Source organism: Scomber scombrus, chromosome 18 (genome assembly GCF_963691925.1).
Source record: "Scomber scombrus chromosome 18, fScoSco1.1, whole genome shotgun sequence".
NCBI lineage: Eukaryota > Metazoa > Chordata > Actinopteri > Scombriformes > Scombridae > Scomber > Scomber scombrus.
In genome coordinates, this window is record NC_084987.1 from 24,974,090 (window position 1) to 25,118,268 (window position 144,179).

Below are 144,179 nucleotides of genomic sequence, written 5' to 3' on the forward strand. Positions count from 1 at the left end.
TTAATTGTTTGTAGTTTTTTGTGAAAGAAAAAAAACAAAATAAAGACAAATAAAAGGTTAATCCTACAAAGACATTTTTATCGCAGCTCTCTTAAAACTTGCTAACCCATAAATTCCAAATGAACCAAGTCCAATAATTGTGACACTGGAAGCAATGCATACATGTGTCAGTCTTTCTCTCCTTGACTGATAAAGAGGGATGAGGGTGTCAGGTGTGTTGGGAGGGGGCATGATATGTTGGAGGTCATACATAGTGAACGGCGAGGAGGGATGGACTGGCCCTCTGTCCCACGCCTCGACCTTTACAAGTCTTTTGTTTTTTTTGTGTGACAGTCTCATAGTCTCAAAAAGGAGGTTGGGAGGAGAAGCAAGGGAGGAAAGCGAGGATGTAAACTAGGACGCTGCCAATCCAGCACAGCTTTCCTCTTGCCGCCTGGGTTATTGGTCCTTACTGGTTCGTTCTCCGAAAAATCTTCCTCCTCTTGACTGTGCTGGAGCAGTCTGGCTTCACGAATGACTGGCTGACCAGCTGCTGCAGTGTCCTCTCAGATAAAAAAAAAAGGTGGGTAATGGGTGAAGAGACCAGGCAGCAGCAGGTTTACATGCATGAAAGAACTAAAATATTCTAACTAGAAAAAGAAAACTTTTTGGCAGACAGTCCTAATGGTCACCTTCCATGTTGGGTAACAAACACACCAAAATCATCCAAAAATCCCATAATAATCAGGTGTCTCTTGGATTTCCCTAAAGGCCTCACTATGCTCCAAACAAAGCGCTTGTTAGAATATCAAACAGCAGCTACATCAAACAATTTTTTTTAAACTTCCAGACATAAAATCTAACAAGCACTTTGCAGCTCGTGCCGAGGCTTTAAATTTCTCTTTCGAGCGACAGACATTTAAAAAAAAAAAGTTCTTGGAAACCAGAAGAGGCTACGATGATGGCAGGCTTTATGCTCAGGTGTGGCCATTCAGAACAGGTTTATATACATTTCCCTTTAGATGTGATCAGACGACACGTTGTACAAACAAGTTGCAGTTGAGGCCTGCCTCAAAAAATAAGAATGACAACCTGCAGCAGCTATAAACTCACTAGCTAACCTAGCTACGTCAAAAAACAGACAAAATACACCTTCCAGCAGCTCCTTTTATTCAATTTTTGTTTAACTCGTGCAAATATCAAGTGTCACCCGGCTTTTTGTTCACTTTGGACGGTGCTCAAACCTGGCAACCCCACTATGAGGACAGGATTTTTTTGAGATGCTGCATGCAGACACTGCACCCAGCTATAGATGAGTCAAGGAAATTGTCTTGACTTAAAACTGCTCTAAAACTGCTTATTTCTAAATATTAACATGATGTAAACTTCACCCAAAACCGGAGCTTAGGAGCATTTCGGAGGTGTTCACTTTTTTTAATAGAGAAAGTGGAGCAGTACTTCCCTGCTTCCAGAGTTTGAACTAAGCTAACGTTGCAATAAGCTGTATTTTTATATTGACAATGGCTCAAATGACTGTGTGTAAAGTGAAAAGGGTCATTCATAGCGACAAACGCACAGAAGAGAGATAACTATTTCCTGACTGCAGTTACACGCAGCTTTACGTAGCTTCGTAGCATCTTTCAGCTAATCGTTTTCGTTTCTAGCCGACAAATTCACTGTTATGGTTCAGACAACTTTATTTCCAACAGCAGCTGTTTTAGACACAGCTCTGATAAGAGTGAATATCAGACAAACATTTGTCTTTTAAGAAAAAGTAGAGCAGTTTTTCCCTGCTTCCAGACGTTGTGCTAAGCTAACGTTAGCCACATCACAGAACTGGGTGCAAGCATATTTAAAGCTGCAATAAGATGTATTTTTTTACATTGAGAATGACTCAAACGACTGTGTGTAAAGTGAAAAGGGTCATTCATAGCAACAAACGCACAGAAGAGAAGATAGCTATTTCCTGACTACAGTTCCACTCAGCTTTACATAGCTTCATAGCATCTTTCGGCTAATTGGTTTGTTTCCGGCCAACAAATTCACTGTTTTAGTTCAGTCAACTTTATTTCCAGCAGCAACTGTTTCAGAAACAGCTCTGATAAGACTGAATGTTGCCTAATATTTGTCTGGTAGTTAGAAATATGAAGTCAAATAAATGCTTATTTTACACTGTGTGTGCTAACATGTAAATAGTTGTTTGCTAACGTGTTCACCACAACAACTTGGGTGATAATATGCCTATGTTGCATTTACAGCTTGAAAAATCAATTCATGCAGCAGATACAGAATATCACAGCTGTTATTTAATATTACAGGTTAGCGCTAACTAGCAATTAATCTACCGTATGCCAACATGCTAGCTTGGAGTCGGATTCCAGTCAATGTAGTGTTTACAGAGGTATAAGCAAAGAGGATCGAAACCCGCCGCCAACAGCAAACAGGAAGATTAATGGTACTGCTTTATCTCATCACTCAGCATGGAAGGTAACCAACGTGCCATTCTCCCAAAACTTGATGTTTAAGTGAAAACATTGCTGGAATGCATCAAGACTACTGCTGTTAAGTAGGTATAGAGAATAGAAACACAACACGGATAACCACACGCTGCGTCATAAGCAGAACTTAGAAGGGGCAATTTATCCAAATCACAAAAAAAAATTATATGGTTTGCTCTTAAAGGAAACCTAGCTATGAAGATGGTTTCAGTTGACTGATATATCTGCCTTTGCATAAAAACTGAAACTAACTCCATGAGAACACTGACTTAGAGGTTAAGAAGGAAATAGTGTGTGTGGGTTTTTTTTTTTTTTTTCAAAGGAACTTTTGTCTGGCATGAGTCAGTCTCTTTAAGGTTGAATCCGATATGAAAAGCCAAGATGGCAGCCCAGAGATGAATGTTGATGATAATGATAATAGTGTCCTGCTGCACAATGAGAAGCTTCAGTGAAGGTCTGGTAGGAGAACTGCGGGAACAGATTGATGCTGGTATCTGGCAACAAGTTCTCAAGGTAGGAAGGAAAGAAATGCGGTTCATGACACATTGGAGAAAAAAAAAATAAAAAAAATTGAATAACGGAGAAAGAAAGGGGCAAGTGAGGGAAGAGGACAGGAACCCAGAAAGGGGGACGAACGACTGCTGTGCATCTCAGCTGTGAACGTGTTAACAGTCCAGATGAATCCAAGAAGGGAGGTGGGTACAGGACGAGGAGGTGGTGGATTCTGCTGTTAGCAAGACAAGAGTCTGGACGGATACGAGAGCGTTCAACCGTTCATATAGTGATGGACTGAACACAGTAAATTGAGGGTGACGAACGAGGGGAGGAAGAGGAAGTGCCGGGACAGCACTGGTTTTGGTATACTGGTTTTGGCTGCGGTTGGTGGGTCGAGTCAGGGTTGAGGGGGCGGGGGACTCCACTGGGAGGGCTTGGGGGAGGATGTCTTGTCATGCAGGGGTGGGGAGAATCAAAGAGGTCTTTGCGAGGTCTTCATCTTAACTGCCGTAATGCATGGTGTTGCTGGGGATGACCATAGGTGAGGCCATGGAGATGGCCGCACCCCCCATGGTGAACTGGTTGGTGACGGGATAGTAAGTACCGCTGCTGCTGGGGCCTGATTGGCCCGTAGTGGCTCCTGGAAGAAAGAACAGAGCGATGTTCAACATCCCTGAAGATTCTTACATGCTGAATTTCTGTTAATGTGTGTATATTTCTGTACTGTGGTGCTTTTAGAAAGTGACATACCCTGGACAATTCCTGTGCTCATAATGGAGCCCATCCTGGAGTGGGTGTGGTTCACAATCCCTGTGTTCACTGTGACCAATCAGAGAGGAGAGCACAGTCAAGCACATGTGTATCACTACAATAGATAATTGTTTAGGCTCATATCTCTGTTCAGAATCATGTAGCTACAAAACACAAATGCCATGTAATTAGGAACCATGTGGACCTGTGAAGACCTGTAGAATGAAGGGTTCTCATTCTAGAGGTCTTCACAGGTCCACATGGTTCCGAATTACATTGCCAAATTGTATTATGGGAAATGAAGACTCATACTGGGGACTAAAAATGTGTGTGGCTTCTCAACTGCTGTGCCTTTCACTGTAATTTGTACAGCACTTTGGTGTTGTTGTTTTTAAATGAACTTGACTTAAAATAAACTAGCTCTGGAAGAGGCACAAACTGAGGCTACAGACATCAGAGGACTCATTTCTTTTCTATGAAACTAATGTACAATTAATAAACACATTTTTGTCTTTTTTAGTTACAGGTTACAGTTATCTCATTTGTTTGCGATATATCATGTGTACCAGTTAGATATATTGTGATATATTGTAGATTATTTGTTATATATTGTGTGAATCAGTTAGATATTGTGATACATTGTGTATCGCAGAATTGTCTTGTTGTGATATAGTTATCATGTGAAGAATATCGTCCTAGTATCATATGAGTTCATCTGTGATTCACACCCTATCATGCAGTGCTGTAGTGCTCATTAGAAACAATAGAAATCAATTGTTCTCATGCATGCCTGGTACTTCATGCTGCACTGCAGATTTCCTCTGTTGTTCTCCTATTTGTTCCCCACTAGACCAAGTTCCACAAGTTGTTGAAGAGCCAGGTGGAGTGTGATTCGTACCCAGGGGGATGAGGTTGTTGTGAGAGACTGACGTGCCGCTGCCGATGACTGTGCTGAGGTCATAAGCTGCAGGCATCCCTGGAGGAGAGAGACAAGAAACAAAGAAAAAGACATCATGAATCTGCTCATATTCGGCTCTTCTTGGCGTGGGGCCTGGTGACACCACAAGCAAATAAGGTAGCAACATGCTGGTCTGCAGCTGTCCCCCAATCAGCAGCAGTGTTAATGACAAGGAGGGAGTAGGGTGGGAAATGGGTGGGCAAGAAAAATAAAGGCTGTTGTAACTGTGATGGCAGGTGAACAGTACATGGATTCAAAATCTAGAGCTGTCACCTTTTATTCAAATCCGTCGTTCAACCATGTAATGATCTGTCCATTTGTAAGAGGTTCAACTGTATGAGGATATCTTATGCTGTTTTGATTTTTACAACAAGCACTTAATAATGTGGCTGATAAGAAAGTGAACGAGGATATTCAGGGTGATTATCTGGAAATGGTAAGACAGTCCCTCTTTGAAGTCTGTTGCATCCTGGCTTCATTATTGGGATTTCAGCAGTGCTGTGGTGAGCTAAGCTGACATCGCCAGAGTGTGGGCATCATACAACACCTCTCCTCTGGAGTTGGGATTGTGTTGATGCCAGAGGCTGACAAAGTGGATACATAAAAATAGTTTGATATGAAGTAAATTGAAAGGTCTGGCATGTCCATGAGAGCTCGAGCATCTTTTAAACCCTGTTTGGTGTGTATGTAATGGTTATAAGTGAGGTCCTAGGTGTGTATCATACATATACATATAAACATGTATATTCTACACCAGCACCTCTCTTTCTTTGATCCAGCAGAATATGGAGCAGCGGCATGATTTGACAGTAAGGAGCAGAGAGAAAGTGGGACCAGCAGCTGCTATGCAGTCCTATGGTCCAACACAACTGTTTGAATGGACTCTATGGAGAGTTGGTAAGTGGGGTAGCAGCTAGTCGGGGGCCCTTCTCCTGTAATCATTTTTACTTATACTTTTAAATCCTACTGAAACATCTGGAAACTGGAAAATCTTAGACTTACGAAATCAGAAATGTATATTAAGTCGCCCTTGAATACTCACTTTCATTGTACGACTTTCTTACAATTATTTTATGTTATGAATGTGGGATATATAAGTGTTATATAACTATATAACTTTATTAGTATAATTACTATTTATTGATACTGGGTTTAATTAGTTACTCCCCACAATTAGTTACTTCTGGACAATAGCTCTATATTTATGTGATTTCTTCCCTACAGTCTGTGTCATAACCTTTTTCACACTAGTGTTTTTAGACTGAATAACTTCCACATTCACACAGGTTAATCTTAAACATCTGCTTTCACTGTCTCTGTACGTGTGTTCGGATCAACTCTTGCTGCCGGATTCATCTACAGCCCTTTTCCACAGCTCCACACATCTGGCCTGGCTCACCACCCATCTTCAGTTAAGGTTATACTATGTGTATCTTTAACTCTCCAGCAGTGGACTAAATTTGGTTAAAAAAAACCATGTTGAACCAAATGTTCTTACATTTCGGTGACACTACAGATAATCCCTAACAGAAGGAAACTGTATTTAGAGTAGCACTCATCTGGAAAAAAAAAAACTGCTTTAGAGATGTTTCATCTACCGGTGTTATGTGTGTGTTCACCTGATACACCCATCCCCTGACTCATGCTGTAGGCTCCCGTGTTCCACATGTTCTCCGATGGGGAGGTGTAGTGTGAGCCAGGAGGAGGGTTGGGGGTGGTGCCTGTGTACCTGCAAATGCATACATGCATGTTTGACATTAGAGAGACAGACAGCGCTCTCCACCTCTTTATCTTTAATGGTACGTTCCAGACGCAGCTCTGCGGGGAAGAGACCAACTCACCTGAAAAAGGGGTTCTTCAAGTCCAGGAGATTGCTGGACTTTGATCCTGTCTGGTCCACCTGGGCAACAATACTGATGTCGTAGCTCTGTCTGTTGGCAAGGAGATCATATTCTCATTATCTGACATATTGATAGAATGATTAGCATTATCACTATTTGTTTTACTTTTGTATTATTGTTATTATTAGAGGTCCAAGCATTGAAGCAGAGTTTTTCTTCTCATTCGTCTTCTGTATTTTTCTCTGTTAAAAGTGTTCATGCAGCAAAACCATAAGACCAAAAGTCACAAAAATTGGCAGGCGGGTTGCAAATTCCACCCACTGCTCAGGCACAAATAACGACACTCATTGACCTCAAGATGATGCTGTAATAATCAAGTGTATGTTTTTGCAATTATCTCCAAAACGGTTTGGACTAGTCAAAATTCTTTCATTATTCTAATCTATCGGGTCTTTCAAGTCTTTCTTCTGCTCTAATAATGTCAAATTTTGCAATTCTTCATGTCTGCACTCTAAATACGAATCGACAGCCAACAGCCAGTTAGCTTAGCATAAAGACTAGAAACAAGAGGAAACAACTAGCCAGCACCTGTAAAACTAACACATTATATCTAGTTTCTTTAATAGTGTAAAGTGTAAAAATAACATTATGGTTTTTACAGGGCGTTAAGTGCCCGACTTTTTCCTGTGAATTCCTGCAGTCTTATCATCATTGTGAGGTTGCCAGGCAACGAGCAAAAACTCAGGGAAAGTTAATGCACCCATCCAAGAAACAGCTCCACAGAATGAAGCGATAATGGAAGTGTCTACATCCAATTACAAATGAGAAAATAACACTGCAAACATTTGGATTGTTGGAATGAAACCAAAATAGAATGACGAGGAGCCTCCAATTTAAAACACTGGGTTTTATTTATATCTTGGTTAAGCTGGGTGGTGGCGTAACTGATTTTCAAGTCTTGTGTAAATAACACTTTTTCATGACTTTCTCCAGTTTGGTTATTTTTCTTATTGTACAGATAATTCTCTTTACCCTTTCACTTCAGGGCCAATTTTTTTTACTTAGCGAGGACCTTTAATGTGAAATAAGTACAAAGTGGATCACCTTACACAGAACTACACTCAGCAACATACCTCTTGTTGGCTATCAGCACTGCAGTGCCGGACAGTGTATCCCCAGCCTTGGTGAAGAGGGGAGACTGCAGCAGACAGCGCACCTGGTACCAGTGGGTGAGGGGCTCTGTGGGTGCTGTGGACAGCCATACTGTTATCCTGTAGGGAGGGATCACAAGAGGCACTCGTTAAAAAAAGGCACAAGTATCTGGCATGCATGTTTGTATCCTACATGTCAGTCAGTGGGCGTGTGACTTACATTGATCCCATAAACGCCACATCAAACCAGAAAGCCAGGCCGTGCACCAGGCCTGAGTGCATCATGTGGAACTTAAAGGGAATCTCTATCCTGGAAGCCAAAAGAAAAAGGCAGCAAAAGAACGTTATTAATGAATATAAATTCAATATACTCACTCCGACAAACGCAAGCAACTGTATACACATACCTGTAGAGATCATCTTCTTTGGCCTCCAGGAAGTTGACTGTGTACTTGACCGACTTGGCCATCAGGATACGGATATCAAATGTGTCCTGTGGAGGGAGATCTGAGCTCATCATACAAGACTAAAGAAGAAAACCTGTCTCACATGTCTCAAATCCAACATGTGCATCAACCAGAGATGTCACAGTGTCCCAATCTAGACCACTGTTCTGAAGTAAAACTCAAGACATTTAATTAACACAGGAGTTAAATAGGAGTCTGTATGTTAGGTACGTACCACGATTGGCTGGCGGAAATACTCGTCCACTGCTGCCCCCCGCAGGGCAGAGAGGTCTACACCGTGGAAGGAGGGCTGGTACCTGAGGGACCAAAAAATAAGAAAGTCAGATTCAACATCCTCCTCCATCAGGAAAATCCTCCCATGACTTAGAACTCTACAACTTATTAATGAAAAAGTTCCTCTTGAATCCCCCGTACTTCTAAAAACGATAAACATGTTAATTATTGTTGTACTCTAACTACTACTGAGCCATCCTGTGTATTACAACATTGTTAAATTGCAAAAGGATAAATATAAAAAACACTGGACACCAGGTCAGTTGTTAAAAGCTTAGGACAGTTGACTGGTAATGATTTTAACTGCAGTGTCGGTGTCTTCTGTTAGATTTGACACACCTATTCATGTTTTTAATACATGTTCAGACTTCTTTTGGGGACTAATTTTACACATTGATTTGACACACCTCTTCATGTTTTATATACATGTTCAGACTTCTTTTGGGCACTAATTGTTAAAAGAGGCAGAACTGAAATGTAACAGTGTGCTGTGGCAGTTGCTAATGAAAATGACTGTAGTGATATTTATAATTGATTCAAACCAGCTCTAACTGACTTCTCTTCTGTTTGTCACGTCAACTAAAGACTGCTATACGAACTAAACCAGTATAACAGAAGAACTTATTTGCTGTGTCAACATGAGGTGACGCATTCAGAACTCTGTATGTTTGAGTTCTTCAGTGCCACTAATGTGTAAATACAGCAGTTGATGCCTCTGAATTAGGAACTCTCCACGAGGCTGAATAAACACCTCCTGACAGTTCCATCAAACAAGGAGCACTGGGAGCTCTACTCAGCAGGATATAAAGAAAGGGCTATTCTAAGTGCTTCTGTTAATACATCCACCTTCTGTACATGTACTTTACTAGATTCTCTATGTAAAACTGTTTGGGCAAGATTTGCTTCGATTCATCAGCTGGAACTACCTCCTGCTTTTCTAACTTTAATAAAAAAACTCATGGCACATGTGGTATCACCAGTGGTTTCATAATCAGAGTGTGTCCCTGCTCAGTAAGCTCAGTGTCGCCTCAGATTAGCTTCAAGTGTGTGAGGATGGTGTTAAGAAGAAGTGCAGCAGTAGACTTTAAATACTGACTAATAAAACTCTCTGCATTACAATGACAGTTGATCTATGGGCCCGTTTTCTTGTGTTTCATCTCCTATTCACTCTGTAACTGAGGCTCAGCTCAGGAAGTGATACTAAGTACACCTAACATTGGTCTACTGCAGAGGTTGATGCTGTGCTGTCAATTGTGATTGATCAAGTGAATGCATCGTCACATCTCAAGTAAGCACTGTGTTACTGCTGCACCCGTATCCACCAACACTACCACTCATTTAAAAAGAGAGGAGCTGACAGTGTTTAGAGAAGAGAGGAGCAGAATAAAGAAGAGAGGAACAGAATAAAGTAGAGAAGAAAAGAGAGGAGCAGAATAAAGTAGAGAAGAGAGGAGCAGAATAATGTAAAGAAGAGAAGAGAGGAGCAGAATAAAGAAGAGAAGAGAGGAGCAGAATAAAGTAGAGAAGAGAGGAGCAGAATAAAGTAGAGAAGAGAAGAGAGGAGCAGAATAAAGTAGAGAAGAGAGGAGAGGAGCAGAATAAAGTAGAGAAGAGAGGAGAGGAGCAGAATAAAGTAGAGAAGAGAGGAGCAGAATAAAGTAGAGAAGAGAGGAGAGGAGCAGAATAAAGTAGAGAAGAGAAGAGAAGAGAGGAGCAGAATAAAGTAGAGAAGAGAAGAGAAGAGAGGAGCAGAATAAAGTAGAGAAGAGAAGAGAGGAGCAGAATAAAGTAGAGAAGAGAGGAGAGGAGCAGAATAAAGTAGAGAGGACACTACAATGTAATGAAGAAAAATCCAAACATGAAACAAGATTATAGAAAAATAAAGGACCATAATTTGTGTGGTGGAGCAAATTGAAAAAAAAAAAATCAATAGAAATATCAGCAGCATGTCTTCCACTGTGTCCCACAACTGCTCTTAATATGACTTAGTTACAGCTATGAAACAGTATAGTGATCAGGCTGTATCAGGTTCACTTCCTGCAGTGCAGAGGTGTCACATATAATGATGCTACTGTTGGAAACTATGTGACATATTTCATAGTTTCATAGTCCCATCCCCAACGTTCATCTCCTCCCCCCCTCATCCTCCTCACCAGAAGTTGGCCTTGGTGAACTGCTCCATGTAGAGCTGCTCGTCTGTGAAGGGAGCCAGGTGGACGTCACCGATGGTAGGGAACATTTTACCTGTAACACACACACACACATAGATTAGACCACTCAGCAACAGTAACACACTGCCAGCAATAACAAAGAATGACATTTGACAGGTGGCAGGCGTTCCTGCTGCTTTCTCTAGGCCCTAAAACCTTCTCACCGTTGGGTTTGAGGAACTTCTTGGCGTGCAGGTAGCTCTCCAGCATGCGCTCGTTGAACAGCATGTAGCCCATGGGCTCTGAGATGATGATGTCGACCTGCTCGGGCAGCGTCACCTCCTCCACCTTCCCCGGGATGACCACCACGCGCTCCCCTAAACGGTTACTGTTCACCAGCACCTGCAAGGCGGAGAAAGGTATTAATCGAAGGCAAGTTGCTGATATTAGCAGTAAGCGTGTGTGTGTGTGTGTGTGTGTGTGTGTGTGTGTGTGTGTGTGTGTGTGTGTGTGTGTGTGTGTGTGTGTGTGTGTGTGTGTGTGTGTGTGTGCGGACCTCGGCGTGCTGTGCCATGGTGCTGGCCTCCACTGCATAGACCTTCCTGGCTCCAGCTTGGGCTGCGAAGAAAGAGAGGATCCCCGAGCCGCAACCGACATCCAGCACCACCTGCAGAGAACGGGAAGCACGCCGTCACCGTCGGCAACTGTTACACCTACAGTTTCCATCCGAACGCTGAGAAAACCTTCCATAAACTTTGGATAAGAAATGTCAAAGCATTTCCATCTGCTGACATTGAAACTCTTTCAATCAATCAATAGCAAAAATACACCAGAAAATAAATCTTTTGATAATTAGTAACCAATTTTAGCTGCTTCTCATCACATTTTGTTCTGTCTGAAAGATAAAATAGTAAATAAAAAGGCTTTTATCTTTTCATATATCTCATATCATGATTGGAGTTTCACAGTTCACAGTATAGGCCTAGAAACTCAAACATTAAAGAGGTTCTTAAATGTGCTTTTGTATCATTGTACATTAAATATCTGAGTTTTATACTGAAAAACATATTATCTTTGGTTTCTGCTAAATTACACAAGGATTTTTTAACCATTATCTGATGTTTTACAGACTCAATTTTTCATTAAATAAATAACTAAAACATTCATTGAAAAATAAAAGCTCTAGCTTTGGATTCTTTGTCTTGTGGTCTTTAGCAACATTTCACTGTTTTTGTCACTTCTAAGCTGTGAGCCTCTTTCTCAACACGTTTTCTTCCTGAGGAGGGCTGAAGGTGAAACTCCACTGATCACATCACAGTAACACATCAGACATTAAAGAACAGAGGCAGCAGTGAGGGGCAGAGAGGAGCCCACATGTCGCTCTTGAGTAGAAAATGTGATAAAATTTGATCGAACGTGCGTCAAGATGTCATGGTGTTGTTTTGATGCGCTGTCGGCTACGCCTTCATAAATGAAACCTGTTTGTACCACTAACGTGAGGTCAGACAGAGTGCAGCATGGAGTGCAGATGCCACATACCTTGTCCTTGAAGTCGGTGTGGTTCTGGAGGATCGCCCGTTGGTAGGTTCCTGTCCTAACGTAGTCCTGCATCATGTTCTGTTGCTGGGAGAGGTAGCCATAAAACTGCACACACACACAAGGAAAACCAGGGTAGTTTTTTATATTTTTGCGTGTTTTACCATCACACAGCAGGCAAAGTCAAATAAGTCATGTCTAACTGATCCGCTGAACTAAGAGCACCAAATATCTCCATGTCTTGTAGTCTAAGCCTTAAAGAATAGTAGGGTTTCATATTTCATTTCCTGTAAATTCTTCACAATAAACATCTCCAGTTATTTAGTAATGAAGAGGGAAATGTTGGGTTTGCATTAGCGGTAACAGAGTGGGCTCATTGAGAGAGTCAGGAGCTTAAACTGCCAGTATAAGATAAGTAAGGAGTTTTTTTAAACTGTGAATCGTGTAAAGCTACTCTAATGGAGTCCAAGAATAAAAATATAGAGCTAAAAATTAGCATAATACGTCCCTTTTAAGTTCATATTCTACAAGCATTATAATTTTCAGTAATTAGTAAAGACGTTGTAAAGTGATTTCCAGATTTACAATAAATAATATGTATCAATAAGAAATTAAAAATCAAATCAGGGTCCATGGGAATCGCACGTCTTTGAGCTTATCAATTATTTTCATCCACAATGTTGTAAAAACGATGTTGTTGCAGGATGACGGCTAAATAATCAGCTGAATATCAAGCAATGACTATTATTAAATCTTTTATTTTCTGATCTCCAACACAATAAACTCTCTACAACCCTCACTCATGTCTCAACTGTTGTCTTCCTGCAACAAGTCGCTCACTTCAGAACGAGACTTCTCCTTAAACCAGACTTGGATAAACACTGGATCAAGTGAAAGGTAAAGAAAAAACCCTTTATCCTTCTATATGATTTTTTCCATACTGTGTCAGACACTTATAATAATAGTCTGAGTCTGTAGGATTACATTACAGCCTAAATGGTTGCCCCCCTTCAGTCACTTGGACACAAAAAACTGAACACATGTGGTTCAGATTAAAATATACTGAAGTTTCCCGCTTTAAAAAAAAAATCACTACAGAGCTCCTAAAGCTGATCCAGCTGTGTCCTCATCATCAGAGACTGAGGTCCCTTTCCTCCCAAGAAAAAAACCCTGTTTCCTCATTTCCTGTCTCCTCATGTCTTTAGCTGGAAGATGAAGGAAAATACACAGGAGAAGGAAACGCGTCCGGACTTCACCACACAGCTCTGTCCACACGCACAACTCATCAAATCCACCAGGGGGACAGACTACCTGAGAGTCCGTCTGGGGTGCAGACTTCAGACTTTGATCAGAAAATTACCCACAATCCCGCAGCAATAGGCTATTACATAACAATTTAAAAATAACATACTACTTTAATATTACTTTTAATATCTGGTTTTACTTCATCACATCTACTCTTATCATTTTATTTTCTTATCATTTTTATTTTCCTTTTAACACGCTACCTTACACTCCTGCTTTTACTCACGTTATCTTATAGTGACTTTGTTATTTATTATATATGATTATTCTTTTATCTTTTATCTTATTTCCTCATTTTCCTCACTTCCTGTTTTTATTGAGTCATTATCTATAACCGTCATTTACCGTTTGTGTGTGGGTCAGGCAGGATGTGTGTGTGGGGTTTTTGTGCTACATCACAATGTATGAAAAGTCAACACAAAAAGTATGAATCAATAATTGAATTAATAATAGGCTTTGTAAAATGTTTACTTTTAAAAAGCATTTAATTTGTTCACATTTGTTAGATAAATGAAGTGATGTAGTGAGTGTGGTGAATGTACACACACAGTGATTGGTCTATAGACTTAATAACGAGGATTTGTTAGTTATAATCTGTTAAACTAGATGGTTAAAGTCAGTTTTGTGTGTCCCCAGTTGAGGATTTAATATGAACATTAGCAGAAAAAAGGGAGAATCTCACTGTGCATTCTGACCACATGTGTTGATAGTGAATTAGCTCATATGTAAACTGTTAGAAACCATTCACGAAAACACCTTGAAATGAGTTGCAGGGTCAGGAATTTCTATTTATCTCCATGGAAACACTGAGGTCCTCAGTCCCGTCTCAAGGCCCTTATATTTTTTGTTGTAATCCCCATGCAGCCCAGCATCCTCACACACTTTGTATGATGACAGTGAACGCATCACAAGCATGTTTGTTTCACCCCTGGATGCAATCAAGTAAAGTGGGATGTGCCCCCTGCTGTTTGTGTTAACAAAAAAAAGGGGAGGCACTGGCTTAAAAGCTTAGTGTGATGCTGTCTGACACCAATATGACCGACAACTAATGACAGCGCAGTGATGTTTCTGCTTTATGCAAATGTGGATTCAAAATGTAATTATCTGATTGGCTATATGCAAATAATTGTGTCTATGTAGACAGAGGGTCACCACATGTACACTGATATGCAAAAACTAAAAGAGAAACCAGGACAGAGCCAATGAGAATCATAATATTTACTCTTAAATGAACATTTTTGAAGCTCCAAAGAAGTGGATCATAAAAATAACTCAAACAACAGAGTTACAGGCTTTTTCTGACTGAATATTCCTAATAAATGAAAGTTGTGGAACTATCAATAATCAGATGGTCGGTATGGTGGTAAGTATTAAGGAATAAATAAAACATTCTGATGTTTGTGAGAATCTGAACTCTACTGTGTTTACTCTCAGACCCAGGGAAGTAGGCGTGTGCGTGTGTGCTTTTGCGTGTGTATATATTTCTCTCACCTGGAAGTACTGTACAGCAGAGGACTCCTCTGTTCTGTCACTAAAGACTGACCGCTCGCCAAGATGCCCACGGCAGTTCTTCAGGAGGTTATAAAAGGACTGAAAGTCTGAATGTAAACACACAAACAACAACAACCACAGGTCATACTTTGTAGTGGATCCACTACACCAGAGATAGAATAATGTACACACAGTGCTGTCCTGAAGCTTTAGAGTACACAGATGTTTTTCACTGGTTTGGTTCTAAATCAATGACGGAAGTTAAAATGCTGACTTTTGAACAGTGTGTTGTTTTTCACATGTAGTCCTCCAATGGACTATGATTGTATCAGATGTGGCAACCAAACAGTTTTCCTTTCAAGCTTACATTAGCATAATTAAGTAGCTAGCTTTAGGGGAAATATCAGAAATCCTTTTTGCTGTAGCCAATGGAGTGTGTCAGTGCATGTTAGATTGACAGGAACTAAACAATGGATGCATTATAAGAGCTGGATACAGGACATTCTATACTATACTATATACTATTCTAAACTGTTCAACTATAAGAATTGCTCAGCTGGCGCATAAGCCAAAAAAGTTTCTAACTTCCAGTTTACGTCAATGTTGTGCAGCCCACTGAATATGTGCAGTAGTGTTTCCCCTCACTCGGCCCACAAACTTTACATTGTAAAAATCACCTTTCTCGGCTTGAGGAAAGTTTTACAAATATAAAACCTCCATGGATAAACAATTCATAATAGAAAGAGCCATAATTGGCCGCGTTTGCTATTCGAGGTGTCCTGTAAACAGTTTTATAGACGCTTCTTTAATAATGGTGGTCTATGGGGCAAATGCTGACATATCGTGAGTGACCAGTGGGGGGGGGGGGAATCGGTGCCCTATCAGCTCTAATAATACATCCATGAACTAGACACAAAGCAAACAAACTTGTGCTGTAGCTGCTTGTCATAGACAGTGTGTTGTTAGCAGTGATAATGAAGAGAAGGAACCACAGCAGGTATGTTTACAGGCTGTTTAAAGTGCTGCGGATGAGCAGATAATTAACTATCTAGCCTGCTAATTGACAGTGGCAGTGCTGCGACAAGCTCACTTTGGCAAACTGTCTGTCTGTCACTTTAGAATAGGTTTTTGCACTTTGCTGTTTTATTTATTTCATGGATTTATTTATTCTTTGGGTGTATGGTACTGACCTGAGCAAAATGAATTTCCCTTTGCAAATTTATAATAAAGAATATCTATCTTTTATTTTTCCAGTGCACGTTAGGTTACTCCGAAAATGACATAAAGCAGCGTCCTTACATTGAGGTGTGTGAGCTCGGTCCTACAAAGTGTACTTGGGTGTGTTTTAGTGTGTACCTGCAGGTGAGGAGAACTGCAGCAGGACGCTGTTACAGCCCAGTGTGATGATGAATGACTGCTTCCCCACGCGGCTGCACTCCGTCTCCCTGGAAACCGAACACTTGAATACACTCGCCTCCTCTCCTCGAAAGAAAGGGAAGGGATGCATGTTAGGGTGGCATGAGACGTCATTTTCCAAAATAAAAAAACAACCAAAAAAAACAACAGTGTGTGCTAGTTTGCATGATGCTCAAACTATCGCTTTGGTGGATAAATTCAATGATGATCCTCTGGATCTGGTGACATTTGACCACATCGGTATTACAGAGCACTGAAAAGTTTGAAGGAAACGGCAGTTTTAAAAGACTGTCTTGATGTTTTTTCAGTTGCCAGCATTTTTTTCTTGGCAGCAGAACACTTCTCTTCCTGCTATTCACGCGTTTATCCTGACATTTCAGTTTGAGATTCGACACAACCTGCTCCTGTGTGGGAGAGCTGAATACAATGCAGCCTCAGCCTCTTTATCATCTCCTACAGCTACACACACACACACACACACACACTGAAATGTGGGTTTTTTTAAAGAGCTTTGAAAATTGAGCATTAACAGGAATGTAAATGTCCAGTAAAAGTCTAGGTGAGATTATTCCACACCTGCTGATGCTATCAGTCTCTTTCTGTTTCAGTTCCCATTTGCATAGGTTTCTATGTCTGTGCATGATGCCAAAATGTCCTGTTACAAGCCTGAATGAACCTCAGGGTTAAAAAAAAATACAGGAAACATTTTTCTTTAATTGTTAACAAATCCCATAAGATGCCCCAAAACCAACAATGTGTTAGACTGACTCAATACTTTTGGACTTCACTACACTTAACCTCAAACCCGTTGGTTCGTAATGACGAATTAAGTCATACAGCTGTTCACTGTAGTTTTTAGCAAATGTTACTCAAACAGGAGGGAATGGAGCATTTACTGGGGACTACTGCCAGTGGCGTATAAATGTATCTTTGGTGGGTGTTTCCTGCAGCAGAATGGTGTAGGTGTACATCAAGTCTAAATAAACTACAGTGGAAGCATTATGGAGGCTGGTTTTCACATGGTGCAGTAATGAATGATGAATCTGTGCTGACAGCAGCAGCAGGAAGGCAAACGGCACAAACGTGTTACTGTAGTGATCTTCTTTTTAGATTCTAAGCTTTACATTTGAACAAAGTAATATGTTCATTATGCTTGAGTGGCAGCTTGGAAAATTCATATGTAACACACCTCACAGAATAACTGTAATAGGCTCTATGCAAATACTCCTCTAGGTAGGAAAAACATTGTGGTCGTGCAGCAGGCCCGCTGTGGACTCACAAAGCAGCCTGAGTTAATCCAGCATCTACTAAAGGATTAAGGGGAGCGGTTCAGATTTAGCGAGATGCATCTTCTGGGAAGAACGCCAACCGTGCTCCTCGGTTCTCTTCTCAACCGCTTAAGACACTTGGCAACAATGTGAGAAAACAGATCCACTGAATGATGGCACTGGTGAGTTACAGCTCCCGTCAATGACCTCGACAACCATGATCCACCAACACAGGCAGGTGATTTCTATTGTGATGTTTCCAATGGACATATTTGTCCTCATCAAATATGCAGTAGCAATTTGATTGTGTCCATAAAGCAAGATAATCAAATATAATGTATTAACAAAGCAGTTCTTTTAAGAAATTAGAGGTGGTAGAGGTGTTGTAAAAGTGTTTAAATTAAGATAATTCAGTGTATACCTCAGTAAGTCCCACACGATACAATGAAGTGATACACCAACAATTTATCATTGCATTCCCATAAAGTTAGGGAACTCACAAAAGGTAGATTTTAAAAAGAATGGACTAAATAAAAGCAACCGAGGCTGGGTGATATACTGATATTTAGTCCTTATGTCTGTCAACTAAGTATGGGTTTCCATTTTGGATCTAGTTCCCGGGTCAATAATACCTGGGTCATTAAACCCTGACGCTAACATTTTATCTCTCCTCACTTTTAAAAAAATGTATTAGCAAGACCAAATTGAAAACATATAGGTTGCAGGGTGTGTTTGTTTTTTCAGCTATTTTTATCCGACTGTCAGATTAGATCAGTAGTCAATTACTGTTAAGCTAAGGGAAAAGTGAGTCTATTCTGTGGTTAATGTGCTCTGCAGCTGGTGTCTCTATTCAGACCAAAATTGTGCGTGAAAAGACAGATCACTCTGTAGCACCACTGTATGACACCAATGGACTGTTTTTGTAATTCAACAGGGATCAGGGCTTATTCCAGTCTAGAGACATGATCTAAGTTAACTAACGTCAATTTAAGCATCCAATTTTCAGGTTGTGAACATTAAAAACTGCTGTGTTTCTGCCTATTCAGCCAACAAAGGCACAGTGATTTTAGCCTTCTGTTACTTGCAAACGTTGAAAGGTAAACCTAATGACATTCAATAAGAAATCTGATCAGAGGGTTCGATACTGGGTTTGAATTTGACACAATATCAAACCCCATCCCTTGTGCCAATCTGCAAAAATGTTGGATACTACATTTCCCATAATGCAACCATCAATATGTATTTGTTAATGGCTCCCTGCCTGGAAATGCCCACATTTTAAAAACTCTACCCCTCCAGTTTGTAACACAGACTTTCAGTTAGAACTGTGCATTCTAATAACGTCCTAATAAAATAATCTTACGGTGGCTTCAAACTAAGTAAGGATCCTTCACCCTGGCACCACCATCCAGTTACTCCTGGAGGATCCTGAGGTGTTCCTAGACCAGAACAGCTATATAGTCCCTCTAGCATGTTTTGGGTCTGCCCCAGGGTCTCCCATCAGTTGGACATGCCTGGAACATGTCCAGAAGGAGGCATGCTAAACAGGTGCCCAAACCACCTCAACTCTTTCCTCATCACAACAGGTCGGTACAACGCTGGCAGTGCTGCTCATGCTGCACTGATCCACCGGTCAATGTCACGATCCATCTTACCCTCACTTGCGAACAACCCTAACAATACAACAAATCACTGCCAACTCATAGTGAGAATTTCACCTTTTTCTAGCAGAGCGCTCAGATTTGGAGATGAAGACTCATCCTGGCGCTTCACATTCCAATGAAAGCCACCCTGGTCCCTGCTGGAGGTCATGGTGTGTTGAAGCCAACAGAACCACATCTTCTGCGAAAAGCAGAGGAGGTCCCCAAACCGGACACCCTCTTTCTGGCTGCTCCTTGAACTCGATGAAAATCACAAACTGAATTAGTATAATATAATAAGGGACAACCCTGGCACAGGTCAGCACCCACTGAGGACAAGTCTGACTTTCTGCCGAGAAAGCAAACAGGGCTCTCACTGAGGTTATGTAAGGACCAAATGACACGCAACCAACAAACCCGATAGCACCGTTCACAAAGTGCCCCAAGGGACACATTCGTAAGCCTTCTCCAAGTCCACAAGGCACATGCCGACTGGATGTGCTAACTCCAATGACCTTTCAAGTATCCTTGCAAGGGTGAAGAGCTGGTCCACTGCTCCACACACAGGACGAAATCTGTATTGTTCCTCTTGAATCCGAGGTTCGACAATTGGCCGGAGCTTCCTCTCCAGCACCTTGGCATAAGCTCTCCCCAGGAGGCTGAGTGTTGTAGTGCACACCCTCCGGTCTCCTTTTTTGGGAAATAGGAACCACCACCGAGGTCTACCAGTCCACATGCACAGTCCCTGATCGCCACGTGACATGTGCCACCCATGACAGCCCAACGATGTCCGGACTCTTTAGCATCTCAGGGTGAATCTCATCAACACCTCGAGTCTTGCCAGTGAAGAGCTTTTTGGGTACCTCAGAGACCTCTGCCAGGGATATGAGTGAGGCTTTCCCCAAGTCGCCCAACTCCCACTGCTCCACAGAGGGCCTGTCTATCAGGTTTAGGAGATCCTCAAAGTGTTACATCCACCCTTTCACTGCCCGGCAATGTCCCCTGTCAAACTAAATAAAGCTTCTCTAGAGCCACAGAAGACATTATACAACTATCTTTGCAGGCTGAGTGGTAATAAGTATGACAATTAATCTGACTATGTGGAAAATGCTGACATCTCTCTTCCTCCCTTTTACTTCTGCAATTCAACGAGAAATGAGCCTTCTGGACCGATGATATGTTGAACCTTTAGTAAATGTGTCAGTGAAGCTGTCTTCTTTGAACTGGATCCACTTTTCTTATTTCCCACTGCTTTCATTTTCCTGCTGTCTCAACCACACTGCCACAGTCACAGCTCAGCTCAGCCGTCAAAGGGAGAGACAGATGTGATGATTGGTTTTTGTGCTCTACATCATGGATACACATGTACATGACAAGACAAGACGGGACACAGCAACATGACTACATGGCAGCATGCTGCTGACAGCTTAACTTCAGTCCAAATAAATGGCTTTAGACTGGTTATTTAATGAGAGAAACGCAGATCTCAACATGAAAATGTGTGAAATGGAGAAGGGGCATGAGTGAGTCTTTGAGTCTCAGCACACGCATGGAAGCCCTTGGTAGGATCGGTCAGAACACAAAATGACAGAAACACACTAAATAATTAAGTCTTATGAAGAGATTTCATGTTGTAGAAATATCATATTGTTAACTTTCACAGTGCAGAGGAAAGCCTTAACAGAGCATATAACCAACCAGGTTGCTTAAACTAAACAAAATTACCTGAACTGATTAACATAATGTTCAGTCAAAATTTAGACTCTCTTCCTCCCCCTTGAAAATCTGACTTGATTCATTATCTGTTTTAAATCAGCCAGCCAGACATGAGTGAGCTACAGCTTGAGCTTGAGAAACCCTCTGCCTGACAAAAATGGTCAATGGTGGTCAGATTTTTGCCCCTTTTGCAACATATGAACGATAGAGCAGAGCACAGAAGTTCAGGACACTGCATGAACACAAGTGACCTCTACTCTCAATGCAAATAATAAGCTGATACACCAGATGGCTTCTGAGTAAAGACCGTTACAGCTGAGGTTGAAAAAACACCAACCTGAATAACTGCAGATTTAAATACTGTTCATTTCCACAAGTTAACAATCCACATGCTCTCTAACTCTAACAAGACGGAAAAAATCAGTCCTAAAAGCCTGATCATTTTCATGAATATATATTTTTAGTGGCATACTAGGCAACACTTTTTACACCAAATTCCTAAACATACACACTTGGATGGTTTCAAGTCTTTCAATTTGTTGCTGAGAAATTACATTATAGTACAAATATGGAACTTTTAGTAGATATTAACACTTTATTTGTATACTCGTCTTCAGTATTGAGACTTTCACTTTTCAATGGACCTACTTTTCCACGGGGATAAATCCAATTTGATCTTTTTGTGTACCCCTATAGAGACATGTGTGACGATTCTCTCAGTGCCATGCTTTTCTCTTAACTTGTGCATCACAGTAGAGGTGGCCCGCAGAGCAGCTGTTTCTTTTCAGCGGGACATCCCATTGAATAAGAAAAGCTGGTGCACGCAAGAGAAAAAAGGAGGCGGCGGTGCACCCGGGTATTGTCCCAATGAGAACAAAGATGAATGCATAAGTAATGAGGGCCCGGTTCTCGCTACACCACCCAAAGCGCCAAAACAGATATCCCCCCCAAAAAAAGTAAAAGCATCAAAAGTTGAAATGTTTACCGCTCTTATAAAGGAAAGGTGTACTGGTGAAATATAGTGCTGCAGCAGCCTGCTGGACCGCAGCGCAGAGTGGCGGGTCGGGGAGTGATGCCCTCTGCTGCTGCTCCAAAACAACCCGGAGGGGCTAATTCTCCCGCTACACAATCAAATAACATTACTCTTGGGGATAAAATGGGGTATGTTAGTTTACTAAGTCACCGGACATGCTCAGGAGCCTAAATAAATGTAACTGGAAGAGCAAAAAATAGGTGCAATGTGACCAGGTGGGCAGCTGCTGCTGCTGAAGCAGGCTAGTTGCATTGTTTAACTAGCATTAAACTACACGTTACTTAGCTCCCCTGCTTATTGGACTCACTAACTAACAGACGTTGTTTGTGTGGTGAAACATTTTCAGACAAGTGAACTTATGTGGAAGCTAAAACGAGAAAGTTAACCAGCCTCAAGCATCGTCCGACGGTCATTTTTTGACTTTTAAGGTCTCCCTCGTGATGAACAGGGGGATGCGACGTGGTCTCAAGACGGGCTAGCTTCTTGGTAGCTAACGTTCCGTACTGTCGGATTAGCTGCATTAGCATTAGCATTGGCAGTTAAGGCAGGCCGAACATCCGAAGATCCCGCTGCGGGGAAAAGGTCAACTCACCATTGGAGAGATTGATAAGGGCAGCATCTTGTGAGGTTTTTACTTCTAACCGCAGCGGCTGCTGTTCTGAGTGTCGCTGTATGTCTCCGTTCGCGTCTCCGATGGACAGGAGCCGCACGCCGGGGAACACCGAGACCGCCATCTTCGATCTGGAAGTAGAGACAGGTCGGTCGGTGGCGCTCACATCCAACCGACCGCGCACTGCTCTCTGCTGGAGGCGAAGCTGGGCACCAACACGAGGAGCCGCTCCAACAGCGCCACCTACGCGGCACACAGCGGGCAGTGGATAAACAAAAGAGCTGGGACAGAGAATTATCTAAGTTTTACGAATGGGGAACCTTACTACTTTAAAGGGAAATGACACTTATTTCTTCACATCTGGGACCAGTTTCAGTTAATTTACCATAAGACTTATTATAGAGAGGTTGATTAACTTTCAGAGTGAACCCCATCTCACACAACTGTATTCAATCTCATTCAAATTCCTCTGTTTTTCTCTTTTTATGAATCTATCTTCTTTCCTGTCCTCTATCTACGAACTAATAGCCATTGTTGATGAAGCAATGTCACAGTCAATCAAAAATGAAACAAAACAGCTTAGGGCAACACAATACAGCAGAAGTGTTAAACACCCCCTCCAGTCATGTTTTAAGATCACAAATCAAATACATCAAATACTTCTTTCCCCCTTAAGAAAAAAAAATCCAAAATCCATTATCAAGTTTTCCTGCTGGACACAAGACAGTTCTTACTTCACTGTAAAGTCCATTCTGAGTGTTTGTGCACTGGAGGCTTCAACTTTCCACATCACATTTGTGTAAGTTGAATATCGGTGCAGGATTGTCTCCAAACTACTTGTGATATCAAAAATCATGCTTGTAGTTCCACCCATTTAAGTTAGATTTTCACTGAGTACAAAGAAACTTTCCTCTTCCAGCAGATTAATGTGAAAACAACCTCTGCACATATATCATGCTGCACAGTGAAACTCAGACATGCAACTGAAAGAAAAACGTGTTTTTGAGTAAAGGGGAACTTTAAGTGACATGCCATAAAACATGGTAAAAATCCATTAGAGTATAACATATTCACCATAGATACATATAAACTGTACAACAGTGAAAAACATGATAATGTAACCAAGACAGGAAGAAATTATTTTGGTAATAATTTAATGTGTTAAAACAATATACATACAGTAGCATCAATTTGCAAGAATTTGCCACAAATGCAAGCAAAAATATGTGTAAGCATGATATATAACAGTCAACAGCTGGCAGGATGATGAATTGTTTTTGTAAAACACTTTCTGGATTTTTTTTTTTTAAATAATGGCATTAAATACATGCAAATGTAGGCTAACAATAATTTTGGTTTTCCAGTCCTTTCTGCACATCACGGTCAGTTTGTGATGTAAGCACATGCATGTTTATTTATGCCACGTTCCACCCTGGAGATTTCCTTAGTGGTACATGGAAATGTCAGCTTGCTAGTTAGCAGTAGTTAAGTGAAGATTTATGTGTTACGATCGATTTCAGGTCAAGTAATGTTAAGTGTATATGAGATTATGACAGCTTGAAAAAACAGAGCACTACACAATTCCTCAGCTGTTTGTATCAAGTGGAATCATGTTTACAGCAGTGAACTTTGGTGTAAACATTTTTTAAAAATCCATATTATAGACCTCTCCACCTTAAACCGAGCATAACATGAAACCAGTGGTTGCAATATAAACAAACAGGAAACAGCTTTTAAACTGCAAACACACACTTTATCAAAATAAGTGCAATACATTTAGCACATTTTTTCAACTGAAAGTGTCGGTGTCATTCTTAGCTGCTCCAGTGTGTGTGTGTGTGTGTGTGTGTGTGTGTGTGTGTGTGTGTGTGTGTGTGTGTGTGTGTGTGTGTGTGTGTGTGTGTGTGTGTGTGTGTGTGTGTAGGATCGGGTGTTCTTTATCTTCAGTGGCAGTAGGACACAGGAACAGAAGTGGGAATGAACAGGATTCTATTGATGAGTGTTTTGCACTCCTTCACAGCCCTTAAAAAGAAAAGAGACAACACTTTTTAGCTTGAAGGCACGCGTCTTGTGCTCTACCAGACAGAAAGTTCATTGTTTATCCAGAGGTACCAATGAAAATGAATTAAAAAAGTATTAATAAAATGATAAATCTGAGCAAAACAGAAGAGAGCTCACGTCACACACCTCAGAGGAGGACACATGACTTGGGAGGCCTGAACGGGTTATCGCTGGAGGGCACTCCGGTGAGGAGAGGGTCTTTGTGAGCATTTTGCAAACAGAAGGTCTTCAGTTCTGCAGCAGCCTGAGAAACCTGTGTAAATGACAACTTTTGATTAAAAGTGGGTTTGTGATTAGGTATGCACTTGCACCATGATACACACACCTTCAAAAATGTCTAACACAGATTTCACAGGGAAAAAATGTAACTCTTCAAAACATATTTTTTTCCACCTCATCAACCCTTATTAAACAAGTAGAAGAAGAATATTTTATTATTTCATATTTTACATTATGAGCCCAGTATGCATTATGAATACAATGATAGAAGTAAGGTAATATATTTTTAAAGGTATACTTCCTGATTTTATAATAATAAAAACACCAAAATTGGACACTTTCCTATCTGTGAACCTCTGTGAGAAAATAATGCATGTTCTGACACCTCTAGTTCAAAGCACTCATGCAATCTATCAAACAATATGAGCAGATAGTACAATGAAAGTGTTATCTTTCTCATTTTCAGGGGTTTCAGTTTCAACAGCTACCACTTAACTATGTTTTTTTTATAGTTTTTATTTTTAATTATACAATTTCAGCAAACTGGAAAAATCTAAATTGATCATTTCCCGTGTGCCAGAGTAGGGTTTTTTGTGAGACTAAGCTACCAAACAATGTGGTGTTGTAACAGCAAATGTAGAAACCTAAAATTATTATAATTTTAAATAAATAAAAGGTGACAATGCATGTTTATTACTGAAGTCATAGTGGGCGGTGGTGTAGTGAACTGCATCATATTGAAAGGTGTTCCTGATATTTTGTCCACCACCATTATGATAGACAAAATAAAGTCGAGTTTTTGTATCGGATTGTATTTATATTTAAAATACAACTTATTTTCTTTTGTTTCTATAAAATTCAGCTTACACTTTCTAGCATCATACCCTAGTATTGAACCTTCATCATGTCTTACTTTACCATCTCAATGAACAATATCACAGATTATTCTTACATTTCTGTTTTGGACTGTAACTAACTGCATGAATTTGCGAACGAATGAAATCCTGTGATTTATTTTATTCATTCAGAAAAAAACCCCTGCTTTTCTACTTGGGCAGTTAACACAGACACACACTTGAAACTAGTCCGACTTCTGTTCTAAAATAAGAAGCTGCCCGACAATCACACCAGTCACACAGCAGCACAATCAACAAAGCGATCACTGTGCTGCACTAGCAGAGAAGAGTCTGTCTGCTACCATTTCACTGCACTACACCGCACACCAGGAAGTTACACGACTTATATGAACTGACTTACATGTCATGTTATATAGTGACTTTTAACATGAACTGATTTATATTTCATGTTATAAAGTGACTTGTAACATGAAAATAAATGTAAATATGGAGTTTAAGAGTCATTGTCAGGGGTTGGAGCTCTTCTAGATGTGAGAGCTTAAATAGATTACATTTTAAACTAGTTTACAGTCACATTAGCCCCAAACTGCTGGCTTAGTTTTAACCCGCAATGACTTATAGGCTATTCCATGTTATATAGTGACTTACAATACGAAAATAAAAATAAAAATAGAGTTTAAGACTAATTGTCAGTGGTTGGAGCTCTTCTAGATGCTAGTTTAATCACATTAAACCCCATACTCTTGGCCTAGTTTCAACATGAATTGAAGAGTAAACTGTCCTTAACTTTAAACTGGTTTCAGCTGTACAATAATAGTTAGTACATTATAACCCCTGCTCATATATAGGGCAGATTAGGGTAATGTGGGACACTTTGCAATTCTGACTTTTTTTAACTTATTTACATCTGAATCCAATCCAATATTTTATTTTATTTTATATATTATGTCATCACTTAATATCATTATGAATTGTACTCAAAAGGAAAATGGCACATATATATATTGATGTTCCTCGTGCCAAATCTTTTCAGAAATTGTAGATTTTGTAATGTTGGACACAAATTTTGAGGCCTATAAAATACTTTGATTTACACAAAGCAGCTTTATCTGACAACACTTTCTGAAATGTGCGCACCCATATTTGGTCATTTCATTTCAATTTATTTCGAAGGCATACAGTTTTTAGCTTAAAAAACTAGTAGTATGTATGTACACATGTCATTTTAAACAATATAACTTACACAGTAGGCATAGTTACCTTTAAAAAATAATTAAATAGGAAAAAGAGATAAATGCACTGGAGCTTAGCTGTCCCACATTAGTCAATGTCCCACATTACCCTTATCCACCTTAGCTTAATATTTCTTTATTATGTCATTAAAAACATTGTTATTGTCGAGTGTAGTCGCTTTAAGTAAGTAGGAATATGTAAAGATACATTTAAATGTGTTGCTACAAAACATTTAAGGCTTTATAGAGGAAAACAAAACATTATGTATGGCGTTTGTTGTTACTTTGTTATAAAATGTCAAATGTGTAAAATGCTAACGGTGACGGTAGTTGACAGCTGAAGGGTTGACAGTCATTAGTTGCCGCGCCTCATTAAAAGCTCGTGTCGCGCCTGAGAGCGGGAGTCACGCGCAGAGGAGAGGTTTGATATACACTAGGGTCGTAGTGTTCGCTGTTGATGGACATACCTTTATCCGACGGACGCTGGCCTCAAGACGGAGCTGCTTCACTGCCTTCTGGGCGATAACTAAACTGCTGTTCGGGGCGGTGTTGTTCGACATGACTTGAGTCCAGAAAACAGAGAAAGTGAGTGAAGAAGTCGAGCACACAGTTACACTTAATGTTTCAGTTGTAGGCTGTAATAAAACACATCTTCCGGTCAAAGCCTTCCAAATAAAAAGCCTATTCACTCACTTTGCCTTCACTACTCCCCCCACCCAAACACACGCACACACACACACACACACACACACACACACACACACACACACACACACACACACACACACACACACACACACACACACACACACACACACATTCATTACTGTGCAGTGCTTGTTAATTCTATTAAGTTGTGGTAGCCTGTATTGTCAATAGTGGAGGAAATAGTACAGTATAGAAATAGACTACTCCATTATAGTAATGAATCTGTCTTGAAAATGTTTAGCTAACTATTCTTAGTTACTTAAACTAGCAAGTTAAAATACTTATAATGCATAAACATGTTTCACATATCAATAACATTGCATTATATTATATGAATTCATGATACATTTTGTAGCTTATGTATGTTCCTTACTCTCTAAAGGAACAAGTACAATAATGGAGTAGAAGTCTAAAGTAGCTTGAAAGGGAAATACTCAAGTAAAGTACAAATAACTCAAATGTGTACTTGAATACATGTGCTTAGTTACATTGCTATGGAAGATTTTAAGGGTTGAAACTAAACTCATAAACACATTATATAATCGAATGCTTAATTGTCATCATAAAATCATTAATTAAATGAGACATTAAATGTATTAATACAAAATGTATTTATTTATGTATTTATATTTATATATTTATGAATTAAAAAATAGAAAACATGCAAGTGTACAGTGTCATACATTTATTAAAAGATTCAAAATATAGTTTCTACATTAAATAGTTATTTTTTCTTTCTTTCTTTCTTTCTTTCTTTCTTTCTTTCTTTCTTTCTTTCTTTCTTTCTTTCTGTCTTTCTTATTCTTATTCCTTTTAAATTTCATCCAATGTTGCTGCAAAAGGTTAGGGGATTTTATAAAGTTCTCATTCAATTGTGCCTTAATACATTTTGCAAGCCTGTTTAAATTTTGCTTCTTTTTTTCCACTTGAAGATCTCATTGATTTCTTCTGCAAGGAGATTTTAAAGTACCACACCATATATATCATAGCCTTACCGAAATAGTAGATCAAGTAAAACATGCTTAACTTATGGAGCCCTGAAACTAACAATACGTAGTAAAATATTATGGGTCAGAATATATCAATATATCATATGGTTAAACACTTAAAATAGATATAGAATATTATGTATTTACCATCAATAATTGTATACATGAAATTAAAACTTAATACTTAATGGTTATCATAAATCTATATTTCCTTCATATGATGTTGCTGATATACAGTAGGCTATGTACACATGTACAACTTTATATTTCTTTTTACATTCTATTATTTAACAGTATTATTTATTGCTCTAATGAGTGATATTAGGTTTTAGGGAAGGTCATTTGAGGTATTATTTAGATACAATTCTGGAAAAGATGAAAACTTAAGGGTTCTCTACCACTGTGTTTTACAATTATACAATATTTGAAGGACACTAGTCAAATTGTTCATTTAGTTTATAGTAGACTATTATATACTATTTTATCATTGTATATCATTTAGGGGGGGTGAAATGAATTTAAACACATGGTGGGGGAGCGCTGATGAAATGAACATTGAACCCAGCGTGTATTAATCCTACAAAGAAGAGAGGCGGTTCAAAGGTTACACTAGAATTGATTCCGGTTCGCAAAATGATTGCCCTAGGATGGCGACGGAACAATACGCACTACTTTTCCTCTGATTGGCTATAACTCTCCACCTTCGTCGCTGGGCATTAGTACAGTCAGCCAATCAGATGAAGAGTAGGGGCGGGTCTTCGCAGTAAATTCCCCTCTTCATCCTAGGAATCTTAAACTCACTTCCGGTGCAGCTGCGGGTCACACAGAGGGGGAGTGAAACCTACAAGACTTCAAAATGCTTTTACGAGTGAGTATTATCAGCCGTTTTTAATGAACCCTTCTATCAGTGTGACCCAGACAGCCGTTAACTGGTGTAATACAGATATATGTACATATAGTTACTCTTACCACTGCAGCTTATTGTGTGTGTGGAGCTTGTTAGCTGGTAGCTCGTGTAAGTTTAATGTTACGTCAAGGCATCAAACCAGTATCATCACCTCTAAACCAGTCAGAGCTGCACTGGGCTGATGGAAAGACTCAGGAGGACTCAGTGCTTCCACCAACACACATTTAACATTTAACCAGCTACAAGTTCTGACTTCCTTTACTCGTGGTGGCAAACATGACAGCAGCAGTGCTCCGTGCTGTGTGTTGTGTAAGTGATGGTCACAGCCTCAAGTGTAGTTACATGACCACTTTTCATACACTATCTGAAACCACGGTGATTGAGTTTAAGGTGGACTGAGAGTGGTCTGACATGGACTGTAATTAGTTAAAACACAACGCTCGTTGGTTTAAATCCTGGATTAACCCACGTGTAACAACCAGTATTAATCAATGAATCAAACTTATATTACAGGGCACCTTTCGTAAAGGTTGGTGGAATTCAAAAACTAAATCAAATAGATTAAAAAGACAAAACAAGACAAATAAATAATAGATGATAGCAATACATCCTTGTATAATGCACACTTGGTGGAAACCTGTAACAGATGTTAGTAGTTATGTAATTAGTACAAGTTTTATAATGATGTTATAGTTATGTAGTTAGTGTAAAAGTTATAAACAGTTTTGCATCACACAGTTTTAGCCCAGATGTAACCAAATGTTCCCCTCACATACACATGCACACACTTGGACACTCGCACACAAGCACATGTGCACACACACTTACTCTCATTTTTCTGTTTTTATTGTTATTTTATGTGTGTGTGTGTATATATATATATATATAGTAATTATGTGTTTTGTTTTATGTATTTTTTTCTGTAATATTGTGTAATTTTAAAACATTTTAGGTGCAGGTTTTAAATAAGCCCATTTGGGGTTTTTGCTTCTCCCTGCACTCTGTATCATCTGTCATTATCTGTCTTATTTTGTGTGTACATTTAATTTTTTAAAGTGCAAAATAAACTTAACTAAACCAATGTGCTCAATAACACAAAGATTTTTTTTATTCCTTATCAAAAAATAACATAAACTACCAACCTGTACATTCACAACTTTGTACCACTTTCAATTCAAGGTGTCCTGTTTTTAGAAAACAATTATTATAATGATGTTAACAGGTTATGTCTAAAAGAATGTCTACATCCAGATAGACAAAACAATGACATCATCTCCCCCTCATTTATTAAATTAAGAACAGTCCATTCATTTTCACCTATATAAAAAAGAGACATATATCTCTCTACAGATTTATAGAGAACGTTTCGACCGAGATGACTGCACTTTTTTCTGGAATAATGATATTGAAACCATAGACGTCCTATTTCTAGAGAAAGCATCACATTTGGTTGTTATTCCTCAGAAAGAATAAAACTTTAAACATACCTACCTATGGACACAGTTTCTTAAGCTGCACATACGATTTAACTGCAAAAAATTTGTGTCATTTTCCAATTTTCTTGTACTTTTAATTTTAGGCACTTGAACTAGAATAAAGTTTTTTTCCCCCTTCATGTGTCTTTCAGAGGGCGTTGCACATCGGAGGGTTGACACTGAGACACAGCAGATCTATCCACCACAGTCCTGCATGGAAGAGTCCTCTAATACCCATAGTTGTGGAGCAGACGGTGAGTGACAAGACTCAAACTGCTTTTTACTTCAGCCTGTGCTGCTCTGATGTGGATCTTTATTGGGAAACAGCTCTGGTGCACAGGAAGGAAGGGATGACTTTTCAAATGTATCTGTTTGTTTGGAACAAACAAAAGAGGGATGGTGTACATAGCGTGGGTATGGATAGCCACCTTACCAAAAAAAGAGAAGAAAGAAAGAACAAACCATGAAAAAAAACACCGCTCAGAGAAACTTGCAGTTAAGCAGGTTTTGAGTATTGTGTGTGTTGTTATGTACTCAAACAGCCGGTTTGTAGACTAACAATCACTTCATTATTGAGAGTGTACACAGGAAATGGAGGGAACACTCACAGCTTCGAAAAATGAGAATTGTGAATGATTTTAGGAGCAAAAGCGATTGACTTCTAACAGCAGACCTATTGTATCATTTCCTCTTAGACTGAAGCTGTAGCATACAGGCAGTATGTAGTATACAGGCTGTAGGTAGTATACAGGCAGTATGTAGTATACAGGCTGTAGGTGGTATACAGGCAGTATGTAGTATACAGGCAGTAGGTGGTATACAGGCTGTAGGTAGTATACAGGCAGTATGTAGCATACAGGCAGTAGGTAGTATACAGGCAGTATGTAGTATACAGGCAGTATGTAACATACAGGCAGTATGTAGCATACAGGCAGTATGTAGTATACAGGCTGTAGGTAGTATACAGGCAGTATGTAACATACAGGCAGTATGTAGCATACAGGCAGTATGTAGCATACAGGCAGTATGTAGCATACAGGCAGTATGTAGCATACAGGCAGTATGTAACATACAAGCAGTATGTAGCATACAGGCAGTATGTAGCATACAGGCAGTATGTAGCATACAGGCAGTATGTAACATACAAGCAGTATGTAGCATACAGGCAGTATGTAGCATACATGCAGTATGTAGTATACAGGCTGTATGTAGTATACAGGCAGTATGTAGCATACATGCAGTATGTAGTATACAGGCTGTATGTAGCATACATGCAGTATGTAGTATACAGGCTGTATGTAGTATACAGGTAGTATGTAGCATACATGCAGTAGGTAGTATACAGGCAGTATGTAGCATACATGCAGTAGGTAGTATACAGGCAGTATGTAGCATACATGCAGTATGTAGTATACAGGCTGTATGTAGTATACAGGCAGTATGTAGCATACATGCAGTATGTAGTATACAGGCTGTATGTAGTATACAGGCTGTATGTAGTATACAGGCAGTATGTAGCATACAGGCAGTATGTAGTATACAGGCAGTATGTAGTATACAGGCAGTATGTAGCATACAGGCAGTATGTAGTATACAGGCAGTATGTAGTATACAGGCAGTATGTAGTATACAGGCAGTATGTAGTATACAGGCAGTATGTAGTATGCAAGAGCTGAACACTGAGATAAAATATACTTACTTCACCACTTTAAAGCATATTTGAAAGGGATGTTACAGTAAACCAATATTTTTAGTTTTTAGAGCCTGATTCCATAAGACAAAATCAAATAAAAAATCAAGGTGCAGAGACTAGAAACATAGTGCTGATAGCTGTTCCATCTCACTAAACAATACAACTGCTGTATTTTTATATATATAAGACAATGTAAAGTTAGGCATTTAGTAGTTAGTACAAAGGCTACTGTGTGGCTGTCAGCTTTCAATACTCAGAAGTTGGAGTGCACTTGAACACAGCAGTGTCTTTGCTCGCACACACTTTGTCATCAGATCATAATATAAGTGAGACACTAAACCAACAGTAGTGAGCTGTTGAAATCCTCTGTCACATCATTTCATTGAATGTGTTGTCATGAACAGAATAGAGCACAGCGGTGGAGTTTTTTTTGTAAATAAACAAAAGCTAATTTAGCATGTTTCCATTCAGCGCTTCTCACCTAAACAAACTGTGTATCCTTAACGTCTAACAAACATGGTGAAGGCATTTCCTTCCTCATAACACAGTATTTGAAATCCTGCCTTGCTTACTTCCATGTTTACTAGTGTGCAGTCTTTATTTTCCTGCCTTTGGAAACTGGTTTTAAAGTTGTCTCGTTGGAGTTCTTTATGATGAATACATTCTGCCTGTTTTTCATTTCAGGGGAGAGGAGAACGAGCCTATGACATCTACTCTCGCCTGCTGAGAGAGAGGATCATTTGTGTAATGGGTCCTGTAAGTGTCCTGCTGAGTGGTGATAATGATCAAGAGACACACGTTAACATGTTTTCTGAGTTACTTACCTCTCTCTTTCTTTCTTTCTTTCTTCATTTCCTCCTGATCCTCACAGATTGATGATTCTGTAGCCAGCCTGGTTATCGCCCAGCTGCTTTTTCTTCAGTCAGAAAGCAACAACAAACCCATCCACATGTACATCAACAGCCCCGGTAAGCACATCAGGAACACATCTGTGATAAAGATCCTGCAAATGTCTGAAAGCAGAGCATAAAAAAAGTGAGAATTGAAAAAAAGGAATTACATTTAGTTTTCTACTAAAGATGAATTAATGGTTCATCTGCTACTCCTCTCTGCATTTTGAGCCACTTTTTTCACTGATGCTTATTTAGCATTACTCCTCCAGTCTAATCTTAATTAATGGTTGTTTTTATCAATTAGTTTGAGATTTGGTAGCAAAAATGACCTAAATTGTGTGCTTCAGACTCCTCAGATGTGAAGGTGTATTCCTTTTATTTTCAGATACTAAACTCAATATCTTCTTATAATGCAAAACATTAAAAAAATTGTGAGGAGAGTGTTTGATTTTCACAAAGCCAAATGTAACATTAAATAGGACAAATGTAAAAGTGAGAAAAGGCCATGGAAAATAACAGATTAAATCATTTTATAAATACATTTTAATTATCATTTTCCCTTTTCAGTTGTTTTATACGGTCCAGACCATAAATATGTGGACAGTAAAATAATAGATACTACATTAAAGTGCCTCAACTTGAACGGAAATCACAGCCTGAAGAACAAAAAAAATGTGTAACAGTCTTAATGTGTGTTTTTATTTTCCTTTTCCATTACACACTTCTGATTTCCGTTTACCATTCCAGGATTGTGATGTCAGTTTTCCTTTTATATTGTCCTAACATTGAAATATGGCCTGATCACCCTTTGTAATATAATATAACAAGAATCAATGTGCCCATTTATCTTTTAATTTACATTGTGGATATAATAACCTGCATACTACTATCTCTCTCTCTTTCACTCTCTCTCTCCATCAGGTGGTGTGGTGACAGCAGGCCTGGCCATCTACGACACCATGCAGTATATCCTCAATCCCATCTCCACCTGGTGTGTTGGCCAGGCAGCCAGCATGGGCAGCTTGCTGCTGGCAGCAGGATCAACAGGCATGAGGCATTCACTGCCCAACGCTCGCATCATGGTCCACCAGCCGTCAGGAGGAGCCAGGGTAAGTTGGCATAATACTGATCCTAAATCCACCAAGGAGTGGGTATAAAGTCTGAAAAACAGTGATTAATATTCAGAGCTGTGTGTTCAGGGTCAGGCCACAGACATCGCCATCCAGGCCGAGGAGATCCTCAAACTGAAGAGACAGATCAACCAAATCTACGCCAAACACACGGGACAGAAACTGGAACTCATCGGTACGTTACACAGTCCAGATATCAACTTTTATCTAAAGCTGCACTGATTAAAGGACTCATTCAACATTTTTTAATATACAGTTATTGGCTTTCTTTCTAGGAGTTAGATGAGAAGATGGATAGCATTGTTTACTGTAGAGATCAGTTTATAAAGCCATGGTGACATCAGTACAATGTCATACAGGTGTGATCTACAACAGCTGATTTACATGTGTACACTGAGAGCAGGGACCAATCAGTGAATGAGCTAAGAGAAGGAAGAGGGGGAGGGAGGGGAGACGGAGCGAGAAGAGTGGGAGAGAGAGAGAGCAGAATAAGAGAGGCACAGTAAGAACATTGAAACTAGCAGCAGCAGTATGTCCATGTATGAGGACGTGGACTTGACTGGAGGTTACTTTGTGTCCTCCTTTCAGAGGGTGTGATGGAGAGAGATCGTTACATGAGCCCCATGGAGGCGCAGGACTTCGGCATCATCGATCGGGTCCTGGTCCACCCGCCCCAGGCAGGCCAGGACGAGCCCGAGCTGGTGCAGAAAGAGCAGCCGACCACAACCAGCCCCTCTCCGGCAGCGGAGTCTTCAACTCCTGAACCCACCTCCCCCGGAACAAACCCCCCCTCCTCATACAAACCTGAACCGTGAGCCCACCGAGGCAGATCTGTCTTGAGTTCTATTTAAGTCTGGAGACTGACACGGAGCCTCCATGTCTCTTCTCTTAAGTGGCTTCTATGTTTTCCCCGTACAGTACCTACACTATGCTGGCTTCTTTCACACTGCCCACAATGTGACATCTTTATTTTGGAGATGATTCCTGTAGAAACCAGTCAGAGGAATGAAGAGTAGTCAGCAGTAATCAGTCATCTCATTCCTTTACTTTGTCCATCTTTAGTGCATCTTGTCCTGTGTGAGATCAACACTGGATGAGATGCTCTACTGTAGATTAGGTTGGGGGGGGTGGCTTGTTGTGTACCTCTTCGCTGCAGAGATGCCACTGAAGAGTGGAGGACCTGTATGATCTGTATATTCATATTTTGTAATAAATATGATCATTTTGACCACCATTCCGACTGTTTGACCGAACATAGACGGCTTGTTCTTTATGTGCAATAGTCTTATTCATTCAAAGCTCATCCCACCTTCAATAAGTGAGATACTGCACTATATCTTTTCACCCAAACCATGGAAAGCACTTTCTTTGAAGAGTAATGTTTCTCAACAAAGACAAAGTGATTGTTGCTCAGGTCAGAATGAACAATGACCTGTTTAATACATTTAGGTTTCCAGAGTGACTCAACGTCAGGAGTTGACCTGAGATCTGTACCCAACAGATTCATGTACAAAACTGAATTAATTAGATGCTTTTACAATCCATGCAGACTTTTTGGAGATTCATTTGGTTAGAATAAATAAATAAGTGGACCTTTAGAGAAGCGACTACTGTGCTAATAAGAAAATACAAATCCATTTGAAGCACACAGTGGCTTTACCACTCAGAGCTATAAAAAGATAGAAAGAGATCAAATTAGTAATAACTAAAACTGAGGAACTGTTGCTTTTATATTCTTATCTTCATAGTAGTAAAGCTGTATACATGGCAATAATTCACATATGGAAGAGTTTAAATTACAGATGGTCAAAAATATTACAAATCACAAAGAATCATTTCTCATTTATTTACAGTGTTTTATGAAGAGTTAAAAAACCAAAAGTCAAAAATCACGACAAAATAATTTGATCAAGACAACAAAAAGATTCACAAGGATCATATGAGGTTGTTAAAAACACTTTAACACTTATCAACACATGTTTGTAGTGCATAGAGGATTAAAATAAGCAGTACTTGGCATCTTTGTATTTTAGATATTTAAGTGAGTTTATAAAGTTTATTTATAGTTTATTAATAAAATAAACCTGCGCTGTTAAAGTTTAGGCTGACTCATGGCTGAGAACATGAGATCAAAAGTGAACATGAGATCAAAAGTGAACATGAGATCAGAAGTGAACACAAAACCCAGTGAAAAAAAAGAAGTGGGAATTTTACCTCGGTTAGGAGAAAATAGAGTAGGATATCTTCTAAAATACACAGTAGATAAAAAGATTTAAACAGTGATAACAAGATGAAACACAGTGTCAGGAGGAAGATTAAACTGCAAGATGAAAACATTAAAAAGAAATAATGAATAATGCTACTGCTTCTACATTCACACTCATGCACACAAGTATAAAAACCTGCATCTATACACACACACACGCACACTCTGTCTCTCCCTTCACATGAGTGAGCATCTGCTGGGTGAGGTGCTCCAGCGCAGCCAGCTCAGCTTGTCTTCTCTGTATGGTGGGTAGCGCAGGCCGTTCAGTCTCTCTAAAGCCCAGCCTCGCAGCATGCACGAACGCCTGTGGCTGAACGCCTCGAAGCCCCAGTGGCCGTGATAACTGCCCGAACCGCTGGCACCTGGAGGAAGAGAACACTAGTCAATTCATCATACACAGAAAAGCAGAGCTCACATCTTACAGGCTCTTTGAAAATATACATCAGGCTGCTATATAATATTTGTTGGACTTTATTGTGGTATAGTGTCTTGAATCTCTTAGACCGTCATCTCAGCTGCTGAAACTTTCACTCTCAACATGTGTTACTGTATGTATTGTTATTTAAAGTATCATTGTGAGAATATTAAAATGCTGATGTTTTCATTTGTGCCTTTTGCAGCTTATTTTCAGAAAGTGAACATGAACACATCCAGCTATGCAGGCTTCCAATGCTGTATAAACAAAACCACAAACACGTCCACTGTTTGAATTTCCAGATTAATTCTGATCCAATTCCCATCCAAAATAACCAATACTGCTTTGTTGCCAATTCAAAATTCCCCATTTTTAACAGTAAACTTAAAGGCTCATATACTCCATCAGAACTGCTTGTGAAACAGTTACATTTGCTTCAGAAACCCCCTGCTGACCCCTTTTTGGACTCTTTCGGTTTTGAAACAACTAACTTGTCATTTTTCATGTGAGCGACCGAGCACAACGCTACAACTGTCTTCCAGTGTCTGCTCACATTTGTCCATGCTTCTGTCTGAAGCTGTTCTGTAGCTGTTTGTTTGTCACTTTGTTCATAGCTTGCTCTGCTGTTATTATGTTTTGCTCATGTCACTCTGATTTATATTTATTGTAACCGATGTGTCTTACAGTGTTTTAAAATCAGTTTCTTGATGTTAGGCTGCCAACTTAGACCAGGCCAAGGACAACAGATGAAAACTAGCCTTTGGGCTAATTCTGGCATATTTAAAGAAATGCTAATTAATATGAACTGTCCCTAACAAATACACTAATAGAATAAAATAAATAAAAATGATATAATATCCCACCTCTCTCTATGGTATAGCATAGATATCTTATATTCTAAACAATAATGACCTATTTTGATCATACCACCTCATTCTGATTGAGCATAAACTGAGGATCTTTTTTTAGATGCAGTCATTTCTCTGCTCTTCCACACCTACCTACACCTCCAAAGGGCAAGCTTGGCAGTGTCATGTGGATGATCCCATCATTAGAGCAGAATCCTCCACTGCTGGTGTTTTCCAGCACTTTTTTCACCACCTTTAACAAAAAGGAAGAACAATATGATAAGACTACATGTCTTAATCCCTCCAGCTGTGAGGTTGGAGGCTGCAGTGTTCTCACTTACAGAGGATTCATTAGAGAACACGTAGAGGGCCAGTGGCTTCTCTTGGCGGTTCATGAATTCGATGCTTTGCTCAACAGACTCAACAGCGATGATGGGCAGGATGGGGCCGAAAATCTCCTCCTTCATTAGGGCGTCGTCTTCGGCCACGTCCACCAACACTGTGGGAGCTGAGGAGAGGACAATGATAGAAGACATTACAGCCAGTATGACAAAAACTGGCTTCATTCCAGGTTAAGTCGATTGATTAGCACTCATTCTACTGCAACTTCCAAAAACTTAGAAAGCTTTCAGTTTCCATTTCAGCCTCTTTACACACCGACTCATGCTATAAAACATGAATTTTAGTGTTCTCTATGTAGCACCAAACACTTGTTATTGTGTTCAGTTAGAATCACCCTGCACAATCTTAACCCACCTATGTACTTGTCCTCCTCGTCGCTCTCTCCTCCCAGAACAATCTTCCCGCTGGACTTCTTGAGCAGTTCCATCAGACGAGTCCAGTGTCTCTGTGACACGATGCGGGACACGTCGGGACACTTCTGAGGCTCCTTGGTGTAGAATTCCTCCAGGACCTGACGCAGAGCGGGCAGAAGGGCGTCCCTGGTGGCCTCTGAACACAGCACGTAGTCCGGTGCCACGCAGCTCTGGCCGGCGTTGAAGAACTTGGCCCATGCCAGGCGGCGGGCGGCAGATGTCATGTCCAACCCTTTGTCTATGTAGCACGGACACTTGCCGCCCAGCTCCAACGTCACAGGGGTCAAGTGGACCGAGGCTGCCTGCAGGATGCTGCGCGCCACATTCTGAGAACCTGAAAGAGAGCTGAAGAGTTATCATCCAAAGTGGAAAGGATTTCTAATTGTACTACTTTGTATGCCTTACAACTTTTTCTACTACTTCTTAGGAGTTTGCTAATGTCACTTTATGTTTGCTGACATTAGAACTCTTCTCTACTTGTGTTATTGCTACACTACATTTTAACATGTCGCACAAACACAGCAATGTTTTTAAAATGTACTTGGAAATTAATATATTATTCCTTTTATACATTTTTCACTTGTGTCAACCTCTAAATCTGCTGATTTAACCTTTATTTAATCAGGGGAGTTTCTGTAAGTGCAATGCCTTGTTTTTCAGGAACATTAATCACATTCAGACGTTGAAGCTGCCCAATACAACCACAGTCTGCTCTGCTAGACACTGAGTAGCTCCAGAGAGGGAGGAAAGGCCTCTTCACGTTCTCCAACCAGTGACCCTCTGGTCTCTAAGCTTTAGGCCAAGTTGCTGACATTTTGGTCATGACACCTGTGCAAATGGCAGTATAGATACATATCTACATCTGTGATATGCAGCAATCTGTAGATCTTGGGAGGCTTTACCTGTGTAGAAGATGTGGTCAAAGCGATTCTGCAGCAGTGCCTTAGTCTCTTCTGCTCCACCGCTTACAACCGTATAACAGTCCTGTGAAATGAAGAGTCAGATTCAATGTACCAAGCTCTACGGTCTGATATAACAACTAGAGCTCAATGTTCTACACATTAGCGAATATGTTGCTTAATGAGGAAGTCCACTGAGATCATACACATTGCACAAGTCTTCTGCATTACATCATCATCTCTTCATGAAATGTTTTTAGCTACCTTACCTTCTTCAGAGTGGTTACACCATCCTCATCAAGGTACAGTAGCTAAAAACCTAAAGATCATGAGGTGGATGGATTCTGTTATATTGATTACATCGCTGGTTCAAGTTTACAGATCTTTGGACTGTAACTGACTATTAAAACACTTAGATTGTAGATTTTACGAGAATAATAAAACAGGGAAAAGAACCTTTCTTAAGCTGCTTTACCTGAGACAGATATTTGGGGATGAGCTCTGCCATCAGATTGTCTGTGGCTGCGCTGACCTCTGAAGGCTTAAGGACCACACAGTTTCCTAGTTGGAGACATCAACAACATCCAGTCAGTACAGACAGCAGTGATGATAGTAACATTTCAACATGTTTTTAAGGTGGTTTAATACTGATCTAACATGTAATATAAACAGCATTTACTATGACTGGTAGTTGTTAGGTTCTGAGGAAACAACCTGGCTGTGTTGAACTGGCTTTGAGAGACCACTGATTGAGAAACTGAGCTGAAATATTCTTGCATTAAATGTAGCTGTTTTTTCTGTTCTGTTTCTAAGAAAGTCTAATAATAGCACAAGATATCTGAAATGCTGTCAGCCCCTACCGGCTGCATGTAAAGTGAAGTGAAGAGTTTTTGGTGTGTTGTAATGCACTTAAAAGAACATACTGTGTTGGCAAGCTTTCAAGAAAGTGACATCTGACACTAGAGAAGCAGCTGCAGAACAACATTTATCATACTAGAAGCTCCCAGGTTCACATTCCATGACTTTCATGTTCACTTGTCGTTTATCTTCTAGGCTAGAGCAGGACAGCTGGTGAATGGAAACCCTTCAGTTCACCTCACTGGACCTCCCACTCACCAGTATGACTGATCTCTTTCTATTATATTCTATTATATTTGACATGAAGAAAAAAGAAATCTGCAAACTTAGTGGCACTTAAAGCGACAGTAATCCATATTTTTACATGAACAGTGACTGCTTGTATGTGGAAGGAGTCGCTCAGAGTGATGAACCCATGCAGAATTATGGAGTTTTACTGCACGTTCTAGCTCACTGCTTTGTTTTTATGGCCCGAAACATTACGGTTTTTATACAGTCTCAGGGCGCACTCACACTAGGCAATCGTACCGTGCCCATGCACGTTTCCCCCCTAAAACACAGATTATTTGGCTAGTGTGATTGCAAGTGTACCGTGCTTGAGTACGGTACACTTCCCTGGCACGGTACGGTTGGAAGAGGTGTGCTTGAGCACTTGGTTACGTATGCGCACTAGGGATTCATATTTCCCCCGAAAATAAGACATTTTAAATCCCGGGAAATCAACGATTTTTAAAAGGCAACACTAGCTGAGCCCTTGTCAGTTGATTGATTGTAACATAGAAAAATATTGAATAATGCAGCTTTCAGTAAATGTATATTCTAGTAATATGACTGTGAATGATACCTGCAGCAATGGCTCCAACCAAAGGTAAGAGAAGCAGCTGCAGGGGGTAGTTCCATGCCCCGATGATTAAAACCACTCCTAATGGTTCCCTCCGTATAAAACAGTCATCCAGCTTTGTAGCCTGAAATGGAAAGACATAAAAAAATATATTATACAAGCAATACAAGCTTTTTGTACATACATACACATAATACTGTAGCTGAAAATGAAACTTTGCTTGTTCCATCTCTTTAAATGCAAAGGTTTGCTTGCTTGTATTAAAGGGGTACTCCATCTAATTCTACACATTAGGTTTAGTTTACTCATCATGAGAAGTATTACTCAGCCTGTGGAGACAGTTGTATAATGTCTCCTGTGTCTCCAAATATAAAAAGATGATGTCATCATCAGTGTTACACAAGATCAGACTTAAAGCTTCTTTTTTTTTTAAAAACCTGAATTACAAACTTGAAGAGTGGGCCTCAAAGAAGTGTGGAGGTGGGAGGAGTGGGTCTATCAAGGTGCATTCAGGGAAATGCAGCAGCAGATGCAGCAGTTTTGGAGTCTGACTCATAGTTTGGATTTAAAGCCAGGATGTCTCAGCCTCTGTGATGGGCACATTTTGACCATTCTTGTTTTAAATGTGTCCTTCATTGGTCCCACAACTTCATGAAAAATCTGACCTCCAGTGTTCTAACTTCTCACCTTACTGCAGTGATGTACAATTATACTCCAGTGATGTTCACTCATTACTATTTTCTTTATGTTGTGTTTTATTTTATTGATGCTGCAGCACTTTGAGCTTCACTATGAATAAAACATGCATTCATGTTTTATCATTATTATTATTATTATTATAATTATGTTACCTTCAAAGCAGACTACTCAACACTGTACTGGACTTTTGAATCAAAAGTATCACAGCTAGATATATTGATGCCATGCTTTACCACAGGAAAAACAAATCTAATCATGTGACCACCTCAAATGAAGCAACAGAGCAAAGACAACACCCAGCAGTGATACACTTAATCTTGTAAATTGTAAACCTTTGACACCGAGCATAAATTAATCATTGTAAAACTTACCAGGTTCTTACTGGCGTACTCCGGCTGCATCCAGCTTCTGAGGTTATTGAGGGCATAGTGCAGCTCATTGGTCAAAATATGAACCTCGGACAGGACGGCCTCAAACTTTGGCTGTTGTTCAAGGACAGCAATAAGATAAGGAAGTAAGAGTTAACTGAAATGTGGCAGATAAACTTTTCTTTTTTTTTTTTTTACTGTGCCTGAAACACTCCGATTTGATCTTGCAGTGGGGGAAATGTGTGCATGCATCCAACTGTGTCTGTTTACCTCAAATATACAAAATAAATAGTTGATTATGAAAGTACTATTAATATTTTGGATTTTGTTGTGTAACTATGTGCTGAGGAAGTAGTGTGTATACTGTCTCTGTATGACAGGTGAGCACAGTGTTGTACCTTGGCGAGATCTTTGTGCAGCGCCTTTACAATCTGCTCCTCGTTCTCTTTGACCAGGGACATGAGATTGGTCAGCTGCGTTCGCCGGAACTGCTCTGGTACCGTGACGCCTGAACGAAACACCGTCCGCAACCTGTCGACCACCTGGCTGTAGGTGTCCATCCTTTCACCTGGGACACACACACACACACAGAGAAAGACACATTTGAGAATCTGAAACAACACATGCTCATTTTTACTCAACAAACCCCACCACCATTTATTGGTAAAAACAATTTAAGCTTTACTTTGCATTAGTTGATTAATCAATTAAATGTATTGTTGCATATATTTTGTGTGCACATTAAGACTTTCCCCATTGTAAACTCTGGTGAATAACTTGTTGCACAAGTCTTTGCAGCTCTGTGGAAATGAGGTGAACTTTATGAACCAAAAAGTCTGTTTATAATGTCAGTGTGATGACACAATACTTTACTATATACTACTTTGTGTAACCACAGTGTCACAGTGGAGGCTACATGTTAGTACAAGCAGCCTGCTGATGCGACATTCAAAAATGTATGTAGGTAGGTTCAAATGACTCAGCGAAAACGACGCAGTACTCATTTGGGTGATACTTTTTTTTTTTTTTTTAAGTATTATGAAGCTGATAATTACAAAATGACCGACTTACCTGGGAAGACGCAGACAGTTAGATAACAATAATAGAAGGAAGCAACGTGCAAGTGTTTTCTACGCCACTGTTAATTCACTGTGAAGTAACTGTTTAACCACTAATAACACACACAGACACGGTGCTGAGACCCAGCACACACCGGGACATTTCACAGCGTAGACATAACATGAGTGAAATAGCTGTATGCCGAATTAACCGGAAGAGCCTAATGTTTTATATAAAGGCTTTAAACGTAAGACTGCTGCGACGGAATTTGTGTTAAGAAGCAGGGAAGTGCAGAGTATGAGATTTCCAATGGCATCAAACGCACCGTCAGGCAGCGCGTGCAGGGTAAACGGCGGCAAACACCTGTGTTTTAGTCACGACTGAACTACCTAGCAAAACCTTTAATATTCATAAAAACAACCGTGCCGTTATAGTTCTGTTTAAATAAATGCATGGAGAGTCAAACACAAGGCGTGTGTGTAATGTTACCACAATGTCACCTTCAGTTTACCTGAGTGTTTAATTGGAAAACAAATCGCAAGTTAATCGACTTAATCGACAAATCACATTTCACTTTCTACCTCCACCTCTCACGCCGTGATATTCCTCCGTGAGGACTATTTGCAGACACAATATTGTAAGTGTAAGAAGAAGAAAAAAATAAACTGCAGTATTTACCTGTTGTGTCTCACAAACTGTCAGCAGCAACCACCACCCCCGTACCCAAAAATGCAGAATAGAGGAATTGCGTTAGTGTTTCCGGGTGCCGTCAGTTATCCGACTACCGGTTCACTCTGGAAGTCAAGTTTGGAAAAGGGAGGAGGAGGGGAGGGGTTTGGTATATCTTGAAAAACTAGCCTTGAAACTTGTCAGGCAAGACAGCCGTGATCATGCATGTCCAGTTTGTATCTCCGTACATATGAAAAGATTTAATCGCCCCGGAGCAAAGGTTTTATAGTCAGGTTTACATGTTTCACACTGATAAGACAACTGGATTGCCTCTAGGCTTTGCTCCGGGCATCGAACCTGCAACCCTCTGGTCACAAACTGGTTTCCCTTAGCGTTAGAACATTAGACACACCTGTATGAAACGATCAGGTGTACTGGTCTTTCTCTTTCCATGTCTTTCAGATATACAGAATCTGAGCCTGAGACCAAATTAAACTCATTAATGTTATGTACAGTCAGTTTAGTTTGGGTCGGAGTGGGATTAATGGCTTAAAGAACAGGTTCACCATTTTTCCCCAAGTCTGCCTTAAACAAGCCAGGTGCCTATTTTAACACTGGCACATTGTTCATGCTGTAATCATTCCTACTGTTCACACTGACCATTAGAAGATCCCTTCACAATGCACTAACTATGGAAGTGATGGAGGACTAAAACCACAGTCATCCTTTGTAAAAACATGTTAAAAAGTTTATCTGAACGTAATATGTGGCTTCATCAGTCTGAGTTAGTCATATCAAGTGATATCTGACACATTTACAGTCTTTTTAGCATCAAATTCCCTCTGTGTTTCCCTGTTGAGCTGTGGTGGAAGTATAGTAACAAAAAGACTTTGCCACTAAAAACACTAACTTTGAAACATAGAAGATGAAGATTTGACTCATTTGGACTGAAGCTTCATATTAGCTTAATTTTTACACAGGAGGAGGACTGTGGATTTAGTCTGCCATCACTTTCATTGTTGGTGCATTATGAAGGAATCTCGTAATGGTCAGTATGAACAGGAGGAATGATTACATCAAGAAATACAGGTTTCAATGTTAAAATGGGCACCTAAGATAATGGTTTTAAGACAAACTTGAAAAACTGTAACTTGTTCTTTAGCAGATTAACCATAGACTATACAAACAGGAATCCTGGCAAACAGACTTGTTGGACCAATGAAAATATAAAAAGGCTTATCAATAATACAGTGTCAGTTTGGCTTTTGACAGCCATGTTTTTCATGTTTACATATGATTACATGAAAATGTGGTTATAGCTTTTGCAGAGGCTTTGCAGAGGTTCTTGTTCTTCCTTTGCAGAAGTTTCAGGTGAACTGACAGCTTTAAACACAACTCGTCCTGCTAATATTCATGCATCACGAAATCACACCTGAAAAAAGAAAAATCGGCATCGATATAAAAACTTTATTCTCACAATATCAAAATTGACAGACCTACAGAGATTTGTAGATTAAAAGGAATTAAGAGGAAAAAAAACCAATGGTGAATATAGTGACTCCGTTTGGCCAGTCATTAACATCTCCGGGATTTATTTGTGATGGTGCTGAGCGGCAGCACCCGCTATGTTAAATATAGTGTCACACAAAAACAGATGACCATGGAACAGAAACAGAAGAGCGAGAAGGGAGAGGTCAGTTTGCATGTAAATCCTGGCAGCAACAGTTATACAAAAATAAAAAGAAAGAAAAAGAAAAAACAACGTATGCATCAAAGGAATTCCATACATCAGAAATTGTGAAACTTCCTACATCAGCATATTTCTTAAGAAAAAAAAGAAAAGAAAATAAAAAAGGATCTAACTCCTTCCAAATTCTCCTAAAACTAAATGACAATGTTCGTCTTGAAAAAAACTACAATGGAGATGGAGGTGAAGTCAAGGAAGGGAGAGTTGTATCTACAGAGAGATAGAGAGAGGAGAGAGAAAGAAAGAGAAATGGAAGGAGAGTGGAGGAGGAGAAAGAAACTCATGGTGACAACAGTCATGGACCCAGTATCCGCCTCTCGCCCCCTCTTTAACCTTTCACAGTGACTTCTCTGTCAGGCTCGGGCAGTGCGGCAAAAAATTCCAGCTCTTCAAAAGCCGAGGCTCCGTGTTGTTTTTATGTTTTTGTTGTTTTTTTATTGTTGGCAGGTTTTCTGTCAAACTGCTCTGAGTTCAGACTGACAAAACCGTCCCAGCGGCGTGTGGTGGGTAAGTTGTTGTTGGTAGTGGTGGTGGGTGGAGGGTGCAGCTGGCGTGAAATGGTACCGGAGATCTTGACGCATCGTCATGGCTGGTCTGCTCGAAGGCTTTTTTCACAGGAAATAGTCGGCTACTGGCTTCTTGGAGGGGATGCCTCTGGTCTCCTGCGGCGCCGCCTCGAAGATGATGAACTCCCGCTGTAGATGTTCGTCCAGCTCCAAGATGGCCGCCACATTGCCGCATCTGTATTTAAATCAAACCCCAAAAAAAGTGAGGGACATGCAGATATTTGCAGGACTCTGAAAACCAAGTTGTTAATTAGGTTTAAAAATGTTGAACCAATTTTATTTTAGAGCTGCAATAATTTGGGGTGAGGGTTGCCCATATTTGACAGACAGGATGTGGAATGCACTTTAACTACCAGGCCATCTCAATCTGCAACTATTCTGATAGAATTAGAGATAATTGAATAATAGTTTCAGTATTTTTTTTTAAAGCAAACATACCAAATATCTGCTTCCAGATTGTGGAATGTGTGTTAATTTGTTGCTTTTCTAGGTCATATATAACAGTGACAGGTTTTGGACTGTTAGACAAGTAAATTAAAAAGTCGTCACTGTGGCCTCTAAGAAATGTGAATGCCGTTCTTCACAGCTGTGAAGGATACAATGAGCGACAACATAAACTCATCAGACATACTACATGTAGGCATTGCTTTTTAAAGTGTTGGTGTAACTTAACCCTCTCCTCTGCTCAAAGCTAAAACAAGCTGTCTGTATGGAGCTTTAGCTTAGTTTGACACATCTTCAAATTCAGCAAATTCTTGTAAATGTAGCCACAGAACGAGAGGGCAGCAGATTGGACAGACACAGGTCAGGATGAATGACTGATGTCTGTGTTCTTCATTCTTCTTAAACTTCACTCAGTACTTTAATGTCAGAAATATTATTTATGTTCTTACCATTTTAGATTAGTTTACAGTTTACAGATACTATTGAGTCGCTTTGCTGATGCTGCTCTAGAAAGAATATTTAGTTATATTTAAAACATAAATCAATTCTAATGCTGCTCTGAATTTATCCTTTTATTTGACATTTGTTTAAAGCATTTCTTTAGTAATGGAATAAGAGAATGATAAGAGAAATGATAAAGAACACATAAGAGTAACAATACTGATAAAATGTTAACTATGCCAATCCCTGATTACACCACCTCTTCATAGCAGATAACAGCTGCTGACTGAAACACTTCTTGATATGACTTCACTCTGGAGCATTATGATGTCTATAATTGTGACTGCGGTTCTTCAAAGTCCTTTCCTGTAGTATCGTTCACTTCCTGTTGACATCATGTGGAGTTTTGTCTGCCTACCTGTAGCAGTAGTTGGGTGCTGACCACACAGTGAGCACGGTCTCATTGAAGTGCCACTTGTAGCCCTCCATGACCAGCTGGTGAGCTCGGCAGATCATGTGGATGTCGTTGGCTGCGTTGAACTGGGCCACCACGTCGCTCCCGAACAAATAGCCGGCGCCCCTGGGACTCACCCCCCAGCCCGTAGTGTCTGAGAGCGGGGAGAGAACGTCACTCGGGTCAATATGCAGGCATGATATTGAGTCTAATAAGCACGAGTGTAAAGAAAGTGTTCAAAAGGCTCGAGAGGGAGTCTGTATACCTTCAGGGTCCGACCACAGGAGGTCACACATGGGTCCGTCGTGGGGCACTTCCTGTTTTCTGTCGATGGTCCGGATCTGGTCCAGTGTCTGGATGGAGGGAGACAAACCCCCGTGCACACAGAAAATCTGGAAGACACAGAGAGAGGAACACATCAACCCAACTGAAGGAGCTGATATAACAGACACTGAGAAGTTAGTCAAGTCGTGCGTCTCACCTTGCCGTCAATAATAGCAGAGAGGGACAGGTAGTCGAAGATCTCGGTGCAGTATCGCCACACAGTGACCGAGCCGTACTTGCGGAGGCACTCGTCGTAGAAGCCGTACACCTGGGTGATTTGCCGGGACTCGTGGTTTCCCCGGATCAAGGTTATCCTGTCTGGGTAACGCACCTGAGGGAGAAGAGCACAGGCAACAAGATGAGGACACGGTGGGGGTTTCACAAACCTGGATGTCAAGTCTCTTGATAGCCCCAAAGTTAATAAGCCGAGAATTGAAAGGTAACACCCAGGTAACCAACTTCACCTGTTATTCAAGATGTTTTCTGTCACTCCAGCTAAAATAGTATAGTGTCAAATAACTTGACTGAGAGGCTCCATTACAGGACAAAATATACATAAAAAGACAACATATAAAAAGCAATAAAAAAATCTATATATATGTATAACCAGTTTATTTAAACCTTATAGAACAGGGGTGTCAAACTCTTTTTAGTTCAAGGGCAACAGACATCCCAATTTGACCCAAAGTGGGCCAGACCAGTAAAACTACTGTATACTACTACTACCTATAATTATAATTTATCCAGTGGACCGGACTGGACCAATTGACAGGCCGGTTCTAGCCCTTGGGCCATATGTTTGACTCCTCTGCTATAGAAAGTTATTATACAAACTGTGGTTACTGCACAAGAAGGTTGTTTATACAATCATTGGCCAGAAATATGTGGCAAAAGTTGACTGTGAGCGTTGAATTCAAAAACATGTGGTAGAGATGAAAGGTGCACATCTGTCTCCGCTTTTATACTGAAATTAATCCAGACTTTGATTGTGCTCTCCTCTGATCTTTCTTCTAAAAACACGTGTTCATCTCTGTAAAAACACAAGTGATTTGTATTTTTCTTCTTGGTTCCAGTACAGACGGTTGTTATACCTGGTTGTATTGCTAGGTGTAATTCGCTGACCTGTGTGCTTGCTATTTTTTTTTAAAAAGGCATGTGTGACCTTTCTCTGTCATTAGCCATGTAAAGGCAAACAGAAAGTCTCTGTGTACCTTAAGAGCTAGCAGAAGAAGGAAAGTCTCCACACTGTAGAAGCCTCTGTCCACAAAGTCGCCCATAAACAGATAATTTGTCTCCGGGACGTCTCCGCCAACCTGTAACATGCAAAGATTAGAAAAACAAATGAGTTCAACAGTTATAAGCTGCGTGTTTTATGTAAATAACACATCAGCATCATAAATAACACCATCAGTTTACCAAGAGTGCTGCTCCCAATACAACAGTCCATCTAACAACTAGGGCTGCGAGACCCATAGAGTTACATAAAATGCGAGCTTCATCCTTAATTATTCGTCTACTTAACTATTGTATCTGATTAACTAGTATTAGTCACTTTCTATGCTATCTAACTCCAGCATCATTTTGTCATAGTGAAGGAAGTTATGATATTTTAAACACAATAATCATGAGAAAAAATAATAGAAAATGTAGGTTAGACTAAAATCAACAGAATAATCATTTAAGACTTGTATAACATATGGAAAATTCATCATATTACAAATGGATGATAGATGGAGGAAGTCTGTAGTGAGGGAGGAAATACTAACTTACTCTGAAAAGCTCTTTCAAGTCATAGAACTGACCGTGTATATCACCGCACACCTGTGAAGAGGAACAGAAAAGTTGTTATTGTCTCATTTATTTCATTTTTAGTCCAATTCTGGGAAAATAAAATAATTTTAAAAAACAGAAGTTATAAAGTGTTGCTTACTGTGACCGGAGAGTCTACTCTCTGGACGTTGCTTTCTTCAACCAAAATCTCTCTGAAAATACAAACACATAAATATATGAGTTGAGATACAACAGAAGCATGTGTGATTAAGTGTTGATGTATTTGAAAAACTAATGTCAGTGTTTAAACCTGAGCAGCGTGTTCATTACTCAGTCATTTTCTATGAATGTTTTGATACTTTGAATGATTTAACCATTGTAGCTGACACAAAATCAAGCTAGAAAATGACATTTTTACAGCAACCTTGGGGGTGCATTTCTACACTAAGATGTAGGGTGTCAGTTAGGCTCCTCCACTAATCAATGATGACAAAAAGTTTGGGATAGTGTTATTTAGCCTTATAAACAACCTAAAGCAAATCCATTTTTACCAGTAACTGTTTAAGTAGTTTTGTCACAACAGCCGCAAAAAATAATCAAAACACGGCTTAAATCCACTTAAAACCAGTGGACAGATTTAAAGCAATACCTGCTACACAGAGCTGCTGGCAATATGGTCAAAAAATCTTTGGGTTGATTCATGATTGTAATTAAATTTTCTTAGTTGCATATTGTAATAATTTTATTTTAAAATTAAGATATTTAACAATTCTTCAAAAAACCAAAATAAAGTTACTTTAAGTACTTCCACATTATAAACTCTACTCTCTTCTAAAACTCATTTCTAATGTGATACTTGTAAAATACTTGACTTACAAAGGCTACATCCACACTAGTTCACATCTGTCCATTTAAACTAGCGCACCTGAAAAAGCTCATCATATGACCGTTCACGTACACTGGCCACATGTGTGACAGTGTAAACAGGAAGTTTATTGTCTGCTGTGTGGTTAGTTGTTTATTTGCAGAAACATTTCAGAGGAAGAACAGCAGTGTCGTAAAGTAAGACCACAGGTCTTACACAGTTGTTGTTTTTTGCTTAAACTGATGACGAGGTGGAACTGTTACTTTAAATAACACTGGTGTAAGTTTTGAGTGATAAGACCTGATCAGGAAGCGAGTGTGGATGTCTGTGTCATTGTTTTTCAAAATGCTTTAGAGACTAAAACGCTATCCCAGAGTTTTCAAACTAAAATGGGGTCAGCTTTTTTTTCCTAAAGTCTGTTTTAGGTGTTTGAAAACCCCAGAGTAATGTTAATGTAGCAACAGTTAAATAACACATTTTTTAAAAAGACCAGCTTTTCCTTTATGTTTATTATCATTCTATGCCTGGATATTCTGTATATAGACTGTAATATTTTGTACATGCACTGCTGAACAACATTTGTCAACATCCTGTTTGTGACCCCAGCTACAGGAAAACCATCAACCACCAAAGAACTAGCTGGCCTTCAAAATGTCTACGTGATATAACTCTGTGCTTTTCAACTTGTTTTGAATGTACTTTTTTCCGAATAACCAGTGAACGCAACACTAACATCTGTTGCTGGTGTGTGTATTTACCTGGCTTTGGCACACAGTGCTTTGACTTCGTTTTCTTTAATGAGCTCACAGCGTCTGAGCTGCTCTATCTGTCGGTCCAGATCACTGATGTCCCCCATTGTCACACACATAGGGAGAGCCGCTCACACACTATATGGTCACACGCTCCTCTTCTCTCACACCGTGCTCACAGAAACTACAGACACACTCTCTCTCTCTCGCTGTTTTTTCGCTCTTCCCCCTGGGCAAGGGAGCAGACAGTCACAACACGCTCCCTTTCCACAGAAATACACAGGTCCTGTTGAGCTGCTGCCCGTCAGGCTGTTCTGAAGGTTTTCAGGGTAAGACTCTGTGAAGGGAAAAAAATATGAAGTTAACATCCCTCCTTACTCAATTTTTTTTGTTCTTGTTCCTTCAGTTGGATGTTTGAGCTTCTCTGTGCAGAATGATGTAAGTACAATTTCTTTTCACATCCATCTGCTGCTGGAAAGCTTCTCCGTGCTAATTAAATATCTCATTTTACAGGGGGCGGGCCCTAAAATCATGATTTGTGACATCACAAATAGTTTAACAGCCAATCCTGGTCCAGTATACAACTTGCACAAGTGTGTTATGGAAACTTGAAGCCTGCAGTTTACATACACTGAGAATGGAAACTACATATAAGTGGTAGACATTTTACAACAAAAAAACATCTGAAATAAAATGTGTTGACATATTTATAGATAATGGAATATAAATGAGGACGGACTAGATGTCATTTTAAGGATTTTATCAACATAACTGAACATTTATACTTGTGGAAAAAACACTTTAATTATTAGTCAAAGTAGGATATTTTTCTATACATCTTTGAACACTACTTGAAGGTATCTTTAAATAATTTGACATGGAATAAGAAGCAAAACAAAGCAACAAATATCCAAATTAGCGGATGAACATATTTGCTGCGTGCTCACCGGTAAGCACCTTTACCTCAACGGGTTCCTATTTAAATGCTTATTTAACAGCTATGCCGAGGTTGTTTATTTATTTATTACTCACATAAAATACAAATGAACATATACGAGGGAAAACTGGCGTTATTGGTCCGGCAGTGTGAGGCCTAATGGGCGTAGCTAAACAGTGAGCTAGCCATTAGCGCGTTAGCTTACAACGACACCGAACAACTCCTTCTTCGATAACTTTAGCCGACCATTTAGTGTCTGGAAACGTATCATAAGAGGTTCATGCTAATGTTTTCCAACCGGTGAAGAATAATTACACATTCACACTATTCAAAAGAGCTGGAAAAATAACGCACTACGTTACGAAATGGTGGATGTTAGTCGGCTAACTAGCTAACTGCGACTGTCGGCGTCAACATTAGTTAACTCCTGTCGGTTCATTCGGTGAGAAAACAATTCACATAGTGAGACTTGGTCGACAGAGCGGGGTTGAAAGTGTTTACCGTGGGGTGAGTAGCAGCAGAACTTTGGGAATGGTGTGCTCGGTCGTTCACCGGCCCCTCTTCTTCTTCTTCCCCCGGTGTCGTCGTTGCCGGTTCACTCCAGCCGAGCTGAACAACCAACTGCTTGCCTGTGACTTCCGGTGCGGTCAGCGCTGCTTTCAGTCAGTCAGTCAGTACGGGAAATGTAGTTCTCAGTGAACTACAGACTCAAAACAATGGGTGCAATGAGATACAGGGAAGCATACTACAAAGAAGAATACTGTGAAGCAAATCATAATAATAATAAGAATAAGAGTACAAATAAGATTTTTTTTTAAATCGATATAAAGGACAGGACATTATAAGATATGTAAATATGTACTAATGCATAAATAATCAGGATATATAGATACAATACAAAACACAATAGATACAAGATATAGTGGGTGAATTAGAGCAATGTGTGACAGTTTCTGCGATTCTCACTTCAGCAATATATTTCCATTTGAAACCAATACATTAGCCTTTACATTAGTAAAACCAGCTGTCCCACATTTCAAACCATATTCTAAAGTGGGGCAATGAAAAATTGAATGAAATAAAAAAAAAATATGAAACATGTTTTCACCATCTAACAGTTTATTTGAATATATAATAAACACAATCTGGTAGCAATTAGTAACATTGCTTCATTTATGATACATTTTTATCTTTTAGATCAAACTACTCAAAATCCTTTGTCACTGACCTTTGACTGGACTTCACAGCAAGTACTTCCTTTTGGAAAATTGCCCTGCCCCAATCTATGACATCCCATGTTTTATTTCAGTTTAGCCCTGAATTAATTTGACAGCAGTCCCTAATCATTAGCATATGGTTGAAAGAGAAATAAATGCATTTGAGCTCAGGTGTCCCACATTTGGCAGTGTCCCACTTTACACTCATTCCCCCTTCCTTCAGGTCAGACAGTCCTTCAGAAAAAATAGATAAGTGGGGGTCAAGGTACATTCAGTGAGTGTTTAGTGCCATGGTAAATGTAGTTTGGTTGCTGCTAGACAAAAGCTGACTGAGCAGCAAGGCTTTAAAAAATAAAGCCAGATGAAAACCTATGTAAGCCCAAATAGAAAAAGGAAAGTGTTAAGAAGGCGAACAAGTGTGTATTTCCATAAGCTGTATACCATCACACCTATTGGCTAGAAGAAAAAACAAAACAAAACCCACATTACTCATTTGGTGCCCTAGGGGACCGTCTATGTAGTTTATGGCAGGTGCTGGCCCTGCATTCAGTAAGAAGTTGGCTTTGCACCATACTGTCTGCTCATCACTGTTGGCTATCCAACCTATGACTACTGTCATCAGCAAGCCTGACAATGTATGTGTTGTTTTTCTGTCTTATGTGATAGTAAAGTGAGTAGTGAGTAGTAGTAAACAGGGTTTGGGCCTGTAATGGAACAAATCAGCCACTTTGAAGACAGTGAAGGGCACCTGTCACCATTTTCTGACATTTTCTGGACCAAAAGTTCAGAAAACTAATCAAGTAAATAACTGACCTACTAATCAATAATGACAATAATTGTTACCCATTACTTAACGGTAACAACGATCATGTTAATTTGAGATCAAATTGATTTGGAATGAAACATGAAAATCACCATGCTACGTAATTTCCAATGATCAGAAGCAATAATCACAGTATCCAACTGGATAACTTTGTAATAAAGTAAAAGACACATTTGTAAAAGACTCAAAAACTGATTTACATTTACCATCTATAGGCATTTATTCAACACTTAAAACCTGGATTGATGAAATCAAATATGCAATAATTAAATCTTACGCAGTTAAGTCAACAGTACCTCCAAATATATTAATAATGTAAAAATATGAGAGAAAAAAAAGCACTGGCATGAAAACAATATCATTGAGTTGTATCAAGGTGACGACAATTTCACAGTAGCAGCATAATGTAAAACAATGGTAGTTAAAATTGCAGTGGGAATGTGCACACTGGTGTGTGATTGAAACAAGTTTAAGTCCGTATAAGAGAACACATGATGTGAACACAAGTACCCAAAAAAAAAGTTCATCATTATTTTGTTATTAATAATCAGAGTTTGTAAATGAACATATGAAACCAGGACAAGGAGTTTTTTGTGCAGCAAATGAGCAAAAAATAGCACAATGTCAACAGGCACATCCAAAAATATGTTCCTATTATTTTACATATTTTGTCATGACACCTTTTCACTGATTTCATTTAAAAATCCACATAAACAGACCCCGCCCCTTAAAAGCCTTTTTTTTTCAATCATGATCAGTTTTCAGTTTCAAAACAAAAGCATCAACATTCTGTATGCCAGAGTCATTAGTTAAATAATAACCTGATTCAACCTGATTTTAAGAAAGCAGAAGGCACCTTAAAATGCTGTCATAGGCTTGAGAGCTCCTCACTACTAAATGGGATTATTCTAGTGATGCAGAGTTACTTATATGTTAGTTAAAATGATGTTGAAACCGTCAGTATGCAATGGTTCCTTTGGTTGTGCCCATGATTGAGGACACAACATGTAACAATGACAGTATAATATATAGTATAATAATAAAAAATATCTAAAACCATCAGCAGCAAATAAAACTAAACATTTAAAAATGTGTAATTATCACTTAAAGCTTGTTATGTGTTATGTCAGCCAAGTCCTGAACTACCAATCATTCTATTGACCCATCTCTGGTTTTAAAGTTGCACTAGGTCCCTTGTAATATAGGTTGCCAGCACTGAATGGCAGGCAGAGGTTAACACTTTTAAAATGTGAAGACTAGATTACTCTAAAAGAGGTCAGTCAGTAAGAAAGGGTCAAGAAAATAACAGCTTTTATCTTGAACTCCTGTAGTCTGCTGTTTGGTCAGTTGTTACTTTCTGTTAACAGTAAGCTCTTTAAAGTACATGACAAAGCAAAGATACAGTAGGTGCTATTTTTGAAGATGGGATGCGTTACTCTGTTCCTGTCTTATCAGGAACATGTCACATTATTAGACTTAACTGTTAAAAAAATCTGATGATGCATTTCTTCATTTTGCCTCCTCTCCTGCAGCTGTATTACATGTACTGTGTTAAATGAATGCAAACTGAACATTTGCGGCCCTGCTGGAGCTACTTCAAATTTAAATGTTTTTATGTGTGAGCATCATTAAGGATTTTCTTGTGAAACAGCCACAGGAAACGCAGTTTGTTAGTGAGGTAAGTGCACAACTAATGTAGGCCTATAAAACAAGCTATGAGCATTCACTGCATTATATGACAGCATCATCAGTTTCTCTTTTAGTGCAATTTGTGCAAACTAGCAAACTTCAAACACAATATTAAAGGTTTTACTATGCCTTCCAGTTGTATGGAAAACCACTTATGTCGTAGGATCATGGTTGCTCACAGCATGACCTGACATGTGGATGTGGATCGTGGATCACCAGGAATGGGTGAAAAGGTTTATCCATTGGTAAATGATTCTCGCTCTGTGTGGCTCACTCAGTGTGATCAGGAATCTGCGTAGTGTGCCTTTTAATACGGCATCTGTATGTACAAGTAAAGTCTGCTTTAGTCAGATAATCTCAAACTCATTTCACAAATAAAATAATAATATTCCTCGCATGGAACACACCCACGTCTTGCTTATTCATCGTCAGTAGTGAGGGGTCAGTGGTCAGTGTGTGGGCTGGGTCATAGAGAGCAGAAGTGTCTGTGGATGGGGAAAGCAGCCAGTCCAGCCAGTGCTATACCCAGACTGTCTCCTACACTTGCAGCAGCCATGGCAAACTCCCTCTGTCTGTCTTCAGTCTGTGGGAGGAAACAGAGCCGTTAGCATCAACACACACTGGACACTTTATTGTGGACTGAGAAACAACATACAGTGGGGCTGTGTGGGGTAAAGAAATGTATCCCAATCATTTTGTTAATAGATATCTATTTGAATGTGAGACAGTTCTCCTGACCTCCTTGCTGATGAAGTAGAAGGTGTTGACATACGCAGCTCCACCCAGCAGACCCTCATATAGGATTATGGCAAACACCAGCCAGGCGCTGGGCAGGAACAGGTAACCCACTGCGAACAGAAGCAGCACTGCATTCACCACCTGTTGAGAGGAGAGGAGAGGAAGATGGGAAAATCAGAGAATCTTTTTTAGGTCAAAGTTTTTGTAAGACACAAGCTAACTGCAGTGGGAAACAGATGATGCAACAGTCACAAGTTGAACCCAAACAACAGAAATGTGGCGAGCTGACAAAGCTGCTGACTCGCTGATAAGTCACCTGACATAACCAAGCTTTGTGGCAACGTTTGCAATACTGACCTGGTTATTTCAAGTGTATTTTTTCCTGCTCTTTGCTGGTTTTCATTGAGCCTATTACTATTTTTGAATCAAAGTTCTGTAAGGCAGAACTGGATATTTGACAATGGACACTTTGATAACTGTTAATGGTTTCTTTATTAACAGCTTGGATTGTACAGTTGGTGATGAAGCTGTGTGTGCAGCTCTATAGAAACAGAATGAAGTAATACAATATGGAAATCAGCCTACTAACTGAAAAGAAACTTGTAACATACACAAATAACCTACATTCAACAGCAATATAACCACTGTAGAATCAATACATATCAATCAAATAAATATTCAAATTAATTTACACCAAACCTGAAAACAGCTACATAAAACTGCTTCAATACAAATTTAAATACAAACCACTAACCACCAATACTGTTAAAGCAGGTTGAATTTACATTAAGGTATAAATAGTGACACCTGGTGGGTTTAACTGTTTATGGCAGCTTAGTGTCAATGATGCAGCATACAGTCCGTGACACTAAAACAGTGAGCTGTAGTATAACTGCACAATACAAACAAAGTTATTAATAAAATGAGGTACCAATGCGCATGAACAAGGTACTAAATCATTTCTGATGTGCATCATGAAATAATGTCCATAAATCTGATTAGAAATCACAGAAAAAGACATATACTTCCAGGACTTGCCTTCATGTTTTAAAGTTTTTCTTCCACATTAAAGTGATCCAATGGTAACTGTCAATGTACATAGATGTACAGGAACTGCTAAATGCTAATTCATTGTCATTTTAATTATGTCAATCTGCAAACATGTAAACAAATAAAGGGGGGGGGGGGGGATAATAATAATAATAATAATAATAATAACTTCGATTTATATAGCGCCTTTCAAGATACCCAAGGTCGCTTGACAGGTAATCAATTAGCCAGCCAATAGGTGGTGTGATGTCAATAATGTAAACTTGATCAGGGTGCTTGTACAACCTTACAGAAGAAGACATTTTTGTTGCATGATCTACACCTTAACTCAGTCACCACATGCAGGAACTAAAGGAGTATCCAACTAAAAATGTTGGCTGTGACCATTTTTCAAAAAGTACTTAAAAATAAGTAATCTATTTCTCACCTGTAGCAGAGACAGTACCCACACTCTCCTGATCTTCACACAGCACAGCGAGGACCGAGACACCAGCACACCCACTTGATACAGCGTCTGATACCTGAGCACATGTACAGATAATAACCAGACTGAAGTCAACGTCCTCAAACTCTAAATCAAGTGAATACCTTCAGAATAACATTCCAGTGAGGATAACTGACCAGCGATACTGCGCTGCGTGGGACAGGAAAAACGTTGGGAAATACAGGAGTTCCATCTGGAAAAAGGAAACGTCTGTGTTATTCTGGGCTCAACTTATATCACAAATCCCTGATTGAATCACTTGTAAAGAGTATAAACGGTGCAGTAAGGTGAATGTGATGCTAGAGGGCACTAGAGAACTTACCAAGCCCTGGTTGATGAAGTACTCAGCAAAATAGACCAGTCCCAGAGGACCCACAAACTTCAGCAAGCCCTGCTCACAGGAAGCAAGAGGAAGAACAGTGTAACTTTACACACAGCAATAAAAATACTCAAGTATGAAGTTCAGTGAAGAGTACACTCACTTTGATGACATGCAGTTTCTCTGTGAAGGTGAGAGGTCCAGTACTGTGGGCTGCTGTTAGATTGATGAGGGGGTAGAGAGAAAATGACCCTTCATTCACAGAAACAGTGTGGCACAGTCGACAAGGAAGTGACAAATGGACACTAAATTTACACTTTTTGTCTTGTTATGAATAAATACACTTAACTCATCAGCCTGAATCGCATCTGTTAAGCATTTAAAAAACTGCGTCAATTTTTGACCCAGGAGGACAAAAGTTGTACAGTTATGTGATGGATCTATTTATTGATGGACAACAGTTCAGCCAAGAGTCTTTGGGCAGCATCTCCAGCTATATCACACATTGCCAGGCACAGTCAGTGAACACAGGTTTTCGTCTCTCTACAGGCACAGACCTGCTAACTTTACTAACAAGAGACTACTGGAAGCTGCAATAATTCAAGCACATATCACATCCTAAAACCACAATTGTTACACTTATGTACAGATTAAGCAACGTTAGAGGTGTTGGTGGGTGTCGTTTTTACACTCCCTCACTTCAATATCTTCTATAAGAGATTGTACCATACCATTTCATGGGTCTACATTTGAGCAGTCAGCAATCTCTGTGAAAGCCACAACTCAGTGCCATGATCCTACAATGACATGATGAGTTGCAGTTCTATCAGACCATCTATAAATTAAAAGTCTGCTAAAAGCTTCTCAGCTCTGTAAGCACTGACTCTACATTATATGTGATGTGCTATTGTGTGTAGCTTTGTATTTTCTGTGTCCTTTGTGTTTTGTGCTTTATACTGCTTGTTATTGTGCTGTTATGTTTTAATATTAACCTACTGAAGGGACTGCAGATGAAAACTAGCTATAAAATTAGCTCTAAGCTAACTCTAGCACAGTACATCAAATGGTAACATTTATTTTTAACACTGTGAATGTTTCCAATAAACAAATTAGTACGACTGCTACTTTAAGCAGAGCCGTGCTAGCTGTTTCTGCCCTGCGTCCAGTCTTTGTGCAAAGCTAGGCTAACCAGGTCCTAAGTCTAGCTCCATACTTAACAAGACATGAAAACTATCAACATTCTCATCTCGCTCCTATATAAGGCAAATGCATGTATCTTCCATATTTTCTCCTAAATATGGAAACTCCTAAGCTGACTTATATGAATATTAACTAACTTAGTACAAGACTTAAAACAGGCAAAAATTCTCCTTTTTGAAAAACTCCAAACTGTATTTGTACAAGGTTGTCTGTGTTCAGGTGGACTGTTGGTTGGAAAAGTCATTTAAAACGGTTGGGTTTTGTATGTTGTCTCTAACTCCTTTTAACTGTTGTTCCCAGCTCAGAATGAATGTTCATATTATTCATTTTCTGCCTCTGCCCACTCTTTAGTTGTATGTATACACAGTTACTGTATATGCAGTGCGCACGAGCATCTTGATGTATTTATGTGCATGTATTTGTGTATATATACATACAGTATGTATGTATAAAATTTGACACTTTGTCACATTCCTGGCATTAATATCATATAGTATTCAAAAGAAATTTGGACATTAACAAGGGCTGCATGCGAGACTAGCATGTTTTGTTTTTGATAACTTATCAGGTGCAGATACCAAAGCTGGGTATCAGTTTAACTGCTTAACATCCAACTAATGATATCTATTTCCCCATAAAAATCCTCCCACATACAGATTCCTTTATCGATACCAAGACAGACATTTAATATCTGAATGACACGCACTGTCCACAAACAAGAGATAAAACTATTCAGGCCACTGACTTTATGTGACCTCTCCTTTTACCGTATTTACACAAACTGTTAAGATTGAGGTCTAATGTATTGACTTTTTAGTTAAATTTCGAATTGAATATATAGAAGAAGAATCACCTGAAAAACTGAAAAGTTACAATTAAAACCTTTTCTCTCTCCTATTTCAATGGAACAAGTAAAACATGCTTTTAATTAGCATTTGATCAGATAACAGATGTGCTTTGACGCCTTCCAAATGAATGTATTGCACAACTGCTCTTCTAATAAAACTCTGCTGTTAGATTAGCCGACTCACCGAGCTACAAAACAGTATGGTCAGCTTTTACTGAGCTTTTACTGATTATTCTATTTTTTAACATCAACGTACGTTCCACTGAGTTTGTACCTCGGGTTGATTTGTCCTGCTCATCTTCATCCGATCCATCCATCAGCTGCTGTCTGTCCTCTGAGTCCACAGCTGCATGTTCTGTCTCGCTGTTTTTCCACTGAGGTAATGAAGGCGGAGGATCCAGCAGGACAAAATAGCTGGTGGAGGATGGTAAGAAGACGTATTGGTATAAGCAAAGGAATAAGAGAGAGTAAAAACATTTTCACTGATATTATATTCATGTACAGTAAAGAATGAATGAGCAAAGAAAAAAAGACGAGTGAGGGGAAGGTGTAAGAACTAAAAGCTACGTACAGACTATCAGTATCACACACAATTAGGTTTCATTAGTTATTATACAATTACAAAGCCTATAAAGAGTAGATGATGTGGTAACTTCTCTTGCTGAGAATGTGTTGGACACTTTTTGAATTTATGCAAATGTTACAATGTGAAAAATGATAAGTTATAATGTTAAATCACTGTCTGCTTTAGAACCTATGCAAATATCACTGCAGCCAAAGACTTATCATTAGACAGCTTTCAGTAAATGCTTTTTCATTTGGATCCATGACAACCTACTTTAAAAATACTCACAGCTCACTATATTAAAGTGCCAAGTCTCAGCTTGAATTTGAGTTGATTAACATCAAAATAGAAAGAAGTGTATGGAAGATATAACCCGTTTAGAAATAGCAACAAAGGACTATATACCCTTTTCAAGTTCTTATGTTTCTTTGCTGCCTACAGCATTTTCTTATCTTTGCTCTTCTTCACTTACCTAATTAACATAAGACACGGGACCACCAGCATGATGAGGAGTGTAATTTGGGGTGACAGGCCAGCTTGGGTGAGGCTTGAGTATAGGAGGGCTCCTGCAACACCGGCGCCACCAGTACCTGAGCCCCAGCCCGCCAGTACATCCCTGAGGCAGATGGAGAACAAATGTTATCAATATTCATATCTTTATAAGATATTTCATAGTGTATGTAATGACCCATACATTACAAAAACATCAGAACCTGAGAGACAGATACACATTTACATTATATGTGTCTAATACGGCCTTACACCTGACTTCAGTTGGAAGGCTGGCATTAAAAATGAAATTGAATCTTGCTTAAGACAGATTGAATTTGTGGTCATGTTATCGTCACATGGCACTGTGGTTGAATGGAGGGATTGTTTTGTGGTGTGTTTAATGAAGCTCTAACATTAAAGATTTCATATTCAAGTGACAAAAACCACTGCTCATCACCACAGAATAGAAATCTACACACCAGATTAAAAAGTTAAGAATAATAAAAATAAAAACACTCTTTGTCGGTGGTTGGCTAAATCGTAATTTTTAAAATAATATGTAATTATTGTGAGATATAACGTCAAGACTATGAAACAAGTGAAAAGTTTTGACTTAATATCTTAAAATATTTGAAATGAAAAACGAGTATTTTAAATTAGATCTATTTTTTCCTTGTCAGGCAGAAATGAACTTCCATACACTGCATCACTAAACAACAAAAAAAGCCTAGAAGAAGAACGTGTTAATTGTCAAATGTAATGCAGAGTGTTTGCAATGTGTAATTAACAGACTATAATATGTAAGTTTTATACGTTTTGAAATGACTTATTATATATTATATAAAGTATGGTATTCTTCTCTACTGCTGGAGCCCTTTTCTACACACAGACTACCTTACACTTTACTGTAGGTACAGAAATTCAACTTGGATCTTGTCAGCTGATCTCATGTGAATTAAAGAGTGACTGCAAAAAAATGTAATTGAGAAACTTAAGTGTTTACCTGCTGAAGTAGACAGTGAGTGACAGGAAGGACAATTCTCCCAGCCCAGAACCGATACTGGCAAAGATCACTCCTACAAACACAGTGGTAGAGAGATAATCTGAGTGAAAGAAGTGCCTTTAAAATGTTAATGCTGTACAGAGAAGAACTAATCACAGGATGACACACGCTGATCATTTTGTTTGACAAGGAACAAGAAACACACTGTGTGAATAAGACCTCAGTATCACTTAGCAGGGCATATCATTTATATCATTCACAAAGATAACCATTTACTTATTGGTGATTTTAATACAAATGTCAACAATACAATTGAATAAGCCTTTCTCATCATTAATAGCACATTTAGTCTGACTGTGTATGTATTCGAAAAACATGAAGTCGCATCAGCACATCATCCACCCTCTACTGTTTGCTTTTAACTAAGCATTTTCAGTCTGTATCTAGCAGAGCCATAGAAGTGACCTGGTGATCTGCTTTGCTCTGTGAATGGACTCCAGTGTCACATCATCATTTTAAAAACAACAAAGGGCATTTTGTGCAGTCATTAGTCTGTCTGCTCACTTGAGACTAGTTTGTCTGGTGTGACCCGACCTCAAGGCTGGATTAGCAGCTTAACTGCACCAGGACCATAAACCCATCAGGGATAGACTTACTTTATTCTATTCATTTATTTATCAGATAAAACTCTTATTAATTAACATCATTCTGATAATAATGTGTCAGATTTAGCTAAATGGTTAAAAAAAAAAGGTAGATTTAACTTAAAGGTTCACTATGTCGCAATCGGTCTGTGGTAATTTGATTAACTGAAAATGTTTTTGTTAGTGCTGTGTGCACCACTGAAGCAAAATATAAACTGGGCCTTAAAGGATAAGTTCACATTTTTTCATGTGTATCTTAACATTTACATACTGTTAAGAGTCAAATTTGACCCATTTTTACATTTGAGAGCTGTAAAAACACCCTTTACACATTTCTTTCAACTGGACTTTTCATAATGTGACCCACAGTATACCAAAAATGAAAATAAATAGCATCATTTTTTAAATTTTTGAGTAGCTGTTACACTTTTTTAGTTCTGCAAATGTACAAATTTGGCCTGTGTTTATGATTAAAAAAAATTAACATACAAACGTATTCTATCAAATATTCTCCTGGACCATAAAGTAGTGATTGTGAATGTCTTTTTTCAATCAAACAAAAGGATTAAACCAACATGTATTAATGACTGATGGTGAATGTTTGAATGTAGACTGGTGCAGAGACTAATTATGAGTCAGAATATGAAAAGTATGTAAGGGTTAAAACAATACTCACATGCCCATGTGTCAAAGTCACAATTCTATTTTTGAGTAAAAATCCGTTTCAATGGATTGAAATGTGTTCAATGGGCATGTCATATTGTTTTAAGACAGACTAGAATTAAATGAGAATGTATCCTTTAAGGTGACACCATCATGTTACCCCAAATGAAATTATAACACATACATTACACAGAGTGGGAGCCATAGGGTTGTAAATGGGCAGCTATAGCTCATTTTTGCCCTGGAGTTACATAGCGGGTTATGGGGTTAAAAAAGACTTGCGTTAAAACATGAGCTTGAACTTAATCTTAAGGTCATCGATTAGTCTTAGCATGGTGATAAATATCTCTATTTCTATTACTAAGCCACATTTCTTTGAAATGACTGCAGCTGCACACAATGAGATAAGAAGACAGGAAGTGAAACCGAGGCAATTTGATACCGTATCTAAACCCCTGCTTCACAATTTTCCACCACCGATCGTGATTAAATCTAGAGAGAAAATCGATATTAGCAAAAAAAATTAAAAAATCATTACCCAAAATGCTCATCCACACAGCTGAGGAGAAAGACACGAGGAGGAAACTTGTTGCTGCCATGGCGACGCAGAACAACACTCGGACACTAGAGTGAAAAGTAAGAATAATGCAGGACAATTTCTTTGGGTGCAATAATCACGTTCAATCAAGTTTTTATATGCACAATATTCCTTTTCCTCTTTTCATGAGTCAGCCATTGTCAGACACCTGATCATAATGCAGCCAATCACCATAATGATGTTGTATTGCTCACTAAGTGTTTGCTGCTGTTTCTGGTTTGAAAACCTCAAACAGTTGTCTCTCAACTAAAAGTAGAAGGTCATGTAAATGGTTACAGTCCCTATAAGTAACCTGATTTTGAACACTTAGTACACACTTCCTCACAGGAGAAATTGGTCTTAGATAAAGGGAACTGCTGTAAATCCTCAAATGATTTCAAATGATGGCTGAGGATTATTTGATCATGAACAAATAAATGCTGGTTAAAAAGTATTTAGAGAGGGTAACATTACCTGTGCTGTAATGGCAAATATGTCAGTAAGATACTGTCAGTGAAACTCAACACTTTGTTCACAGTAAAGCAAAACACAAGAAAACAAAGATATTATTGATACTGTGACAGGGAAATACCAGTGTTGAGTTTCACTGAAAATGAAAATGAAAATGACCTGAGAATACATTTTTCTATTTCACCACTGGCCCTTAAAGCAAATGTTGGTGAGCGGTGGTCAAAGCCAGAGGAATCAAGGTCCACAATGAATATTTTTATAAATAGAATGAGAGGTGATGGTCATTGTCTTACCCATAAGGCATTTTGTGGATTACAAAGGGAGCACACAGCTTGATGAGGAGTGTTGGGAGGATGTCGGCTAACAGCACAGCCTGAGGAGAAAACCATCAGAATCAGAGAAAGTTGATGTTGTCTTTAAATCAGTAGTGTTGCCTCAAGTGGTATGTTCAGTCTCTGCTGGATCCTAACTTACTTACTTTCTTCTGCCCATTAAAACAACAGCAACCAAAACATAACACAACATAAATATAGCCTCAGGCAATATACTTTTATCCTCTCAGGGGTAAGGGAATGCTTCTGTAGTTGCCAGCGGTTACAGGGAAATGTTATGCAAGTAGCGTAACTTATTAAGACACAAATGAAAATATGATTTGTTAAAAAAGATATATCCACATATTTGGTAATGAGAAAAACAAACATGAGAATTACAAATTGTTGTGATGCTGAGCTTTAGTACATTTATTGTCACCCAACAACTAATGAGCTACAAGTTAGCAGACTGCGGTATATACCTACCTGCCACCTTGAAAACCATAGATAAAATGAATGTATTGGTAAAAGCACTGGATATATAGTATAAATTGTTAGACAAAAGGATACAAGTAATGTGAAAAAACAATGTGAGCCAAAGTAATAGTAACGGACAAACATTGGAACTGGTTGGCTAATAGTAACGGACATACAGTGGAACTGGTTGGCTAATAGTAACGGACATACAGTGGAACTGGTTGGCTAATAGTAATGGACATACAGTGGAACTGGTTGGCTAATAGTAACGGACATACAGTTGAACTTGTTGGCTAATAGTAACGGGCAAACATTGGAACTGGTTGGCTAATAGTAATGGACATAAAGTCCAATTGGTTGGCTAATAGTAACGGACATACAGTGGAACTGGTTGGCTAATAGTAACGGACATACAGTGGAACTGGTTGGCTAATAGTAACGGACATACAGTGGAACTGGTTGGCAAATAGTAACGGACAAACATTGGAACTGGTTGGCTAATAGTAACGGACATACAGTGGAACTGGTTGGCTAATAGCAACGGACATACAGTGGAACTGGTTGGCTAATAGTAACGGACATACAGTGGAACTGGTTGGCTAATAGCAACGGACATACAGTGGAACTGGTTGGCTAATAGTAACGGACATACAGTTGAACTTGTTGGCTAATAGTAACGGGCAAACATTGGAACTGGTTGGCTAATAGTAATGGACATAAAGTCCAATTGGTTGGCTAATAGTAACGGACATACAGTGGAACTGGTTGGTTAATAGTAACGGACATACAGTGGAACTGGTTGGCTAATAGTAACGGACATACAGTGGAACTGGTTGGCAAATAGTAACGGACAAACATTGGAACTGGTTGGCAAATAGTAACGGACATACAGTGGAACTGGTTGGCTAATAGTAACGGACATACAGTGGAACTGGTTGGCTAATAGCAACGGACATACAGTGGAACTGGTTGTCTAATAGCAACGGACATACAGTGGAACTGGTTGGCTAATAGTAACGGACAAACAGTGGAACTGGTTAGCTAAAAGTAATGGTCAGTGAAAAGTTGAGATAGCTTGTTAAGAAATAAACAAATGGTTTAAAATTTCAGCTTCAAATGCAAATTTAACAAAATCGACCTAAATATTGAATTTGCAAAACATATATAATTACTATGACTTAACATCCATTTTAAGATCAATTGAAATAAAAAAGTTGGAATATGAGCAGTGGGCTCAATGAAGGGGTACTTGAGCTCATGTGATGTGTATATGGGGGTTTGGATGAGTGAGCGGCTGTATTGTTTGTATGTTGTGCTGTCATATTAACATTAATCTGAATGTCTGTTTTAACCCCTTATTTTTGTGGACTGGATGAGTTTCTCTCTAAAACTCACTTTGCTATATATATGTACAGTATATACACTACGAGTTAAAAGTTTGGACACACCGTCCCATTCATTTGAATGAAATAGTGTGTCCAAACTGTAGACCCCAATGTGTAATGAATCTCCATTTACCGCAGTAGATACAGGGTTGCAGTCATAGCGGCTACTGTTGCTGCTTTTCCCACCTTGAAAGTCCACACCAAATGCGATTGTTGAAGTCTAGAATTTTAAACAAGTAATAGGTAAAAATTAATCATTTGCTTTGTATCAATATAGTTTCATAGTTTTCAAATTCTTTATTGTTAAACATAAGAATACAATGTGCTTTCTTACAGGTTCTGTGGCGTTTTCTGACTGTTGTTTTTTAAGGATGTCATGAGCGGCGCTCAGCATTACCACATAAGCAAAGTTGTTGCACAATCCGAGGAACCTGAGGAGATAATCAGAGGGAGGGACAGTTAATACTGGGTGAGCAGAATCAGAGATATCAATAGCAGGAATCTAAGCCACAAGAATGAGAGGTTTTACTGAAAGAAAACACGTAGCGCAGCTAACTTTTTGTGGCTACTTGCATTTTCTCTCCTTATGTCCCTATATATTTCTTTAATATTATTACAACATTTAAAGTTAGTCAATGTAATTTTTGGGACTTTCCCATATATATATATATATATACAGTGGCGGCTGGCCAATAGAGGGCGATAGGGCGCCGTCCTTCCAAGTTTTTTTGATTTTTATTTTAAAAATGAAAAAATGAAAATGAACAATAATCACTTATTTTAAGTAAATTATGTGTTTAAATTCGCAACAACATATCATATATAAAATATAAATAATAATTTTCAGAGAAAAAAGCTCCCTGCTGAGCGGCTTACAAACTTTCCAATGCATCGATTTATGAGTAAAGACCCTATTTGTACTACTGTAGAAGTTTGATAACAATCCAGGCATTATTAGTGGGGTAATTTACGAGATACTCTGGTGGGTCCGTTAGCGCCTGTACTAAGCCATTCGGCTGATGGCTTTAACTCCACAAGTTGCGACAAAATGGGAAAAAAAGCGAAGCGGGTGTTTAGATAGACGTCATGGTGCATATGACGCTAGGTCGAAATTACGCCGAACCATCGCTTTAAGGTCGATAAAGATATCGCCCCAAGGCAAGTTTGCGGTGAGAGAGTGGGATTTCTGGTGACATTGCTGCTGTGATGTGATGTCTCTGCCACAAAGGGGCACTGCTGTAACAGTCAACAGCTTTGTGTGTAAAAATGTGTTTCCAATTGGTTCTAAACTTGTGTTTGTGCAATATTCTGTTTATGTTTTGTATAAGAATGCCTCAAGTTATTAATATTGGCATTAAATAATTACTATTTCACAGAGCACTGGTATCCAGCCATTTATGTTCAATTGTTTTGGGATGGTTATTGAAACTGAGTTAATAGGCTATATGCACAGCTCCACTACTTCCTGAACTCAATACAGCTCCTTTATTTTCCTATCTTACATTATTGGACAGACTGATTAATCCAGGTGTGTCTGACTGTTGTTGTTGTCACTAGTGAGGTCAGACACACCTGGATTAATCAGTTTGTCCAATAATGTAAAACAGGAAATAAATGAGCTATATTGAGTTCAGGAAGTAGTGGAGCTGTGCATAAAGTTCATAAAGCACAGCCCGCCGCCACTGTACATATATATATATATATATATATATATATATATATATATATATATATATATATATATATATATATATATATATATATATATATATATATATTTATAAAGCTGAATTCACCACCAACAAAATTCACTTTGCTGCTACAGCCTCACTTGGCCAGTATGACCACTGGCTAATGGTGGCTGGCTAACATTAGCTAACTTTAGATAGATTAATTACTGTGTCACTGAAATTACTGAGCCAGTCTAATGTAAACACTTGTGCTATTATTATGCTACCATATAGCATTTCAAATGATCCTGTAGTTGTTACTTCTGGCCACAGTTGTCTCTGTTAAGGAAAAAGTTACAAAGGCTCACGCTAACCCTTAAACAGGCAGGAGTGGAAAATGAGATTTAAAAAACATAATTTGATGTTACTAGTTATCTCATTTGAACCTAAAGTAAAACATTTCCACAAATATTTTTAATTTATTTTGGATTTTTTTGAGTTGTATCTCCCTATTAAGGTATAACAATGGCCATACTGGTAAATACAATTAAATGTTTTATTTAATAAAGAGAAGTGATACATTATTGCTTTCCCTTGCCATTAGTATCACACATACTAGTTTCTAAACTGATTGTATAATTTCTATCAAAGTATAAACCTACCACAAGCTTCAATTCTACCAATTCAAGGCACGTACAATTAAACAACCACCTTAACTAATCATGCCCCTAACAGGGTGTTAAAGAGTCTATCTCCTGGTGCACGTTGCCTGTTTAAGGATTAAGGTGAAAAAACCCAATTATTTTATTTACTTCTTTGCTGAAGTTGGTTGTCAGGGGTAACAAATAAACTTTCATTTCATATAAATGCAGCGACATGCTGTACTGCAACAATAAGGAAACACTATGAGGAAGCAGTGAGCTCCATTAGTATGAACTGTCGTTTCACTTCTTTCAACACTTCTCTCACTTCATGTCTAATACTGGGCTGTGCAATATGGACTGTGCAATATATAAAACAAATCTATACATTTGAGACAGTGCAATAAATGGTGTAGCAGGATTAGGCAGGGCAATAAGGGTTGTGCAATATTCCATTGCTGTTACTGTTGCTCTAATCATGTGTTTCTGATGCACTTAATTATGTGTGTGTGTGTGTGTGTGTGTGTGTGTGTGTGTGTGTGTGTGTGTGTGTGTGTGTGTGTGTGTGTGTGTGTGTGTATGTGTGGGCATTGTTTTTTTTAGAGGCTGAACTAGCAAATCTCGTTGTGCTGTTTTACTGCATAATGACAATAAAGTTGATTCTGATTGTGAGATGTGATATTTTATCTTTAATGAAGCTAAACAAAACATATGTATAGTCGGTTGTTTTAGAAAATATAAAACTTTCAACTTACCAAAAACCAATCCAGTTGCGCCAACGACCTGTGAATAACATAAACGAGAGCATTAGCGACTCTACTAAAAGTGTAGAACTGTATGTTATTATTAATGACAGACTCACCATGGCTGTCAGAGGGCTGAGGAGGATCCGCGTTGACGCTGGCTGTCCGCTCCATGTTTACAGACCCAACTAACAGTTAGCAGGCTAAATAAAAGAACTACAGGTTACCGTTTAAAACTACTGAAACACTGAGGAGACATCGTAGACTTTATGTTTACGCAGACGTATCCGGGAAAATTCACAGCATCTAACGTAAACAAGCTACGTTATATTTCTTCTGACTGCAGCTAATTTCTGTAAACTTCAACGACGTCACATGAAACGCAAGTGTTTCACATAAATAAATCCCAGTAGAAACAAAACCAAAACCCGGTCGGTTCCCGTACCGTTTTCAGGATAGTAGCTAAAAAATGTCATTTATAGGGAAAGTGCAGTGCTGTGATGTTAAAGACCTTTCTTTAAATGATCTGTGGCTTTGTGATTACTGGCTTATAGCCGAAGTCACTCACTGTTCCTACTTTTAGCAACACGTGCTTTTTGCGGTTATATTAACCCTTTATTTGTCATTTATTAGCAGGATATAAACACCTAATAATTCTTTTAACAGAATAATAATAACACACCATTAATATAAAAACGTGGCTGCGTTGTATTTAAGCTTTTAATAAATGCGTGATAACTGGTATTCATGAGTTTTGAACAGGTTTATAAACCCATTTTAAACTGTGAACGATCATGTATTTACATTTAAGGTGAATGAATGCTTTAAACTAATTGCTTATGTGTGTAAAACCACATACTCTTATCAAGCTTTCACGGTTTATACACCAGTAAAAGATACTTAAGATAGATACTTAGATACTTACAACTACTAGTGTATTAGAAACCATTTATTGAGTGTTTATATATTAATCATTATTCTCCCATAGGGGAGGTTGAAATAAAAGATTCTGCAACGATAAACAGTAGGCTTCAAAACAGTCTGAGCATCAGCAACAGCAAAACTATGATAGTAAGAATATTTTAATGTCTTGTATTATTATACTGAGTCTGGCTATGCTCTAAGAGGTTATATGGGAACTTTACATACAAATACTTTCTAAACTAATATCAACACCCAGTTTGACCAGTTGGCCCAATTATTTCCTTCATAAAACCAATATACTACAAATTAAAACAAAACAATCGGCTTTGAAATGAGTGAAATATAGAATTCAGTTGTTACTTTGGACAAAAAAAACTCTAGTTTAAACATTGACTGTGCATCATGTTTAAAAAGTTGAAGTTCTGAATTTACAACCTTGTTAATAAAGTGCTACAACTGTGAGATGAATATAAAATATATTAAAAGCTGAATATTTCTCCCTGAAATGTTGTGCTGCAAAAATATAATGAAAATACGTATTTGAGATGAGTACTTGATAGTAATTGAGTAAATGTACTTTTTAACCTGTGGCTTGAGAGGAAAGGGAGGGCAGTTAGTGCTGATAAGAATCTGATTTCATCTCTCTAGCTATGTATATAAAGCTTAGGACCACTGCTTTAACTCTGTCACAACCATGGCTTCCTGCAAACTGCTCGCTGTGCTTGTGCTGGTCCACAACTTTGAAGGTGAGAAAGACATTCAATGTACATTTTGACCAGTGTTATTTGGATTCAATGAAACTTTTTTTTTTTTTTTAATAATGTTATTATGCTTTCCACAGTTTCATTACTGTCATATAATTAGTTATTAAGTTATAATGATTGTTGACATACTCCCCAATGTGAGAAGGGTTTTATCATAACCATATTATTTATCATTATGTGAAATTGTTCTCAGTCACGACACATCACAATGTTTCAGTTATAAATTGAAATTGAACTGTGTTGATTTAATAAGAAAACGTGAGTTTTTTAAAGTTGAGTCGTTGAACATTTTCCTTGCTGTCTTAAGAACATGATTCTTATATCATAAGAAGGGTTGAGGAGTCATTTATTCATAAAACGTCACTTGCTACCTGAATAAACAAAAAACCCTTTTTACATGTCATAAATTGGTAGTTAAGTTGAGTTCAGTTGTGGGTTTAATTTAATTTATTGCCATAATGAAAAACAGCTTGCCTTGGTAAGCTCATAGAGCTCACTAAACCATTTGAAAACCTATTAAAATACCAAAAATACCATTGAATCCTGAAAATTGAGCTAAAAATAAGAATGCACCTTAATGTCCAATAAGGGACCAGTAATTTTAGATGCAGTCTTAACTATTTATTTCAGTGGACAAATGACCAAACCAGGGGCGATTTTAGACCCTTTTTTAATTTGATCTCAGCACCCCTAAAAATTAATAAATTATCATTGTATTTTTTTTTTTATTATTTTGCGAGCCTGTCTGTTAGAGATGGGACAAACACTTATACTACAGGTTCAAATTGTTTTATTTTAACAGGTTTAATGTAATTTGGATAGTTCTGTCATTAATATTGTGTTTCCCTCAGGGTTCATTAACTATCTCAGGGTCCTCTCTGTGGAAATCTGTGATTGTTTATTCTGACCCATTATTATTATTATACATTATAGTAGACCACTCTACTATGTATTAATATTTATTGTTGTAATTTACGAGTTTTCTTTGACAAAACAACATACCTGGATATATTGCATCTCTCTATAGGTTTGCTTGGGGCTGAGGTGAAGAGCTCCATCATTGGGGGAAATGATGCTGCAAATGGCAAATGGGAGTGGATGGTGCAACTAAACATCACAAGTGATGGCACCATTATGTGGGGCTGTGGCGGCACCGTTCTCAACGATTGGTGGGTGCTGACTGCTGCATCATGCTGGGATGAGTAAGTGTGTAACAGCCTTTTTTTTCACATGACTCTGATCAATTGCATATGCACCACTGATTGCCACTGTACGACCATTGCACTGGCTTTTATGGAGCCTACCCACGGGCAAGGCTACATTAGTACCCCCAGGTGCCACTGGGTACTGAAGGTCATGACCCCCAGACAACTTCTATTTCATTCCAATTGGATAATGCTGCTGTCAGGTGGAAACCTTGTAACTCCATGGTTTTGGACATACTAGGTTTCCAACCGTGGCCATAATTATCAACATCAAAAGAATGGGTTAAGCCTCTGTGGATCCCAAGAAAAAAGAAGAAAAAAAAGAGCACACTTTTTTCCCCCTATTACCCTAACCCCTTTCTGGCCAAGCCACTTGCCAGTGTGGTCTATCTGGCCATGCCCACAGGTCATATGGTAGAAAAAAATACTGGCAAACTGATTATTGTTTAAAAGTTAAAAGTTACTGAATTGATTCAAAACTACAGTGGTGTTCTTTGGAAACATTTAATCAATTATACTGAAATCAAACTACTGTCATGATACAAGGGGTCATCAAAGAGTACAGAAAAACTAATTAAGTATATGTGTCTTTGTGTTGCAAGTGAACTTAAGGTTAACTTGGCTCGAGCAATGGTTTTGGTCGGCGTACACAGCCTGGATGATGGGGCTAAACGTTACATGGGTGTACAACATGTCATCAAACACCCGCAGTACAGATCCTTTAAGGGTGGCTCTGTGAACAACATCGCCCTTATCAAGCTGAAGAAAAAGCTGATACTCAAATCCAAAACTGAACAAGTGACTCTGCCCTACGACAATGAAGACTTTGATGAATCATCTGAGTGTTGGGTCACTGGCTGGGGGAAAGTTGGGACAAGTGGTAAGTTCTGCACAGAAAGTAGGTGGCAAAAAAATTATTTTTTGGTAGAGATTAAACAAAAAAGTTCTAATGTGTTAGTTTATTCTTCTCAAATAACTATATTTTATTTAGGACTCTGATTGATAGGACTGTGAGTGTGTACAGACAGAACTTAATTATCTTTATTGTTTATATACTTCTTTGGAAGCAAAGATTTGGTATATTGAGTTTTAAGTCAAGTCGAGTTTTATGTCACTTAAATCCTAGTACAGCACTCATTATACCCATGCAAACCCTGAGCAGCTAGTGTGAATAAAATAAGTTGGCAAAATGGCTTGTTTATATGGACATGGGCTTGTTAATTGCAATGTAGCAGCCATGGACCCTACCATCTACGACAGAAAGCCACTGAAAAAAATGTAGCCACAAACATAGGCCTGAGCTTTGGTAACTAAACTACGGCACAAATATAACTTATTCTGTGTGTGTCCATATAGAACTGCCGTATCCAAGAACCCTTCAGGAGGTGAAGGTTCCCATCGTCCCCACTGATGTTTGCAAGGCAGAGTATTATTGGCTGACTTCTGATGTGCTTTGTGCAGGGGACATGTCAGGCAACAAGGATGCCTGCAAGGTGAGCTTTACTATTTAAGTCTGTGGATATAAAAATCAATCTTAGATTTAGACTTACACAGTGAAGGTTGGGTTTCTTTTTGTGCTCTTCAGGGGGATGAGGGTGGCCCACTGGTGTGTAAGACTCGCAGAGGCCTCGTGCAGGCGGGCATCGTGAGTTATGGTAATGCTGAAGGCTGTGGTCGCCCTAACCACCCTAGCGTCTACACCAGAGTGTCCAAGTTTCTGACCTTCATCAACGGTTACATCCACCGTGGCGAGGACGCTTCAGCCGAGGTCTAAGTTTCCCAGATTTTAAAGCTGTCCAGTATGCTCACCAGACAGCCCGCCTTACTCTTTCTAATTCTTCTTGTATTGTTCTATCAGTCCATGTAGTCCTTTACACTGGGTGACATGTTCTCTGGTTTCCTCAACTAAATTCTTTGCATTAAAGCTTTTAAGCATCACTTTCGGTGTCTCTGTGTGATTTGGAGAATTTCTGTTCAATCCCATGTGGAGAGGATTCAGCAGTCACATGGCACATTGTATTGCATTCTAGCAATAAATGCAGTCCCCACTTATTTTGGGTATATTCACAAAAACAGACATTTTCATCTAAACACAATATACACCCCCTCCACTACTGAACTCCCAACTGACACACTAACCCTTCCTTTTTTTCCCCCCTTCACTTAACATGTATTCACCTCAACTGTTTTCGAGGTGCTACATTTCCAGATTTGTCCAGAATAGTTGGATTGCCATTTCCCTGAAATTACTGCACTTCAAAAACTGTGTCATTTTCACACTACCTGCTCAGCACCTAATGGCAAACAGACACAGTTAGCATTCAGTACCTTAAGAGACAGATATAGGGTTAAAAAATAGTGAATATTGGACTTATATTCACCAGGTGGACAAAACACGACCTCAAATGAATGATAATGTTTCTCTGTAACTGCCAGATTTGTAAATATGCTAACAAGTTGCCCATATCAACTTGAAAGGTGATATGTCATTGTGTTCAAAACTAGTTTACACTGCCTCCAAGTGGCCAACGATCTGTTACTGCAGGTTTAAGGTAAGTTATTTACTTTTACCCATAGACTGTATATATGGGTATGTATCTTTTACCTAATCATGATACTGTGTCAAAATATTTTAATAAAATGACCAAAAAAAGAACTATAGCAGGATAGTCTTCCACAATGAGACCAGTTGGTTTCTGTCTTGGGCCAAAATATATTGAAGCAGCCATGTGTTCTGTAGATCGGCTTTGTGCCTAAAGCAAGTTGGACTTACACAGAGCGTGAGGAAGCAGGGGGTTTCTATACTGACACTATGCTGATGACATTCACTTGACTTCAAGTTTTGAGCAATGTGTCACAAAAACGTTCACTGCAGGAGCAACACTGCAACCAAAACAGCAAAACAACAGTCAACTCACATCTCCACATTCAGAGGAAGCAAAGAATAATTTTAGAAGGCACTGCCTGATGCTTCGCATGCTGCTGATGCTTAAACAGATTGTAAGGACAGTCCTTCCTTCAGGGTCCTTTAATATGCTGATGAAACTGTTTTGTATTTACCTAGTTCATAAATGCTGCAATTATTTATTCAAAGCAAACATCATAAGAAACAGGAACTTGAATGTTAGGAAACAAAATAACTCTCCTTCAAAATGTTGTGAATCAACAGTTTTCTGGTTTAACAGACACAATAAATGTTCTTTTTTATTATTATGAAAGTTAAAGTTAAAACTAGTTTCAGTGTCTGAGCTCTTTGGACTGGTTTGATGTAAGCATGCCAATTAGAATTTAGCAACTTCTTAATTAAACTGCTGTTTGTTGTTGTGACACAGTGCTACATTTGTCATGAATAATACATAAAGACGACTTTTTACGAACTTTTACCTGTGAGAGTCGCTTACTTACTTGAACGTTTTCAGGGGCTTTTAGTGAGATGCTAGAATCTTCATGCTAACTTAACAAAAGGCTACTACAGAAAAGAGCTAGCTAAAAAAACATCCTCCAAAGCTTGCTTGTTATATTTTATATGTTGTCTTGGTAGCAAACAAGCTAGTCACCAAACTATAATTTATCACATCTGATACAATGAGTTTAAATTTGAGGAGTTTCTGGATTTTATTTTATTTCCACTTATGATAGAGTTACGCTAGCTTCTAATCTTTGCACTAAGCTAGGCTAAACACTTACACAGATCACTTTGATATTGAGCTGCTTAGATGACAAAGCATGGCAAAAACAAGTATCTTTCTCAAAATGTTGTGGTGTGACTTTTTACACTGTATGCACAATTATATAGATAGCACCATTAAAGCTGCAGTGTGTAGAATTTAGTGGCATCTTGTAGAACGGATTTGGCAAAAATTGACTAATATTTGTATGTTTTAATTAGTGTATAATCCCATGAAATAAGTATAGCTGCATTTTCATTTCTTTTGTCAGAATCAGCCCTTTATATCTACCTGGAGCATGGGTTCTCTTCCCACCACGTTGTACCACCATATTTCTACAGTAGCACAGAGCAGACGAACCAAACACTGGCTCTAGAGAAGGCTTTTGGGTTTAATTGTGAGTTTTTTGGCTACTGTAGGTATTACAACACAGGAAGGTGAATGGGTGTCGGGGGGTTAGTTGATTCTGCAATGATGCCAATAAATCCTACACACTGGTCCTTTAAATGCATTTCTTTTGGATGGTGTGGTCTGAGCATGTCTTAGACAACAACAGATGGGGTACCACTTTGATTCTTCTCCCCTCCTGCAACATAAACTCAAGTTAAATTCTCAATAGGCAGTGGTATTTCTCATCAAAAGGCACATGAGTTGATGTACAACAGGCAAACCTTTATCCAAAATAAATAGTTGAACTAATGAGTTGGAAATGAAACCACACGACAACTTAAATGAAAGAAATTAAAGTCTTTGGCTCTGTAACAACTTTGCACAAAGATTCATCTTCCAATAAAATCTTTGTCTTGAAAAATAAAAAGATGTGGAAACTTCCCAACTGTCCCATAAAAATAAAAATAAAATCCCAAACTAATCATTCTTTAGGAAATCCACATCACTTAAAAAAATATGGTTTTGGTCTGCTGAATGATGTCCATGCATATTACACCATCAGTCCCATACATACGGACACTTGTCACTGAGGTTACTTAGCAGCTGTGTTGTGGGTATACTGGATGTCCTCACTAATCATGACCACATGAATCTGGTTCCCCAATGTCTTCAGCAGCAGCAAAACAAACCAAAGTAGCTCCACACAGCATCTGTACTATCATGAACATCTGAGCTCAACTGTTCCTCACTGGGTAAGACAACATGATGAAGATGACTGAAATATCAGTGGCACAAGAACATCGTGTGAACCTACTTTAATATTTGACCTTAAAATGTCTTGAGAATGTTTAAAATATGAGATTACACCCAACTCGTCTTCTCATAATCAGAGAAGCAACCTTAGCTGGGTGAGTTGTAACCAGTCACGTTAAGAGTTTGGTGTGTGCATGTAGAGAGAGTCATTGTCCTGCTCATAGTGGCAGCTGTGCCTTCGACTTCTCCTGCAGCTCTGTGGGGGGCTCTGGGAGAGGTTGAGGAGAGCTGCAGCTTCTCTCCGTCTCTGTTCCCTCTTTTTTCTTCTCCTCCTCCTCCTCTTCAGCTTTCCGTTTCTCTGCCTTGGTCTTGAACCTCAGCCCATGGCCTGTAAACCGAAACAAATACACATATATATTTAAAATGACCTGCTGTTTTTCAGCAAACTTTTTTGGGTTTTTTATCAGCTATTTTTTTTAATCAGGCAATTGACTTTTGTGTGAAAATAAAGGATGACAAAACTATTTGATAGATAGATGCATGCTAGTGCCAACATATAGGCCTAACTGGGAGCCAATATAGTAACAGTAAAAAATGAAACCATGGATAAAGCAACACTCCACTAAACCTCAAATGGGCCGTTGTAATGTCAGCTACAAGTAGGTACAGGTATTTTCCTTTGAGCTCTGGTTTTACACCATATTTGGTTACATTCTGGCATATTGTCTACATTGAAAGTATGTCACACTCATATCAATATTAGTTAACTCTCAAGTGTCCCCCGTTCAGGTTTTTTGGTTTTGTCCTGCTGAATGTCCATGTCTATTAGAGACCATATCCCTGAATTTTCCCATGGTTTTATTATTAAGGAACACAGAATATTTCATCCAGTCTAAATGGGGCTTTAGTCTGGCGAACAGTCAATTAAAAAAAGTCCAATTTACAAAGATATGAAACCGAGAACATTTTCACAACTGACAAGCAGGAAACCACAAATGTTTGGTATCTCTACTTAATGAATAATAATAATAAAATAATTTAAAAAAAGAAATGCAAGAGAAAATAAAAATGACAAAAAATTAAAAGTTTAAATGGAAATAAATAATTTAAATAAATAAAAATAATTATTGAAAACAGTTGCTGAGTCATTATTATTTTAGCACTGGTTGTTTTGGTATCGCTTTGAGAATATCAGTCTAACAGCAGTTAATGAGAACATGCAGGTGTGCAGCACTCATCAGCACCTTTTGCTGAGACTGTTTGTGTGTGTATGGGTCAGTGACAAATAAGGGTTGGCAAGATAAGCAATTCAAAAATATCTTACAAAATGTTTTACAAGCAGCATTAGGTTTCTGAAAATGTACATTTAGTTTTTTTGGTTGCTTTTATGTCATTGGAAATGACATTTGCACCATTTTTTAACCAGAAGTAAGACTGAATGCTCCTGAAAATGTCAAATGGTGTAACCACAAAAGAATGATAAATATTCATATTTTATCACCTACAGTGTATTTAAGTGGACTTTAAAAAAAAAAGAATGATCTCCATGATTACCCAGATTAAATGTAATATTTAAAACAATTGTATTCCATTACCTTTATTTAATATAAAAGTTATAATGTAAGATCATGCCACACTAGTTGATATGGTGTTTTATTGAGAATTTAGTGTTTTTAAGCAAGTAGAAGAAGTTGAATTATTTGGTACAACGTTTTTATGGTAACACCACTTAGACATTTTTGCCATAATCCTCTAATATATTCTCTCAAAATGGATTAAAAGCAGAAATGTTATGCTTAATCCACAAAAAGATATTTATACTTTTATTTTCTTTATATTATATATTACTTTTTAACCCCTTTAAATTTGACTAAACCACATGGACACATAAAAACATCATTGACCCGTGTATGTGTGTGTGTACTGACTTGGACAGTCTGCCACCTCCTTGAAAGCCTTCTTCTTACAGCAGCCTCGACACAGGTTGAAGACACACTTGTTTCCCTGCGGAGTAAAATAAAAAAAAATTGATGATAGAAAACTTGCAGTTAAAATATCTTGTTTCTTTGGCAAAGTTAAACCAAACATAATGAAACAGATGCGTTTTACATTATCACACAAAAAACATTGAGGTTGATTTAATTAGTGGGGACCAATCAATACTATTTGGGTATTATGTCACTAATTGTCAAATAAAATGCACAAAGACACTGACACAAAATGCACAAATAATACTGACTGCTTACCTTTGGGTTCCCACACTGTTCGCATTTGATGTACTTTGCTACAGGAAGAAAAGAACAGTGACTGTCAGAGTGTGCTTGTGTGTTTCAAGTGAAGAACTCATTCAAGGTCAAACTCACGTTTCTGCTCAAGACAGAAGTTCTTGTTGGGGTTGCGGGATCTCTTCTTCTGCTTGTTTTTGGAGAGCCTGTCTGCGGTCCCGTCAGAGTCCTCCAGCGCCCTCTTCTGACACACTGCCTTCTTCCCCTCTGAATCCTGCCCATTACCGTTGGCGACCGGCTCCTTTGGCCTGTTTGGTGAGTAATCGGTCGACAGTGAGAGGCTGTTTGAGCTCGGTTTTAAAATGTTTTCACACCTGTGTTTATTGTACATCTCCAAGGTGTCAAGATTTCTTTACTGCCTACGTCATGTCCGCTAGATGGTCAAAGGGCCCTGCGCATAGTTATTACATCAGTTTTGCGCAGGCTAGCTAGGAAAACAAAAATGATTCAAGAACTTATATACATGTGTGGGTAGGCCTGTGACATAATTACATTATCCACTTATCGTACAATAACAGAATTATCAACATCATCATGTCAATATATCGACCATGATCTTTTTTTTTTTTTACGCAATATTGCCACACTTAGCAGCTAAGAGGCTATTCATGTCACATTGGCTAATCGAGTAGTGTCCTCCATTCCTCACTGTGTACGTCCTGAGTGGAGACTGTAGAAGATATAGTATAGTATATACTCTCCAATTATTATGCTATTATATTATCATTATATCATTGGTATAAAATGATCTTCAAATAACAATAATATCGTTTATCGCGATTGTTTCTGAGACAGTATATCGCCCAACAGAAGTAGTTATCGTGACAGACCTATATGTGGGCTATTCCAGCTGTTGATAATGGCAGGACAAAGTCATTTGATGTGGTCGCTCTGTCACCAAAACAACCGCAACGTCCTGTATTGATGACGTATTTTCCCGTTACGTCCTTATCGGGGACAAAACAGGTTAGTGTTCACACTACAAAAGATGTGGTAAAATGTGTCCCAAACCACCTTGTCAAGTGGTTTGAGTGATCGGATCAGAATTTGGTCGTTTACACTGTTATTTAACGCGGCCCATTTGTGATCCGATCGCCCAATTCGCGTTTTAAAACCAAGTGTAAACAGGGTCTAAGCTTGTTTGCTGTGGAGTTGATGTCTCCTATGCAGATTTGTGATAACTGTATGAAGCTCACTCTGTGAAGCATTTTTAAAGAATAAAAACAAGAGAAGGTGGTAACTCACGGTGGTCTGACGTACGGCTGGCAGATCCAGTGAGGGAAGGGCAGGCTGCTCTCCTTCTCGTCCCCATCCTTTCCTCTAGCTATCTCCTCCTGTATGGAAACACATACAACTATTGGTGTAGAAGACAGTCTATACCAGTCCTCCTTCCTCCTGTGTTCATTCCAATCTGCATGTGTAAGTACACATGGTGTTATGTGACGTATCTGATCTGCTTCTTCACAATTTTAAGTACCCCTGCTTTTTGTTTTACCTCTCTCACTTCCTCTCTCGTGCATTTTTAAAAACTGCTGTTACCTGACAGCGCAGACGCAGCTGCTTGCTGATACCAGCCAAAGCCTCGATGGTCTTCACCTTGGCCAACTCCTCCCTTAGGTCCTGGTGGATCTGTAGCCTAACACACAAATACATGACAGAGCTTCGGCTCAGTATTCAGATTCAGAGCTATAAACACACAGTGGGACAACATGCTGAATGATCTATTTTTCTAGCAAAACCCTTTCCTTAGCATGCCAACATTTGCTTATTAGCATTAATCATAAAGTAGGCTTTTGCCATCAGGGCTCTCAAACTCATGTGATGATGTTTTGCTGTTAAAGAGGAAATGAATATTCGGGCCTGTGAGGTAAATGTATAAATGTACACAGACAGAGACAGACGTACGTGTGGTGCCAAAGCTTGAACAGGTGGGCTCGTATGTAGGACAGGCTGCAGGGGGGGTACTGCTTCACCACTTCTAAATACTCCTCAGCCATCTCCCACACGGGGGGGCTGCGTCCTTCAAACAGTGCAGGATTATGGAGGTTCCCCTCTGAAAACCACACAAAAAAAGCAGAGTGCAAGTTTAACATCCTGAGCAGGATCACACATTTTAAATCATATCATTTATTGTCTATTATCACCAATTAGTCTCAAAAAAATGTCTGAAACAAACTTGAAAAAAAGGCTTTTTTAGACTTTGTGGATGTTCCGAACCTGCACTCATGACCCCCTGTACTCCCGTCTCCTGAATGCAGCGCTCCACATCACTCATGTGATGAATGTTGCCATTAGCAAACACAGGAATATTTACTGCCTTCCTGTAGAAAAAAAAACACATTGGTTATTGAAAATATGGCAAATGTTACCACTTAGAGCATTTGACTTAATATCTAAAATACTGTGTAAATTAACATTAAATTATTAGTTTTGATCTGTTGGAAGAGCTGGATTCATCTGTCTTGAACTACAGTACATTTGGAGGATTGAAACAAAGTGTGTGTGTGTGTGTGTGTGGGGGGGGGGGGCTAGTTTACCGTACGGCTTTGATGTGCTCCCAGCTGGCGATACCGGTCACTGCTCCTTTTTGGTCTTTGGTTCTGCCGTGAACTGTAAGCAGCTAGGAGAGATACGGAGGATCAACAAAGCCAAGGTTTTAAATCCTTTCTAATGACTCGAGGCAAATTTTACAAACAAATGCAAATTAAAAATACGACGATTTATTTAAGTTAGTTTGTTTGATATTTTGTTAATAATTATTTTTATTTATTTAAATTATTTATTTCCATTTAAACTTTTAATTTTTTTTCATTTTTATTTTCTCTTGCATGCATTGGTCTCCAGTTTTGTCTTTAAATTGTTCTTTGTTTTATTCCTTTTTTTAAATTACTATTGTTGTTATTTTTCTCTCTTTTTTAATTTTGTCATTTGTTCTGCCTTATTATCAGCTTGTCAATCAAATAACTGTAAAGCACTGAACTACAATAGTCTGTGTGAAAGGTGCTATATAAATAAAGTTTGATTGATTGATTGATTGAAGATGTAAACATGCCAACGTTAGCAAGAATGCTAATTTACATCCAAAGGCAGCTAACAGAAACAGTATCAGTAACAGTATGCAAATACAAATATACAAATATACAAATACACAAGTACAAAAAGAAAATTGTTCAGTTAATAGTGACCAAAGTTCTGATTCGCCTTGAGTCAATATTTCTCTTTGTTTGTGAAGTCAGTGAATCAAACTCTGTTTAATAAAGTAAGATGGCAAAATGGTAAATGGACTGTACTTATGTAGCACTTTTCTAGTCTTAGTCGCTTTTACACTACAAGTCACATTCACCCATTCATACACCATTGGTGCAGCCATCAGGAGCAATTTGGGGTTAAGTATCTTGCCCAAAGACACATCGACATGTGGACTGGAGGATCTGGGAATCAAACTGCCGATCTTCCAATTAGTGGACGACCGGCTCTACCTCCTGAGCCACAGCCGCCCACAGACATAAGACATAAGAGCACATATCCTGTCTTTGTGTTTATGTTTATGACTGGTAGATTGCAAACGGAATTGCCCTATTTGGGATAAATACAGTTGTTTGAATTGAATTGAATTGAATTGAATTGATAACCACAGAGGTAAAAAATTCATACCTGACATCCAGCTTTCTCCAGCATCTGAGCGTATCGGACCGTCTTTTCAATATCTTTGAACACGCGGATCTTACACGTGATGGGCACTGAGAGCTTTTCATTGGCTTCCTTCACTGTGATATATAAGAGGAGAATTTTAGGTGTTTGAAGCACTTGAACAAAACAAAACAAAAAAGGCTCAATGCTCAATGGACAAACTGATGCAAACAATTTGCAGGTTTTTGAATTTACATTTTGTCTGAGATCATCCCTGGGTCAAACACTGGATTTCTCATCATAATGCACAGAAAGAAAATAGTGAATTTATAGATTTAAAACACAAACTTACCCATTTTCTCTAACAGCTCCCATTCATCTTGTAGGAAAACTCCATAGTGGCCTTAAAAACAAGCATCAAGACATACTGAAGACAGGCATTCGTGTATTTTCTGAGACAACCAGGAGGAGTCATAAAAGTCAAACACTGAGGGGCTGATTTATGTAGGATGTGTGTGTGTGTGTGTGCGTACCTCTTTTAGCGATCATCTGTGGACAGCCCAGGTTGAGGTCGATGGCGTCGCAGTGTTCCTGAGCCAGCAGCGCCGCCTTAATGAACACCGCTGGATCATTGGCACAAAACTGACACACAAGAAACGCAACAGCTGTGATGACCACACATAGAGGAAAAAAAACAAAACAGCTCTTCAGTCTGTCATCAGTGGTCCTCACCTGTGTGATCAGAGGCCTGTCCTCCTGACACACCTCATTGTAGAGGTTTTCTCTTCTGTAATTGGCGTCGCGAACAAACACCTGAGCGTGCAGCATGGGGGTGTAACAGAGCTGAGCCCCGTGCCGACGGCTCAACAGGCGCCAGGCCAGCTCGCTCTGGTCCACCATGGGCGCCACCACGTAGGCCGCTTCCTTCAGGGTCTTCTTCCAGAACTCGAAGCCCTGGAGCTTGGCCATCGCAGGTGACTTCACACAGAGCGGGAAAGACAAAAGATGATTATTAGGTATTTTCTTACTGACTAACACAGACTTTCAGCAGGAAATAGTTGATAAAAGAACAAAGCAGCTCTACCCAATGAACCACTACAAGTTGAGAAGATAAGAGTATGTCTCTTATCTTCTCAACTTGTAGTGGTTCATTCCACGGAATAAAGTAATAAAAAGGTAATTGAATCAAATCCTTCGTGTTTCGAGTTTCATCTTAGAAAACGTGAGAGCATATCTGGAGATGTTGGGAAGTTACTGACAAAATTAAGAAGCGCTGCTTTAAATTAGCCTACCTCCTGTACCTGAGATATTTTTGGAGGATTATTTCTGACACTAAATTATCTCCTAAATCTATTTCATTATCTATTAACTGTTCCACAAAGCAGAACTAAACATTTGGCGATGCTGCTTTAAACCATGAAGGTCCAAGCAGCTGAAAAACCTTCTGTTTATCTTGGCTTTTAGATAGATAGATAGATAGATAGATAGATAGATAGATAGATAGATAGATAGATAGATAGATAGATAGATAGATAGATAGATAGATACTTTATGACTTGGTTTACAGCGGCTACATCCACACTTAAGACAGCCACACGTAACATCACATGGAAATACTGTAACTATTCAATGGAAAAAAAACTCAAAACTTTTTGCTAAAAATACCCCAAAGTTGTAATTCAATTCCGATTTATAAATATTTCACTGTTGTACTATAATCTATTTATTTTGTGTAGTATTTATTTTTCTTTTTTTATTGCTTGTATCTTTTATTATCTTAACTATCCATCTTTTTTTGTCTTATTTAACATTTTTGCTTTTTAATTTTGGTATATGTCCATTTTTAAAATCTTAGGTTTTGTCAGTCACTTGTAAAGCATTTCAATTGTCTGAAAGGTAATATATAAATAAAGCTGATTGATTGATTGATTGATTGATTGATTGATTGACTTTACACACGCCTTCTCTCTCTCCAGCTTTTAACTTATTAATCATTACAAACACCACAAGTTCAGTTTGTTAGTGTCAATACCAGAGGTTAATACTGTTTAATACTAGTGCTCGACCGATACAGGAGTTTTGGAGCTGATGCTGATACCGATAATAGGAAACAAAAAAATTCTGATATCAATATACTAGCCAATAATCTTATATATACAGAATATATACATAAAATACAACAAAAACACATATGTACGTAAACATTAAACTTTAATTAAGAAAAATGATTAAATTTACATAAAATGCTGCCTTTATAACTAAAAAATATGATGCATATCTGACAACATATATGCCAATACTGATATATCAGTGATAGGACAATATCAGCTAACCGATCTATCGGTCTGGCTCTATTTAATATTGAGCTGATTCAGCACTTTGAACATTTTTAATATGTGTAACTGAAATGTGAATTGTTAGTGAGCAGACCTGACTGACATGTGTTAAATGACTGGTTAAACTAGCTATTAGACATTTAAATGTTGTAGCTTAGCAACATTTTCACCCGTCTACAAACGACTATAAACTAACATTTTATATAGGTTTCAAGTGTTTTACTCTCTATTGTCTGCCTCAATATTTATTAGCATTTACGACTGACTAACTATCTCTGCCTGTACTGTAACTGTTACAGTCAGTTAGCCAGCAAAGCTAAGTGTGCTCAGTAGACATTACACAACTGTAACGACTTTTAACAGGAAATGTAGCACAGTAATGTCTCGCTTGCTTTGTCATGCACTGTCTGCTCATGTACTAACTGTACGTATCATGAAATAGTGAGATAGTTTGTTTTGTCACCTGTTTTACTGTGAGGTTTGGAGAGTATTCCTGGCGCAGCACTTTCCGACTGTGTGTAACAGTGAAACAGCACCGGCGAGACTTTCGCTATTTCCGCTCCGCTTTTGCTTCTTCTTCTTGATAATGGTTGGTGTCTATTTCATTTGGTGTAATATCGCCCCCTTCTGTTGTGGTGTAAAACAACGGTCAGGAGCCTACATGCACCTGTTTTTCTTTCTGTATTCATTCCTCACTTGGGTAAGGTTAGAAAGAGATTGGCAGATTCGAACTTCAGCGATCAATAGCTCACAAACGAAACATTGTTAAAACATAAAAATTGCATCTTTCCTATCGTGGTAAGGTAGACTATTGACTACAAACTCATTTTCGCCAAAACGAGTCGTCCTCAAGGCTGCAGGAAATATATTGCTCTCTATAAGCTGCGGGCTGAGAGGCGAGCGCTTAAGGACCGTCTACAAAGTGCAGTACCAAAACGAAAAATATTCAATATCTTTTGGGGAATTTTATTGTGAAAAATCGTCAATAGCGTTAATATTATACAGTGTAGGATTACCAAAATCATGCTACACAACAATGGTCACCTGATAATCATACTACAACAGTTATTTCAGGAAAAAAAAAAGTTTGCATATTTTTGGGGAGTTTTATTTTGAAATATCGTCAATAGTGTTAATATTATACAGTGTAGGATGACCAAAATCATGCTACACAACAATGGTCACCTGATAATCGTACTACAACAGTTATTTCAGAAAAATGTGTTTTTGCATATTTTTGGGGAATTTTATTGTGAAAAATCGTCAATAGCGTTAATATTATACACTGTATACTCACCAAAATCATGCTACACAACAATGGTCACCTGATAATCATACTACAACAGTCATTTCTGAAAATAATCTTTTTGCATATTTTTGGGGAATTTTATTGTGAAAAATCGTCAATAGCGTTAATATTATACAGTGTAGGATGACCAAAATCATGATACACAACAAGGGTCACCTGATAATCGTACTACAACAGTCATTTCAGAAAAAAAATCTTTTTGCATATTTTTGGGGAATTTTATTGTGAAAAATCATCAATAGCGTTAATATTATACAGTGTAGGATGACCAAAATCATGCTACACAACAATGGTCACCTGATAATCGTACTACAACAGTTATTTCAGAAAAATGTGTTTTTGCATATTTTTGGGGAATTTTATTGTGAAAAATCGTCAATAGCGTTAATATTATACACTGTATACTCACCAAAATCATGCTACACAAAAAGGGTCACCTGATAATCATACTACAACAGTCATTTCAGAAAAAAAATCTTTTTGCATATTTTTGGGGAATTTTATTGTGAAAAATCGTCAATAGCGTTAATATTATACAGTGTAGGATGACCAAAATCATGATACACAACAAGGGTCACCTGATAATCATACTACAGCAGTCATTTCAGAAAAAAAATCTTTTTGCATATTTTTGGGGAATTTTATTGTGAAAAATCGTCAATAGTGTTGATATTATACACTGTATACTCACCAAAATCATGCTACATTTGCACAACTGAAACATCTGTACATATTTTTTCATTATTTGATAGGTGATGGCAATCTAACCATTCATGAAGCTTTTCAAAGGACTCTGACTCAGGTGTGAGCTCCTTTTACAGTATTGACAGTATTGTCTGAAACAATAAACTTTTTTTTTTTTCAGAACTGGTTATATATTTGAGCGATTTAAATATTTGCAACATGGGCATTGGTGTTCTCCTTAGGTCTACTATATTTTGTTATTGGTGGATAACATTTGACTTTGAATATAAAAAAATAGCTTGAGGAAAAATTATTAATATATATTCTAACATATGTTCTATATCGTGTCAAGACTATCTCTCCATCCTACATATTCCATATGTGGAGGGGGGGGGGGGGGGGGTGTTTAGACGGCTTGTGTGCACAATATCCACTTACATTGAGTTTGGGAGAGCTGGTCTACGGGCCCCTCTCTGGATTGCTGCGACTGTTTTTGCTACCTGGGCTGGTTAAAGCCTGGCGGCTCGTGACATCGGTTTTCCGGTCACACAAGAGATGTCTGGTATGCTCCGGCGGGGCCGGTACCAGCCCCACAGCCAAGACCACCTCAATTAGGTTCTGCTGCTTCCAGTGATCTACGGGTCCTTTTTGAGGCCAGCCAACGTGTGTGCTCGCTCGGAGAGGCAGTGCCGCAGAGATGAGGCTCGTCTCCAGCAGCACGTAGAGTACCTAGGCCTGCACCTCAACAGGAAAAAGAGCAGGCTCCAGCCCTCACAGTTCCTAGGCATGTGTTTGGATGCCAGGGCAGGGACTCTTTACTTGACTCCTGTGAGACAGGCCGCCCTCAGGGCTTGCTTGTCCCAGTTCCGGCTTGGGGCCAGGGTGACCTGGAGGCTTTGTCTCCGCCTCTTGGGGTTAATGGCAACCACAGTGCATGTCATACCCCTGGCTCTTCTGAACATGCGCCCAGTGCAGCGCTGCCTCCTGGGCCTTGGATTTTGCCCACAGAGGAATCTGCAGGCCAGCGTATTGGTGATGCGCAGACTGTGTGTGGCTTTCTGTTGGTGGCGGCGGCCGACCAACTTGGCACGTGGGACGGTACTGGGGCTTGTGTTGCGTCGCCAGGTGGTGTCATCAGATGCATCCCTGGTAGGCTGGGGGGCTGTCCACGAAGGCAAGGGCATCAGCGGCCTTTGGCACGGAACCTGGTTAGCGCAGCACATAAATGTTTTGGAGCTGCAGGCTATCCATCTGGCTCTTCTGCACTTCCTGCCAGAGCTACAGGACCGCCATGTGCTGGTGAGAACAGACAGTACAGTAGCGGTGGCATATATCAACAGGCAAGGGGGCCTAGGTTCCCCTCGCCTGTGCAGATTGGCTCGGGCAATATGGGAGTGGGCTCATCCCCAGTTCAAGTTCCTGAGGGCCAGATACGTGCTGGGTCGGGACAACCTTGCTGTAGATCGGCTCTCCAGGGGGGGACCCCTCCCCGGAGAGTGGCAGCTGCATCCAGAGGTTGTGAGCGGAATATAGGATCGCTACGGCACAGCCGTGGCAGATCTTTTTGCATCCAGGGAGAACACTCATTGTCCCCTCTTATTTTGCATGGGGACAATCCTCCCTTATGGACGGATTTGATGGCACATCAGTGGCCACTGGGCCTCCTGTATGCCTTCCCTCCCTTCCTCCTCCTGCACCAACTCCTACAGAGAGTCCAGCCTCATCCTGGTGGCCCCCAATTGGCCCCAGATGATTTGGTTTGCCGAGATTCTGCCCCTTCTTCAGGGACAACCGTGGGAGCTACCCATTCGCTGGGACCTCCTGTCCCAGGCCGAGGGAACTCTTTTTCATCCTTTTCCCTAGGGCCCCAAGGGGGAATTTCTAGCCTTGGGATTCCCCCAGTCTGTAGTGGGTACTTTGCAGGGGGCCCGGGCTCCCTCGACCAGGGTTGCTTATTCCTATCGTTGGGGGGTGTTTCAATCATGGTGTGCCTCACGACACGTGGATCCCCTCTCCTGTATGGCCCCTGGTATCCTTCAGTTCCTTCACGAGCTCTTAGAGGCAGGCAAGTCTCCCTCGCCATTGAAGGGGACGGTGGCAGCCATAAAGACGGCCCATGTTGGGCCGTTCGAGCCTCTGGAAACGGTTGAGCTGAAATGGCTTTCGCTCAAGACTACATTCTTGTTGGCTATTGTGTCGACAAAAAGGGTGGGTGAGCTACATGCCCTTTCCGTGCATGAAGAGTGCTGCCGCTTCTTGCCTGGGAATGCTGAAGTGCTGCTGCGCCCTAATCCTGCATTCCATCCTAAGGTCTGGTCTGAGTCCCACGCCAACCAATCTCTTGAGCTGCGGCCGTTCCGCCCTCCTCAGGATGGGGGAACAGTGTATAATATTAACGCCATTGACGATTTTTACCCAAATTACCCAAAAATAAACAAAAACAAATTTTTCTGAAATAACTGTTGTAGTATGATTATCAGGTGACCCTTGCTGTGTAGCATGATTTGGGTGGGTATACAGTGTATAATATTAACGCTATTGACGATTTTTCACAATAAAATTCCCCAAAAATATGCAAAAAGATTTTTTTTCTGAAATGACTGTTGTAGTATGATTATCAGGTGACCCTTGTTGTGTATCATGATTTTGGTCATCCTACACTGTATAATATTAACGCTATTGACGATTTTTCACAATAAAATTCCCCAAAAATATGCAAAAAACATATTTTTCTGAAATAACTGTTGTAGTACGATTATCAGGTGACCATTGTTCTGTAGCATGATTATGGTGAGTATACAGTGTATAATATTAACGCTATTGACGATTTTTCACTATAAAATTCCCCAAAAATATGCAAAAAGATCTTTTTTTCTGAAATGACTGTTGTAGTATGATTATAAGGTGACCCTTGTTGTGTATCATGATTTTGGTGAGTATACAGTGTATAATATCAACGCTATTGACGATTTTTCACAATAAAATTCCACAAAAATATGCAAAAACCCATTTTTCTGAAACAACTGTTGTAGTACGATTATCAGGTGACCATTGTTCTGTAGCATGATTTTGGTGAGTATACAGTGTATAATATTAACGCTATTGACGATTTTTCACTATAAAATTCCCCAAAAATATGCAAAAAGATCTTTTTTTCTGAAATGACTGTTGTAGTATGATTATCAGGTGACCCTTGTTGTGTATCATGATTTTGGTGAGTATACAGTGTATAATATCAACGCTATTGACGATTTTTCACAATAAAATTCCACAAAAATATGCAAAAAGATTTTTTTTCAGAAATGACTGTTGTAGTATGATTATCAGGTGACCATTGTTGTCTAGCATGATTTTAGTGAGTATACAGTGTATAATATCAATGCTATTGACGATTTTTCACAATAAAATTCCCCAAAAATATGCAAAAAAAACATTTTTCTGAAACAACTGTTGTAGTACGATTATCAGGTGACCATTGTTGTGTAGCATGATTTTGGTGAGTATACAGTGTATAATATTAACGCTATTGATGATTTTTCACAATAAAATTCCCCAAAAATATGCAAAAGCACATTTTTCTGAAATAACTGTTGTAGTATGATTATCAGGTGACCCTTGTTGTGTATCATGATTTTGGTCATCCTACACTGTATAATATTAACGCTATTGACGATTTTTCACAATAAAATTCCCCAAAAATATGCAAAAAACATATTTTTCTGAAATAACTGTTGTAGTACGATTATCAGGTGACCATTGTTCTGTAGCATGATTATGGTGAGTATACAGTGTATAATATTAACGCTATTGACGATTTTTCACTATAAAATTCCCCAAAAATATGCAAAAAGATCTTTTTTTCTGAAATGACTGTTGTAGTATGATTATAAGGTGACCCTTGTTGTGTATCATGATTTTGGTGAGTATACAGTGTATAATATCAACGCTATTGACGATTTTTCACAATAAAATTCCACAAAAATATGCAAAAACCCATTTTTCTGAAACAACTGTTGTAGTACGATTATCAGGTGACCATTGTTCTGTAGCATGATTTTGGTGAGTATACAGTGTATAATATTAACGCTATTGACGATTTTTCACTATAAAATTCCCCAAAAATATGCAAAAAGATCTTTTTTTCTGAAATGACTGTTGTAGTATGATTATCAGGTGACCCTTGTTGTGTATCATGATTTTGGTGAGTATACAGTGTATAATATCAACGCTATTGACGATTTTTCACAATAAAATTCCACAAAAATATGCAAAAAGATTTTTTTTCAGAAATGACTGTTGTAGTATGATTATCAGGTGACCATTGTTGTCTAGCATGATTTTAGTGAGTATACAGTGTATAATATCAATGCTATTGACGATTTTTCACAATAAAATTCCCCAAAAATATGCAAAAAAAACATTTTTCTGAAACAACTGTTGTAGTACGATTATCAGGTGACCATTGTTGTGTAGCATGATTTTGGTGAGTATACAGTGTATAATATTAACGCTATTGATGATTTTTCACAATAAAATTCCCCAAAAATATGCAAAAGCACATTTTTCTGAAATAACTGTTGTAGTATGATTATCAGGTGACCCTTGTTGTGTATCATGATTTTGGTCATCCTACACTGTATAATATTAACGCTATTGACGATTTTTCACAATAAAATTCCCCAAAAATATGCAAAAACACATTTTTCTGAAATGACTGTTGTAGTATGATTATCAGGTGACCCTTGTTGTGTAGCATGATTTTGGTGAGTATACAGTGTATAATATCAACGCTATTGACGATTTTTCACAATAAAATTCCCCAAAAATATGCAAAAAAAAACATTTTTCTGAAACAACTGTTGTAGTACGATTATCAGGTGACCATTGTTGTGTAGCATGATTTTGGTGAGTATACAGTGTATAATATTAACGCTATTGACGATTTTTCACAATAAAATTCCCCAAAAATATGCAAAAAGATTTTTTTTTATGAAATGACTGTTGTAGTACGATTATCAGGTGACCCTTGTTGTGTATCATGATTTTGGTCATCCTACACTGTATAATATTAACGCTATTGACGATTTTTCACAATAAAATTCCACAAAGATATGCAAAAAGATTTTTTTTCAGAAATGACTGTTGTAGTATGATTATCAGGTGACCATTGTTGTCTAGCATGATTTTAGTGAGTATACAGTGTATGATATCAACGCTATTGACGATTTTTCACAATAAAATTCCCCAAAAATATGCAAAAACATTTTTTTTCTGAAATGACTGTTGTAGTATGATTATCATGTGACCCTTGTTGTGTAGCATGATTTTGGTCATCCTACACTGTATAATATTAACGCTATTAACGATTTTTCACAATAAAATTCCCCAAAAATATGCTAAAATCCATTTTTCTGAAATAACTGTTGAAGTACGATTATAAGGTGACCATTGTTGTGTAGCGTGATTTTGGTGAGTATACAGTGTATAATATTAACGCTATTGACGATTTTTCACAATAAAATTCCCCAAAAATATGCAAAAAGATTTTTTTTCTGAAATGACTGTTGTAGTATGATTATCAGGTGACCCTTGTTGTGTATCATGATTTTGGTCATCCTACACTGTATAATATTAACGTTATTGATGACTTTTCACAATAAAATTCCCCAAATATATGCAAAAACCCATTTTTCTGAAATAACTGTTGTAGTATGATTATCAGGTGACCATTGTTGTGTAGCATGATTTTGGTGAGTATACAGCGTATAATATTGACGCTATTGACGATTTTTCACAATAAAATTCCCCCAAAATATGCAAAAACACATTTTTCTGAAATGACTGATGTAGTATGATTATCAGGTGACCCTTGTTGTGTAGCATGATTTGGGTGAGTATACAGTGTATAATATTGACGCTATTGACGATTTTTCACAATAGAATTCCCCAAAAATATGCAAAAAGTTTTTTTTCTGAAATGACTGTTGTAGTATGATTATCAGGTGACCCTTGTTGTGTATCATGATTTTGGTCATCCTACACTGTATAATATTAACGCTATTGACGATTTTTCACAATAAAATTCCCCAAAAATATGCAAAAAGAGTTTTTTTAATGAAATGACTGTTGTAGTATGATTATCAGGTGACCCTCTTTGTGTATCATGATTTTGGTCATCCTACACTGTATAATATTAACGCTATTGATGATTTTTCACAATAAAATTCCCCCAAAATATACAAAAATATATTTTTCTGAAATAACTGTTGTAGTACGATTATCAGGTGACAATTGTTGTGTAGCATGATTTTGGTGAGTATACAGTGTATAATATTAACGCTATTGATGATTTTTCACAATAAAATTCCCCAAAAATATGCAAAAAGATTTTTTTTCTGAAATGACTGTTGTAGTATGATTATCAGGTGACCCTTGTTGTGTATCATGATTTTGGTCTTCCTACACTGTATAATATTAACGCTATTGACGATTTTTCACAATAAAATTCCCCAAAAATATGCAAAAACCCATTTTTCGGAAATAACTGTTGTAGTACGATTATCAGGTGACCATTGTTGTGTAGCATGATTTTGGTGAGTATACAGTGTATAATATTGACGCTATTGACGATTTTTCACAATAAAATTCCCCAAAAATATGCAAAAACCCATTTTTCGGAAATAACTGTTGTAGTACGATTATCAGGTGACCCTTGTTGTGTATCATGATTTTGGTCATCCTACACTGTATAATATTAACGCTACTGACGATTTTTCACAATAAAATTCCCCAAAATTATGCAAAAGCCCATTTTTCGGAAATAACTGTTGTAGTATGATTATCAGGTGACCCTTGTTGTGTAGCATGATTTTGGTGAGTATACAGTGTATAATATTAACGCTATTGACGATTTTTCACAATAAAATTCCCCAAAAAGATTTTTTTTCTGAAATGACTGTTGTAGTACGATTATCAGGTGACCCTTGTTGTGTATCATGATTTTGGTCATCCCACACTGTATAATATTAACGCTATTGACGATTTTTCACAATAAAATTCCCCAAAAATATGCAATAAGATATTTTTTTATGAAATGACTGTTGTAGTATGATTATCAGGTGACCCTTGTTGTGTATCGTGATTTTGGTCATCCTACACTGTATAATATTAACGCTATTGACGATTTTTCACAATAAAATTCCCCAAAAATATGCAAAAAGATTTTTTTTTATGAAATGACTGTTGTAGTATGATTATCAGGTGACCCTTGTTGTGTATCATGATTTTGGTCATCCTACACTGTATAATATTAACGCTATTGATGATTTTTCACAATAAAATTCCCCAAAAATATGCAAAAACATATTTTTCTGAAATGACTGTTGTAGTACGATTATCAGGTGACCATTGTTGTGTAGCATGATTTTGGTGAGTATACAGTGTATAATATTGACGCTATTGACGATTTTTCACAATAAAATTCCCCAAAAATATGCAAAAACCCATTTTTCGGAAATAACTGTTGTAGTACGATTATCAGGTGACCCTTGTTGTGTATCATGATTTTGGTCATCCTACACTGTATAATATTAACGCTACTGACGATTTTTCACAATAAAATTCCCCAAAATTATGCAAAAGCGCATTTTTCGGAAATAACTGTTGTAGTATGATTATCAGGTGACCCTTGTTGTGTAGCATGATTTTGGTGAGTATACAGTGTATAATATTAACGCTATTGACGATTTTTCACAATAAAATTCCCCAAAAAGATTTTTTTTCTGAAATGACTGTTGTAGTACGATTATCAGGTGACCCTTGTTGTGTATCATGATTTTGGTCATCCCACACTGTATAATATTAACGCTATTGACGATTTTTCACAATAAAATTCCCCAAAAATATGCAATAAGATATTTTTTTATGAAATGACTGTTGTAGTATGATTATCAGGTGACCCTTGTTGTGTATCGTGATTTTGGTCATCCTACACTGTATAATATTAACGCTATTGACGATTTTTCACAATAAAATTCCCCAAAAATATGCAAAAAGATTTTTTTTTATGAAATGACTGTTGTAGTATGATTATCAGGTGACCCTTGTTGTGTATCATGATTTTGGTCATCCTACACTGTATAATATTAACGCTATTGATGATTTTTCACAATAAAATTCCCCAAAAATATGCAAAAACATATTTTTCTGAAATGACTGTTGTAGTATGATTATCAGGTGACCCTTGTTGTGTAGCATGATTTTGGTGAGTATACAGTGTATAATATTAACGCTATTGATGATTTTTCACAATAAAATTCCCCAAAAATATGCAAAAACCCATTTTTCGGAAATAACTGTTGTAGTACGATTATCAGGTGACCATTGTTGTGTAGCATGATTTTGGTGAGTATACAGTGTATAATATTGACGCTATTGACGATTTTTCACAATAAAATTCCCCAAAAATATGCAAAAACCCATTTTTCGGAAATAACTGTTGTAGTACGATTATCAGGTGACCCTTGTTGTGTATCATGATTTTGGTCATCCTACACTGTATAATATTAACGCTACTGACGATTTTTCACAATAAAATTCCCCAAAATTATGCAAAAGCCCATTTTTCGGAAATAACTGTTGTAGTATGATTATCAGGTGACCCTTGTTGTGTAGCATGATTTTGGTGAGTATACAGTGTATAATATTAACGCTATTGACGATTTTTCACAATAAAATTCCCCAAAAAGATTTTTTTTCTGAAATGACTGTTGTAGTACGATTATCAGGTGACCCTTGTTGTGTATCATGATTTTGGTCATCCCACACTGTATAATATTAACGCTATTGACGATTTTTCACAATAAAATTCCCCAAAAATATGCAATAAGATATTTTTTTATGAAATGACTGTTGTAGTATGATTATCAGGTGACCCTTGTTGTGTATCGTGATTTTGGTCATCCTACACTGTATAATATTAACGCTATTGACGATTTTTCACAATAAAATTCCCCAAAAATATGCAAAAAGATTTTTTTTTATGAAATGACTGTTGTAGTATGATTATCAGGTGACCCTTGTTGTGTATCATGATTTTGGTCATCCTACACTGTATAATATTAACGCTATTGATGATTTTTCACAATAAAATTCCCCAAAAATATGCAAAAAACATATTTTTCTGAAATAACTGTTGTAGTACGATTATCAGGTGACCATTGTTGTGTAGCATGATTTTGGTGAGTATACAGTTTATAATATTAACGCTGTTGACGATTTTTCACAATAAAATTCCCCAAAAATATGCAAAAAACACATTTTTCTGAAATAACTGTTGTAGTACGATTATCAGGTGAGCATTGTTGTGTAGCATGATTTTGGTGATTATACCGTGTATAATATCAACGCTATTGACGATTTTTCACAATAAAATTCCCCATAAATATGCAAAAAGTTTTTTTTCTGAAATAACTGTTGTAGTTCGATTATCAGGTGACCATTGTTGTGTAGCATGATTTTGGTGAGTATACAGTGTATAATATTAACGCTACTGACGATTTTTCACAATAAAATTCCCCAAAAATATGCAAAAGCACATTTTTCTGAAATGACTGTTGTAGTATGATTATCAGGTGACCCTTGTTGTGTATCATGATTTTGGTCATCCTACACTGTATAATATTAACGCTATTGACGATTTTTCGTAATAAAATTCCCCAAAAATATGCAAAAGCCCATTTTTCGGAAATAACTGTTGTAGTATGATTATCAGGTGACCCTTGTTGTGTATCATGATTTTGGTCATCCTACACTGTATAATATTAACGCTATTGACGATTTTTCACAATAAAATTCCCCAAAAATATGCAAAAAGATTTCTTTTCTAAAATGACTGTTGTAGTATGATTATCAGGTGACCCTTGTTGTGTAGCATGATTTTGGTCATCCTACACTGTATAATATTAATGCTATTGACGATTTTTCGTAATAAAATTCCCCAAAAATATGCAAAAAGATTTTTTTTCTGAAATGACTGTTGTAGTATGATTATCAGGTGACCCTTGTTGTGTATCATGATTTTGGTCATCCTACACTGTATAATATTAACGCTATTGACGATTTTTCGTAATAAGATTCCCCAAAAATATGCAAAAAGATTTTTTTTCTGAAATGACTGTTGTAGTATGATTATCAGGTGACCCTTGTTGTGTATCATGATTTTGGTCATCCTACACTGTATAATATTAACGCTATTGACGATTTTTCGTAATAAGATTCCCCAAAAATATGCAAAAAGATTTTTTTTCTGAAATGACTGTTGTAGTATGATTATCAGGTGACCCTTGTTGTGTATCATGATTTTGGTCATCCTACACTGTATAATATTAACGCTATTGACGATTTTTCACAATAAAATTCCCCAAAAATATGCAAAAAGATTTTTTTTCTGAAATGACTGTTGTAGTATGATTATCAGGTGACCCTTGTTGTGTATCATGATTTTGGTCATCCTACACTGTATAATATTAACGCTATTGACGATTTTTCACAATAAAATTCCCCAAAAATATGCAAAAAGATTTTTTTTCTGAAATGACTGTTGTAGTATGATTATCAGGTGACCCTTGTTGTGTATCATGATTTTGGTCATCCTACACTCTATAATATTAACGCTATTGACGATTTTTCACAATAAAATTCCCCAAAAATATGCAAAAAGATTTTTTTTCTGAAATGACTGTTGTAGTATGATTATCAGGTGACCCTTGTTGTGTATCATGATTTTGGTCATCCTACACTCTATAATATTAACGCTATTGACGATTTTTCACAATAAAATTCCCCAAAAATATGCAAAAAGATATTTTTTCTGAAATGACTGTTGTAGTATGATTATCAGGTGACCCTTGTTGTGTATCATGATTTTGGTCATCCTACACTGTATAATATTAACGCTATTGATGATTTTTCACAATAAAATTCCCCAAAAATATGCAAAAAGATTTTTTTCTGAAATAACTGTTGTAGGTCGATTATCAGGTGACCATTGTTGTGTAGCATGATTTTGGTGAGTATACAGTGTATAATATTAACGCTATTGACGATTTTTCACAATAAAATTCCCCAAAAATATGCAAAAACACATTTTTCTGAAATGACTGTTGTAATATGATTATCAGGTGACCCTTGTTGTGTAGCATGATTTTGGTGAGTATACAGTGTATAATATTAACGCTATTGACGATTTTTCACAATAAAATTCCCCAAAAATATGCAAAAAGATTTTTTTTCTGAAATGACTGTTGTAGTATGATTATCAGGTGACCCTTGTTGTGTATCATGATTTTGGTCATCCTACACTGTATAATATTAACGCTATTGACGATTTTTCACAATAAAATTCCCCAAAAATATGCAAAAAGTTTTTTTTTCGGAAATAACTGTTGTAGTACGATTATCAGGTGACCCTTGTTGTGTATCATGATTTTGGTCATCCTACACTGTATAATATTAACGCTATTGACGATTTTTCAAAATAAAATTCCCCAAAAATATGCAAAAAGATTTTTTTTCTGAAATGACTGTTGTAGTATGATTATCAGGTGACCCTTGATGTGTATCATGATTTTGGTCATCCTACACTGTATAATATTAACGCTATTGACGATTTTTCACAATAAAATTCCCCAAAAATATGCAAAAAGATTTTTTTTATGAAATGACTGTTGTAGTATGATTATCAGGTGACCCTTGTTGTGTATCATGATTTTGGTCATCCTACACTGTATAATATTAACGCTATTGACGATTTTTCACAATAAAATTCCCCAAAAATATGCAAAAAGTTTTTTTTGTGAAATAACTGTTGTAGTTCAATTATCAGTTGACCATTGTTGTGTAGCATGATTTTGGTGAGTATACAGTGTATAATATTAACGCTATTGATGATTTTTCACAATAAAATTCCCCAAAAATATGCAAAAAGTTTTTTTTCTGAAATAACTGTTGTAGTTCGATTATCAGGTGACCCTTGTTGTGTATCATGATTTTGGTCATCCTACACTGTATAATATTAACGCTATTGACGATTTTTCGTAATAAAATTCCCCAAAAATATGCAAAAAGATTTTTTTTATGAAATGACTGTTGTAGTATGATTATCAGGTGACCCTTGTTGTGTATCATGATTTTGGTCATCCTACACTGTATAATATTAACGCTATTGACGATTTTTCACAATAAAATTCCCCAAAAATATGCAAAAAGATTTTTTTTCTGAAATGACTGTTGTAGTATGATTATCAGGTGACCCTTGTTGTGTATCATGATTTTGGTCATCCTACACTGTATAATATTAACGCTATTGATGATTTTTCACAATAAAATTCCCCAAAAATATGCAAAAACACATTTTTCTGAAATGACTGTTGTAATATGATTATCAGGTGACCCTTGTTGTGTAGCATGATTTTGGTGAGTATACAGTGTATAATATTAACGCTATTGACGATTTTTCACAATAAAATTCCCCAAAAATATGCAAAAAGATTTTTTTTCTGAAATGACTGTTGTAGTATGATTATCAGGTGACCCTTGTTGTGTATCATGATTTTGGTCATCCTACACTGTATAATATTAACGCTATTGACGATTTTTCACAATAAAATTCCCCAAAAATATGCAAAAAGATTTTTTTTATGAAATGACTGTTGTAGTATGATTATCAGGTGACCCTTGTTGTGTATCATGATTTTGGTCATCCTACACTGTATAATATTAACGCTATTGACGATTTTTCACAATAAAATTCCCCAAAAATATGCAAAAAGATTTTTTTTCTGAAATGACTGTTGTAGTATGATTATCAGGTGACCCTTGTTGTGTATCATGATTTTGGTCATCCTACACTGTATAATATTAACACTATTGACGATTTTTCACAATAAAATTTCCCAAAAATATGCAAAAAGATTTTTTTTCTGAAATGACTGTTGTAGTATGATTATCAGGTGACCCTTGTTGTGTATCATGATTTTGGTCATCCTACACTGTATAATATTAACGCTATTGACGATTTTTCACAATAAAATTCCCCAAAAATATGCAAAAAGTTTTTTTTTATGAAATGACTGTTGTAGTATGATTATCAGGTGACCCTTGTTGTGTATCATGATTTTGGTCATCCTACACTGTATAATATTAACGCTATTGATGATTTTTCACAATAAAATTCCCCAAAAATATGCAAAAACATATTTTTCTGAAATGACTGTTGTAGTACGATTATCAGGTGACCATTGTTGTGTAGCATGATTTTGGTGAGTATACAGTGTATAATATTGACGCTATTGACGATTTTTCACAATAAAATTCCCCAAAAATATGCAAAAACCCATTTTTCGGAAATAACTGTTGTAGTACGATTATCAGGTGACCCTTGTTGTGTATCATGATTTTGGTCATCCTACACTGTATAATATTAACGCTACTGACGATTTTTCACAATAAAATTCCCCAAAATTATGCAAAAGCGCATTTTTCGGAAATAACTGTTGTAGTATGATTATCAGGTGACCCTTGTTGTGTAGCATGATTTTGGTGAGTATACAGTGTATAATATTAACGCTATTGACGATTTTTCACAATAAAATTCCCCAAAAAGATTTTTTTTCTGAAATGACTGTTGTAGTACGATTATCAGGTGACCCTTGTTGTGTATCATGATTTTGGTCATCCCACACTGTATAATATTAACGCTATTGACGATTTTTCACAATAAAATTCCCCAAAAATATGCAATAAGATATTTTTTTATGAAATGACTGTTGTAGTATGATTATCAGGTGACCCTTGTTGTGTATCGTGATTTTGGTCATCCTACACTGTATAATATTAACGCTATTGACGATTTTTCACAATAAAATTCCCCAAAAATATGCAAAAAGATTTTTTTTTATGAAATGACTGTTGTAGTATGATTATCAGGTGACCCTTGTTGTGTATCATGATTTTGGTCATCCTACACTGTATAATATTAACGCTATTGATGATTTTTCACAATAAAATTCCCCAAAAATATGCAAAAACATATTTTTCTGAAATGACTGTTGTAGTATGATTATCAGGTGACCCTTGTTGTGTAGCATGATTTTGGTGAGTATACAGTGTATAATATTAACGCTATTGACGATTTTTCACAATAAAATTCCCCAAAAATATGCAAAAAGATTTTTTTTCTGAAATGACTGTTGTAGTATGATTATCAGGTGACCCTTGTTGTGTATCATGATTTTGGTATTCCTACACTGTATAATATTAACGCTATTGATGATTTTTCACAATAAAATTCCCCAAAAATATGCAAAAGCACATTTTTCTGAAATAACTGTTGTAGTGTGATTATAAGGTGACCCTTGTTGTGTATCATGATTTTGGTCATCCTACACTGTATAATATTAACGCTATTGATGATTTTTCACAATAAAATTCCCCAAAAATATGCAAAAAACATATTTTTCTGAAATAACTGTTGTAGTACGATTATCAGGTGACCATTGTTGTGTAGCATGATTTTGGTGAGTATACAGTTTATAATATTAACGCTGTTGACGATTTTTCACAATAAAATTCCCCAAAAATATGCAAAAAACACATTTTTCTGAAATAACTGTTGTAGTACGATTATCAGGTGAGCATTGTTGTGTAGCATGATTTTGGTGATTATACCGTGTATAATATCAACGCTATTGACGATTTTTCACAATAAAATTCCCCAAAAATATGCAAAAAGTTTTTTTTCTGAAATAACTGTTGTAGTTCGATTATCAGGTGACCATTGTTGTGTAGCATGATTTTGGTGAGTATACAGTGTATAATATTAACGCTACTGACGATTTTTCACAATAAAATTCCCCAAAAATATGCAAAAGCACATTTTTCTGAAATGACTGTTGTAGTATGATTATCAGGTGACCCTTGTTGTGTATCATGATTTTGGTCATCCTACACTGTATAATATTAACGCTATTGACGATTTTTCGTAATAAAATTCCCCAAAAATATGCAAAAGCCCATTTTTCGGAAATAACTGTTGTAGTATGATTATCAGGTAACCCTTGTTGTGTATCATGATTTTGGTCATCCTACACTGTATAATATTAACGCTATTGACGATTTTTCACAATAAAATTCCCCAAAAATATGCAAAAAGATTTCTTTTCTAAAATGACTGTTGTAGTATGATTATCAGGTGACCCTTGTTGTGTAGCATGATTTTGGTCATCCTACACTGTATAATATTAATGCTATTGACGATTTTTCGTAATAAAATTCCCCAAAAATATGCAAAAAGATTTTTTTTCTGAAATGACTGTTGTAGTATGATTATCAGGTGACCCTTGTTGTGTATCATGATTTTGGTCATCCTACACTGTATAATATTAACGCTATTGACGATTTTTCGTAATAAGATTCCCCAAAAATATGCAAAAAGATTTTTTTTCTGAAATGACTGTTGTAGTATGATTATCAGGTGACCCTTGTTGTGTATCATGATTTTGGTCATCCTACACTGTATAATATTAACGCTATTGACGATTTTTCGTAATAAGATTCCCCAAAAATATGCAAAAAGATTTTTTTTCTGAAATGACTGTTGTAGTATGATTATCAGGTGACCCTTGTTGTGTATCATGATTTTGGTCATCCTACACTGTATAATATTAACGCTATTGACGATTTTTCACAATAAAATTCCCCAAAAATATGCAAAAAGATTTTTTTTCTGAAATGACTGTTGTAGTATGATTATCAGGTGACCCTTGTTGTGTATCATGATTTTGGTCATCCTACACTGTATAATATTAACGCTATTGACGATTTTTCACAATAAAATTCCCCAAAAATATGCAAAAAGATTTTTTTTCTGAAATGACTGTTGTAGTATGATTATCAGGTGACCCTTGTTGTGTATCATGATTTTGGTCATCCTACACTCTATAATATTAACGCTATTGACGATTTTTCACAATAAAATTCCCCAAAAATATGCAAAAAGATTTTTTTTCTGAAATGACTGTTGTAGTATGATTATCAGGTGACCCTTGTTGTGTATCATGATTTTGGTCATCCTACACTCTATAATATTAACGCTATTGACGATTTTTCACAATAAAATTCCCCAAAAATATGCAAAAAGATATTTTTTCTGAAATGACTGTTGTAGTATGATTATCAGGTGACCCTTGTTGTGTATCATGATTTTGGTCATCCTACACTGTATAATATTAACGCTATTGATGATTTTTCACAATAAAATTCCCCAAAAATATGCAAAAAGATTTTTTTCTGAAATAACTGTTGTAGGTCGATTATCAGGTGACCATTGTTGTGTAGCATGATTTTGGTGAGTATACAGTGTATAATATTAACGCTATTGACGATTTTTCACAATCAAATTCCCCAAAAATATGCAAAAACACATTTTTCTGAAATGACTGTTGTAATATGATTATCAGGTGACCCTTGTTGTGTAGCATGATTTTGGTGAGTATACAGTGTATAATATTAACGCTATTGACGATTTTTCACAATAAAATTCCCCAAAAATATGCAAAAAGATTTTTTTTCTGAAATGACTGTTGTAGTATGATTATCAGGTGACCCTTGTTGTGTATCATGATTTTGGTCATCCTACACTGTATAATATTAACGCTATTGACGATTTTTCACAATAAAATTCCCCAAAAATATGCAAAAAGTTTTTTTTTCGGAAATAACTGTTGTAGTACGATTATCAGGTGACCCTTGTTGTGTATCATGATTTTGGTCATCCTACACTGTATAATATTAACGCTATTGACGATTTTTCAAAATAAAATTCCCCAAAAATATGCAAAAAGATTTTTTTTCTGAAATGACTGTTGTAGTATGATTATCAGGTGACCCTTGATGTGTATCATGATTTTGGTCATCCTACACTGTATAATATTAACGCTATTGACGATTTTTCACAATAAAATTCCCCAAAAATATGCAAAAAGATTTTTTTTCTGAAATGACTGTTGTAGTATGATTATCAGGTGACCCTTGTTGTGTATCATGATTTTGGTCATCCTACACTGTATAATATTAACGCTATTGACGATTTTTCACAATAAAATTCCCCAAAAATATGCAAAAAGTTTTTTTTGTGAAATAACTGTTGTAGTTCAATTATCAGTTGACCATTGTTGTGTAGCATGATTTTGGTGAGTATACAGTGTATAATATTAACGCTATTGATGATTTTTCACAATAAAATTCCCCAAAAATATGCAAAAAGTTTTTTTTCTGAAATAACTGTTGTAGTTCGATTATCAGGTGACCCTTGTTGTGTATCATGATTTTGGTCATCCTACACTGTATAATATTAACGCTATTGACGATTTTTCGTAATAAAATTCCCCAAAAATATGCAAAAAGATTTTTTTTCTGAAATGACTGTTGTAGTATGATTATCAGGTGACCCTTGTTGTGTATCATGATTTTGGTCATCCTACACTGTATAATATTAACGCTATTGACGATTTTTCACAATAAAATTCCCCAAAAATATGCAAAAAGATTTTTTTTCTGAAATGACTGTTGTAGTATGATTATCAGGTGACCCTTGTTGTGTATCATGATTTTGGTCATCCTACACTGTATAATATTAACGCTATTGATGATTTTTCACAATAAAATTCCCCAAAAATATGCAAAAACACATTTTTCTGAAATGACTGTTGTAATATGATTATCAGGTGACCCTTGTTGTGTAGCATGATTTTGGTGAGTATACAGTGTATAATATTAACGCTATTGACGATTTTTCACAATAAAATTCCCCAAAAATATGCAAAAAGATTTTTTTTCTGAAATGACTGTTGTAGTATGATTATCAGGTGACCCTTGTTGTGTATCATGATTTTGGTCATCCTACACTGTATAATATTAACGCTATTGACGATTTTTCACAATAAAATTCCCCAAAAATATGCAAAAAGATTTTTTTTATGAAATGACTGTTGTAGTATGATTATCAGGTGACCCTTGTTGTGTATCATGATTTTGGTCATCCTACACTGTATAATATTAACGCTATTGACGATTTTTCACAATAAAATTCCCCAAAAATATGCAAAAAGATTTTTTTTCTGAAATGACTGTTGTAGTATGATTATCAGGTGACCCTTGTTGTGTATCATGATTTTGGTCATCCTACACTGTATAATATTAACACTATTGACGATTTTTCACAATAAAATTCCCCAAAAATATGCAAAAAGATTTTTTTTCTGAAATGACTGTTGTAGTATGATTATCAGGTGACCCTTGTTGTGTATCATGATTTTGGTCATCCTACACTGTATAATATTAACGCTATTGACGATTTTTCACAATAAAATTCCCCAAAAATATGCAAAAAGTTTTTTTTGTGAAATAACTGTTGTAGTTCAATTATCAGTTGACCATTGTTGTGTAGCATGATTTTGGTGAGTATACAGTGTATAATATTAACGCTATTGACGATTTTTCACAATAAAATTCCCCAAAAATATGCAAAAAGATTTTTTTTCTGAAATGACTGTTGTAGTATGATTATCAGGTGACCCTTGTTGTGTATCATGATTTTGGTCATCCTACACTCTATAATATTAACGCTATTGACGATTTTTCACAATAAAATTCCCCAAAAATATGCAAAAAGATTTTTTTTCTGAAATGACTGTTGTAGTATGATTATCAGGTGACCCTTGTTGTGTATCATGATTTTGGTCATCCTACACTGTATAATATTAACGCTATTGACGATTTTTCACAATAAAATTCGCCAAAAATATGCAAAAAGATTTTTTTTCTGAAATGACTGTTGTAGTATGATTATCAGGTGACCCTTGTTGTGTATCATGATTTTGGTCATCCTACACTGTATAATATTAACGCTATTGATGATTTTTCACAATAAAATTCCCCAAAAATATGCAAAAAGATTTTTTTCTGAAATAACTGTTGTAGGTCGATTATCAGGTGACCATTGTTGTGTAGCATGATTTTGGTGAGTATACAGTGTATAATATTAACGCTATTGACGATTTTTCACAATCAAATTCCCCAAAAATATGCAAAAACACATTTTTCTGAAATGACTGTTGTAATATGATTATCAGGTGACCCTTGTTGTGTAGCATGATTTTGGTGAGTATACAGTGTATAATATTAACGCTATTGACGATTTTTCACAATAAAATTCCCCAAAAATATGCAAAAAGATTTTTTTTCTGAAATGACTGTTGTAGTATGATTATCAGGTGACCCTTGTTGTGTATCATGATTTTGGTCATCCTACACTGTATAATATTAACGCTATTGACGATTTTTCACAATAAAATTCCCCAAAAATATGCAAAAAGTTTTTTTTTCGGAAATAACTGTTGTAGTACGATTATCAGGTGACCCTTGTTGTGTATCATGATTTTGGTCATCCTACACTGTATAATATTAACGCTATTGACGATTTTTCAAAATAAAATTCCCCAAAAATATGCAAAAAGATTTTTTTTCTGAAATGACTGTTGTAGTATGATTATCAGGTGACCCTTGTTGTGTATCATGATTTTGGTCATCCTACACTGTATAATATTAACGCTATTGACGATTTTTCGTAATAAAATTCCCCAAAAATATGCAAAAAGATTTTTTTTCTGAAATGACTGTTGTAGTATGATTATCAGGTGACCCTTGTTGTGTATCATGATTTTGGTCATCCTACACTGTATAATATTAACGCTATTGACGATTTTTCACAATAAAATTCCCCAAAAATATGCAAAAAGATTTTTTTTCTGAAATGACTGTTGTAGTATGATTATCAGGTGACCCTTGTTGTGTATCATGATTTTGGTCATCCTACACTGTATAATATTAACGCTATTGATGATTTTTCACAATAAAATTCCCCAGAAATATGCAAAAAGATTTTTTTTCTGAAATGACTGTTGTAGTATGATTATCAGGTGACCCTTGTTGTGTATCATGATTTTGGTCATCCTACACTCTATAATATTAACGCTATTGACGATTTTTCACAATAAAATTCCCCAAAAATATGCAAAAAGATTTTTTTTCTGAAATGACTGTTGTAGTATGATTATCAGGTGACCCTTGTTGTGTATCATGATTTTGGTCATCCTACACTCTATAATATTAACGCTATTGACGATTTTTCACAATAAAATTCCCCAAAAATATGCAAAAAGATTTTTTTTCTGAAATGACTGTTGTAGTATGATTATCAGGTGACCCTTGTTGTGTATCATGATTTTGGTCATCCTACACTCTATAATATTAACGCTATTGACGATTTTTCACAATAAAATTCCCCAAAAATATGCAAAAAGATTTTTTTTCTGAAATGACTGTTGTAGTATGATTATCAGGTGACCCTTGTTGTGTATCATGATTTTGGTCATCCTACACTCTATAATATTAACGCTATTGACGATTTTTCACAATAAAATTCCCCAAAAATATGCAAAAAGATTTTTTTTCTGAAATGACTGTTGTAGTATGATTATCAGGTGACCCTTGTTGTGTATCATGATTTTGGTCATCCTACACTCTATAATATTAACGCTATTGACGATTTTTCACAATAAAATTCCCCAAAAATATGCAAAAAGATTTTTTTTCTGAAATGACTGTTGTAGTATGATTATCAGGTGACCCTTGTTGTGTATCATGATTTTGGTCATCCTACACTGTATAATATTAACGCTATTGACGATTTTTCACAATAAAATTCCCCAAAAATATGCAAAAAACACATTTTTCTGAAATAACTGTTGTAGTACGATTATCAGGTGAGCATTGTTGTGTAGCATGATTTTGGTGATTATACCGTGTATGATATCAACGCTATTGACGATTTTTCACAATAAAATTCCCCAAAAATATGCAAAAAGTTTTTTTTCTGAAATAACTGTTGTAGTTCGATTATCAGGTGACCATTGTTGTGTAGCATGATTTTGGTGAGTATACAGTGTATAATATTAACGCTACTGACGATTTTTCACAATAAAATTCCCCAAAAATATGCAAAAGCACATTTTTCTGAAATGACTGTTGTAGTATGATTATCAGGTGACCCTTGTTGTGTATCATGATTTTGGTCATCCTACACTGTATAATATTAACGCTATTGACGATTTTTCGTAATAAAATTCCCCAAAAATATGCAAAAGCCCATTTTTCGGAAATAACTGTTGTAGTATGATTATCAGGTGACCCTTGTTGTGTATCATGATTTTGGTCATCCTACACTGTATAATATTAACGCTATTGACGATTTTTCACAATAAAATTCCCCAAAAATATGCAAAAAGATTTCTTTTCTAAAATGACTGTTGTAGTATGATTATCAGGTGACCCTTGTTGTGTAGCATGATTTTGGTCATCCTACACTGTATAATATTAATGCTATTGACGATTTTTCGTAATAAAATTCCCCAAAAATATGCAAAAAGATTTTTTTTCTGAAATGACTGTTGTAGTATGATTATCAGGTGACCCTTGTTGTGTATCATGATTTTGGTCATCCTACACTGTATAATATTAACGCTATTGACGATTTTTCGTAATAAGATTCCCCAAAAATATGCAAAAAGATTTTTTTTCTGAAATGACTGTTGTAGTATGATTATCAGGTGACCCTTGTTGTGTATCATGATTTTGGTCATCCTACACTGTATAATATTAACGCTATTGACGATTTTTCACAATAAAATTCCCCAAAAATATGCAAAAAGATTTTTTTTCTGAAATGACTGTTGTAGTATGATTATCAGGTGACCCTTGTTGTGTATCATGATTTTGGTCATCCTACACTGTATAATATTAACGCTATTGACGATTTTTCACAATAAAATTCCCCAAAAATATGCAAAAAGATTTTTTTTCTGAAATGACTGTTGTAGTATGATTATCAGGTGACCCTTGTTGTGTATCATGATTTTGGTCATCCTACACTGTATAATATTAACGCTATTGACGATTTTTCACAATAAAATTCCCCAAAAATATGCAAAAAGTTTTTTTTGTGAAATAACTGTTGTAGTTCAATTATCAGTTGACCATTGTTGTGTAGCATGATTTTGGTGAGTATACAGTGTATAATATTAACGCTATTGATGATTTTTCACAATAAAATTCCCCAAAAATATGCAAAAAGATTTTTTTTCTGAAATAACTGTTGTAGTTCGATTATCAGGTGACCCTTGTTGTGTATCATGATTTTGGTGAGTATACAGTGTATAATATTAACGCTATTGACGATTTTTCACAATAAAATTCCCCAAAAATATGCAAAAAGATTTTTTTTCTGAAATGACTGTTGTAGTATGATTATCAGGTGACCCTTGTTGTGTATCATGATTTTGGTCATCCTACACTCTATAATATTAACGCTATTGACGATTTTTCACAATAAAATTCCCCAAAAATATGCAAAAAGATTTTTTTTATGAAATGACTGTTGTAGTATGATTATCAGGTGACCCTTGTTGTGTATCATGATTTTGGTCATCCTACACTGTATAATATTAACGCTATTGACGATTTTTCACAATAAAATTCCCCAAAAATATGCAAAAAGTTTTTTTTTCGGAAATAACTGTTGTAGTACGATTATCAGGTGACCCTTGTTGTGTATCATGATTTTGGTCATCCTACACTGTATAATATTAACGCTATTGACGATTTTTCAAAATAAAATTCCCCAAAAATATGCAAAAAGATTTTTTTTCTGAAATGACTGTTGTAGTATGATTATCAGGTGACCCTTGTTGTGTATCATGATTTTGGTCATCCTACACTGTATAATATTAACGCTATTGACGATTTTTCGTAATAAAATTCCCCAAAAATATGCAAAAAGATTTTTTTTCTGAAATGACTGTTGTAGTATGATTATCAGGTGACCCTTGTTGTGTATCATGATTTTGGTCATCCTACACTGTATAATATTAACGCTATTGACGATTTTTCACAATAAAATTCCCCAAAAATATGCAAAAAGATTTTTTTTCTGAAATGACTGTTGTAGTATGATTATCAGGTGACCCTTGTTGTGTATCATGATTTTGGTCATCCTACACTGTATAATATTAACGCTATTGATGATTTTTCACAATAAAATTCCCCAAAAATATGCAAAAAGTTTTTTTTGTGAAATAACTGTTGTAGTTCAATTATCAGTTGACCATTGTTGTGTAGCATGATTTTGGTGAGTATACAGTGTATAATATTAACGCTATTGATGATTTTTCACAATAAAATTCCCCAAAAATATGCAAAAAGATTTTTTTTCTGAAATAACTGTTGTAGTTCGATTATCAGGTGACCCTTGTTGTGTATCATGATTTTGGTGAGTATACAGTGTATAATATTAACGCTATTGACGATTTTTCACAATAAAATTCCCCAAAAATATGCAAAAAGATTTTTTTTCTGAAATGACTGTTGTAGTATGATTATCAGGTGACCCTTGTTGTGTATCATGATTTTGGTCATCCTACACTCTATAATATTAACGCTATTGACGATTTTTCACAATAAAATTCCCCAAAAATATGCAAAAAGATTTTTTTTATGAAATGACTGTTGTAGTATGATTATCAGGTGACCCTTGTTGTGTATCATGATTTTGGTCATCCTACACTGTATAATATTAACGCTATTGACGATTTTTCACAATAAAATTCCCCAAAAATATGCAAAAAGTTTTTTTTTCGGAAATAACTGTTGTAGTACGATTATCAGGTGACCCTTGTTGTGTATCATGATTTTGGTCATCCTACACTGTATAATATTAACGCTATTGACGATTTTTCAAAATAAAATTCCCCAAAAATATGCAAAAAGATTTTTTTTCTGAAATGACTGTTGTAGTATGATTATCAGGTGACCCTTGTTGTGTATCATGATTTTGGTCATCCTACACTGTATAATATTAACGCTATTGACGATTTTTCGTAATAAAATTCCCCAAAAATATGCAAAAAGATTTTTTTTCTGAAATGACTGTTGTAGTATGATTATCAGGTGACCCTTGTTGTGTATCATGATTTTGGTCATCCTACACTGTATAATATTAACGCTATTGACGATTTTTCACAATAAAATTCCCCAAAAATATGCAAAAAGATTTTTTTTCTGAAATGACTGTTGTAGTATGATTATCAGGTGACCCTTGTTGTGTATCATGATTTTGGTCATCCTACACTGTATAATATTAACGCTATTGATGATTTTTCACAATAAAATTCCCCAAAAATATGCAAAAAGATTTTTTTTATGAAATGACTGTTGTAGTATGATTATCAGGTGACCCTTGTTGTGTATCATGATTTTGGTCATCCTACACTCTATAATATTAACGCTATTGACGATTTTTCACAATAAAATTCCCCAAAAATATGCAAAAAGATTTTTTTTCTGAAATGACTGTTGTAGTATGATTATCAGGTGACCCTTGTTGTGTATCATGATTTTGGTCATCCTACACTCTATAATATTAACGCTATTGACGATTTTTCACAATAAAATTCCCCAAAAATATGCAAAAAGATTTTTTTTCTGAAATGACTGTTGTAGTATGATTATCAGGTGACCCTTGTTGTGTATCATGATTTTGGTCATCCTACACTCTATAATATTAACGCTATTGACGATTTTTCACAATAAAATTCCCCAAAAATATGCAAAAAGATTTTTTTTCTGAAATGACTGTTGTAGTATGATTATCAGGTGACCCTTGTTGTGTATCATGATTTTGGTCATCCTACACTCTATAATATTAACGCTATTGACGATTTTTCACAATAAAATTCCCCAAAAATATGCAAAAAGATTTTTTTTCTGAAATGACTGTTGTAGTATGATTATCAGGTGACCCTTGTTGTGTATCATGATTTTGGTCATCCTACACTGTATAATATTAACGCTATTGACGATTTTTCACAATAAAATTCCCCAAAAATATGCAAAAAGATTTTTTTTATGAAATGACTGTTGTAGTATGATTATCAGGTGACCCTTGTTGTGTATCATGATTTTGGTCATCCTACACTGTATAATATTAACGCTATTGACGATTTTTCACAATAAAATTCCCCAAAAATATGCAAAAAGATTTTTTTTCTGAAATGACTGTTGTAGTATGATTATCAGGTGACCCTTGTTGTGTATCATGATTTTGGTCATCCTACACTGTATAATATTAACGCTATTGACGATTTTCACAATAAAATTCCCCAAAAATATGCAAAAAGATTTTTTTTTTCTGAAATGACTGTTGTAGTATGATTATCAGGTGACCCTTGTTGTGTATCATGATTTTGGTCATCCTACACTCTATGATATTAACGCTATTGACGATTTTTCACAATAAAATTCCCCAAAAATATGCAAAAAGATTTTTTTTCTGAAATGACTGTTGTAGTATGATTATCAGGTGACCCTTGTTGTGTATCATGATTTTGGTCATCCTACACTGTATAATATTAACGCTATTGACGATTTTTCACGATAAAATTCCCCAAAAATATGCAAAAAGATTTTTTTTCTGAAATGACTGTTGTAGTATGATTATCAGGTGGCCATTGTTGTGTAGCATGATTTTGGTGAGTATACAGTGTATAATATTAACGCTATTGACGATTTTTCACAATAAAATTCCCCAAAAATATGCAAAAAGATTTTTTTTCTGAAATGACTGTTGTAGTATGATTATCAGGTGACCCTTGTTGTGTATCATGATTTTGGTCATCCTACACTGTATAATATTAACGCTATTGACGATTTTTCACAATAAAATTCCCCAAAAATATGCAAAAAGATTTTTTTTCTGAAATGACTGTTGTAGTATGATTATCAGGTGACCCTTGTTGTGTATCATGATTTTGGTCATCCTACACTGTATAATATTAACGCTATTGACGATTTTTCACAATAAAATTCCCCAAAAATATGCAAAAAGATTTTTTTTCTGAAATGACTGTTGTAGTATGATTATCAGGTGACCCTTGTTGTGTATCATGATTTTGGTCATCCTACACTGTATAATATTAACGCTATTGACGATTTTTCACAATAAAATTCCCCAAAAATATGCAAAAATATTTTTTTTCTGAAATAACTGTTGTAGTATGATTATCAGGTGACCCTTGTTGTGTATCAAGATTTTGGTCATCCTACACTCTATAATATTAACGCTATTGACGATTTTTCACAATAAAATTCCCAAAAAATATGCAAAAAGATTTTTTTTATGAAATGACTGTTGTAGTATGATTATCAGGTGACCCTTGTTGTGTATCATGATTTTGGTCATCCTACACTCTATAATATTAACGCTATTGACGATTTTTCACAATAAAATTCCCCAAAAATATGCAAAAAGATTTTTTTTATGAAATGACTGTTGTAGTATGATTATCAGGTGACCCTTGTTGTGTATCATGATTTTGGTCATCCTACACTGTATAATATTAACGCTATTGACGATTTTCACAATAAAATTCCCCAAAAATATGCAAAAAGATTTTTTTTTCTGAAATGACTGTTGTAGTATGATTATCAGGTGACCCTTGTTGTGTATCATGATTTTGGTCATCCTACACTCTATAATATTAACGCTATTGACGATTTTTCACAATAAAATTCCCCAAAAATATGCAAAAAGATTTTTTTTCTGAAATGACTGTTGTAGTATAATTATCAGGTGACCCTTGTTGTGTAGCATGATTTTGGTGAGTATACACTGTATAATATTAACGCTATTGACGATTTTTCACAATAAAATTCCCCAAAAATATGCAAAAAGTTTTTTTTCGGAAATAACTGTTGTAGTACGATTATCAGGTGACCCTTGTTGTGTATCATGATTTTGGTCATCCTACACTGTATAATATTAACGCTATTGACGATTTTTCACAATAAAATTCCCCAAAAATATGCAAAAAGATTTTTTTTCTGAAATGACTGTTGTAGTATGATTATCAGGTGGCCATTGTTGTGTAGCATGATTTTGGTGAGTATACAGTGTATAATATTAACGCTATTGACGATTTTTCACAATAAAATTCCCCAAAAATATGCAAAAAGATTTTTTTTATGAAATGACTGTTGTAGTATGATTATCAGGTGACCCTTGTTGTGTATCATGATTTTGGTCATCCTACACTGTATAATATTAACGCTATTGACGATTTTTCACAATAAAATTCCCCAAAAATATGCAAAAAGATTTTTTTTCTGAAATGACTGTTGTAGTATGATTATCAGGTGACCCTTGTTGTGTATCATGATTTTGGTCATCCTACACTGTATAATATTAACGCTATTGACGATTTTTCACAATAAAATTCCCCAAAAATATGCAAAAAGATTTTTTTTATGAAATGACTGTTGTAGTATGATTATCAGGTGACCCTTGTTGTGTATCATGATTTTGGTCATCCTACACTGTATAATATTAACGCTATTGACGATTTTTCACAATAAAATTCCCCAAAAATATGCAAAAAGATTTTTTTTTATGAAATGACTGTTGTAGTATGATTATCAGGTGACCCTTGTTGTGTATCATGATTTTGGTCATCCTACACTGTATAATATTAACGCTATTGACGATTTTTCACGATAAAATTCCCCAAAAATATGCAAAAAGATTTTTTTTCTGAAATGACTGTTGTAGTATGATTATCAGGTGGCCATTGTTGTGTAGCATGATTTTGGTGAGTATACAGTGTATAATATTAACGCTATTGACGATTTTTCACAATAAAATTCCCCAAAAATATGCAAAAAGATTTTTTTTCTGAAATGACTGTTGTAGTATGATTATCAGGTGACCCTTGTTGTGTATCATGATTTTGGTCATCCTACACTGTATAATATTAACGCTATTGACGATTTTTCACAATAAAATTCCCCAAAAATATGCAAAAAGATTTTTTTTCTGAAATGACTGTTGTAGTATGATTATCAGGTGACCCTTGTTGTGTATCATGATTTTGGTCATCCTACACTGTATAATATTAACGCTATTGACGATTTTTCACAATAAAATTCCCCAAAAATATGCAAAAAGATTTTTTTTCTGAAATGACTGTTGTAGTATGATTATCAGGTGACCCTTGTTGTGTATCATGATTTTGGTCATCCTACACTGTATAATATTAACGCTATTGACGATTTTTCACAATAAAATTCCCCAAAAATATGCAAAAATATTTTTTTTCTGAAATAACTGTTGTAGTATGATTATCAGGTGACCCTTGTTGTGTATCAAGATTTTGGTCATCCTACACTCTATAATATTAACGCTATTGACGATTTTTCACAATAAAATTCCCAAAAAATATGCAAAAAGATTTTTTTTATGAAATGACTGTTGTAGTATGATTATCAGGTGACCCTTGTTGTGTATCATGATTTTGGTCATCCTACACTCTATAATATTAACGCTATTGACGATTTTTCACAATAAAATTCCCCAAAAATATGCAAAAAGATTTTTTTTATGAAATGACTGTTGTAGTATGATTATCAGGTGACCCTTGTTGTGTATCATGATTTTGGTCATCCTACACTGTATAATATTAACGCTATTGACGATTTTCACAATAAAATTCCCCAAAAATATGCAAAAAGATTTTTTTTTCTGAAATGACTGTTGTAGTATGATTATCAGGTGACCCTTGTTGTGTATCATGATTTTGGTCATCCTACACTCTATAATATTAACGCTATTGACGATTTTTCACAATAAAATTCCCCAAAAATATGCAAAAAGATTTTTTTTCTGAAATGACTGTTGTAGTATAATTATCAGGTGACCCTTGTTGTGTAGCATGATTTTGGTGAGTATACACTGTATAATATTAACGCTATTGACGATTTTTCACAATAAAATTCCCCAAAAATATGCAAAAAGTTTTTTTTCGGAAATAACTGTTGTAGTACGATTATCAGGTGACCCTTGTTGTGTATCATGATTTTGGTCATCCTACACTGTATAATATTAACGCTATTGACGATTTTTCACAATAAAATTCCCCAAAAATATGCAAAAAGATTTTTTTTCTGAAATGACTGTTGTAGTATGATTATCAGGTGGCCATTGTTGTGTAGCATGATTTTGGTGAGTATACAGTGTATAATATTAACGCTATTGACGATTTTTCACAATAAAATTCCCCAAAAATATGCAAAAAGATTTTTTTTATGAAATGACTGTTGTAGTATGATTATCAGGTGACCCTTGTTGTGTATCATGATTTTGGTCATCCTACACTGTATAATATTAACGCTATTGACGATTTTTCACAATAAAATTCCCCAAAAATATGCAAAAAGATTTTTTTTCTGAAATGACTGTTGTAGTATGATTATCAGGTGACCCTTGTTGTGTATCATGATTTTGGTCATCCTACACTGTATAATATTAACGCTATTGACGATTTTTCACAATAAAATTCCCCAAAAATATGCAAAAAGATTTTTTTTATGAAATGACTGTTGTAGTATGATTATCAGGTGACCCTTGTTGTGTATCATGATTTTGGTCATCCTACACTCTATAATATTAACGCTATTGACGATTTTTCACAATAAAATTCCCCAAAAATATGCAAAAAGATTTTTTTTATGAAATGACTGTTGTAGTATGATTATCAGGTGACCCTTGTTGTGTATCATGATTTTGGTCATCCTACACTCTATAATATTAACGCTATTGACGATTTTTCACAATAAAATTCCCCAAAAATATGCAAAAAGATTTTTTTTATGAAATGACTGTTGTAGTATGATTATCAGGTGACCCTTGTTGTGTATCATGATTTTGGTCATCCTACACTGTATAATATTAACGCTATTGATGATTTTTCACAATAAAATTCCCCAAAAATATGCAAAAAGTTTTTTTTCTGAAATAACTGTTGTAGGTCGATTATCAGGTGACCATTGTTGTGTAGCATGATTTTGGTGAGTATACAGTGTATAATATTAACGCTATTGACGATTTTTCACAATAAAATTCCCAAAAAATATGCAAAAACACATTTTTCTGAAATGACTGTTGTAATATGATTATCAGGTGACCCTTGTTGTGTAGCATGATTTTGGTGAGTATACAGTGTATAATATTAACGCTATTGACGATTTTTCACAATAAAATTCCCCAAAAATATGCAAAAAGATTTTTTTCTGAAATAACTGTTGTAGTTCGATTATCAGGTGACCCTTGTTGTGTAGCATGATTTTGGTGAGTATACAGTGTATAATATTAACGCTATTGACGATTTTTCACAATAAAATTCCCCAAAAATATGCAAAAAGATTTTTTTTCTGAAATGACTGTTGTAGTATGATTATCAGGTGACCCTTGTTGTGTAGCATGATTTTGGTGAGTATACAGTGTATAATATTAACGCTATTGACGATTTTTCACAATAAAATTCCCCAAAAATATGCAAAAAGATTTTTTTTATGAAATGACTGTTGTAGTATGATTATCAGGTGACCCTTGTTGTGTATCATGATTTTGGTCATCCTACACTGTATAATATTAACGCTATTGACGATTTTTCAAAATAAAATTCCCCAAAAATATGCAAAAAGATTTTTTTTCTGAAATGACTGTTGTAGTATGATTATCAGGTGACCCTTGTTGTGTATCATGATTTTGGTCATCCTACACTGTATAATATTAACGCTATTGACAATTTTTCAAAATAAAATTCCCCAAAAATATGCAAAAAGATTTTTTTTCTGAAATGACTGTTGTAGTATGATTATCAGGTGACCCTTGTTGTGTATCATGATTTTGGTCATCCTACACTGTATAATATTAACGCTATTGACGATTTTTCGTAATAAAATTCCCCAAAAATATGCAAAAAGATTTTTTTTCTGAAATGACTGTTGTAGTATGATTATCAGGTGACCCTTGTTGTGTATCATGATTTTGGTCATCCTACACTGTATAATATTAACGCTATTGATGATTTTTCACAATAAAATTCCCCAAAAATATGCAAAAAGATTTTTTTTCTGAAATGACTGTTGTAGTATGATTATCAGGTGACCCTTGTTGTGTATCATGATTTTGGTCATCCTACACTGTATAATATTAACGCTATTGATGATTTTTCACAATAAAATTCCCCAAAAATATGAAAAAAGATTTTTTTTCTGAAATGACTGTTGTAGTATGATTATCAGGTGACCCTTGTTGTGTATCATGATTTTGGTCATCCTACACTGTATAATATTAACGCTATTGACGATTTTTCACAATAAAATTCCCCAAAAATATGCAAAAAGATTTTTTTTATGAAATGACTGTTGTAGTATGATTATCAGGTGACCCTTGTTGTGTATCATGATTTTGGTCATCCTACACTGTATAATATTAACGCTATTGACGATTTTTCACAATAAAATTCCCCAAAAATATGCAAAAAGTTTTTTTTCTGAAATAACTGTTGTAGGTCGATTATCAGGTGACCATTGTTGTGTAGCATGATTTTGGTGAGTATACAGTGTATAATATTAACGCTATTGACGATTTTTCACAATAAAATTCCCCAAAAATATGCAAAAAGATTTTTTTTATGAAATGACTGTTGTAGTATGATTATCAGGTGACCCTTGTTGTGTATCATGATTTTGGTCATCCTACACTGTATAATATTAACGCTATTGACGATTTTTCACAATAAAATTCCCCAAAAATATGCAAAAAGTTTTTTTTCGGAAATAACTGTTGTAGTATGATTATCAGGTGACCCTTGTTGTGTATCATGATTTTGGTCATCCTACACTGTATAATATTAACGCTATTGACGATTTTTCACAATAAAATTCCCCAAAAATATGCAAAAAGATTTTTTTTCTGAAATGACTGTTGTAGTATGATTATCAGGTGACCCTTGTTGTGTATCATGATTTTGGTCATCCTACACTGTATAATATTAACGCTATTGATGATTTTTCACAATAAAATTCCCCAAAAATATGAAAAAAGATTTTTTTTCTGAAATGACTGTTGTAGTATGATTATCAGGTGACCCTTGTTGTGTATCATGATTTTGGTCATCCTACACTGTATAATATTAACGCTATTGACGATTTTTCGTAATAAAATTCCCCAAAAATATGCAAAAAGATTTTTTTTCTGAAATGACTGTTGTAGTATGATTATCAGGTGACCCTTGTTGTGTATCATGATTTTGGTCATCCTACACTGTATAATATTAACGCTATTGATGATTTTTCACAATAAAATTCCCCAAAAATATGCAAAAAGATTTTTTTTCTGAAATGACTGTTGTAGTATGATTATCAGGTGACCCTTGTTGTGTATCATGATTTTGGTCATCCTACACTGTATAATATTAACGCTATTGACGATTTTTCACAATAAAATTCCCCAAAAATATGCAAAAAGATTTTTTTTCTGAAATGACTGTTGTAGTATGATTATCAGGTGACCCTTGTTGTGTATCATGATTTTGGTCATCCTACACTGTATAATATTAACGCTATTGACGATTTTTCACAATAAAATTCCCCAAAAATATGCAAAAAGATTTTTTTTCTGAAATGACTGTTGTAGTATGATTATCAGGTGACCCTTGTTGTGTATCATGATTTTGGTCATCCTACACTGTATAATATTAACGCTATTGACGATTTTTCACAATAAAATTCCCCAAAAATATGCAAAAAGATTTTTTTTCTGAAATAACTGTTGTAGTTCGATTATCAGGTGGCCATTGTTGTGTAGCATGATTTTGGTGAGTATACACTGTATAATATTAACGCTATTGACGATTTTTCACAATAAAATTCCCCAAAAATATGCAAAAAGATTTTTTTTCTGAAATGACTGTTGTAGTATGATTATCAGGTGACCCTTGTTGTGTATCATGATTTTGGTCATCCTACACTGTATAATATTAACGCTATTGACGATTTTTCACAATAAAATTCCCCAAAAATATGCAAAAAGTTTTTTTTCTGAAATGACTGTTGTAGTATGATTATCAGGTGACCCTTGTTGTCTAGCATGATTTTGGTCATCCTACACTGTATAATATTAACGCTATTGACGATTTTTCACAATAAAATTCCCCAAAAATATGCAAAAAGTTTTTTTTCGGAAATAACTGTTGTAGTATGATTATCAGGTGACCCTTGTTGTGTATCATGATTTTGGTCATCCTACACTGTATAATATTAACGCTATTGACGATTTTTCACAATAAAATTCCCCAAAAATATGCAAAAAGATTTTTTTTCTGAAATGACTGTTGTAGTATGATTATCAGGTGACCCTTGTTGTGTATCATGATTTTGGTCATCCTACACTGTATAATATTAACGCTATTGATGATTTTTCACAATAAAATTCCCCAAAAATATGAAAAAAGATTTTTTTTCTGAAATGACTGTTGTAGTATGATTATCAGGTGACCCTTGTTGTGTATCATGATTTTGGTCATCCTACACTGTATAATATTAACGCTATTGACGATTTTTCGTAATAAAATTCCCCAAAAATATGCAAAAAGATTTTTTTTCTGAAATGACTGTTGTAGTATGATTATCAGGTGACCCTTGTTGTGTATCATGATTTTGGTCATCCTACACTGTATAATATTAACGCTATTGATGATTTTTCACAATAAAATTCCCCAAAAATATGCAAAAAGATTTTTTTTCTGAAATGACTGTTGTAGTATGATTATCAGGTGACCCTTGTTGTGTATCATGATTTTGGTCATCCTACACTGTATAATATTAACGCTATTGACGATTTTTCACAATAAAATTCCCCAAAAATATGCAAAAAGATTTTTTTTCTGAAATGACTGTTGTAGTATGATTATCAGGTGACCCTTGTTGTGTATCATGATTTTGGTCATCCTACACTGTATAATATTAACGCTATTGACGATTTTTCACAATAAAATTCCCCAAAAATATGCAAAAAGATTTTTTTTCTGAAATAACTGTTGTAGTTCGATTATCAGGTGGCCATTGTTGTGTAGCATGATTTTGGTGAGTATACACTGTATAATATTAACGCTATTGACGATTTTTCACAATAAAATTCCCCAAAAATATGCAAAAAGATTTTTTTTCTGAAATGACTGTTGTAGTATGATTATCAGGTGACCCTTGTTGTGTATCATGATTTTGGTCATCCTACACTGTATAATATTAACGCTATTGACGATTTTTCACAATAAAATTCCCCAAAAATATGCAAAAAGTTTTTTTTCTGAAATGACTGTTGTAGTATGATTATCAGGTGACCCTTGTTGTCTAGCATGATTTTGGTCATCCTACACTGTATAATATTAACGCTATTGACGATTTTTCGTAATAAAATTCCCCAAAAATATGCAAAAAGATTTTCTTTCTGAAATGACTGTTGTAGTATGATTATCAGGTGACCCTTGTTGTGTATCATGATTTTGGTCATCCTACACTGTATAATATTAACGCTATTGACGATTTTTCGTAATAAAATTCCCCAAAAATATGCAAAAAGATTTTTTTTCTGAAATGACTGTTGTAGTATGATTATCAGGTGACCCTTGTTGTGTATCATGATTTTGGTCATCCTACACTGTATAATATTAACGCTATTGACGATTTTTCACAATAAAATTCCCCAAAAATATGCAAAAAGATTTTTTTTATGAAATGACTGTTGTAGTATGATTATCAGGTGACCCTTGTTGTGTATCATGATTTTGGTCATCCTACACTGTATAATATTAACGCTATTGACGATTTTTCACAATAAAATTCCCCAAAAATATGCAAAAAGATTTTTTTTCTGAAATGACTGTTGTAGTATGATTATCAGGTGACCCTTGTTGTGTATCATGATTTTGGTCATCCTACACTGTATAATATTAACGCTATTGACGATTTTTCACAATAAAATTCCCCAAAAATATGCAAAAAGATTTTTTTTCTGAAATGACTGTTGTAGTATGATTATCAGGTGACCCTTGTTGTGTATCATGATTTTGGTCATCCTACACTGTATAATATTAACGCTATTGACGATTTTTCACAATAAAATTCCCCAAAAATATGCAAAAAGATTTTTTTTCTGAAATGACTGTTGTAGTATGATTATCAGGTGACCCTTGTTGTGTATCATGATTTTGGTCATCCTACACTGTATAATATTAACGCTATTGACGATTTTTCACAATAAAATTCCCCAAAAATATGCAAAAAGATTTTTTTTCTGAAATGACTGTTGTAGTATGATTATCAGGTGACCCTTGTTGTGTATCATGATTTTGGTCATCCTACACTCTATAATATTAACGCTATTGACGATTTTTCACAATAAAATTCCCCAAAAATATGCAAAAAGATTTTTTTTCTGAAATGACTGTTGTAGTATGATTATCAGGTGACCCTTGTTGTGTATCATGATTTTGGTCATCCTACACTGTATAATATTAACGCTATTGACGATTTTCACAATAAAATTCCCCAAAAATATGCAAAAAGTTTTTTTTTTCTGAAATGACTGTTGTAGTATGATTATCAGGTGACCCTTGTTGTGTATCATGATTTTGGTCATCCTACACTCTATGATATTAACGCTATTGACGATTTTTCACAATAAAATTCCCCAAAAATATGCAAAAAGAATTTTTTTTCTGAAATGACTGTTGTAGTATGATTATCAGGTGACCCTTGTTGTGCATCATGATTTTGGTCATCCTACACTGTATAATATTAACGCTATTGACGATTTTTCACGATAGAATTCCCCAAAAATATGCAAAAAGATTTTTTTTCTGAAATGACTGTTGTAGTATGATTATCAGGTGGCCATTGTTGTGTAGCATGATTTTGGTGAGTATACAGTGTATAATATTAACGCTATTGACGATTTTTCACAATAAAATTCCCCAAAAATATGCAAAAAGATTTTTTTTCTGAAATGACTGTTGTAGTATGATTATCAGGTGACCCTTGTTGTGTATCATGATTTTGGTCATCCTACACTGTATAATATTAACGCTATTGACGATTTTTCACAATAAAATTCCCCAAAAATATGCAAAAAGATTTTTTTTCTGAAATGACTGTTGTAGTATAATTATCAGGTGACCCTTGTTGTGTTGCATGATTTTGGTGAGTATACACTGTATAATATTAACGCTATTGACGATTTTTCACAATAAAATTCCCCAAAAATATGCAAAAAGATTTTTTTTATGAAATGACTGTTGTAGTATGATTATCAGGTGACCCTTGTTGTGTATCATGATTTTGGTCATCCTACACTGTATAATATTAACGCTATTGACGATTTTTCACAATAAAATTCCCCAAAAATATGCAAAAAGATTTTTTTTATGAAATGACTGTTGTAGTATGATTATCAGGTGACCCTTGTTGTGTATCATGATTTTGGTCATCCTACACTCTATAATATTAACGCTATTGACGATTTTTCACAATAAAATTCCCCAAAAATATGCAAAAAGATTTTTTTTCTGAAATGACTGTTGTAGTATGATTATCAGGTGACCCTTGTTGTGTATCATGATTTTGGTCATCCTACACTGTATAATATTATTGCTATTGACGATTTTTCACAATAAAATTCCCCAAAAATATGCAAAAAGATTTTTTTTATGAAATGACTGTTGTAGTATGATTATCAGGTGACCCTTGTTGTGTATCATGATTTTGGTCATCCTACACTGTATAATATTAACGCTATTGATGATTTTTCACAATAAAATTCCCCAAAAATATGCAAAAAGTTTTTTTTCTGAAATAACTGTTGTAGGTCGATTATCAGGTGACCATTGTTGTGTAGCATGATTTTGGTGAGTATACAGTGTATAATATTAACGCTATTGACGATTTTTCACAATAAAATTCCCAAAAAATATGCAAAAACACATTTTTCTGAAATGACTGTTGTAATATGATTATCAGGTGACCCTTGTTGTGTAGCATGATTTTGGTGAGTATACAGTGTATAATATTAACGCTATTGACGATTTTTCACAATAAAATTCCCCAAAAATATGCAAAAAGATTTTTTTTCTGAAATGACTGTTGTAGTATGATTATCAGGTGACCCTTGTTGTGTAGCATGATTTTGGTGAGTATACAGTGTATAATATTAACGCTATTGACGATTTTTCACAATAAAATTCATCAAAAATATGCAAAAAGATTTTTTTTATGAAATGACTGTTGTAGTATGATTATCAGGTGACCCTTGTTGTGTATCATGATTTTGGTCATCCTACACTGTATAATATTAACGCTATTGACGATTTTTCACAATAAAATTCCCCAAAAATATCCAAAAAGTTTTTTTTCGGAAATAACTGTTGTAGTACGATTATCAGGTGACCCTTGTTGTGTATCATGATTTTGGTCATCCTACACTGTATAATATTAACGCTATTGACGATTTTTCACAATAAAATTCCCCAGAAATATGCAAAAAGATTTTTTTTCTGAAATGACTGTTGTAGTATGATTATCAGGTGACCCTTGTTGTGTATCATGATTTTGGTCATCCTACACTGTATAATATTAACGCTATTGATGATTTTTCACAATAAAATTCCCCAAAAATATGCAAAAAGTTTTTTTTCTGAAATGACTGTTGTAGTATGATTATCAGGTGACCCTTGTTGTGTATCATGATTTTGGTCATCCTACACTCTACAATATTAACGCTATTGACGATTTTTCACAATAAAATTCCCCAAAAATATGCAAAAAGTTTTTTTTTCGGAAATAACTGTTGTAGTACGATTATCAGGTGACCCTTGTTGTGTATCATGATTTTGGTCATCCTACACTGTATAATATTAACGCTATTGATGATTTTTCACAATAAAATTCCCCAAAAATATGCAAAAAGATTTTTTTTCTGAAATGACTGTTGTAGTATGATTATCAGGTGACCCTTGTTGTGTATCATGATTTTGGTCATCCTACACTGTATAATATTAACGCTATTGACGATTTTTCACAATAAAATTCCCCAAAAATATGCAAAAAGATTTTTTTTATGAAATGACTGTTGTAGTATGATTATCAGGTGACCCTTGTTGTGTATCATGATTTTGGTCATCCTACACTGTATAATATTAACGCTATTGACGATTTTTCACAATAAAATTCCCCAAAAATATGCAAAAAGTTTTTTTTCTGAAATAACTGTTGTAGGTCGATTATCAGGTGACCATTGTTGTGTAGCATGATTTTGGTGAGTATACAGTGTATAATATTAACGCTATTGACAATTTTTCACAATAAAATTCCCCAAAAATATGCAAAAAGATTTTTTTTATGAAATGACTGTTGTAGTATGATTATCAGGTGACCCTTGTTGTGTATCATGATTTTGGTCATCCTACACTGTATAATATTAACGCTATTGACGATTTTTCACAATAAAATTCCCCAAAAATATGCAAAAAGTTTTTTTTCGGAAATAACTGTTGTAGTACGATTATCAGGTGACCCTTGTTGTGTATCATGATTTTGGTCATCCTACACTGTATAATATTAACGCTATTGACGATTTTTCACAATAAAATTCCCCAAAAATATGCAAAAAGATTTTTTTTCTGAAATGACTGTTGTAGTATGATTATCAGGTGACCCTTGTTGTGTATCATGATTTTGGTCATCCTACACTGTATAATATTAACGCTATTGATGATTTTTCACAATAAAATTCCCCAGAAATATGCAAAAAGATTTTTTTTCTGAAATGACTGTTGTAGTATGATTATCAGGTGACCCTTGTTGTGTATCATGATTTTGGTCATCCTACACTCTATAATATTAACGCTATTGACGATTTTTCACAATAAAATTCCCCAAAAATATGCAAAAAGATTTTTTTTCTGAAATGACTGTTGTAGTATGATTATCAGGTGACCCTTGTTGTGTATCATGATTTTGGTCATCCTACACTCTATAATATTAACGCTATTGACGATTTTTCACAATAAAATTCCCCAAAAATATGCAAAAAGATTTTTTTTCTGAAATGACTGTTGTAGTATGATTATCAGGTGACCCTTGTTGTGTATCATGATTTTGGTCATCCTACACTCTATAATATTAACGCTATTGACGATTTTTCACAATAAAATTCCCCAAAAATATGCAAAAAGATTTTTTTTCTGAAATGACTGTTGTAGTATGATTATCAGGTGACCCTTGTTGTGTATCATGATTTTGGTCATCCTACACTCTATAATATTAACGCTATTGACGATTTTTCACAATAAAATTCCCCAAAAATATGCAAAAAGATTTTTTTTCTGAAATGACTGTTGTAGTATGATTATCAGGTGACCCTTGTTGTGTATCATGATTTTGGTCATCCTACACTCTATAATATTAACGCTATTGACGATTTTTCACAATAAAATTCCCCAAAAATATGCAAAAAGATTTTTTTTCTGAAATGACTGTTGTAGTATGATTATCAGGTGACCCTTGTTGTGTATCATGATTTTGGTCATCCTACACTGTATAATATTAACGCTATTGACGATTTTTCACAATAAAATTCCCCAAAAATATGCAAAAAGATTTTTTTTCTGAAATGACTGTTGTAGTATGATTATCAGGTGACCCTTGTTGTGTATCATGATTTTGGTCATCCTACACTCTATAATATTAACGCTATTGACGATTTTTCACAATAAAATTCCCCAAAAATATGCAAAAAACACATTTTTCTGAAATAACTGTTGTAGTACGATTATCAGGTGAGCATTGTTGTGTAGCATGATTTTGGTGATTATACCGTGTATGATATCAACGCTATTGACGATTTTTCACAATAAAATTCCCCAAAAATATGCAAAAAGTTTTTTTTCTGAAATAACTGTTGTAGTTCGATTATCAGGTGACCATTGTTGTGTAGCATGATTTTGGTGAGTATACAGTGTATAATATTAACGCTACTGACGATTTTTCGTAATAAAATTCCCCAAAAATATGCAAAAGCCCATTTTTCGGAAATAACTGTTGTAGTATGATTATCAGGTGACCCTTGTTGTGTATCATGATTTTGGTCATCCTACACTGTATAATATTAACGCTATTGACGATTTTTCACAATAAAATTCCCCAAAAATATGCAAAAAGATTTCTTTTCTAAAATGACTGTTGTAGTATGATTATCAGGTGACCCTTGTTGTGTAGCATGATTTTGGTCATCCTACACTGTATAATATTAATGCTATTGACGATTTTTCGTAATAAAATTCCCCAAAAAAATGCAAAAAGATTTTTTTTCTGAAATGACTGTTGTAGTATGATTATCAGGTGACCCTTGTTGTGTATCATGATTTTGGTCATCCTACACTGTATAATATTAACGCTATTGACGATTTTTCGTAATAAGATTCCCCAAAAATATGCAAAAAGATTTTTTTTCTGAAATGACTGTTGTAGTATGATTATCAGGTGACCCTTGTTGTGTATCATGATTTTGGTCATCCTACACTGTATAATATTAACGCTATTGACGATTTTTCACAATAAAATTCCCCAAAAATATGCAAAAAGATTTTTTTTCTGAAATGACTGTTGTAGTATGATTATCAGGTGACCCTTGTTGTGTATCATGATTTTGGTCATCCTACACTCTATAATATTAACGCTATTGACGATTTTTCACAATAAAATTCCCCAAAAATATGCAAAAAGATTTTTTTTCTGAAATGACTGTTGTAGTATGATTATCAGGTGACCCTTGTTGTGTATCATGATTTTGGTCATCCTACACTGTATAATATTAACGCTATTGACGATTTTTCACAATAAAATTCCCCAAAAATATGCAAAAAGTTTTTTTTGTGAAATAACTGTTGTAGTTCAATTATCAGTTGACCATTGTTGTGTAGCATGATTTTGGTGAGTATACAGTGTATAATATTAACGCTATTGATGATTTTTCACAATAAAATTCCCCAAAAATATGCAAAAAGATTTTTTTTCTGAAATAACTGTTGTAGTTCGATTATCAGGTGACCCTTGTTGTGTATCATGATTTTGGTGAGTATACAGTGTATAATATTAACGCTATTGACGATTTTTCACAATAAAATTCCCCAAAAATATGCAAAAAGATTTTTTTTCTGAAATGACTGTTGTAGTACGATTATCAGGTGAGCATTGTTGTGTAGCATGATTTTGGTGATTATACCGTGTATGATATCAACGCTATTGACGATTTTTCACAATAAAATTCCCCAAAAATATGCAAAAAGTTTTTTTTCTGAAATAACTGTTGTAGTTCGATTATCAGGTGACCATTGTTGTGTAGCATGATTTTGGTGAGTATACAGTGTATAATATTAACGCTACTGACGATTTTTCGTAATAAAATTCCCCAAAAATATGCAAAAGCCCATTTTTCGGAAATAACTGTTGTAGTATGATTATCAGGTGACCCTTGTTGTGTATCATGATTTTGGTCATCCTACACTGTATAATATTAACGCTATTGACGATTTTTCACAATAAAATTCCCCAAAAATATGCAAAAAGATTTCTTTTCTAAAATGACTGTTGTAGTATGATTATCAGGTGACCCTTGTTGTGTAGCATGATTTTGGTCATCCTACACTGTATAATATTAATGCTATTGACGATTTTTCGTAATAAAATTCCCCAAAAATATGCAAAAAGATTTTTTTTCTGAAATGACTGTTGTAGTATGATTATCAGGTGACCCTTGTTGTGTATCATGATTTTGGTCATCCTACACTGTATAATATTAACGCTATTGACGATTTTTCGTAATAAGATTCCCCAAAAATATGCAAAAAGATTTTTTTTATGAAATGACTGTTGTAGTATGATTATCAGGTGACCCTTGTTGTGTATCATGATTTTGGTCATCCTACACTGTATAATATTAACGCTATTGATGATTTTTCACAATAAAATTCCCCAAAAATATGCAAAAAGTTTTTTTTCTGAAATAACTGTTGTAGGTCGATTATCAGGTGACCATTGTTGTGTAGCATGATTTTGGTGAGTATACAGTGTATAATATTAACGCTATTGACGATTTTTCACAATAAAATTCCCAAAAAATATGCAAAAACACATTTTTCTGAAATGACTGTTGTAATATGATTATCAGGTGACCCTTGTTGTGTAGCATGATTTTGGTGAGTATACAGTGTATAATATTAACGCTATTGACGATTTTTCACAATAAAATTCCCCAAAAATATGCAAAAAGATTTTTTTTCTGAAATGACTGTTGTAGTATGATTATCAGGTGACCCTTGTTGTGTAGCATGATTTTGGTGAGTATACAGTGTATAATATTAACGCTATTGACGATTTTTCACAATAAAATTCATCAAAAATATGCAAAAAGATTTTTTTTATGAAATGACTGTTGTAGTATGATTATCAGGTGACCCTTGTTGTGTATCATGATTTTGGTCATCCTACACTGTATAATATTAACGCTATTGACGATTTTTCACAATAAAATTCCCCAAAAATATCCAAAAAGTTTTTTTTCGGAAATAACTGTTGTAGTACGATTATCAGGTGACCCTTGTTGTGTATCATGATTTTGGTCATCCTACACTGTATAATATTAACGCTATTGACGATTTTTCACAATAAAATTCCCCAGAAATATGCAAAAAGATTTTTTTTCTGAAATGACTGTTGTAGTATGATTATCAGGTGACCCTTGTTGTGTATCATGATTTTGGTCATCCTACACTGTATAATATTAACGCTATTGATGATTTTTCACAATAAAATTCCCCAAAAATATGCAAAAAGTTTTTTTTCTGAAATGACTGTTGTAGTATGATTATCAGGTGACCCTTGTTGTGTATCATGATTTTGGTCATCCTACACTCTATAATATTAACGCTATTGACGATTTTTCACAATAAAATTCCCCAAAAATATGCAAAAAGTTTTTTTTTCGGAAATAACTGTTGTAGTACGATTATCAGGTGACCCTTGTTGTGTATCATGATTTTGGTCATCCTACACTGTATAATATTAACGCTATTGACGATTTTTCACAATAAAATTCCCCAAAAATATGCAAAAAGATTTTTTTTCTGAAATGACTGTTGTAGTATGATTATCAGGTGACCCTTGTTGTGTATCATGATTTTGGTCATCCTACACTGTATAATATTAACGCTATTGACGATTTTTCACAATAAAATTCCCCAAAAATATGCAAAAAGATTTTTTTTATGAAATGACTGTTGTAGTATGATTATCAGGTGACCCTTGTTGTGTATCATGATTTTGGTCATCCTACACTGTATAATATTAACGCTATTGACGATTTTTCACAATAAAATTCCCCAAAAATATGCAAAAAGTTTTTTTTCTGAAATAACTGTTGTAGGTCGATTATCAGGTGACCATTGTTGTGTAGCATGATTTTGGTGAGTATACAGTGTATAATATTAACGCTATTGACAATTTTTCACAATAAAATTCCCCAAAAATATGCAAAAAGATTTTTTTTATGAAATGACTGTTGTAGTATGATTATCAGGTGACCCTTGTTGTGTATCATGATTTTGGTCATCCTACACTGTATAATATTAACGCTATTGACGATTTTTCACAATAAAATTCCCCAAAAATATGCAAAAAGTTTTTTTTCGGAAATAACTGTTGTAGTACGATTATCAGGTGACCCTTGTTGTGTATCATGATTTTGGTCATCCTACACTGTATAATATTAACGCTATTGACGATTTTTCACAATAAAATTCCCCAAAAATATGCAAAAAGATTTTTTTTCTGAAATGACTGTTGTAGTATGATTATCAGGTGACCCTTGTTGTGTATCATGATTTTGGTCATCCTACACTGTATAATATTAACGCTATTGATGATTTTTCACAATAAAATTCCCCAGAAATATGCAAAAAGATTTTTTTTCTGAAATGACTGTTGTAGTATGATTATCAGGTGACCCTTGTTGTGTATCATGATTTTGGTCATCCTACACTCTATAATATTAACGCTATTGACGATTTTTCACAATAAAATTCCCCAAAAATATGCAAAAAGATTTTTTTTCTGAAATGACTGTTGTAGTATGATTATCAGGTGACCCTTGTTGTGTATCATGATTTTGGTCATCCTACACTCTATAATATTAACGCTATTGACGATTTTTCACAATAAAATTCCCCAAAAATATGCAAAAAGATTTTTTTTCTGAAATGACTGTTGTAGTATGATTATCAGGTGACCCTTGTTGTGTATCATGATTTTGGTCATCCTACACTCTATAATATTAACGCTATTGACGATTTTTCACAATAAAATTCCCCAAAAATATGCAAAAAGATTTTTTTTCTGAAATGACTGTTGTAGTATGATTATCAGGTGACCCTTGTTGTGTATCATGATTTTGGTCATCCTACACTCTATAATATTAACGCTATTGACGATTTTTCACAATAAAATTCCCCAAAAATATGCAAAAAGATTTTTTTTCTGAAATGACTGTTGTAGTATGATTATCAGGTGACCCTTGTTGTGTATCATGATTTTGGTCATCCTACACTCTATAATATTAACGCTATTGACGATTTTTCACAATAAAATTCCCCAAAAATATGCAAAAAGATTTTTTTTCTGAAATGACTGTTGTAGTATGATTATCAGGTGACCCTTGTTGTGTATCATGATTTTGGTCATCCTACACTGTATAATATTAACGCTATTGACGATTTTTCACAATAAAATTCCCCAAAAATATGCAAAAAGATTTTTTTTCTGAAATGACTGTTGTAGTATGATTATCAGGTGACCCTTGTTGTGTATCATGATTTTGGTCATCCTACACTCTATAATATTAACGCTATTGACGATTTTTCACAATAAAATTCCCCAAAAATATGCAAAAAACACATTTTTCTGAAATAACTGTTGTAGTACGATTATCAGGTGAGCATTGTTGTGTAGCATGATTTTGGTGATTATACCGTGTATGATATCAACGCTATTGACGATTTTTCACAATAAAATTCCCCAAAAATATGCAAAAAGTTTTTTTTCTGAAATAACTGTTGTAGTTCGATTATCAGGTGACCATTGTTGTGTAGCATGATTTTGGTGAGTATACAGTGTATAATATTAACGCTACTGACGATTTTTCGTAATAAAATTCCCCAAAAATATGCAAAAGCCCATTTTTCGGAAATAACTGTTGTAGTATGATTATCAGGTGACCCTTGTTGTGTATCATGATTTTGGTCATCCTACACTGTATAATATTAACGCTATTGACGATTTTTCACAATAAAATTCCCCAAAAATATGCAAAAAGATTTTTTTTCTGAAATGACTGTTGTAGTATGATTATCAGGTGACCCTTGTTGTGTATCATGATTTTGGTCATCCTACACTGTATAATATTAACGCTATTGACGATTTTTCGTAATAAGATTCCCCAAAAATATGCAAAAAGATTTTTTTTCTGAAATGACTGTTGTAGTATGATTATCAGGTGACCCTTGTTGTGTATCATGATTTTGGTCATCCTACACTGTATAATATTAACGCTATTGACGATTTTTCACAATAAAATTCCCCAAAAATATGCAAAAAGATTTTTTTTCTGAAATGACTGTTGTAGTATGATTATCAGGTGACCCTTGTTGTGTATCATGATTTTGGTCATCCTACACTGTATAATATTAACGCTATTGACGATTTTTCACAATAAAATTCCCCAAAAATATGCAAAAAGATTTTTTTTCTGAAATGACTGTTGTAGTATGATTATCAGGTGACCCTTGTTGTGTATCATGATTTTGGTCATCCTACACTGTATAATATTAACGCTATTGACGATTTTTCACAATAAAATTCCCCAAAAATATGCAAAAAGTTTTTTTTGTGAAATAACTGTTGTAGTTCAATTATCAGTTGACCATTGTTGTGTAGCATGATTTTGGTGAGTATACAGTGTATAATATTAACGCTATTGATGATTTTTCACAATAAAATTCCCCAAAAATATGCAAAAAGATTTTTTTTCTGAAATAACTGTTGTAGTTCGATTATCAGGTGACCCTTGTTGTGTATCATGATTTTGGTGAGTATACAGTGTATAATATTAACGCTATTGACGATTTTTCACAATAAAATTCCCCAAAAATATGCAAAAAGATTTTTTTTCTGAAATGACTGTTGTAGTACGATTATCAGGTGAGCATTGTTGTGTAGCATGATTTTGGTGATTATACCGTGTATGATATCAACGCTATTGACGATTTTTCACAATAAAATTCCCCAAAAATATGCAAAAAGTTTTTTTTCTGAAATAACTGTTGTAGTTCGATTATCAGGTGACCATTGTTGTGTAGCATGATTTTGGTGAGTATACAGTGTATAATATTAACGCTACTGACGATTTTTCGTAATAAAATTCCCCAAAAATATGCAAAAGCCCATTTTTCGGAAATAACTGTTGTAGTATGATTATCAGGTGACCCTTGTTGTGTATCATGATTTTGGTCATCCTACACTGTATAATATTAACGCTATTGACGATTTTTCACAATAAAATTCCCCAAAAATATGCAAAAAGATTTCTTTTCTAAAATGACTGTTGTAGTATGATTATCAGGTGACCCTTGTTGTGTAGCATGATTTTGGTCATCCTACACTGTATAATATTAATGCTATTGACGATTTTTCGTAATAAAATTCCCCAAAAATATGCAAAAAGATTTTTTTTCTGAAATGACTGTTGTAGTATGATTATCAGGTGACCCTTGTTGTGTATCATGATTTTGGTCATCCTACACTGTATAATATTAACGCTATTGACGATTTTTCGTAATAAGATTCCCCAAAAATATGCAAAAAGATTTTTTTTCTGAAATGACTGTTGTAGTATGATTATCAGGTGACCCTTGTTGTGTATCATGATTTTGGTCATCCTACACTGTATAATATTAACGCTATTGACGATTTTTCACAATAAAATTCCCCAAAAATATGCAAAAAGATTTTTTTTCTGAAATGACTGTTGTAGTATGATTATCAGGTGACCCTTGTTGTGTATCATGATTTTGGTCATCCTACACTGTATAATATTAACGCTATTGACGATTTTTCACAATAAAATTCCCCAAAAATATGCAAAAAGATTTTTTTTCTGAAATGACTGTTGTAGTATGATTATCAGGTGACCCTTGTTGTGTATCATGATTTTGGTCATCCTACACTGTATAATATTAACGCTATTGACGATTTTTCACAATAAAATTCCCCAAAAATATGCAAAAAGTTTTTTTTGTGAAATAACTGTTGTAGTTCAATTATCAGTTGACCATTGTTGTGTAGCATGATTTTGGTGAGTATACAGTGTATAATATTAACGCTATTGATGATTTTTCACAATAAAATTCCCCAAAAATATGCAAAAAGATTTTTTTTCTGAAATAACTGTTGTAGTTCGATTATCAGGTGACCCTTGTTGTGTATCATGATTTTGGTGAGTATACAGTGTATAATATTAACGCTATTGACGATTTTTCACAATAAAATTCCCCAAAAATATGCAAAAAGATTTTTTTTCTGAAATGACTGTTGTAGTATGATTATCAGGTGACCCTTGTTGTGTATCATGATTTTGGTCATCCTACACTCTATAATATTAACGCTATTGACGATTTTTCACAATAAAATTCCCCAAAAATATGCAAAAAGATTTTTTTTCTGAAATGACTGTTGTAGTATGATTATCAGGTGACCCTTGTTGTGTATCATGATTTTGGTCATCCTACACTGTATAATATTAACGCTATTGACGATTTTTCACAATAAAATTCCCCAAAAATATGCAAAAAGTTTTTTTTTCGGAAATAACTGTTGTAGTACGATTATCAGGTGACCCTTGTTGTGTATCATGATTTTGGTCATCCTACACTGTATAATATTAACGCTATTGACGATTTTTCAAAATAAAATTCCCCAAAAATATGCAAAAAGATTTTTTTTCTGAAATGACTGTTGTAGTATGATTATCAGGTGACCCTTGTTGTGTATCATGATTTTGGTCATCCTACACTCTATAATATTAACGCTATTGACGATTTTTCACAATAAAATTCCCCAAAAATATGCAAAAAGATTTTTTTTCTGAAATGACTGTTGTAGTATGATTATCAGGTGACCCTTGTTGTGTATCATGATTTTGGTCATCCTACACTGTATAATATTAACGCTATTGACGATTTTTCACAATAAAATTCCCCAAAAATATGCAAAAAGTTTTTTTTTCGGAAATAACTGTTGTAGTACGATTATCAGGTGACCCTTGTTGTGTATCATGATTTTGGTCATCCTACACTGTATAATATTAACGCTATTGACGATTTTTCAAAATAAAATTCCCCAAAAATATGCAAAAAGATTTTTTTTCTGAAATGACTGTTGTAGTATGATTATCAGGTGACCCTTGTTGTGTATCATGATTTTGGTCATCCTACACTGTATAATATTAACGCTATTGACGATTTTTCGTAATAAAATTCCCCAAAAATATGCAAAAAGATTTTTTTTCTGAAATGACTGTTGTAGTATGATTATCAGGTGACCCTTGTTGTGTATCATGATTTTGGTCATCCTACACTGTATAATATTAACGCTATTGACGATTTTTCACAATAAAATTCCCCAAAAATATGCAAAAAGATTTTTTTTCTGAAATGACTGTTGTAGTATGATTATCAGGTGACCCTTGTTGTGTATCATGATTTTGGTCATCCTACACTGTATAATATTAACGCTATTGATGATTTTTCACAATAAAATTCCCCAAAAATATGCAAAAAGATTTTTTTTATGAAATGACTGTTGTAGTATGATTATCAGGTGACCCTTGTTGTGTATCATGATTTTGGTCATCCTACACTCTATAATATTAACGCTATTGACGATTTTTCACAATAAAATTCCCCAAAAATATGCAAAAAGATTTTTTTTCTGAAATGACTGTTGTAGTATGATTATCAGGTGACCCTTGTTGTGTATCATGATTTTGGTCAACCTACACTCTATAATATTAACGCTATTGACGATTTTTCACAATAAAATTCCCCAAAAATATGCAAAAAGATTTTTTTTCTGAAATGACTGTTGTAGTATGATTATCAGGTGACCCTTGTTGTGTATCATGATTTTGGTCATCCTACACTGTATAATATTAACGCTATTGACGATTTTTCGTAATAAAATTCCCCAAAAATATGCAAAAAGATTTTTTTTCTGAAATGACTGTTGTAGTATGATTATCAGGTGACCCTTGTTGTGTATCATGATTTTGGTCATCCTACACTGTATAATATTAACGCTATTGACGATTTTTCACAATAAAATTCCCCAAAAATATGCAAAAAGATTTTTTTTCTGAAATGACTGTTGTAGTATGATTATCAGGTGACCCTTGTTGTGTATCATGATTTTGGTCATCCTACACTGTATAATATTAACGCTATTGATGATTTTTCACAATAAAATTCCCCAAAAATATGCAAAAAGATTTTTTTTATGAAATGACTGTTGTAGTATGATTATCAGGTGACCCTTGTTGTGTATCATGATTTTGGTCATCCTACACTCTATAATATTAACGCTATTGACGATTTTTCACAATAAAATTCCCCAAAAATATGCAAAAAGATTTTTTTTCTGAAATGACTGTTGTAGTATGATTATCAGGTGACCCTTGTTGTGTATCATGATTTTGGTCAACCTACACTCTATAATATTAACGCTATTGACGATTTTTCACAATAAAATTCCCCAAAAATATGCAAAAAGATTTTTTTTCTGAAATGACTGTTGTAGTATGATTATCAGGTGACCCTTGTTGTGTATCATGATTTTGGTCATCCTACACTGTATAATATTAACGCTATTGACGATTTTTCACAATAAAATTCCCCAAAAATATGCAAAAAGATTTTTTTTCTGAAATGACTGTTGTAGTATGATTATCAGGTGACCCTTGTTGTGTATCATGATTTTGGTCATCCTACACTCTATAATATTAACGCTATTGACGATTTTTCACAATAAAATTCCCCAAAAATATGCAAAAAGATTTTTTTTCTGAAATGACTGTTGTAGTATGATTATCAGGTGACCCTTGTTGTGTATCATGATTTTGGTCATCCTACACTGTATAATATTAACGCTATTGACGATTTTTCACAATAAAATTCCCCAAAAATATGCAAAAAGATTTTTTTTCTGAAATGACTGTTGTAGTATGATTATCAGGTGACCCTTGTTGTGTATCATGATTTTGGTCATCCTACACTGTATAATATTAACGCTATTGACGATTTTTCACAATAAAATTCCCCAAAAATATGCAAAAAGATTTTTTTTCTGAAATGACTGTTGTAGTATGATTATCAGGTGACCCTTGTTGTGTATCATGATTTTGGTCATCCTACACTGTATAATATTAACGCTATTGACGATTTTCACAATAAAATTCCCCAAAAATATGCAAAAAGATTTTTTTTTCTGAAATGACTGTTGTAGTATGATTATCAGGTGACCCTTGTTGTGTATCATGATTTTGGTCATCCTACACTCTATGATATTAACGCTATTGACGATTTTTCACAATAAAATTCCCCAAAAATATGCAAAAAGATTTTTTTTCTGAAATGACTGTTGTAGTATGATTATCAGGTGACCCTTGTTGTGTATCATGATTTTGGTCATCCTACACTGTATAATATTAACGCTATTGACGATTTTTCACAATAAAATTCCCCAAAAATATGCAAAAAGATTTTTTTTATGAAATGACTGTTGTAGTATGATTATCAGGTGACCCTTGTTGTGTATCATGATTTTGGTCATCCTACACTGTATAATATTAACGCTATTGACGATTTTTCACAATAAAATTCCCCAAAAATATGCAAAAAGATTTTTTTCTGAAATGACTGTTGTAGTATGATTATCAGGTGACCCTTGTTGTGTATCAAGATTTTGGTCATCCTACACTCTATAATATTAACGCTATTGACGATTTTTCACAATAAAATTCCCAAAAAATATGCAAAAAGATTTTTTTTATGAAATGACTGTTGTAGTATGATTATCAGGTGACCCTTGTTGTGTATCATGATTTTGGTCATCCTACACTCTATAATATTAACGCTATTGACGATTTTTCACAATAAAATTCCCCAAAAATATGCAAAAAGATTTTTTTTATGAAATGACTGTTGTAGTATGATTATCAGGTGACCCTTGTTGTGTATCATGATTTTGGTCATCCTACACTGTATAATATTAACGCTATTGACGATTTTCACAATAAAATTCCCCAAAAATATGCAAAAAGATTTTTTTTCTGAAATGACTGTTGTAGTATGATTATCAGGTGACCCTTGTTGTGTATCATGATTTTGGTCATCCTACACTCTATAATATTAACGCTATTGACGATTTTTCACAATAAAATTCCCCAAAAATATGCAAAAAGATTTTTTTTCTGAAATGACTGTTGTAGTATAATTATCAGGTGACCCTTGTTGTGTAGCATGATTTTGGTGAGTATACACTGTATAATATTAACGCTATTGACGATTTTTCACAATAAAATTCCCCAAAAATATGCAAAAAGTTTTTTTCGGAAATAACTGTTGTAGTACGATTATCAGGTGACCCTTGTTGTGTATCATGATTTTGGTCATCCTACACTGTATAATATTAACGCTATTGACGATTTTTCACAATAAAATTCCCCAAAAATATGCAAAAAGATTTTTTTTCTGAAATGACTGTTGTAGTATGATTATCAGGTGGCCATTGTTGTGTAGCATGATTTTGGTGAGTATACAGTGTATAATATTAACGCTATTGACGATTTTTCACAATAAAATTCCCCAAAAATATGCAAAAAGATTTTTTTTCATGAAATGACTGTTGTAGTATGATTATCAGGTGACCCTTGTTGTGTATCATGATTTTGGTCATCCTACACTGTATAATATTAACGCTATTGACGATTTTTCACAATAAAATTCCCCAAAAATATGCAAAAAGATTTTTTTTCTGAAATGACTGTTGTAGTATGATTATCAGGTGACCCTTGTTGTGTATCATGATTTTGGTCATCCTACACTGTATAATATTAACGCTATTGACGATTTTTCACAATAAAATTCCCCAAAAATATGCAAAAAGATTTTTTTTATGAAATGACTGTTGTAGTATGATTATCAGGTGACCCTTGTTGTGTATCATGATTTTGGTCATCCTACACTCTATAATATTAACGCTATTGACGATTTTTCACAATAAAATTCCCCAAAAATATGCAAAAAGATTTTTTTTCTGAAATGACTGTTGTAGTATGATTATCAGGTGACCCTTGTTGTGTATCATGATTTTGGTCATCCTACACTCTATAATATTAACGCTATTGACGATTTTTCACAATAAAATTCCCCAAAAATATGCAAAAAGATTTTTTTTATGAAATGACTGTTGTAGTATGATTATCAGGTGACCCTTGTTGTGTATCATGATTTTGGTCATCCTACACTGTATAATATTAACGCTATTGATGATTTTTCACAATAAAATTCCCCAAAAATATGCAAAAAGTTTTTTTTCTGAAATAACTGTTGTAGGTCGATTATCAGGTGACCATTGTTGTGTAGCATGATTTTGGTGAGTATACAGTGTATAATATTAACGCTATTGACGATTTTTCACAATAAAATTCCCAAAAAATATGCAAAAACACATTTTTCTGAAATGACTGTTGTAATATGATTATCAGGTGACCCTTGTTGTGTAGCATGATTTTGGTGAGTATACAGTGTATAATATTAACGCTATTGACGATTTTTCACAATAAAATTCCCCAAAAATATGCAAAAAGATTTTTTTCTGAAATAACTGTTGTAGTTCGATTATCAGGTGACCCTTGTTGTGTAGCATGATTTTGGTGAGTATACAGTGTATAATATTAACGCTATTGACGATTTTTCACAATAAAATTCCCCAAAAATATGCAAAAAGATTTTTTTTCTGAAATGACTGTTGTAGTATGATTATCAGGTGACCCTTGTTGTGTAGCATGATTTTGGTGAGTATACAGTGTATAATATTAACGCTATTGACGATTTTTCACAATAAAATTCCCCAAAAATATGCAAAAAGATTTTTTTTATGAAATGACTGTTGTAGTATGATTATCAGGTGACCCTTGTTGTGTATCATGATTTTGGTCATCCTACACTGTATAATATTAACGCTATTGACGATTTTTCAAAATAAAATTCCCCAAAAATATGCAAAAAGATTTTTTTTCTGAAATGACTGTTGTAGTATGATTATCAGGTGACCCTTGTTGTGTATCATGATTTTGGTCATCCTACACTGTATAATATTAACGCTATTGACGATTTTTCAAAATAAAATTCCCCAAAAATATGCAAAAAGATTTTTTTTCTGAAATGACTGTTGTAGTATGATTATCAGGTGACCCTTGTTGTGTATCATGATTTTGGTCATCCTACACTGTATAATATTAACGCTATTGACGATTTTTCGTAATAAAATTCCCCAAAAATATGCAAAAAGATTTTTTTTCTGAAATGACTGTTGTAGTATGATTATCAGGTGACCCTTGTTGTGTATCATGATTTTGGTCATCCTACACTGTATAATATTAACGCTATTGATGATTTTTCACAATAAAATTCCCCAAAAATATGCAAAAAGATTTTTTTTCTGAAATGACTGTTGTAGTATGATTATCAGGTGACCCTTGTTGTGTATCATGATTTTGGTCATCCTACACTGTATAATATTAACGCTATTGATGATTTTTCACAATAAAATTCCCCAAAAATATGCAAAAAGATTTTTTTTCTGAAATGACTGTTGTAGTATGATTATCAGGTGACCCTTGTTGTGTATCATGATTTTGGTCATCCTACACTGTATAATATTAACGCTATTGACGATTTTTCACAATAAAATTCCCCAAAAATATGCAAAAAGATTTTTTTTATGAAATGACTGTTGTAGTATGATTATCAGGTGACCCTTGTTGTGTATCATGATTTTGGTCATCCTACACTGTATAATATTAACGCTATTGACGATTTTTCACAATAAAATTCCCCAAAAATATGCAAAAAGATTTTTTTCTGAAATAACTGTTGTAGGTCGATTATCAGGTGACCATTGTTGTGTAGCATGATTTTGGTGAGTATACAGTGTATAATATTAACGCTATTGACGATTTTTCACAATAAAATTCCCCAAAAATATGCAAAAAGATTTTTTTTATGAAATGACTGTTGTAGTATGATTATCAGGTGACCCTTGTTGTGTATCATGATTTTGGTCATCCTACACTGTATAATATTAACGCTATTGACGATTTTTCACAATAAAATTCCCCAAAAATATGCAAAAAGTTTTTTTTCGGAAATAACTGTTGTAGTACGATTATCAGGTGACCCTTGTTGTGTATCATGATTTTGGTCATCCTACACTGTATAATATTAACGCTATTGACGATTTTTCACAATAAAATTCCCCAAAAATATGCAAAAAGATTTTTTTTCTGAAATGACTGTTGTAGTATGATTATCAGGTGACCCTTGTTGTGTATCATGATTTTGGTCATCCTACACTGTATAATATTAACGCTATTGATGATTTTTCACAATAAAATTCCCCAAAAATATGAAAAAAGATTTTTTTTCTGAAATGACTGTTGTAGTATGATTATCAGGTGACCCTTGTTGTGTATCATGATTTTGGTCATCCTACACTGTATAATATTAACGCTATTGACGATTTTTCGTAATAAAATTCCCCAAAAATATGCAAAAAGATTTTTTTTCTGAAATGACTGTTGTAGTATGATTATCAGGTGACCCTTGTTGTGTATCATGATTTTGGTCATCCTACACTGTATAATATTAACGCTATTGATGATTTTTCACAATAAAATTCCCCAAAAATATGCAAAAAGATTTTTTTTCTGAAATGACTGTTGTAGTATGATTATCAGGTGACCCTTGTTGTGTATCATGATTTTGGTCATCCTACACTGTATAATATTAACGCTATTGACGATTTTTCACAATAAAATTCCCCAAAAATATGCAAAAAGATTTTTTTTCTGAAATGACTGTTGTAGTATGATTATCAGGTGACCCTTGTTGTGTATCATGATTTTGGTCATCCTACACTGTATAATATTAACGCTATTGAC

General features: G+C 36.0%; 8 protein-coding genes across 10 annotated transcripts; 2 read left to right on the forward strand and 6 right to left on the reverse strand.

Moving 5' to 3' along the window:
* Positions 1-311: 311 nt before the first annotated feature.
* Positions 312-22,736, reverse strand: carm1 (coactivator-associated arginine methyltransferase 1). Of its 3 annotated transcripts, none has more exons than XM_062439092.1 (16): positions 22,560-22,736; positions 16,251-16,373; positions 14,895-15,001; positions 12,102-12,206; positions 11,119-11,229; positions 10,787-10,964; positions 10,566-10,656; positions 8,354-8,435; positions 8,080-8,165; positions 7,893-7,982; positions 7,655-7,792; positions 6,522-6,611; positions 6,300-6,409; positions 4,513-4,698; positions 3,723-3,791; positions 312-3,612 (listed from the first exon to the last, which is right to left on the reverse strand). In XM_062439092.1, the coding sequence occupies exons 1-16, from the start codon at positions 22,699-22,701 to the stop codon at positions 3,473-3,475; spliced, it is 1,848 nt and encodes a 615-aa protein (XP_062295076.1). In that variant the 5' UTR covers positions 22,702-22,736; the 3' UTR covers positions 312-3,472. The 3 variants fall into 3 exon arrangements, with proteins under 3 accessions (XP_062295076.1, XP_062295077.1, XP_062295075.1); XM_062439093.1 differs by having other exon boundaries at positions 4,621-4,698; positions 16,251-16,376; XM_062439091.1 differs by having other exon boundaries at positions 16,251-16,376.
* A 1,774-nt stretch (positions 22,737-24,510) lies between these two features.
* On the reverse strand, positions 24,511-27,585 carry si:dkey-204f11.64 (uncharacterized protein LOC100537752 homolog). Its single transcript, XM_062439121.1, has 3 exons — positions 27,414-27,585; positions 24,765-24,891; positions 24,511-24,599 (listed from the first exon to the last, which is right to left on the reverse strand). Exons 1-2 carry the CDS (start codon positions 27,504-27,506, stop codon positions 24,766-24,768), a joined length of 219 nt encoding a protein of 72 aa, XP_062295105.1. The 5' UTR covers positions 27,507-27,585; the 3' UTR covers positions 24,511-24,599; position 24,765.
* A 1,869-nt stretch (positions 27,586-29,454) lies between these two features.
* Positions 29,455-35,980, forward strand: clpp (caseinolytic mitochondrial matrix peptidase proteolytic subunit). The gene is made up of 7 exons (XM_062439111.1): positions 29,455-29,511; positions 31,178-31,279; positions 33,403-33,474; positions 33,590-33,686; positions 34,533-34,720; positions 34,811-34,916; positions 35,330-35,980. Exons 1-7 carry the CDS (start codon positions 29,500-29,502, stop codon positions 35,554-35,556), a joined length of 804 nt encoding a protein of 267 aa, XP_062295095.1. The 5' UTR covers positions 29,455-29,499; the 3' UTR covers positions 35,557-35,980.
* A 588-nt stretch (positions 35,981-36,568) lies between these two features.
* Positions 36,569-44,549, reverse strand: aldh3b1 (aldehyde dehydrogenase 3 family, member B1). Its single transcript, XM_062439101.1, has 10 exons — positions 44,488-44,549; positions 43,149-43,318; positions 42,754-42,864; positions 41,687-41,807; positions 40,460-40,545; positions 39,988-40,069; positions 39,027-39,419; positions 38,612-38,778; positions 38,424-38,523; positions 36,569-37,369 (listed from the first exon to the last, which is right to left on the reverse strand). Exons 2-10 carry the CDS (start codon positions 43,308-43,310, stop codon positions 37,185-37,187), a joined length of 1,407 nt encoding a protein of 468 aa, XP_062295085.1. The 5' UTR covers positions 43,311-43,318; positions 44,488-44,549; the 3' UTR covers positions 36,569-37,184.
* A 1,382-nt stretch (positions 44,550-45,931) lies between these two features.
* LOC133999792 (serine/threonine-protein phosphatase 4 catalytic subunit B) lies at positions 45,932-53,384 on the reverse strand. The gene is made up of 9 exons (XM_062439107.1): positions 53,277-53,384; positions 51,848-52,175; positions 50,385-50,436; positions 50,225-50,275; positions 49,666-49,767; positions 48,612-48,785; positions 48,396-48,522; positions 48,095-48,284; positions 45,932-46,966 (listed from the first exon to the last, which is right to left on the reverse strand). Exons 2-9 carry the CDS (start codon positions 51,955-51,957, stop codon positions 46,837-46,839), a joined length of 936 nt encoding a protein of 311 aa, XP_062295091.1. The 5' UTR covers positions 51,958-52,175; positions 53,277-53,384; the 3' UTR covers positions 45,932-46,836.
* Positions 53,385-55,007: 1,623 nt separating this feature from the next.
* Positions 55,008-71,152, reverse strand: cln3 (CLN3 lysosomal/endosomal transmembrane protein, battenin). Its single transcript, XM_062439102.1, has 15 exons — positions 70,904-71,152; positions 70,797-70,824; positions 68,065-68,161; positions 67,864-67,950; positions 65,851-65,930; positions 65,048-65,133; positions 63,203-63,275; positions 62,180-62,323; positions 61,417-61,556; positions 59,259-59,311; positions 59,099-59,167; positions 58,914-58,969; positions 58,720-58,813; positions 57,243-57,383; positions 55,008-57,087 (listed from the first exon to the last, which is right to left on the reverse strand). The coding sequence occupies exons 1-15, from the start codon at positions 70,956-70,958 to the stop codon at positions 56,971-56,973; spliced, it is 1,320 nt and encodes a 439-aa protein (XP_062295086.1). The 5' UTR covers positions 70,959-71,152; the 3' UTR covers positions 55,008-56,970.
* A 1,247-nt stretch (positions 71,153-72,399) lies between these two features.
* On the forward strand, positions 72,400-75,615 carry LOC133999793 (tryptase-2-like). The gene is made up of 5 exons (XM_062439108.1): positions 72,400-72,454; positions 73,500-73,674; positions 74,280-74,557; positions 75,034-75,170; positions 75,263-75,615. The coding sequence occupies exons 1-5, from the start codon at positions 72,403-72,405 to the stop codon at positions 75,449-75,451; spliced, it is 831 nt and encodes a 276-aa protein (XP_062295092.1). The 5' UTR covers positions 72,400-72,402; the 3' UTR covers positions 75,452-75,615.
* A 1,721-nt stretch (positions 75,616-77,336) lies between these two features.
* On the reverse strand, positions 77,337-87,250 carry dus1l (dihydrouridine synthase 1-like (S. cerevisiae)). Its single transcript, XM_062438710.1, has 14 exons — positions 87,203-87,250; positions 85,136-85,381; positions 84,937-85,045; positions 84,756-84,806; positions 84,428-84,540; positions 83,311-83,393; positions 82,991-83,094; positions 82,679-82,826; positions 82,313-82,409; positions 82,019-82,107; positions 80,852-81,021; positions 80,735-80,772; positions 80,417-80,492; positions 77,337-78,876 (listed from the first exon to the last, which is right to left on the reverse strand). Exons 2-14 carry the CDS (start codon positions 85,370-85,372, stop codon positions 78,707-78,709), a joined length of 1,485 nt encoding a protein of 494 aa, XP_062294694.1. The 5' UTR covers positions 85,373-85,381; positions 87,203-87,250; the 3' UTR covers positions 77,337-78,706.
* Positions 87,251-144,179: the final 56,929 nt, after the last annotated feature.

Coding starts and splice junctions, on each gene's coding strand:
- aldh3b1 (XM_062439101.1), bottom strand. CDS start 43,310: ATGGACACCTACAGCCAGGTGGTCGACAGGTTGCGGACGGTGTTTCGT. Junction 40,070..40,459: donor TCCCCAAATATCTGTCTCAG/GTAAAGCAGCTT, acceptor TTCATTTCACAG/GACTGTTATACGGTTGTAAG. Junction 37,370..38,423: donor CTTGCCCTTTGGAGGTGTAG/GTAGGTGTGGAA, acceptor CTCTTCCTCCAG/GTGCCAGCGGTTCGGGCAGT.
- cln3 (XM_062439102.1), bottom strand. CDS start 70,958: ATGGAGCGGACAGCCAGCGTCAACGCGGATCCTCCTCAGCCCTCTGAC. Junction 63,276..65,047: donor TGTGTGGATGAGCATTTTGG/GTAATGATTTTT, acceptor CTGTGTTTGTAG/GAGTGATCTTTGCCAGTATC. Junction 57,384..58,719: donor GGGTACTGTCTCTGCTACAG/GTGAGAAATAGA, acceptor TCCTCTCAACAG/GTGGTGAATGCAGTGCTGCT.
- dus1l (XM_062438710.1), bottom strand. CDS start 85,372: ATGGCCAAGCTCCAGGGCTTCGAGTTCTGGAAGAAGACCCTGAAGGAA. Junction 84,541..84,755: donor GGAGCTGTTAGAGAAAATGG/GTAAGTTTGTGT, acceptor TATATATCACAG/TGAAGGAAGCCAATGAAAAG. Junction 80,773..80,851: donor CTTCTGTCTTGAGCAGAAAC/GTGAGTTTGACC, acceptor TTCTTCCTGTAG/CAAAGTACATCAAATGCGAA.
- carm1 (XM_062439091.1), bottom strand. CDS start 22,701: ATGGCGGTCTCGGTGTTCCCCGGCGTGCGGCTCCTGTCCATCGGAGAC. Junction 16,377..22,559: donor CCTTATCAATCTCTCCAATG/GTGAGTTGACCT, acceptor CTTTCTTTCGAG/GAGAGGAGGCGAGTGTATTC. Junction 10,657..10,786: donor GAAGTTCCTCAAACCCAACG/GTGAGAAGGTTT, acceptor TGTGTGTTACAG/GTAAAATGTTCCCTACCATC.
- si:dkey-204f11.64 (XM_062439121.1), bottom strand. CDS start 27,506: ATGTCGAACAACACCGCCCCGAACAGCAGTTTAGTTATCGCCCAGAAG. Junction 24,892..27,413: donor CCAGCGTCCGTCGGATAAAG/GTATGTCCATCA, acceptor TCATTTACACAG/GTTTCTCAGGCTGCTGCAGA.
- LOC133999792 (XM_062439107.1), bottom strand. CDS start 51,957: ATGTGTGTGACAATGGGGGACATCAGTGATCTGGACCGACAGATAGAG. Junction 50,437..51,847: donor GCACTGTGTGCCAAAGCCAG/GTAAATACACAC, acceptor TTGTATTTTCAG/AGAGATTTTGGTTGAAGAAA. Junction 49,768..50,224: donor ACTTGAAAGAGCTTTTCAGA/GTAAGTTAGTAT, acceptor TGCATGTTACAG/GTTGGCGGAGACGTCCCGGA.
- LOC133999793 (XM_062439108.1), top strand. CDS start 72,403: ATGGCTTCCTGCAAACTGCTCGCTGTGCTTGTGCTGGTCCACAACTTT. Junction 72,455..73,499: donor GCTGGTCCACAACTTTGAAG/GTGAGAAAGACA, acceptor ATCTCTCTATAG/GTTTGCTTGGGGCTGAGGTG. Junction 75,171..75,262: donor GCAACAAGGATGCCTGCAAG/GTGAGCTTTACT, acceptor TGTGCTCTTCAG/GGGGATGAGGGTGGCCCACT.
- clpp (XM_062439111.1), top strand. Junction 31,280..33,402: donor CCATAGTTGTGGAGCAGACG/GTGAGTGACAAG, acceptor TTTTCATTTCAG/GGGAGAGGAGAACGAGCCTA. Junction 34,917..35,329: donor ACAGAAACTGGAACTCATCG/GTACGTTACACA, acceptor TCCTCCTTTCAG/AGGGTGTGATGGAGAGAGAT.